Source organism: Artemia franciscana, chromosome 16 (genome assembly GCF_032884065.1).
Source record: "Artemia franciscana chromosome 16, ASM3288406v1, whole genome shotgun sequence".
Lineage (NCBI taxonomy): Eukaryota > Metazoa > Arthropoda > Branchiopoda > Anostraca > Artemiidae > Artemia > Artemia franciscana.
Genome location: NC_088878.1, coordinates 18,137,879 through 18,253,402, shown reverse-complemented (window position 1 = coordinate 18,253,402; position 115,524 = coordinate 18,137,879). Strand labels below are relative to the sequence as shown.

General features: G+C 35.8%; 2 protein-coding genes across 11 annotated transcripts; both read right to left on the bottom strand.

The window, feature by feature from the left end:
- Window positions 1-5,038: 5,038 nt before the first annotated feature.
- LOC136037160 (SH2/SH3 adapter protein dreadlocks-like) lies at window positions 5,039-60,186 on the bottom strand. Its single transcript, XM_065719695.1, has 5 exons — window positions 60,047-60,186; window positions 38,308-38,509; window positions 28,770-28,922; window positions 21,212-21,872; window positions 5,039-8,369 (listed from the first exon to the last, which is right to left on the bottom strand). Exons 2-5 carry the CDS (start codon window positions 38,499-38,501, stop codon window positions 8,091-8,093), a joined length of 1,287 nt encoding a protein of 428 aa, XP_065575767.1. The 5' UTR covers window positions 38,502-38,509; window positions 60,047-60,186; the 3' UTR covers window positions 5,039-8,090.
- Window positions 60,187-64,502: 4,316 nt separating this feature from the next.
- On the bottom strand, window positions 64,503-113,253 carry LOC136037159 (zinc finger protein 45-like). Of its 10 annotated transcripts, none has more exons than XM_065719694.1 (6): window positions 113,039-113,253; window positions 107,356-107,449; window positions 91,872-92,134; window positions 77,120-77,365; window positions 72,438-72,585; window positions 64,503-66,035 (listed from the first exon to the last, which is right to left on the bottom strand). In XM_065719694.1, the coding sequence occupies exons 4-6, from the start codon at window positions 77,159-77,161 to the stop codon at window positions 64,738-64,740; spliced, it is 1,488 nt and encodes a 495-aa protein (XP_065575766.1). In that variant the 5' UTR covers window positions 77,162-77,365; window positions 91,872-92,134; window positions 107,356-107,449; window positions 113,039-113,253; the 3' UTR covers window positions 64,503-64,737. The 10 variants fall into 10 exon arrangements, with proteins under 10 accessions (XP_065575766.1, XP_065575759.1, XP_065575758.1 ...); XM_065719687.1 differs by having other exon boundaries at window positions 72,438-72,589; window positions 77,219-77,365; window positions 107,275-107,449; window positions 113,039-113,241; XM_065719686.1 differs by having other exon boundaries at window positions 72,438-72,589; window positions 77,219-77,365; window positions 113,039-113,241.
- Window positions 113,254-115,524: the final 2,271 nt, after the last annotated feature.

The window sequence follows — 115,524 nt, the reverse complement described above, 5'->3', positions numbered from 1 at the left end:
TATCTGTTTAGCACCCAGCAATTTGAGCAAAAGCAATTGATTGATATTTTTTGCTTCTTTTTTTGTCAGGAACACCAAAAAATTTAACAAAAATAATCAGCTTAAAAACTATGGCAAACACAGTTGGGTTAGAAAAAACGTCTGCAATAGAGACGTCCAACTGAAACAAATTTAAACTAAGTCACTTTAGTGCTTGGGCTCATCTATCCGCAGTTTCCCAGGCTTCTACCCCACATTAAAATCATAACAAATAGCCTAAATATACCCAGATACCTGATCCTTTTCCCAACATTGTAGGATAGGGCCCATAAGAATGAATCATATGCTTTTATCTGACGTAGCAGCATAGCGTTACCAAGTTCAATTGACAACACAAAATGACAATAATATAAACACCATGAGCAAATTAGGTTGAATTCCCCTCCCTCCTCCCTCTTTTCATCTGAAGCTAAACAATTTTCTTTATACAGTTTTACACTTCCGGAAAAGAGTGGTACGAATAATGGTTTTTAGGTTTAGCCAACCAACTTTAAAAGATTTAAACGCCCATCTTTTATCGCATGAAAAACGATTGACAATTGGTTATGCGAACTTTCCCAACAATTATTTTACGATTGGTTTGAATTCTGTCAGAACCTAGTTATAAACTAGGCTCGTGAACCTAGTTACAGATTATATAGCTTTTTTGGTTTGAAAAATGTGTATATATAAAAATTGTTTAAAATGAAGTGAACCCATACCCTCACATAGGAAATTTTTTTCTTTGACATTTACAATTTTCTGTTAAGACTTCGCGTTAAACCCACCTTAAAATTTTTCTTTTAAAAGCTGGAACGGATTTCCAAGGAGGTTACAATTTCCCACCTCCTATTTCAACCCAGAGAACTGCGATGCGCATTCGGTTTTTTAACTTCCAAAAAGATTCGAGTCCTATCAGGGTCTGGATTAATCTCTTCAACTTTTATATGGCGCGATATAATTGTAAAAACTGAAGTGAAACAACCAAAAAAAAAAAAAAAAAACAAAGAGAAATTACCTTCCCGGCATAAGAAAACTATATTACTATATTCTAGGACAGTCAACGTCTTCTATCAAATTTTGTCATACACTCTCCCTCGATAATTTTAAACACTGGCTACTTTTCTAGGGAGAGGGAATACAGTAATATACTTAATGAGATAAAATGGAATCCAATGGGGAAGTAAAACTCTTCTAGACTTTCATTACGATAAATCAGAAGTTACATAATAAATCAGAAATATACAAAATGTTAAATCTGATGACCAAGATTGCATCCAGCGAGGGTTTAGGAGGCTTGACCCCCCCCCCCGAAAGTCCATCAAAAATATTTGACATGCTCCAGTTTTTTTATGTAGTGTCATCCCCAGTTTTTATGCATTTATTGTACTTGCGTCGAAATATGTTCCCGAACTATTACTCAATAACCGTGGCAATAAAAACGGGACTAATAGGAGCGAGTCCACATAGTGACGCTGAAGTGAAATATCAGGAATTAAAAAAGTATATCCCTTTAGGATTTTACCCAAAATATTAGATGTTATTTCTTTCTAATTTGAATTGACTTTTGGTCTCAAGGGAGATATTCTGTTGGTTATATTATATTTTCACTTTCATTCCAGTAAAGGAATATCTAAAATGTTCTTACAAATCGATTTAGCTTTATGAAATATCAAATTTTAATTTCATCTCATCGAGCTAGTATAAAAATAGTTGGAGGAGTAGGAGAGACACTGATTGCCTTCAAAGAAAAAAGCATTTTTTTTTATAGTAAGAGGGGTTATTATGTCATTTCAATATTTCTCCAGAGATGATGGATGTACCATCTCAAATGGTGGATATATACATTCAGCCAGAGATGACTTTTATGGCACCCAGAAGCACCACACAAAATACACTAAGGATTCTGACCTTTCAACATTAACAGTACACAGGTTAGTTAAATAACAAAACATTAAAAACAAATTGATTCGTTTTATGTGCAAGTATTATATATTCGTGCTATTTTCAGCAAGTTGACTTCTAAAAAACTTCTGAAAAAAGAACTTCTTGTTCTAAAACTACACAACATACAAAAGGAAGAATATAGGGTAAATTTGGGGATGAGTTTTCCTCCTATTCCCTAGTCTCTTGTGTAGATGTATTTTTGCTTATGCTATGTCCTGAAGAGCTTAATATTTTGAAGATAAAGTTCTCCTTTGTCGGAGAGGCGGGGGTTCGATTCCTAGCGTGGCCAGTTATTTGGTTTGGGATGGGTGTCAGTGGTAGGACTCTGTAAGCTCAGCCAGAGCCGACCTAGCTCTAAATAGGTACCTGGAGAAATCTGAGAAAGGTAAGCAGGAAGGGTATGCAAAAATACAGGATGGCTGGCCCCCAACGAAGATCGACGGGCTTCGAAACGGAGATTAGCACCGCCGGTTAGGACTATAAGGATCTAGCGCCATATCCTTTACCTTTTTTATTCATTTTTTTTTAAGTCTTTGCCGTCCTCCTACTACGAAAGCATAAATAAAATAGCATCATCAAAAATAGATGTCATGATATTCAGTTAAGATAATGTTATTCTCGAGCAGATAGAAAATTTCACTGATTGGACAAATTTTTTTAGCTTATTTTTAGAACTTCTTTTAGGATTTATTCAAATAAAACCAATTCAACAAACAAGCAAAAATTCGGCAACATATATAAAAAGAAATCATGGCAATCAAATTTTAGTCGGGTAGGTTAGAATGGATCTTATAGACAATTCTAGCAGAATTGCCCGGGAACCATATATGAATTGATAATCTGATTTTCCATCAAGCTAAAATGGATATTGCAATCAGAGAAGCATCTTCCTCCTCGCTTAACGAAATCAAGAGGAATTTAATACAGGGCCATCTCTTTTTCCTCTATTTTTCAAAACACTTCGTCAGTTTTAAATTTTGATAAACGCCTAGAGCCTCACATAATCTATCCCCATCCCCCCCAAATGTGCAAATATATAGCCCAAATTATATATTTTTCATGTATTCTGTCACTTGTCTTTATATGTGTCTCATGCTAAGCTGAAAAAAACTAACAAAGAAACTGGTTCTACTTAGCTTCTATAACCGTAGGCGCTATAGCAGACAAGTACCGTCAGCTTAATAAGGTTTTTCTAATAGTATGTCCAAATATTGTAATTTAAACGTTTTGATGCACTGTTGCCAGATGCTAGCTCTATGAAACATACCATAGAGCTTACAATACTCAAACAAAAAATGAAAATATTTTTACGGTCATCTGTACATTTATCATAGTAAAGCATCTAATTAAAAAAATATCTTTACACGACAACATAGGCACTGTATTTCTGGTAACCATCACTGAATGTCTAGTTTTTTACATCAAGTAGCATCTTATTACCTAAAATCTTTGGGAGGGGGGATGTTTGATTGAAACTTGCACGTGTTAGTGAATACACAGAGATCAAAATCTCAAAATTCCTATTTACAAGACTAGAAAAGGGCTCAAATAAATTTACAAAACCCTATAAGTAATGCTAAAATACACAAATAAGCAACAATATACAACTGCCAATTGAAGTAAGTTTTGGAAAGAAATAATAGCTAATTCTTTTAATGCATCTAAATCTTAGTTAGTTAATTCCCTTCAGAGTTGCCGAAACAAACAACCATTTTAACTATGTTGTAAAAGGAAATGAGAAAAAAGTTTAAAATATTTTCTTTTATTTAGCCAATTAGTATGTTTAATCCTCAAATACAATAAAAACCAACAATTAGAATTTTGAAAAAACTGCCATTTCAGGTAATAGACAAAAAGCAAAATAAAAAACTGAAAGAAAAAGGTATAAGTGAAATAATTCAAAAAGGGCAAATACAAAAGAATAACATTTTAAAAAGAGGCAAATAAAAAAAAAGTAAAAAGAAATAACTTTTTCTACATAGGTTAAATAAAAAAAAAATTGAACACCTGCAACAACTTTAGACGAAAGTAGGGAGGTAAATCCCATCTTGTAATCCCGGAACTTTTACTCGAACAGAATTTTCCAGAGACTTTTTGCTATTAAAAAAGGAGGTCGCCAAATCACCTCGCATCTATCTACTGCCCCTTATACTCCCCCTAATGAGCCGTTACATAGCCTAAACTTAGGAAAGAGCTTTCTTATATCTAAACTATATACCATCTATTAAGATAAACTATATACTAGCAATCAATCATGAATGACCTTTAAATAATTATTTTATTTTAAATAGATTTTGAATGTCTGCTTGAAGACGCCATAATATATCTGTAAACATTTTCATATTTAAGAAAAAACCTAAAACTTTCCGAATTTACATAGCGTGTAAACTCTTCGAAATTTTATAGGAAATATTTTTAATTTGCTCATAAAAGATATGTAATTTACAGCATATATACTGAACTGTTTAAAGGAGGGGGGGCACATGACCCAACCTTAATTTTCCAGTAGTTTTATTTGTAATATCTTGTAATATATTAATCCACAAGATATGCATTATGAAGAGAAGTAATACATTTTATGTTTCGACGATGGTCGGGAATTTCAATTCGGTTATGTGGAAGGGGGGTGGGGCGCTGGTAGGGAAATTTGGTTTGCAGTTTAATAAGCTTTATCATTTTAATACGGAAAACATCAAATTCTATGCATAGTAATTTGGTTTCGCATTTTGGCTTCACCCGAAACCGGAAACACCAGAGAGATCCATTAGAAACATACAGATTCACCAAGCTCTTTTGAAATAAAATTTTATTTAAATCATTGAAACAGAAAACAAATAATAGCTTCTTTGTTGGGCATTTCCCCCCCCCCCTAAAAATATTAAACAACGTCTATTTGTGTCGTGGCTTCTTTTATTTTATTTTTGTACAAACAAATAAATATCCATGCGGTATGAGTATTGTTCATTTTTAAAACTGATTCCAGTACACTAAATAAATAAATGAATAAATCCCACTAGTAAAAATGAAGTTACACAAAAACCTTTGGCTTTTTATTTTTTTTAAATGTGTTTTTAAACTTCAATATTTTGACATGCTTTCAACATGTCTTGAACCTAATATTTTTCAGACTTTACTTTCTTTTTTTTAATATCTATATAGTTTAATATTTTTAAACATAATGTTTTTATATTTAAGCCTTTGATGTAATTTTTTTTAAGTGATCAGATTAAAAAAAAAAAACATCCCCCAAATAATAGTCTCCCCCAAAATTTTATCTCCTGAAATAAATTACCATATGATTAACTCGTGAAAATTGCAGAATTTTGCACAAAATAAATAATAAGAAAATTTTAAACGAAAAGTTTGTTTATATTAGAACCTGCTGTCGAATAAGCGACCTTTTACAGACCAAAACAAGAATATAATAATATAAGTGAAATAAAATATTCGCTAAAAAGAACAGAAAAACAAAGATCTCATTATAAGACATGCTACTTGCCATTTTTTAATTGAAAAACCATCCTTATGATCGATTAAAATCTAAAAGTAGATGGCAGGCTTTAAAAACTGCCAAACATAGATTTACTATGGTATTTATACACTCCTATTTTGAATTGTTTGTTTTTACTACCTCTTTTTGGATTTTATATTACAACCTATTCCAATATATTTTGGGGTACTTTTTGCTAATTAGTCCTATTAGAAAAAAACTTTGCAAATTGGTTTTCACATAAACTTAAAACTCAAAAATAGTGCCAACGATCAATGTTGCAGGGAAAAAGTTTTTTTTCTTTAGAAAAAAAAACTTGTTATCACTCATTTCTTTAACTATCTATAGGACAGTTATCTCTCTCTTACAAACTGTCTATGGGAGACCTATCTCTCTTTTTATCTTTGGCTTAGCTACCATTAAAAACAGCTGAACAAATTTGTATTATTTATCACTAGCCGCCATAGAATCAATAATACACGATAGCTGCCACATCAAACAACTTTTGGAATACAATGACGCCTTTAAATGGTAAATCAAACTATACAAATTTTGGATTTTAAACATTTTTTGTTTTCAATAATTTAAAATAAATAAAAAGTTTAAAAAAAAACCAAACCGAATATTTTTTTTCTGTCGTTCTTTCAACATAAAAATGCTTTAAATTCTTGAAACAGTGAACAACTAGCTGCATGAATATTGGACATTATTAAAAAAAAATATATAAACCAATATTTTAAATACCAACATATTTTGGTTGTGGTGGGGGGGGGGGGGAGTCATAGGTCTTTTGGAAAACCTTTTTTAAGGATTTACGAGTCGAAGAGATACTTTATGTTTTTTAACGAGAAAGCTCACAACGAACCGAGCAACGGATATATTTCTATGTTCAATGAACTATTCCCTCTGGGATTTCAGAAGAAACCAGAACTTTTTTTTAAACAGTAGATTTACTTAAAACAAAAAAAAAACAGTAAAATTCTAGGAAAAATACAAAAAAACTTCAGATCTGGTCCCAAAGCTCCCTCCTTCCTTCCAGTGTAAATGCCTCCTTGACATAAATACGGTTCTTTTTTAGCAGATCCCAGACAATTTTTTGACAGTTTTTTTTTGCCTCTTAAAGCTATAAAAATACATAGCATCACCCTTCTCATGATTTTGCCGTAAGAGGTAGCCCTCCAGCCCTCCAGACTGATACGAATTAGCTGTTATTTCCTTCCAAGCAAATAGAACACTTAAGAGTTATTTCTTCCAACCGGAAAACAAAAGCATCAAAACTTCTAAGATAAGCTGATTTTTTTGACAAATTTCTGCCAAATGGACAACCCTAACTTTGGAAAAGTCATTACCAAAGATTACAAATTTCTAAAGAAGATATGACGACATGGCGGGACACTGAATTCTTCAACAAAGATGGATTTGTTTTGTTAATTTGCATTTTTCTTTTCGATAGAGGATTCTAGAATTTGTGTTGTAAGTTACTTTTACATACCGTTTTTCAAAGATAGACTATATTATGATGATAAACAATCAAATAAAGTACTTTTTTTCAAAGAGGATATTTTAATCAACGCGAATGTGCCTGAATCAAGTTTTTTTTGCAATGTTTGTCGCATTTATCCCCTTATTTCACTAAAGAATTTATTTTCATAGTTTTTCTGGCAATTTTCTCAAAAACGACCTTGAGTATTGTTTTTATCCCCCCACCAGACATTGGAATTCTGTGTATGGTCCTGCTACTTCTGCAGTACTAGAATGACAAAGTAGGCCTATTATATTTTTCTGCTTATTAATTTCAAAATTACTATATAGGAATTCGTTCAAAAATTACGCTCCCTCGCTATGCTATATTTGAAAATGTTACCTAAAATGTACTATAGAGGCCTTGGATGTCCTACCTTCTCTTCGTAAAAATAAACCCCCTCGCAACAGCTGGTAATTCCCAGGGATTGCTTTTAACTGACACTTTGTTACTAGGAACTGTTTGACATATGGCTCTTAAAGAATGGAGGTTGCCACCCTCACTCTTAACCATCATTGCTTATGTTCATGAATAATATTTGTATGGCATCGTTTCGAGAACGATACCTCGCAATATTTCAACCCTTTATATATTCCGTAGGTGGAGGGAGATAAAAAAAAACAAGTTTTAAGGTCCTAATTTTGCATTTTTAATGGAGGGTTGTTGCAAAGATCTTCTTAATGGGGGAAAAGTACAATACGTCACGGTTGCGAAGAAATGGGGAGCCTAACCCCAAACAACCCCTAAGTAGTACTGTATTCGTTATCAAAAATATGTTGGGATATAGCAGAGCAATGTAAAATCAAAACACATTCCCTGAAGCTTGAATTATACGCACCATAAATGGATATCCACCTAAGTACATCACCCATCGGTGCTATATCACATGAAATCGCTCAATAGCCCTTTTTTTCATCCAGCCTTGTACAAAGCATAATACTTGTAATCTATATTCTAATTAACCTAGTAGCTTAAAATGAAAATTTCTGGCACAGAGCCAGTCTTTGCAGGGAATATGTTTAGTAGTAGGACCACGGACAAATGTCAAATCTTCCTTAGTTAAAAAACATCTTTAGTCCTTACTAAAAACAAGATATGGATAGCATTGGAAATTCAGCTTTGAATAGTGGGCGGCGCTGCTCTAATAAATTGCGGATTGGGCATGTTCTGTCGGGCAAATGGTTGCGGTGGATTGGGTCGTGGCAAAGGCCTAATTAAATAAAGCTTCTCTCCCTTGTCGCTCGTAAATATTGGAGAACGTTGATAATGTTCCACAAGTTGATCAAGAGAATGGAACCTTCGTTGGCCAATACAAAATAGGAGCTTATCAACTTGAACACGAAAGTGTTTATTTCGACCAGGGGCTTTTAACGAGATTGAAAAATCACCAACCTAAAAAGAAGAGAATAAACAATTAGGTTCTTTTTTAAAATCAATTTATTGTTTATTATTTCTATGAAACACCAAAGAGTACATTTTATGATGCAATTTTTCCAGATGCCGGATGATAGGGTTCTATGAACAACTCGTTCTGACATTCACACTTTTACCCTTGTGCACATGTTACCACTGATCCCTTTGTAACTGTTAGTTTATACAAGTGTTAGTTTAGTCTAAACTAAAGTTAGTCTTATCTGAACACAGCGTATAAACGACAGGTTACGAATTGGATCATCCTTGGCACTTCAGGACCGAAAATTGCACCCACTGTCATCAAAAAGAAGTAGTTACTAGAGATGCCTTTACTTGGATGACTATCCAAGTAAAGAAGTAGAAGTCGAGTTGCCCCTGTGATTGTCAAATTTTCTAATAAAGATGTTGCGCATACTGTCTTTAAAGCGAAGTCTAAGCTAGCGAAATCTGGTGTTTTTGTGAATGAATATCTCACGAAGCAGCGCAAGATTATCCTGGACAGTGCTAGAGATAAGTTCGGAGCAAAGAACGTTTGGTCGGACCAAGGCCGTATTTTTGCTCGCCTACCAGGTGAAGCTTCTTCTAGGAGGCTTAGGAAGGTTGAAGATACCTTCTAGATTAGTATCTTATTTTATTTCTCGTTTGTAGTATTTATTTGTTTATTGTTTTGTCTTCGTTTGTTTGATCTTTTCTTTTTTGTGAGTTATCTTGCTTATCTTCTTTTACCATTGTTTTGCTTATGATTCGTCTTGTTGGCCACTCTCCCCCCCCCCCTATGGAGAACCCTTTTTTTTTTTTTTTTTTTTTTTTTTTTCCATTATTATTCCACCTGTCCCCGTATTGCAAAAAAAAAAATTATTCATATAGGTTAACTATGCGTTTATAATGATTCGCAAACTGATTATTTACGTACTATATGTCTGATCAGTTGAATGGCATGAATCGGTTGCGAAAATTTGAATCTGACCCTTTTCGACTGAATGATATACTTCGCGATGGAATAGCAAATGATTATTTTGCAATTGATTTTGATTGCCAAAGATTGAGTAAATATATTCCAGTTACGTCGTCGTCATGGGAAAAAAGTGAGAATTTTCTTAGTGTATGCCATTGGAATTGTCATCTAACTACAAGTTATAATGATATCTTGCATTTGCTAGATCTGTCTAATAGCTATTTTGATGTTATTGGTTTTTGCGAGACTTTTTTGACTTCTGAGCATTTTCTGCCTTCATTTCAATTTCCAGGTTACCAATTATTTGTGAAAAACCGTGAGCTGATGTTAAGGGGAGGTCTAGCATTCCTTGTAAAAAATGGGATATTTTGCCGTCAAAGGGGGGATGTCGATGTTTGGATAGAGGGTAAGGTTGAATCGTTTACTCTTGAACTGGCTATTGATTCAAAAAAACTTATTGTAAGTGAGGTTTATAAACCACCAAGTGCTCGTTTGGAGGATTTCACGGAAGGATTTGAGATATTAATGAGAGCTGCGGTATCTAGCAAGTTAGATTTTATTTGTATGGGAGATTTTAATTTTGATTTGTATGATTTACATGCTATTAATCTTGATTTTTTAAATTTGATGGTTTCAAATGATTTATTTCCCCTTGTTGGGGTCCCGACACGTATAACTAGTCATTCAGCAACTATAATAGATAACATTTTTGTTAGTTAGAAGTACCTGAAATCTAGTACTGCTGATGTTCTGGTATTCCCGTGTTCGGATCATCTCCCAGTTGTAGCTTCTGTGCCACTAGTAATGGCCAAAGAGAAAAAGGCAGAAAAAAAGCAAATACGGCAATTAAGGAAGCAGAATATGGAAAACCTTGCTGAGGAACTTAGTAAGGTTTCATGGAAACCAGTTTTTGATGAGACAGAAGATGCATCCTATGCATTTGATATTTTTATGAATATTCTCCAGCCGATATATGATAAAACATGTCCACTAAAAGTGTTGAGAAATACAAGGGAATCACCGAGAAAGCCGTGGGTTACATCAGAACTTCTTCAGATGATTAAGAAGAGGAATCTACTGTATCAGTCATTTTTAGATTGCCAAAGTGCTGATATGTTTGAAGAGTTCAAAAAAATAAGAAATCAAGTGAATACATTACAAAGATCTTGTGTCAAGAGTTATTATGAATTGAAACTTGGGGAAACAAAGGGGGACTCAAGGGGAACATGGAAGGTTTTGAGAGAAGTGTTAGGTAGTGACAAGAAGAAAAATACACCAACTTCACTAATTGTGGATGGAAAAGTCTATGAAGGCAAGCAGAGCATTGTGAATCACTTTGGTGCCTACTTCTCGACGATTGGTGAAGTGGTTCAAAAGCAAGACCAGCCACTGAGTCAAGGAACAAGTGAGGAAGCTTTCATTGATGATAGAGGCCTGGGACTAATAATGGAGGCTGAAGAAACGAATATGCAGGAGTTGAAAGAAATTGTAAATAGTATTAAGTCCAACTCTTCAGGTAGTGACGGTATAAGCCTTAAGACATTCAAGCTTATTATGGTTTATCTCCTACCATGCCTTGTTTACATGATTAATTTATCACTGAAATCGGGAGAATTCCCGCAAAAGCTTAAAGAGGCGCGAGTGATTCCTCTTCACAAAAGTGGCTCAAAGACTGATCTGACTAACTGGAGGCCGATTTCTCTACGGTCGGTGTTCTCGAAAATGTATGAAAAAGTTATGCATAAAAAGCTTTATGCACATTTAACAAAACATGGTTTTTTAAGTGATAGTCAGTTCGGATTCAGGAAAGGACATTCTACTGTTCATGCTATGCAGCATTTTCTTGATTTTCTGAATACATCAATGGAAAATGGTGAAATGACTTTATCGGTTTTTATAGATTTTAAAAAAGCGTTTGACACGGTTGATTTTAAAATTTTAATTGATAGGCTAAGGTCACTTGGAGTCACAGGTAGTATTTTAAAGTGGTTTGAATCTTATTTGATAGGGAGGTCGATATGTGTATGTTTTGATGATGTTATATCTAATAAATTTTTTATAAGTTATGGTGTTCCGCAAGGTTCTGTTTTGGGTCCCTTACTATATCTTGTATATGTAGATACTATGCGGTTTTATGTTCCGGGTGTTGTTAATACTTCTTTCGCTGATGACACGGTATTTTCAGCTGCTGCAAGAAATGCTGATGATCTTGTGGAGAAAATTAATCAAGCTTTAAGTCATCTTTTAATTTTTACAAAGATTAGCCGTTTATCAGTGAATGTTTTAAAAACTCATTTTATATTATTTAGTAGGAAAGGAAGTCCAGTTGATTTAAATGGAAAAATATTTCTTTGTAATAGGCCATTGAAACAAGTAGCTGTGGTGAGATACCTTGGTTTCCAGCTTGATCAAAATCTGAATTGGAAAGCACATGGTGATCAGGTGGCAGCTAGGGTATCTAGAGGGCTTGGATTGATTCGGCGTCTGAGAAATCAGTTACCTCATTCTGCCCTTTTAACTCTTTATCATTCTATTGTCATGCCTTATATTTCTTATGGTTGTGTGATATGGGCTGGTGGATTTTATACAAATTTTAAACGTGTTCAGGTTTTACAAAATAAAGTTATTAGACTACTAGGAAATTATGTCCATGGTGAAAATGATACAGTTAATTGCTATAGGAAACTTATGATCTTTAATGTTAGCCAACTTCATGATTATCAACTTGCTATATTTGTATTTCAGAGTATTTATGGTTTGTCCCCTGAAATTTTTCGTCAAATGTTTATAAGGAATTCTTCATACCACAGTTATGAGACTAGAAATATGGATGATTTGGTATATGAGTGTCGCAGCTCTCAGAGGGGAAGTTTTGGTCCCAAGTTTGCTGGACCAGTAGTGTGGAATTCTTTACCAATGAGTATAAGGTTATCTGAAAATGTTAGCCAGTTTAAGAGTAGACTGAAGAATCACCTTCTGAGTAGAAAATAAATAAATAATTTAAATTGGATGGCTTATTGATTTGTTTTTTTAAGTGTTGTGGTTTTTTTTTTTTTTTTTTTTTTTTTTTTTTTTTTTTTTTTCTTATTCTTTGTTTTCATGTTGTTTTCTTGTTCCCAATTTTTTTGTTTCATTTTTTTTTTTTTTTTTTCTTATTCTTTGTTTTCATGTTGTTTTCTTGTTCCCAATTTTTTTGTTTCATTTTGTTTGTTTTTTTTTTGTTTTTTTTTTTTTTTGTTTTTTTTTTCTTATTCTTTGTTTTCATGTTGTTTTCTTGTTCCCAATTTTTTTGTTTCATTTTGTTGTTTTTTTTTTTTTTTTTTTTTTTTTTTTTTTTTTTTTTTTTTTTGTTAATGTTGTTGGTATTGGTGCTCATTAATGTTTATCAGCCACTACTAACAAGTCTCTGACTTTCTAATGGCTGATGTGTTTTTTTTGTATATTGATGATTTGTATAATAAAAAAAGTGTCCTCCTCTAATATTGGGGTTTAATATTACTCTTTACTTTCATAATAATAGCACAGACTCGATTTCATATTTTTGATACATTTTTGTAACCCCCCAACAAAAAAAAAAACCCTTCACCCCAAGAAAGTTCTAGATCTCTCCCCTCCTCTACCCCTTAGAACTAATTCTATATGTATCTGAAGGCTCAATGAGTGTTGGGACGTTTTGGCATTAAAATGCACCCTTTGATGTATTTCCCTCCTTCCCTATCTAGCCGAAATATTTTTCAGGTCAAAACAAAATTCACCATCTTAGGTAAATTCCCTGTTGTTTCACAATTCCAAACAGTTGCAAATAAGGGCTTTAAACCTCTACAATGGGGTTCTCAGCTCTGATTGTTTTGTAGATTATTTTCGATAGAGGGAGGTGTCTGAAAGGGTGCATTTTAATGCCAGAACATCTCAACTCTCATTGAGCCTTCAGATAAATATAGAATAGTTCTAAGAGGTTAATTGATACTTAATCCCCAGGGTAGTATTCAGGACTTTTGTTTGTTGCTGTAAGTTTTTTTTTTTTGGGGGGGGGGGGTACGTAGAGCTTTAAAAAACATTAAAATGTGAAATTCATTTAATCCTCTTGATTTATGGGAATACTTTTGGTCTGCGCTTATATTATGAAAGTAAAGAGTAGCATTAAACCCCAACTGAGCAGAATCTATTCTGTGTTTAGGAGGGTGACTGCACCATTCAAATCCTCATTTCCACTCATGGTGGAAGGAAATACATTCACCATATCAAAACCAAAGTAGCCAATAGGTTTCAAATATCACCTCTCACTCTCCAAACAAACCCACTATAAGGTAGTCATTACAGTCCGAAATACAAGCGTTGTGCCACGTACGTTTCAACTTTCAATGCAAAATGCATATCTAGAAGAAACAAGAATGAAACAAACATAAACTAATAAAAATAATACAAAGCGGAATCAAAATTTAAATGGCATTAATTATACTTTGTATGAGAGTTGGCGACCATCCTGGTATATTTCTCGTTTAACTCCTATAAAAAGTTCAACTTTGGTTAAAAGGGAAAATATCGGGAAAAAATAACGCCTGACTTCAAAGATTTATGATTGAGACGCTTCATTACATATTTGTATGGCACTTGGTATTAACCAAGTGACATATAGCGACCGTAAATTCTGTCGGTCGGTTTGTCTGTCCGGATATGTCTTCAATTATTATACCTTCACTGAGACTGAACACTGGGGCAAGATTGTGTCTCATTCAAAAAAGAACACACACCCAGAATATGGTGACCTAAAAACACATTTTATCATATTCCCTCCCCACGTTTCCTCCACCTGGTTTACTGGGGAGGAGGGGTAAATAAAGAAAAGGCTCACATAAAGCCATATTGTTCCCTTTATTCCAAGGGAGTTGTCAGGCTAGTCTTGGAAGCCCCTTTCCCACTCCAAAATGATCCGACATATGCGTACCTATGGGCATATGTGATAAGAGACAGTTGATGATCCTCATTCTAAACCCTTCAAACGATAGAGTTGATAAAATATTATTCTACACTCTTCAAACAGTCAAGACCTAACTGACGAATCTTTGAAAGTGTAAATGAGCTTCGATAGTTATTCGAAGATTCAATAGTCATCTAAAAACCTCAATAAAAGACTAGCAGCAAATCAGATATTTAAAAGTACCTGGCACCGCGATTTTAGGAAAAACAAAAAACTACTACGATATGAAATGATCTTTCAGTCAGTAACTGTATTTTTTTTGCACCCCTCTCCCCCAAACAAAATCCTGGATACAACCCCGCCAGGAAACATAGTCTGGTTACGCAAAGAGCCACTTCTCCAGCTAGCTATACTTTTTTTTCTACCAATGAGGATAGTTTTTGAGGTATATAAAATTATTTAATTGAGGTAGGGTACACCAATAAGGTATATTTTTTTTAAATAGTTTATGGTGATGAGCGGCAAGTAAATAGCAACCCTTATCAATAGAACCTAGTTTTTGCGTTGTCCAAATATATTAAATTCACTTAAGTTCAAAGTAATGGTATCAACGATTGTTCATCCTAGAAATTGAATATTTCTTGCATGAATAATTGATTACCCCTTTTAGGAGAGGGGTAAAACATCCCCTCCATTTAGAACAAGGTGATCTTGATTGAATAAGAGGAATTATATAAATCACTACAATGCTCTACAATTTTTTGCCCTCCCCCCCCCCATAGCCTTCTTAATAATGTCCAGACTGATGAAATTATAGAAAGCACTCAAGACAAATACTTGACAGTTCTTTCCAGTAAATTTTTCATATTTTTTCAATTAACGCGTTAGTTGATTATGAATACAATCATTTAACACACTTCTGAAATTATAAAATCTCAATCAGTAAACTCTCTGAATTTGATATTCAACAATACTTTTCAAATTCAAAAAACTAGTTATTTTGCATGTGGGTAAAATTTTTGCGGGGAGGGAGGGAGAGGATTATCTATATTAAAATGAATTTGATTTGTATACATTTTTACGACTTTTTGCACAGGTAATCAAAATACTGTAATATATAATAAAAATTAATCATTGGATATGTAATCAAAATATAAAAGATAATTTTTGCAAATATAGGGTAAAAAATTATTATAAAGAAATATAGGGTAAGAATGACATTTGAAAAAATAGATGTGTGTGTTTATCGATTTATTGGCTGGATTCCCCAATGAAGAACATTGTCGGGGAAAATTTTCCACGGGAGGGAGATTTTCCATGGATTTCTTTTCTTTTAAGATTACAGCAACGCGCAACGACTAAGCTAGTTGAATATAAAAGTAATATAATCAAGTTTTCCTTAAAAAAAAAAGCGTTTTATTGAATAAAAAAGAGATGACAAAAGGAAGCGTTGCAGTTTCATTGAATATTTTTAGCAGTTTATGCTTTGATTAAATCTTTGATTACTACTCAAAGAAGAACAAGAATAATCAGGCAAAAGGTCAAACGTCATTCGTTCTTTTCATTAAATCGTATTAAATAAAACAAGACGAAATTCAATATGAATTAAGCGATGCTTAAAATAACAAAAATTGAAAAAGAAAGTAATTTGCCAAAAGTAAGATTCACATTCACAAACAAACAAACCGATGCCAGACAGGAAAAGGCCTTAATATCTTGTTAATTCAAACAGACAAAAATACATAAGTAATTTCCAGCACAATTTTATTTTGAATGGATAATTAGAGAGAAAGAAATGAAGGGAGGGGAGGGGGCGTAGTGAGTATTCGATATAAATAACTAATACTCTTGAAAGAGTGAATAGAACTCCTTGGTGTTAGAAAATTAATGCATAATAAAAACATTGACAATTCAATGGCAAATGATGAAGAAAATATCATTTTAAAGCGGTCATAAATCCATCAGGACTGCTATTGGGGAAAACAGAAAAGACTTTTTATACAGACACAGTATAAACACTTCTGACCATTTGGGTACGGAGAAAGATCAGAGGATGGCTCATAAGAGGAGGGGGTCAAAATGAGGAAAATATTTATTTTTGCAGAAAGTATTGTTCAAATTATCAGTTGGTATAATTCACGTAAGAATGATTTTACGCACACGGTAGGTTCGCACAGACCCAACCTTCAAAAGAGGGAGGGAACTTAATATTTTCTCTAGCTAGAGGGGTTAAACGTGAAAGAAAGGGTACATGTTTCAGTTATCAACTTTTATTTTCCCAGGTGGATAAAGAAAAACTGTAAGGCAGCCACTAACGCAAGATTGGGGGGGTAAAATTCCCACTTTGGCAGCTCTATTGACAAAATATAGGCCAATCTCAAATTAAATTAGCTAAACGAGGGAAAGCCTCGATACCTCAAAGCTGGATGATTGGGGTTTTTAACGTACAAATTGTATTTTCAATTCCACTAACATTTTTTTATGTTCGTTTATTAACAGCATCAATTTGCAATTTTCGTTTGCCTTTCTTTGGACAAAAATTGAAAGAATTTATTACAATAGGCGAAAACAATTTTTTTTGGTAATTTTGACACTAATGTTTTACGCGTAAGTTTTCTAGGGAGAATTCAACAAAAATGGGAGGAGGGATCTCAACATTTCATGGAAAGAAATTCCGTTACATCCGCAATTTAATGGGTATCATTATTTATGCTAGCATAGGCGAACAAAGTTCAAGTTTATTTGGAAGAGGCAAGGGCGTATCGAGGGATGGGTAGGAGGTTTGAACCCCCCACCCAAAGTTGTTGTCCGGCTCATAAAAACATAAAAAAATGCATATAAACAAATTTTTGATACGTTTTTTTGAAAATTTCCTTGTACCCCCCCCCCCAAAAAAAGAAACAAATCCTTCCTACAGTCCTGGAAAGAAGACAGGGAGCGTAAATACTTAACAAAATGTTTCATGTTGTTTCGAACTTTGGAAAATACTTCTTTGGTGAGGGGGGGGGGGGCTAAAGCAGTCTTTAGGGAGAGAAATTTATCCAGACATTTTGAACAAATTACAAAAATGTCCGTCGAGACTACCAAAGTTCATTAATTGTCGCGTGGAGACCTTTGTAGTAAAAAAAAAAAAAAAAATAAAAATACCAGTTATATAGCAAAACTTTTAACCACCTATCCCATCTTAACTTAAGAAAAAAATCCTAAGACCTCTTCCCACCTGTATAGCTTTGGCTGAGCACAACAATGTTAAAATAGGAGCAAAAAGATCCGATCCCAAGAGTGGGTAATCAATTGATCTCCTGAGGGGAGGGTAATCAAACACGCTATAAAATCGTTTTTAAGAAATCAATTACTAAGGATCCTAAATCTGAGAAAGGGGAGAGTACCGGATGGAAGTTACAACATTTTAACGGTGACGACCTAATTAATATTAAAACAGTTAGGCAATTCCACAAATTTCCTCCACTTTTAATTGTTATTATTCTTTTCTGGCATGTTGAAAATTTATTAATATGGATTGCTTTCGGATAAAACGTCAAGAATGGTGAATTAAAAATTCACTAGAAATCGTGGGTGAGTTTGAAAAGAAAACTATAGAATATTACTGAGCGATTCAGATGCATGAGGGACATTTGTGAGGGGGGGGGGTCTCTAAGAATCCTGAGTCATATGTATTTTGATTATGTAAGCTACCTATTTTGATCAATATCGCAAACGCTGTAGCCCTTCTGCAGTAATGCAATGAAACAGTTCGTGGTAAAGAACTGTAAATAACGAGCGATGCGGCTTAATAGTAACCAAAACTCTAAGGAATAGAATTTTGATAACAATAGATAGGCCTACATCAAAAGAACCACATTCTGATGCTTATTCAAAACATTTAAAATGCATCAAATGTAATGTTACCCATCAAAAGTTACGAGTCTGAGAATATTTGCTCAATTTCGTAAAAGGGGGGGGGGACACCAACAGAACATTAAATAATATTAATAAAAATCCCCCCATCAGATTCAGCATGTCAGAGAACCCTACTGTAGACGTGTCAAGCTCCTTTATACGAAACTATAGAATTTTGCATTTCCAACCAGAAGCAAGATCACAAAAGTTCTAGTAGCCTATTTAAGAGCCAAAAATATTGGAGGGCAGCCAGCCCTACCCACTTAGCCCCTTTTTTTTCCAAAAGTCACCCGATCAAAACTCCTAGATAGCCATTTGTTCAAGGTAGTCACAATATCTAATAACTATGTCTTTGAGGATGACTTGACCTTCACAGCCCCAAGAGAAGGGCTGCAAGCTATGAACTTTGTCCATTGTGTACACATAGCATTGGCTATTGGGAAGTATAGATATATATATTTTTGGGGGAGGGAAGGGCGTACGTGGAAGGATGTTTCTGTGAAGGAACTTTTCATGGGAAAGGGATTTTTCCATGTAGAGGGAGCTGATTTTCCCAGCCTCATTTGAAAAACGACATGTCAGGGTAAAGAGCAAGGTATATAAGAGCGGGCGACCCCCCTCACATACGTAATAATTTATGTCCGTTTTAAGTTTTAATGTTGGTCCCTAGTTTCAGTTGGATAACTTGGTTATTTATCTAACCCTTTAGAGACAAGGACAAACCAGTTTCTGGAATTGGACGAAGAGCAGGAGGTAATGAGAGATGCAATGAGGCAGCCTTGTGAGGAATTACAAACAATGGACTATGGTCCCAAAATTGACTTTGAAACCTATCCAATTTATGGGACAGATCGGAAAAATGGAGCTTAACTAGGGGGAGAGGGTGTACGGAATAAAATGATCCAGGACAGCACTCTATAAAAGCAAGCGTTAAAAATGAAAGAGGTAGCGGCGCTTCATCTCGTTCGAAACGAGAAGATTTCACCACCAATTAATTATCGTGATTATAATATATGTAATAACGATAACAACAAGGTTTTCCATGAGAATATCAGCCTCAATTGGTGAAAGGGGCTCCCATTGAAAGCCCATATTTCTGTCTATAAAAAATGCCTCTATAATGGAAGGAAAAAAGAAGTTCTGTTACATAGAGCTGTAAGTGAAAAAAAGTATCTGATTCGAAAGCGTAGATTTTTCTAATATAGATGGGTTAGAACTGAGTTTATGTTCCAAAATCCTTTCAGCCTTTCGAGGATCACAATTAGAATACATTGAATCAAAACTGCCCATTTTTGGATTTGGTTTGACTGAAACTTGCTTTAACTTTGAAATGAAATCGGCGGAATTTAATATTTTAGGATTTTTGAGCCTCAATTAGAGGACTAATACAACTGATTAGAATTTCCCTATTTTTGCTGTAGGAGAATTAAATGAGGAAGCAATGGGTCGAAGTGGATTACCGGGCTTATGAATATTAGGAACACCATAATGGCGCCCATTGGGCGCCCCCTTTTACCAATTGAGGGTGACATCTTCATGGAAAACCATAAAGAAAGGGCTATTTTGCAGTTTTTGTAAATCAGAATTTTGGTTCGTTTTAAAGATGATATTTTTTTATTTGTGGGAGCATGGTGACGAATCTCTGGAGTCTTTCCTTCACTTGCTTAACTCCTTGGATCCAAAACTCAAATTTACTCAGGAATTAGAGATAGAAAGGCGTCTTCCTTTCTTAAATGTCCAGGTTCGCCGAAATCATACACGCTTCGAGTTTGGAGTCTATATAAAACCCAGACATAGTGACCGTTACTTAAATCATTCCTATAATCATTCTCCTGCGGTTAAAAGAGGAGTGGTCACTTATCTAGTTGACATAGCATTGCAAGTTTGTTCTCTGCGTTTCCTGGATTCAGAGCTTGACCACCTTAGAGATATTTTATTTGGAAATGGCTGTCCAATTAGTTAAATAAATTCTGTAATTGCAAAACGTATTAAAAAATCATCGGATAGTGACATAGTAAACGCAAATCTAAAGAAAAATTCAGTTTATCTTAGTCTCCTCTATATTAAAAGGGTTTCAGACCATATTCCCGAAAATTTAATGCAAAATAATATTTTCACTCATTATAGACCTAGAAAAACTATCAGTTCCCAAATCTACCAAGGTAAAGACCCTATCTCGATAGGTGAAATCCTTGCTCTTGTGATCTTTGGTACATAGGAAGAACTGACCAACGACTTGTGGATAGATCAACTCAGCACTCTATCTCAATTGATAACACCCTTAAATAGCGGAAAAAACAGAAAATTTTGACTCTGGCCTCTCAGAACACATATTTAATAATCGAGACCAAACTGTTTTATTTAACCAAGCTAGCCTAATTTCGCATGACAAAGGTATTGTCCAGCATTACAGAGAACCTTTTGAAATTTATAAATACCAGCATTTAGATATAGCTTTGAACAGAGATTCAGATGATTTAAGATTAAATGAGTCGTATTTCAGTTCCTCAAAAGAGAAGCTAATACTTTGGTAATGCCTAATAAACGTTGAACCCCTTCCCCAATCGCATAATGAAATATGCCATCAGCCCCTTAGATTTCAAAGGGTATCCGCAAGAAATGCAATGGTTAAAATCAGAAATCAGGTGACCTAATTATGCAATTTATTCAATTGCTGCTTCATTTGTTTGAGTGAATGAATTTCATATTTGTTTGGATTTTGTGCAAATTGCAGATATTGGCGAATAACTCACTTTACTGTTGTTAGGTACTTAATTTTTAGTCTTTTATTTAATTTTTTGGCAGTTTTTTTAATTGGTTTTGTTGTGCTTTCTGCGTTTGTTTTTATTTTTTTTTTTACTTTTTCCTTGATCATATTATTTTGTTCGCGCTGAAGAAGAGAGGCGATTGTTCTCTCGAAATATTCACTTTCTGTGCTTTCTTCAGTATTTTCATTTGGTTTTAAAAAAACCGATTTTTGATCATTTTCTTCCTTTATGTTATGGCAGGCCAATGTGGTTTAAGAAATCTAAATTTATAAGGACTTACATTTGTTTCGCTGACTCGAACTAAAAAATCGCCATCTGCACCAAAATCGTTGAGAAGCTGCTCGCATTCATTCCGCGAGATGGCACCAAAAAACCATTCCTTATCAGCTAGCTGGGGGTGAGATGAGAATTTTGAATTATTTAATGCTAAACAGTCCATACTTCGTGCCATAGCAGCATCTACACCATTATTCGGCCTCGGAGGGACCGCATTTTGAAGTGTCGACCGAGCTTGATTATTCTGACCTCTAAATGGCTCCGTTAAAAAATCACTAATTTCTTGTAAGTAGTTTTTAGGAACAAGTCCTATTTGCCCTTGTCCATTTCTAGCCCTAAACCAATCAGGGTCTGCAGGGGGCCTGTCCAAAATTTCAAGTCTTTCACCTTTTACAAAACTAAGTTCTTGTTCATTCTGACTCTGGAAATTATATAAAGCGACTACAACATCTAAGACGTTCTCTGCAGCGGAGTACATATGCTGCTGATCTTCAGCCGAGGCTCCGACGTTAGTTGTCTCTTGTATTGTATAATTACTAGGGAACCAGCCCACTTGATTATTATACTGGCCTTTCCACCAGCCATCACTACTTTTTTCCAAAATTAGCACTCGGGTTCCTTTGACCAAAGAGATCTCGTCCATCTGCTGGGCTTGGTAATTGTATCTAAAAAATAAGAGAAAATGTATTTCTAGGAGTTCTGGAAACGATTTCTAAAAGAATGATTGTAAGCATGGTTTGTTTCATTAAACTCAACATAGACTTGATATAGTAATTGTTCCCCTCGGGCTAGATAAAAATAATAAAAAGTTCCAGGACCTGAAGTAATCAAGCCTCTCCGATTTAACAGCCACACTGACAAGTAAAGAACTAATCCGAAAGACCGGCAAAGATGCAAAAATATAAAAATAAAAACCATCTGCATGTAAGCAGTTTTGTTTCTTTTTGCTAAAACTCATCTTCCCTAATCCTATCGATTCTCCCTTCTCCAAAAAAGACTCGCTGATGGGCATTGCTACACTGTCGTATATACCCATATTCTTAATATTCAGTTGACAATTACTCATCAAAATTACCCCCGTTCATTCCTTCCCTTTTGTCCCAGGTGAAAAAAAATTCCCCCAGATATCCTTCAACTCCTTAAAACTGCCCCCAAAATGCATAAAATTCCCATCATTGTACACATGAAACACAAATATGGACTTCCCCTGTGACCTAAATATCCCCAAATACTTCTCACTTTCCCCAGGTGATATGAAATTACCTCTTACGGGGTAAATGCACACTTACTGGGGTAGATATTCACATACTTATGCTATATATATAAAATCACGCTGGAACTATGTTTTAAAAAGTACTTAGCAACGACTAGCCCCCTGAAGTCGACCCAGCTGCATATCCTTCTCCATTACCAAAGAGTTTAACTCAGTGGAAAGTTATAGCAAGTGTCCTAAGTGTACCTCTTGGGTGTTCCTGCGCAAATTAACCTCTGTTGGAGGGGGGAGGCATTCCCCAATTACATAAAAGAACGTTAAGATAATAAATATGAAGAAGCTTTCTCAATTGCCCGGTTTTTGAACGCGTTTTTTTAATTTTTAGTTACTATGGGCTGCGGTTTGTCCTTTAATAGGTTGTAGCTACTGCTGCAATCATGATCTTTCCCGTTGAAAACTTGATTTTAGTCTAAAAATACAAAATTTTACGTTTAGATTACCAGTCATTTTGACTGAAAACGTCATTTTTAAAAACTTGAAAAAAGCAAAAAAACTATTGCTTCTTCAAATGAAACATTAAACTCAGGAGAGGTTAATACGGAAAAAATAGAAAAACTGAAGTATTTTTAACTTACGAACAGTTGATCAGATCTCAATGAAATTTGATGTTTGGAAGGATATTGTGTCTCAAAGCTGTTATTTTAAATCCCGACTTAATCTGGTGACAGGGGGGGGGAGTTGTGAGGGGGAAACCTAAAACTTGGAAAACACTTAAAGAGTGGAGGGATCGGAATGAAACTTGGTGGGAAAAATAAGCACAAGTTCTAGATACATGATTGAAATAACAAAAACGGATCCGCTCTCTTTGGGGTAGTTGGTGGGGGGGGGGGTAATTCTGAAAAATTAGAAAAAATGAGGTATTTTTAACTTACGAATGGGTGATCGAATCCCAATGAAATTTGATATTTAGAAGGATATCGTGTCTCAGAGCTGTTATTTTAAATCCCGACCAGATCTGGTGACATTGGGGGGGGGGAGTTGGGAGGGGGAACCTAAAATCTTGGAAAACACTTAGAGTGGAGGGATTGGGATGAAACTTGGTGGGAAAAATAAGCACAAGTCCTAGATACATGATTGAAATAACAAAAACGGATCCGCTCTCTTTGGGGTAGTTGGTGGGGGGGGGGGGGGTAATTCTGAAAAATTAGAAAAAATGAGGTATTTTTAACTTACGAATGGGTGATCGAATCCCAATGAAATTTGATATTTAGAAGGATATCCTGTCTCAGAGCTGCTATTTTAAATCCCGACCAGATCTGGTGACATTGGGGGGGGGAGTTGGGAGGGGGAACCTAAAATCTTGGAAAACACTTAGAGTGGAGGGATTGGGATGAAACTTGGTGGGAAAAATAAGCACAAGTCCTAGATACATGATTGACATAACCGGAACGGATTCGCTCTCTTTGGGGTAGTTGGGGGGGGGGGGGGGTAATTCTGAAAAATTAGAAAAAATGAGGTATTTTAACTAACGAACGGGTGATCGGAGCTCAATGAAATTTGATATTTAGAAGGATATCGTGTCTCAGAGCTCTTATTTCAAATCCCGACCGGATCTGGTGACATGGAGGGGGGAATTGGGAGGGGGAAACCTTAAAACTTGGAAAACACTTAGAGTGGAGGGATTGGGATGAAACTTGGTGGGAAAAATAAACACAAGTCCTAGTTGCATGATTGACATAACCGGAACTGATCCGCTCTCTTTGGGGTAGTTGGGGGCGGGGGGGGGGTTAATTCTGAAAGTATTTTTAACTTACGAACGGGTAATCGGATCTCAATGAAATTTGATATTTAGAAGGATATCGTGTCTCAAAGCCCTTATTTTAAGTCCCGACCGGATCTGGTGACATTGGGGGGAGTTTGGGGTGGGGGAACCTAAAATCATGGAAAAAGCTTACATTGGAGGGATCGGGATGAAACTTGGTGGGAAAAATAAGCAGAAGTCTTAGATACGTGATTTACATAATTGGAATGGATCCGCTCTATTGGGGGGGGGGTTAATTCCGAAAAATTAGAAAAAATGACGTATTTTTAACTTACGAAGGAGTGATCGGATCTTCATGAAACTTCATATTTAGAAGGACCTCGTGACTCAGATCTCTTATTTTAAATCTCAACCGGATCCAGCGTATTTGGAGGGCAGTTGAGGGGAACCGGAAATCTTAGAAAATACTTAAAGCAGTGAGATCAGGATGAAACTGGATGGGAGAGGATGGTGAATTATTCGAGTAGTCATAGAAATTGCGGGAAAGAACAAAAATAACAAGAAAAATGACAAGACAAGAAGATAATGATCATCTTTTTCGGGGGAAGATCAATACCCCTAGTGCCTAGTCTGATTGGGAAATATCAAAGGAGTGGGGCTCAACTTTTCAAACACTTGTAGTTTAAATATAATTTTTATTTTTTCTTCAATTTTTGAAAAATTATTCCGCAATACACATGAGGACAAGAGAAAATCATCAACCAAGACTGAAAAATTGCATCGGTAAAACTTTTCTTGAACAATAAAAATTTCTTTCTTCGAATGAGGAGAAAAACTAGATTGTCCGAAAATTCAAAGACCATTAATTAAAAACACTAAAGCCCTTGAATGTTAAAAACATTTTTATTTCATTTTGGAGTTGATTGTTAAAGGCTTGCAATAAAGCTGAAATGTAATTACAAAATACTATACTGGACAGCATCCACAGGTCTGACACCCAAGGGACGGGGGAGTCAGAGGATTTGCCCAATATTCGAAGAGGATACATTGTCAAGCAACAGTTTTCCTGTACAGGGGCGAGGGGGCTTTGGGTAAATTTAAAAGCGAGAGGGCATACCCCCTTTTATGTTGTGAGTAAAGACAGTACTTTCAGTCAACTAGAAAAGACCAAAACTGGAAACATATTTAAGAATTAGCTTAGGGCTTTTGGTCTGACTCTTAAGAAGATCCGTCCCAAATATTCCAGTGTCACCTAGTTTGAAAGAGTCCAGGTAGAGCAAATGGAGTGTGTGTCATAGTTTAATTGTCGAAGATAATAAACCCAAATACTAGCAATGCAACAACTAACAACATACCGCAGCACCAAGCCACCTGAAGTCAACATAGCAACGCACGCTCTATATAAAGCTACCCTCTTTACACTCTTTAAATTTTACAGGAGAATGGTTTCGGTGAATATAGCGGTAAAGTTTTGAGTTAAAAATTCTATTTTGAATATTTAGCATTACATGTGTCCTCAAAAAATTTGTTCATTTGCTATTTATGTTTGTGATTAATCTTCCGGGCCATCCGACATGAGTTCCAAAACTCTATGTACAAAAGAAATGATGGGTCCTAGCCTGTAAATATCTACAATATTTTTGTTTCTACTTTGCAAAAAAGTCAAAAGAAAAATCCCTATGGAGTCAGTATCTTGACTTATTGATAATACATTTTTTGGTTCTTCTAATATATAATTCAATTTATAGTTTGTTTCGCAGAGGTTCAATATTTATTTTGATTAATTTATTCCGATTTGTAGTTTACCTTGCAGTACTTCTAGGCATATATTTATTAAAACGACTTAATTTAAAAGAAATAAATATATGTTGTAAACTTTACACACTTTGAATCCTTAATTTAAAACTAAGAATAGCCATTTGTTAAGCAGCAGATGAAAAACTACAAGCAAGACTAGCAATTTAGTAACTTTCATCATATCTATGTTAATTTAACAAATAGTAAATTTAAACTGTACCTCTTAACCTGGCCCAATTTAAAGTTTTGACAAAAAAAATGAACCTGGCTACACAAACGAGTTTCTCATCAATTATAGATTTTAGGTTTACTTAATAAGCCATAATATTTTCCAACTTATTGGGAGGAAACTACCCCTCCCCACCCAATAACACCTGTGTATATAAGGGAATAAGGAAATCGTAGCTTATATTCTTTTTCGAGAAATGGAGAAAAATTGTTTGTCTTGTGATTTTCTTTAGTCCTTTAAAAACATTCGTAAAATATTACAACGGAAGGAACAAGAAATCAATTAATTTTCACTGTTCGGGTTCTATCTTTCAGTTTTAATTATTGAGAAATAACACTATTATTATTTCTTATCCAAAACGAAAATTTAATCTAGCTTAGAAGGGACTAAAGGATCCCCCCCCCCGAAAAAAGGGGTTGATCTTGACCCCCCACCCGTGAGACAAACCAAGAGCTACTTATTCAACTGCATATAAAATTCGTTACCTTTAATAAAAGTAATTGACTGTACGCAAAATCTTTCTCCTGAATCCAATTCTTGCTTACCTTCGGGCGTAAAAAAGGGGAAACAATGTATACTCTTAGATTCAAAAAGCAACTGAATGCGTTAACTGCAAATTCTCTAAGCCGAAAAAAAACTTGTTAGTATCCTCCAGCTACGCGTTGCACTACGCAAACATCAAATTAATGAAATAGACTTACAAATTATATGCGTAGATTATCAGATGACAATTTTATTTTTTGAGACGATGGAAAAACGACTTTTATATATATTTTTCGTCAAAAATTATATCATATTTATAACATTATATTTTGTTAATTAAAAAGGCACTATATACAGTTATCTCTTTCAAATGGGCCATTAAGCAACTCTCTAACCTGTTCCAGTGCCCTGCCAGGAATGAAAAGGAAACAAGGGAAATAAAAAAAGAGGACACGTCACCGCTATCCATACAAACAAGAGCTAACAGCTCATATGATATGAGCTCTAGCAAAATCCTAAGAATCAAAAGATTGATTTAAAATGAAAATCAAAGGCTTAATGCCGGTCGGGATTTAAAATAAGAGCTCTGAGTCACGAGGTCCTTCTAAATATCAAAATTCACTTAGATCCGATCACCCACTCGTAAGTTAAAAATATCTCATTTTTTCTAATTTTTCCTCTCCCTTCAGCCCCCCAGATGGTCGAATCAGGGAAAATGACTTTATCAAGTCAATTTGTGCAGGTCCCTGACACGCCTAACAATTTTTATCGTCCTAGCATGTCCAGATGCACCAAACTCGCCAAAGAACTGGACCCCCTAACTCCCCCAAAGAGAGCGTATCGAGTCCGGTTACGTCAATCACGTATCTACGGGATTTGCTTATTCTACCCACCAAGTTTCATCCCGATCTCTCCACTCTAAACGTTTTCCAAGATTTCCGGTTTCCCCTCCAACTCCCCCCAATGTCACCAGATCTGGTCGGGATTTAAAAAAAAAGAGCTCTGAGACATGAGTTCCTTCTAAATATCAAATTTCATTAAGATCTGGTCACCCGTTTTTAAGTTAAAAATACCTCAGTTTTTCGAATTTTTCTGAATTAACGCCCCCCCCCCCCCCAACTCCCGCAAAAAAAGCGGATCCATTCCAATTATGTCAATCACGTATCTAGAACTTGTGCTTATTCTTCCCATCAAGTTTCATCCCGATCTCTCCACTTTAAGCGTTTTCCAAGATTTCCGGTTTCCAAGATTTCTGTTTCCTCCCTCCAACCCCCTATGTCCCCCAATCCGATTCGAATTGAAAACGGCGCATCTGAGACATAAAATCTTTCTATATATCAAGTTTAATTAAGATCCAACCACCCATTCATATTATAAAGATACCTCAATTTTCACGTTTTCAAAGATTTCCGGTTTCCCCCTCCAACTCCCCCCAATGTCACCAAAAAACCTTTTTTTGTAGTCAGATCGTCTAAATGGATACACTGAACAAGGTGCTTTGGGCTAACCCCATACAAGACCGTATCAGATTTTTTTTCGGGGAGGGGGGAACAAAAAAAAATTAAAACATGCATCAAAAATTTGTTTATATTCATCTTTGTTACGTGCTTACGAGTCAGACCATCATTTTGGGGAGGAGGGGATTCAAACCCCCTAACCTTACTGGATACGGCCTTGACCCCATAAGACATGCATAGCTTGGTTATCAGAGCTGATGACACTAGGCCAATTGCGCTTGAAAAAGGCAAATGAAGACACTTCACAATCTTACAGTAAACCTTAGGTCATGGTTTCTATGCTTTTTCAGCATCACAACCCCATACCCAATAGGTCCAAAATCAAGACATGACATTTAAAAATAAGAATAATTTTGTCGCGTTACTGGTTTTACCAGTAGGTCCTAATTAGTTCATATGGTAGTGATTGATCATACACGTATTTATTTTTGCAATTATTTCTACATTTCCTTGGAACCCATCAGTTACTAAATAGAAGACTCTTTGAAAGTCTCAGGCCTGAGATGACCCCCCTAAAGTTATGAAACAACATCTTAGGCTATAAATAAGCGGAAGACTCACCTGACTAGAGCACATCCAAGCGCATCTGATGGCAATATAGGTTCAGCTGGCATTCGTCGATTAATTCCAGGTGAATCAGTTTCACGAACAGGCGAACCAGACGGAAGAGTCTTGCTACTTCCTATTGGAGCTTTCTTCACTTTTTTCTTGATGCTGTAAAACGACAGCACAACTGAGTTAGATATATTTGTAAAGATTGGGGTGGCGAGGTCTTTGAGTCTACACCTACTGAAATATCGCGACCCACATTTTTCGCATAGGTCACATGATGTGTTTTTTTTTATTTTAATCCCCTATGAGAAAAGGGTTAACATGACAAGGGGATGTTCTGCGGATGAAGGATGACAGGTTACCAAAGTAAGTCCTTTTCGGCCAAAAGTCTCGGGCTAAACGGAAAGAAGGTCGACCGCGGTTAGGGTGAAAGGATGTCGTAAAGAAAGATTTAAGGGAAATTGAAAATTCCTGGGAGGTTGCTAACAGGGAGGCTTTAAATAAATTAGGGTGGAGGAGGAGCATGCGTAGCTGAGCTGGCCTCAGGCGGCTTGGTGCTGCGGTGAATTGTTAGTAGTAGTATTAGTAGTATACCCTCCCCCCAGCATACAAACTAAAATTGAGTTTTCTTTTACTTTTACATTAAAGATCTAGAAGGACATAGAATAATATTATTTACAACAAAAAATATATTGGCATCATCAGGCTTTTGTGTGTCATTCCTTCTTTGGAGAAATTCATCCTTTCTTCTTATTGTTTGTGTCTTTTAAATTAGCTCGTCTAAATTCATTCATTGGGCTTGTTTGTTTATTTTACCGTCGAGTGTGATGTCTGCTGTGGCGTGGTGAGTGATTAATATTTTTTTTTCTCTCTTTTCTTTGATTATCCATATATTTCGTTATTTATTATTTTAGTCGTTTTATACCTGCACAACGCTCTTGTATCCCTGACAGTTATTGGTATACTAGTATGTTATGTATATGTTACCGTGAATGTCCGCAAGTTGGTGAATGACTGAAATATCTTTTTTTTTTTCTTGGATTTAGTCAGCGTTGCCAGTCAACTAATTCAATTTAATACAAGGTTTGATGATGACGGGTTAGGTTAAATTAGGTTTGATTAGGTTAGGTTAGATCAGTTTTTTAACCCATTTCTGATATTTATAATCAATTTTAACCTAAACTAACCGAGTCTAACCTAACCTAAACTTACATAATCCGACCTAAGTTTAACTTTTGCCATCATAGTTTGCATAAGACTGAAAAAGCTGACTCGCAAAGGTAATTGAATCCAAGCAAAAAGAAATTCGGACATTCATCGGTGAATGTCGACATTAACCAGATTTCGGATATTCACAGCAATATATTTATTGTTTAAGTTCTTTCACGACTGTGACCTGATATTAATTACAAATCCAAATATATATTTTTATCCTTGGATTTAGTCAGCGTTGCCGGTCAACTTTTTCAATTTAATACAAAGTTTGATGAAAGATTGAGTTTGGTTAGGGTGGGTTAGATTATCTTAGATTTTTAACCCATTTCTGATATTTATATTTAAATTTAACCTAAAAACCTAGTCTAACCTAATGTAACCTAACCTAAACTTACACAATCCAACCTAACTTTAACTTTTACCATCATGGCTTGCATAAGACTGAAAAAGCTGATTCGCAAAGCTAATTGAATCTAAGCAAAAAAAAAAAGAATTTTGGACATTCACCGGTGAATTTCGACATAAACCAGATTTCAGATATTCACGGTAACATAATTATATATTGTTTAAGTTCTTTCACGCCTGTGGCCTGACTTTAATAAGAAGTCCAAATATATATTTTTCTCCTTAGATTTAGTCAGCGATGCCAGTCAACTTTTTCACTTTAATGCAAAGTTTGATGATAATAGATTGGGTTTGGTTAATGTGGGTTAGATTAGCTTCTGTTTTAATCCACTTATGATATTCATAATCAAATTTAATCTAAACTACCCTAACCTAAACTTACATAGTCCAACCTAACTTTAACTTTTACCATCATAGCTTGCATGAGACTGAAAAAGCGGATTCGCAAAGCTAATTGAATCTAAGCGAAGACAAAGGAATTTCGAACATTCACCGGTGAATGTCTACATTAACCAGATTTCAGATATTCACGATAACACATATATTGCTTAAGTTCTTTCATGACTGTGACCTGACATTAATTACAAATACGAATATATATTTTTCTCCTTGGATGTAGTCAGCGATGCCAGTCAACTTTTTTACTTTAATGCAAAGTTTGGTGATAACAGATTGGGTTTGGTTAGGGTGGTTTAGATTAGCTTAGGTTTTAAACCCATTTCTGATATTTATAATCAAATTTAGCCTAAACTAACCTAGTCTAACCTAACCCTCCGTTAATTGTAAATTGTAAAGTTCCCTCCGATAAAGTGTTTCACACCAAAATGGTTCAAAGAGGGACTAGATTATGGCTAGAATCCAAAAATTCTCCTAGTTCCAACTGGATCAAGGTTGATGACGCATGCTACGACCCGTTTACCCTAGTTTCCCCCTTGGCCAATACTGATTTTGATTCTGACACATGATCATTAGCGAGTGCTCGCTTCCACTCTATATATTATATATCAAAAAGATGTGCTGTTCTTTATTGTTGTCTGTCTTATTGTATTTTTCCCTTTTACTTTTCATTCTTTTCCCTCAGTGTTTACACCTTCCTGTGCTATTTTACTTGTCATTTTTTTTTTGTTTCAGATCAAAATAATCAAGTTCGTGTCTTAGCCGTTTTACTTGGGAATGTTAAGCAGTTGATGTCACTGGTGCTCACGCGACTACAGCATGACTCTCGATCACCTGTATTGGTAAGTAATTACGTTTAATTTTGATTCTCCGTTGGGGATTAACGCCAACATAACATTAAAGAGATTAAATGATAATGAAATTAAGAGAGTTAATTTTAATGAAATTATAAATAATCCGGTTGGTAAAGCCCCCAATACGAGTTTTGATGAAAATTTTGTGAATATTATTGATAGCGTGTTTGGGAGGAGCTGAGATTTTGGGGCTCCGGAGCTCGGTGAGGCGATGTTTTTCCGGTTGTGCATCTTAACATTCAGGGCCTAAATTCTTTATTCGACGATATTCAATTATTATGTAGGGATTCGTGCCCAGCAATTATCGGTCTCTGTGAAACATTTTTGAATGAGAATAATCAGGTACTTTTGGATATCCCCGGTTATATGTCGATTTTTCTTAACCGTAAGATGGGCAAAAAAGGTGGACTCGGATTTTACATCCAAAATAATTTTCAGGCTGTACTAAGACATGATTTATGCATAAATAATGAAAAAATATTTGAGTCACTTTTTATTGAAATCCCAATTAACGCTAAGAAAAGGGTAATAATTGGCGAAGTATATCGTTCTCCAAGCGGATCTGTGACTGAATTTCTTGAAACATTAGATGACGTTCTTAGGAAAGTTCTTGCTGAAAAATATGAAGTTATATTGATGGGTGACTTTAACCTTGACCTTACGAAATCGTCGTCTAGGCAGGCTTCTAATCTCTTGTCTTTACTAATTTCGTACGGATTGGCTCCTTGTATAAACATACCGACAAGGATTTCAAACCAGTCAGCAACATTAATTGACAATATTTTTTCATCGCTACACTCCATTAGGAATGAAGTACTGCTTTCTGACATTTTCAACCACTTGCCAGTTTCAGCCCTGTTTCAAGTCCTCCAAAATCCAAAAAGATTAGTCCCCCAGGATAAACCGAGATTTTGCTGCTCACCAGTGGATCTGGATAGACTGAAAGAAGATCTTGGTACATATAAATGGGACTTTTCTCTACCAGAAAATATTAGTTTAGGCAATTATAATGACAGATTCGGCCGGTTTTATGACACTGTTAAGGAAAAATTCACGTCTTATTGTCTAAAAGCTCCTTTAAATAATCCTCGATCAAAAATATCAACAACTGTAGCTCCATGGTTAACATCTGGAGTCCTAAGATCAATAAAAAGGAAGCAGAACCTTTGGAAGGAGTATAAAAAAAAAAGACCAAATAAGGCCAAGTTAGAAGCATTTAAGTTGTACCGTAATTTTCTGATTCCCTTTCCCTATCCTCCGTCTTTTATACTTTTCTCTGATTTACCCTTATATATGTTACTTTTCGTCTGCGTGGATGTCCACATTTCCCTCGGTACTTGCTCCTATTCACAATCTTTATGAGAAAGCGGCAAGAATTCTCCAGTCGGCTACACACACTCTTCTTGACCTCCTCAAAATTAAAGATATTTATGTTTTATCTCTATCTTCGTTGGCATATCAATATTTCCAGGGAGATCTCCCATGTTGTTTTTCGGGACTGCTTAAACTAGTAGGGAAGTAAATTTATATATCGTTCGTAACCGGGAGGATGTGATGATTCCAGCTAGTCCCTCGGTTCGTTCAGACTTCGGCCTGGCTGTGACTGTGGGACGTGCTTGGAACTTGGTTCCCGCTGAGATCCGGCAGTCACGAACACTTGGCTCCTTTAAGAGACAGATGAAAAGTTTCTTATTAAAGGCTTCTTATTAAATGTTTCTTATGGTTTATTTATTATTTTTTTCCTTTTTTTGGGTTGTTGTTTTGTTGGTGTTGTATCCTCGATGACGCGTGAATTTTAATTTGTATTTTATTATCGGGTGATGTGAGGGTCGCTGTTTCGTGGGGACTGCCGGTGAGTTGATTTCTTTTCCTTACATATTTATATTTAGATGTTGTTTAGTATGTTTATGACAAGTTTTTATGATTCTTTATTTATTGTATGCCGTTTCCCAAATAACGGGCCATTGAGCCCTTTGGGATATTGTTTTTGTTATTGTTATTTTATGAAAATAAATAGAACTTGAACTAACATAGCTTTAACGTTTACCATCATAGCTTGCATCCAAGCAGAAAAAAAGGAATTTCAGACATTCACCGGTGAATTTCGACATTAACCAGATTTCAGATATCCACGGTAACATAATTATATATTGTTTAAGTTCTTTCACGCCTTTGGCCTGACTTTAATTACAAATCCAAATATATATCTTTCTCCTTTGATTTAGTCAGCGATGCCAGTCAACTTTTCACTTTAATGCAAAGTTTGATGATAATAGATTGGGTTTAGTTAAGCTGGGTTAGATTAGCTTAGGTTTTTAACCCTTTCTGATATTTATGATTAAATTTAACCAAGAAAAATCTATTCAACCTAACCTAAACTTACATAATCAAACCTAACTTTAACTTTTACCATCATAGTTTGCATAAGACTGAAAAAGCTGTTTATTAAATCTAATTTAATCCAAGCAGACAAAAAAGAATTCCGGACATTTACCGGCGAATTTCGACATTAACCAGATTTCGGATATTCACAGTAACATAAATATTGTTTAAGTTCTTTCATGACTGTGGCCTGACTTTATTAGCTTAGGTTTTTAACCCATTTCTGATATTTAAGATCAAATTTAACCCAAAATAACCTATTCTAACCTAACCTAAACTTACATAATCCAACCTAACTTTAACTTTTACCATCATAGCTTGCATAAGACTGAAAAAGCTGGTTCACAAAGCTAATTGAATCCAAGCACATAAAAGAAATTTTGGACATTTACCAGTGAATTTCGACATTAACCAGATTTCGGATATTCACAGTAATATAAATATTGTTTAAGTTCTTTCATGACTGTGGCCTGACTTTATTAGCTTAGGTTTTTAACCCATTTCTGATACTTAAGATCAAATTTAACCCAAAATAACCTATTCTAATCTAACCTAAACTTACATAATTCAACCTAACTTTAACTTTTACCATCATAGCTTGCATAAGACTGAAAAAGCTGGTTCACAAAGCTAATTGAATCCAAGCACATAAAAGAAATTCCGGACATTTACCAGTGAATTTCGACATTAACCAGATTTCGGATATTCACAGTAATATAAATATTGTTTAAGTTCTTTCATGACTGTGGCCTGACTTTATTAGCTTAGGTTTTTAACCCATTTCTGATATTTAAGATCAAATTTAACCCAAAATAACCTATTCTAACCTAACCTAAACTTACATAATCCAACCTAACTTTAACTTTTACCATCATAGCTTGCATAAGACTGAAAAAGCTGGTTCACAAAGCTAATTGAATCCAAGCACATAAAAGAAATTTTGGACATTTACCAGTGAATTTCGACAATAACCAGATTTCGGATATTCACGGTAACATATATATTGTTTAAATTCTTTCACGCCAGTGGCCGGAGTTTAATTAAAAATCCAAATATGTGCTTTTCTCCTTGAATTTAGTCAGCGTTGCCAGTAACTTTTTCAATTTCATACAAAATTTGATGGCAACAGATTGAATTTGGTTAGGGTGGGTTAGATTAGCTTAGGTTTTTAACCTATTTCTGATATTTATAATTAAATTTAACCTAAACTAACCTAGTCTAGCCTAAACTTACATAATATAACCTAATTTTAACTTTTACCATCATAGCTTGCATCCAAGCAGAAAAAAAGGAATACAGTGAATGTAGACATTAACCAGATTTCGGACATTCACTGTAACGGACATTCGCTGTAATTTATTTTTCAATATGATTGAAAAACAAATGAACATGAACCTGAAGTTGAATCTGTTTCTGTTTGGAATGGTTTGACCACCGTCATTGTAAAAATAATCTAAAACTTTTTTCGTGCAACAGATTTTTACACAAGAGGAAGGGAGTCTTTGGATTGATCTCGTAGGGAATCATTTCTTTCATTAATCAAAGAAGAGGTAAAAATAAGTCATTTTTTAAATTCTGAATGTAAATAGGCGCAAAAAACTCATAATTGCAGGTTCAACCTGTAGGATTGGTATAGAACAGTTCTGCATTTGGCAGCCACTATCTTTTTGTTTTTTGAAGCCGGGTCCTCCCTGGATCAATCCCAAGAAGGGGGAGATACAGGAAAATAGCGCAGATTTAGCCACCGATTTTTTCCACGGACGGGAGTGCTTCATACCAAACTGAGGGGTAGATACTGATTCCCAACTACGTCCCTTCTATCTGCAGATGTGACTACAACATCTTTTGTAATAGATTAGGTCTTTTTTGGTAAAAGCTCAAGGGAAGGTCATTTAAGCAGTATTAATAAGTGGCAAAGCATGATACAAATCCGAGCATAGTCTTTAAAACTTTGATCAAATGGTTTTCATTGGCAAGCTTAATAAACTCTTATTTTGGTCGGCATATTTGAGAAGAAGGAGATGAAGTTAGAGCCCATAGCCATATATTTCCCGTTCTGGACTTGTGGACCACATAAAAATGATATAAAAATATATAGTCTATATATACCATCAAAATATTTCTCTGTGGTGTAATTTTAGCATTGGTCTCCAAAAGGTTTAAAGGAAAGCAATTTTGCAATGAATGAATTTTTTTCTGTACAAGGTATAAAAATACAACAAATAGTAATATACAACAAATGATGCATCTACCACAGTTTGAGAATTCCGAACGCCATAATTGGCTGCGTCTGCAGGCTTTAGGTGACGCCATCCCCGCGTACCTGAATCTATCAAACATTTCGTGGTAACGAACTGTAAGTAAGGAGCAATTCAGCACAAGAGTAACCGAAACTGTAAAAAACAGGACTTTGATAACAACAGATACATCAAACAAATTGGTTTTTTATATTGATTCCAAATAAATGCAATTCATTAAGTTTAATGTTACCCATCAAAAGCTATGAGCCTAAGAAAATCTGCCTGATTTTCAAAAAAGGGGAGAAACATCTCCAAAATTCAAATGATCTTAACGAAAATCACATCACCAGATTCAACATATCAGAGAAGCCTACTGTGGAGATTCAAACTCTTTTCTACACAAACGTAGAATTTTGTATTTTTGCCAGAAGAAAGATCACGAATGCATGTTTATTTGTTGGTTTTATTTCCCAGGGGTGATCCTATCTACCTAATGATCTTAGACGATCGGGAAAGAACTCATTCCAATGGAAATAAAAAATTCTATGTCCTTTTTGATTGGTAAAAAAATTGGAGGGTATTTATTCCCCCTCCCACGTCCAGTTTTCGCTCAAAGACACAAAATTTTAAGACAACTTTTTGATTCACCATAGTTGAAAGGTATGCTTTTGACGATGACATGACCCTCCATAGTCCCTGGGAAAAGGGCACTAAATCACATAATTTACCAATATTATTCACAAATAGTATTTGTTATTGGAAATATACCGAAATTGTTCTTGATAATTTTCAGCAGTGGGGGGATTGTCCAAGAGAAGTAAAGTTTCTGGGTGGAATTTTCCAGGAAACATGTTATTCATGGATGAAAGTAAGCGGATTTCCTGGCATGATTTGAAAAACGGCCAGAAATTAAGTGAAAAAAGGTAAGTTTTTTCAAGTGAAAGTAAAGAGCAACATTAAAACTTAAAACGATTAGGATCTGTATATGAGAGGCGGAGCCACCCCTTTCTATACCCTAGTTCTTTACACTGAAGTTTGACTTTTTGTCCAGATTCTTTACAAAAGACTAGGCTACTCAAGCACAAAAGCAGTGATTCTGATTGAGAATTATATTTAAAGAACTTATAAGACTTTAGTGTAAAGAGCAAGGATTAAGGAGGACGCAGCTCTATCATAGTCAGATTAATTTCGATTCATTTAATTTTAAATGTTGCTCCTAACAATTATTGAAAAACATGATTTTGTTTTACTTAATTCAAAGACGAGACCACTTAGTCTGTTTCACCAAAATAGAGCAATAGACAGGCTACAACTACTAGCACCTCACCGTAGCATAATCTAAGTCCAGGAGACTCTTTCCTGTCCATACATCAGTAGAAATGGACCCAATTCATGTCCACTCAATTTTGAATGGTTCTTTCACAATTATAGTCACATTTCACCTCTTTGATTTCATCTTTTAAGGTGGGCCCAATTTTCCTTTTTTCTTTAAGTGGTGTTATTTAAGAATTAACGACACTTCTTGACAACTAAGGTCCCTGCGTCGGCCCTGCAGAGCATTCCTGCAGCGTGATTCGATCTCTGGGTCCCGTATTACCAAGCTAAGGTCAAATCCACTGCGCCACCACAGGACTTAAGTGGTGTTATTTTTTATGCTTTGAATAATTTGAAAGGCATGTTTTCTTTTCTTTTTTGTATTTTTTTCTTTTATTATTGACGTGGGCTGGGTGAATGTTTTGCCAATCTTACGGGGGTATCCTCGACCATCCCGATGTATGCTAAGCAACATACCTGTACCAGGTTATCAGCTATACCCGCATTTGAATGGAAGGGAGGAGGTCTCAGCCTGATATTTGTAAACAAATCTACCCAATCAAGGAGAATTTTGTTTTCACCTTGCTTTTTAAAATATTATTGAACGACTTACCCCCCAAAAATCAATAAAAGTGTTTTAAGTCTATTACATAGAAATGCCATTCAAACAACTCTTTCAATTCAAACCACAAGTAATAAGACCTGTGAATTACACCTTTTTCAACTTTAAAAAGAGCTCACCTGTCAAAAATAGAGGGTTTTTCTCTCTTAACGTAATTGCTGGGGACATATCCAGATTGGCCTTTGCTATTTTGAACCCTCCACCAATGTTTAGAATCATCAAGTAAAAGCAGTCTTTCATTTTTCTTTAATCCAAGTTCCTGTGTACCTTGAGCAATATAGTCATATTTTGCTATGACATAGTTCTCTTCCATGCTTCTTCCTGTAATAAAAAATTTATAAAAAAATAAATAAATAAAAGCCAAAAGATCATGTGTCAACACAAGTATCATACGCAACACAATAGCGCTGCCTAAGTAAAGAGCGATGTGGGCACAATGTATTATTATTATTATTCTATTTTTGTTATAGACCAGGACACTTCGTATCGAAGGAGTTGTCGAAGAAACTTCGAAAAGGGCTCATTCGATTGGAAATTGAAAGGTCTAGTGCTCTTTTTATTAGTCAAAAGTGATTGGAGGGCAACTAACCCCCCTCCCACACCCACCATTTCCCCAAACATATTCAATCAAAATTTTGAGATAGCCATCTTGTTCAATGTAGGGGAAAGATCCGGAAATTATGTCTCTGGAAATGACAACCCTTCCCACAGCCTTCAGGGCAAGAGCTGTAAGCTATGTCCAGTGGGCATTTAAGGTTTATACAGAAAGGGCGATCGTATAAACTTCGGATAATCACTATTTTAAGAAACCGAGTTTATTGGATTGCCAATCAGAAGTTTTAGAGCTCTTTTTGAGATTCAGAGTGATCGGAGTTTGGATACCCCCCCCCACTTCTCATATTTTTCCCGAAATGCAGATACAAGTTTGGAGATGGCCATTTGTTGTCGTAGAAACTTCGAAAAGAGCTCATTCAATTGAAAATTGAAAGGGCTACTGTCCTTTATAATAGTCAAAAATGATTGGAGGATAACTAGCCCCCCTCACACGCCCACCATTTCCCCAAACACATCCAATCAAAATTTTCAGACAGCCATTTTGTTCAACGTAATTGAAAGGTCCGGAATTATGTCTTTGAGGATGACAAACCCAACAGCCCTCAGGGCAAGGGTTGTAAGTTATGCCCGCAGAGCATAAAAGGTAGCCTATACATAGAAAGGCTGATCACAACATCATGCTCTGATAGCCGGCCACCCCTAGTGGAAAATAAGGAGACACGGAAAGACGGGGTTTTCCTTGTTGATCAAGGGGAATTGTAATTCCTTTGTATTAGATTTTCGACCATAGTGATTCCAACGGTGCAGTTTTCGTTTCCATCAGAAAACATTTTCAATGTTTTTCAGACTTTCATGTTTCTTTTGGTAAACTTTTACTTTTAAGGTAAATCGAAAAAAGTTACCATTCCTGAGTAAACGTACGCCTGAAAAAAAACAGTACGCTTGAGCACGCATGAAATGAAAGTTCCAAACAATCTTCCAGGATTCAGAAGTTACGTGAGGGAAACCATCCCTCCTTCTACACCTTTTCTACCCTTGCACCCATGTACATCCACAGCATCAGACAAGAAATTTACATAGCCATTTCAATCAAAATGATTGAATAACCTATGAAAAATGACTCCAGAATGGGGGGGGGGAGAGCATGAATCTTGCTCCAACCTTTCCTTCTCTATTACTTTGCAGAAAGGTAGGCATATTCCATTTTTCAAGCTACAATTGTCCAATGATTTCCAATTTTAGCAATTGAAGGGAGATAAGGTGATCCGTGGAAACTAGGTGCAAACCCAAGATAAGTCCTGATTCAGTGCTGGAACAGGCAGTCTAATCATTGGAATGACTTGATACAAAATAAAACAATTTCAAACAGCAGAATTTTGCAGTCATTACTTATTAACTGCTCCAGTCAAATCAAAATATAGCATGATCATGGTTGTGGCAATCGCTGCAACCTAATAAAGAATAAAATTTAACGTGTACCAACCTAAAATCTAAAATACTTTATAAAAAAAAACCTGATATTTCAATAAGGTAAGTTTATTGCAAAAACATGTTTTCTGAAATTCTGAGATAGCCTTAAAACCCTCGAAAATGGAGTTGGGGCCAAAACCAAAACTGAAAAATCGGAATTGCTAGAGCCGAAAACATTATACAGGAAACTTTTAGTCTCACGTCTTGAACAACAAGGAAAATCACTTTTTTGCATGGGTAACACTGATGTATCCTCTTTTTTTTCTTCTTCTTCACTGCTAGCAGTGCAATGGTATATTATAGGAGAGCTATTTAAGGGCTCCTTTGAATGAGAATTTTTAATTCTATGTACTTCTGTAAGTAACAAAACATAAAATAAATAAATAAAATAATTTTCTATGAAAATTGCATCTTCATATACAATATGATGTCAGATTTGGTATGATGCCATATTTGAGTGACTCTGCTGCCTGATTCCCCAGAGTTTGTTCTTTACTAGACCTAACTATCAATCGAATTTGGCAAGCTTTCTGGATTGTCAGTCTAGCATTATCATGGAATGTATATTGGGACTTGCTCCTTGTAAAATTTTAGGCAGCCTTTGGCAGAGTTACTGACACCGTAGGAGTATCGGGTGGTATTGAAGCCTTTTATAGTCAAAAACTACTGGAACAAACCATCATCTCTTGAATACATCATAACTCTACAACATCATCTATAAAAGGGGAATTAAGAAGACATTCTCTTGCAGTTTTGGAAGCACTATTTAAGGTATCCTGCAGTAGAGGAATCAAAGATTAGAGGGCAACAGAGCAATCCACTGGTGACAACATTTCAAATATAGAAGGATACATATATATGTAGGGATTTATAATTCACGGTGCTATCAGGTCATACACAGTCCTATAAAACTATCTTTAATGTAACGCTCCTTATGTAATTAAGGTGTGTTTTTAAGACTCTTAAAAAGGAAACTAGAACTTTAAATTTCTAATTGAATAAGCTCTTTTTGCAGGTTTTACGACAGCTCCTTATATACAAAGTACATTGGTCAGAAAAAAAATAATACATAGTGCCCAAATTGCTTTTTTGCTTAGGCAGCACTATTGGGCTTTCTATGAAAACTAAGGAAATGAATGATCAAAAGTTTGATGACACAGTTTTTAGCTATAAAGAAAATGGTAGAAATCTTTTCTTCCAACATAGGATTAACAAAAAACAGAAACTAATCATTGATGATCTTGATTACATCAACGTCCTACCAGTGAATTTAAACAGTTGTGGTAACAAACTGTATGTAAAGAGTGATGCACCTCAATGGTAACCACAACTCGAAGAAACAGAGTTTTGATACCAATAGATCCATCAAAAGAATCAAATTTTGACGTTTTTTTCTAAAGATATACAATTCATCAAGTTTGATGTTCCTATATACAGCTTCTATATTCATAAATGTGAAGTCTTGCTTTTTTTGCTAGAAGAAAGATCACAGAGGCATGGGTTTTTCTGGTCAAGGGGAGAGGGCTGCGTTGGAGGATCTTTATATGGAGGGATTTTTGAGTGGGAAGGAAATTTTCCATGGAGGAAAAACCAGATTCCCTAGTATTGTTTAAAAAATCATCAGGAATGCAATTTTTTCCAATAAGATTTTCCCAGCTGAAAATAAGGAGTAACATTAAAAAACGAAAAGAAATAATTATGTTTATAAAAGGAATTGCCCTCTTCTCAATCCTTCGCTCTTCACACGAAAGTTTTTTTAGAACTTAAAAAAAAAAACTTATTATACATAATAACTTTTGTTCAAATTAAGGTTTAATGTTGCTCCTTCCTTTCAGCTGAAAAAAAAAAACAGTTTTTTGTGTGTTTAATATTGTACAAAATGCTTCATAATGAAGAAGCATGATAATGAATACGTTAACAACAAAAATAATTTCTTAGACTGTGAATTAAAGTATCTAGTATTGTTTACCACTGCTAATTTTGACATTCAACAGTTAGAGAAATCAATGATTAAAAAATTCGAAAAAAAAATACCCTTCTCAGAGACTTCCTCTATGTACCAGGTAAGACGGATGCTGTCGGAGTTACCCCATGGAAAGCAACAAAACTTATGTTTCAATGTGGCACATGCAAACTATTAACAAGAGTTTTTTGTTTTGTATGGATTTTCTGTACATAGAGGGATCCTCTATCCCATCTTAGGGTAAAATAATTTTTATCTCTGCATACATAGGATTTACCTAGGGGTGTCAGATTTACCAGAAACTTGGAGTAAATTTGGTCTCTTTGAGCTGGGTTACTTTGGTGCGGGAACAACAATAGCCTCAATAAGGGGTTAGACTCACCTAATTTCACCCTACAGACAATTTTAACACCTTAATAGCTGAATATGATTCAATATTACTAATATCTTTTGTTGGCAAGATATTATCTGCGATAGCTATGATGGAGGAATGAGTTTGGAATATGATATTCAAACTTTTAAATTGTGCTCAAAAAGCTGGAAATAAGAGTGATGAGATAAGTTGTAAAGCAGTAGCGACGTATCTCCACCCAAATTAAAGAGGTGCAGAAAACAACAATATTGAACTTTTTGAATAGTGCTCAAAAGGCTAGAAATAAGAGTGATGAGATTTGTTGTAAAGCATTTACGAGGTATCTCCACCCAAATTGTGCAGAATACAGCAATATTGAATTTTTTAAATTGTGCTCAAAAAGCTGGAAATAAGAGTGACGAGATAAATTGTAAAGCACTAACGACGTATCTCCACACAAATTAAAGAGGTGCAGAAAACAACAATATTGAACTTTTTGAATAGTGCTCAAAAGGCTAGAAATAAGAGTGATGAGATTTGTTGTAAAACATTTACGATGTATCTCCACCCAAATTGTGCAGAATAGAGCAATACTGAACTTTTTAAATTGTGCTCAAAAAGCTGGAAATAAGAGTGATGAGATAAGTTGTAAAGCACTAGCGACGTATCTCCACCCAAATTAAAGAGGTGCAGAAAACAACAATATTGAACTTTTTGAATAGTGCTCAAAAGGCTAGAAATAAGAGTGATGAGATTTGTTGTAAAGCATTTACGAGGTATCTCCACCCAAATTGTGCAGAATACAGCAATATTGAACTTTTTAAATTGTGCTCAAAAAGCTGGAAATAAGAGTAATGAGATAAGTCGTAAAGCAATAACATAGATGTTCGAGGAATAACACAGTTGGACCCAGGGAAATGACACAGCCCCAATATTTGAATTTACTGATCAGATGAATAGTACCAAATTCCAAAAGTTGGGCACATTTTTTACCCTAAATCACCTCATCTCAACCCCTGGACAATCAGAGCAAGTTAAAGCTATTCTAACAAGGAAAACAATTATAACACTGACGAGACAAGCAAATACCAAATACAAAAAACTTAGGAACAAAGTGGCCTTTTCTCCTAGTTCTCAAAAAGTAGTACAACAAGTCCAGACAGGGCAAAGAACAAAGGCCTTCTCAAGTCATCATTCCTCTGTTCTTAAAAAAGACATCCAAAAAGACAAACAAACTACAGAGGGACAATGCTCCCTCAGTGACAGGTGATGATAACTCGCAATTTATGTCTTCCATAATATTCATCTTATTTGCCTCCAGGAAACAAATTTACACATTCTCAGGAAAGTAGTTATACCTGGATTCCATCTTTATAGAAAAGATAGATCAACCAGAAGGAAAGGAGGGGGAGTGGATAATCCTCATGAAAAAGGGTATACCACATTCACCAATAGCCCCAAGAGAGTACCCAAATGAGACTGATGTGGTCAGCTTGAATTTATATGTCCAAGACAGACATCCCTTAAAGTCTCATCCTTTTACAATTCTAATGGCAGCAATATGATAGCAGTCTTTGTTGACTTTGAATCAGCTTTTGACATTTGCAAGAATCTGATTTGTCAAATTCCAAAATGGATAGATTTCCTGGATGGGGTCATTAAGTCCCTCTTCAATTATCTATCTGTTAGAAGCAACAAAGTCCAGGTGCAAAGTGAGCTATCCAGTATTTCAGTATGGCACGTTGGGCTCCCACAGGGGTCCATACTCAGTCCGCTTCTTTTCTTGTTAGTTTTAAGTGAGCTACAGTTCAGAAGTGATTTAAAATCCAAGCTTGAATTTGCAGACGACTTAGTTCTTTAGTCAGCAGGTAGAGATATAAATATTATTGCCAATAATATTAACGTAGCACTAGAGGATTTAACAGCCTTTTCTACTGGATTTTCTCTACCTATCCCCACGTCTACAACAAATACAATCATATCCCATAACAAAAAGTCCATCATACCACCAAAATTATTCGTTAATAATGTGGAAATAGGATATGCTGCAGCATTTAAATTTATAGGAGTATACCTTGATCCAAGACTGACTTGGCAAAATCAAATCAACTGTGGGAAAAATTCATATATATGAAGGTTGCTCATCCTTAAGTGCCTTATGGGCTCAAAGTGGGCTAATTCCCAAGAAACACTCTCTGATTTTCGCAAAAGATTTATTTATTCAAAGATTAAATATGTCATTAAATCATATAGAGAATGTAGTAAGACTAATCTTGCCAAAATGGAAAAATCCAAAATATGGCTAGCAAAATTGCCCAAGGGCTTCATGCTTAGTGCCCCTCTAATAAAGTGAAACACTTAACCAGTCTGCCCTCTATTTTAGAAAGACAGAATACACTGATAATCAAATATTACAGCAGGATACAAGCTATAGGTCACAAGCATGATATTTTTAAGCTCACTTTTGCCAAAGACAGTATATCACATAGTTTGACATCTATAGGGTTATGGAAAACATTTAACAAGCTAGTCCCATCTTGGAAACTTGACTCATCCTGTTTCAGTCATTTTATTGTCCCCCCCCCCCAAGATGGCTAATGTCACCTTCAAGTGTCTCACTAGAGTTAATATCCTTGCAAAAGATAAACTACCAGCCAATCCAAATTCAGGCGCTTTTTCATGAGAAAATGACCACTTTGTATCCAGATTTACACCAAATTTACACTGATGACTCAGCTAAAGGCAGCAAATGTGGCTCTGTATCTGTTATCCAAGTCATTCATTGAATATAAAAACCAGACTTCCTGATAATACTTCCATCCTTACAGCAGAGCTATTGGCAATAAAAACCATGCAAAAAATCTGTTACAGAGAGTGCACTAAAATTGTCAAAGATCAGCCCGGAAAAGATAATTGGCAAGTTGTTACAGCTAGCAAGGCTGATGCACAAACTCGTCTTGGTTCTTTCAGAATGGTGATAAATCTCTTTCTGTATCAAGAGCCCCTCTAATCTTGGTATTGCTCATTTTGTCACCAGCAATATAAATGATGATGAAATTTGCACACTGATTTCAAAATATGTCAGTGCAAAACAGATTGGCAATACCCACTTGTTTTGACTGAAATACCAAATTTGACCTTATAAATGCCATAAAAAATCCCCCAGTCATAGACTATGAGAGGATCAAAGTAGCTAAGTATCTCAACCTCCTGGTGAGATGTTTCAAGTGTCAAGCTTATGGGCATATATCAAGCAGCTGCAAAAATAAAGTAATTTGTGCAGTCTGCAGTGACCATGGTCATTCAAGCTCCAACACATCTCCTTGTCAAAGGCTCAAGAAATATTCATCTTGCAAATCTCAGGATCATCCCTGTTAGAGCTTCAAATGTCCTGTCACCCAATGACTTTTACACAAAGTTAAGTCTGCATAATGGCTTGAGCCTTAAGGCTTTTATCATGGAATATCAATGGCCAAGTGGTTGACAAAGGTCTAGTACTTGCAGAATATTGACTTGCTGTACTTGAAGCTCTGCTTATTAACGTGCATTGCCCGTGCTTATAATTGTTTGCTTGCTTATATATGTTTTTTGTTGCAGGTGCTTGCTTGGGTTTCCATTAAACCATTAAACTAAACCGAAGATATTGCATGGTGTCAGAAGTAAAACAGTAAATATGGACAGCATACCACATCCGTCCTTGGACTGGTCATCGGCGAACCTTAAATCGGCCTGGAAAAGGCTCAGACAACACAGTGAATTAATGTTCTCTGGACCACTGGAAGCCAAATCCCAGGCTGTCCAGTGTTCGTATCTATTTAATATGGGTTGGTGATAAAGGAAGAGACATTTTCAGCACATGGACTCTAACAGATGCCAAGACAAACTGGGTTCAAATGCACCTTAATAAATTTGGAGCCCATGTTGAACCCATATCAAACACCATAGTGACAAGATTTACTTACCACGAGTGAGACCAAGGTAATGAAAGCATCAAACAATATGTGACCGACCTCAAGGTAATTGCTAATGATTGTGACTTTGGTACCAGCAGAGATTACCTGATAAGAGATCGTCTTGTCTTTGGAGTTGTGAGTGAAAGGATTAGAGAGAAATTGCTAAGTGAAGGAGGGACATTAGCCCTTGCCAGAGCAATAGAGACTTGCCGTGCCATCGAATCTGTACAGGAAACCCAAGCACAAATGACAGCAGCTAATAAGACTTCAGTGCCGGTGATGAAACAAGAGATAGATGTCCTGAAGAAACAGTACAACAACAAGGAATGCTATTTCTGTGGTGCATATTATACCAAGAATTATAACTGCCCAGCCAGGGGCAAAACATGTTCAAAATGCAACAAACTGAATCACTTCGGTCAGCAACTATAATAGCATGGTACCTAAACCTCGTTTGTAACCAACAAAAGACATTCTAACAAGCTACTCAGGAGAAAGATTACAGGTTCTGGGGTTTGTAGAGCTATGCATCTGCTACAAGGGATGTGAGAAACAGGTTCACCAGTTTCATGTGGTCAACACTGATCACAAGCCAATCCTTAGCAGAAAGACAAGTCAGAATATGAATTTGACCAAATTCATTCTGAATGTACAGAGCGAACCTGCACCTACAATGAAACCCGAAACGGCCAGAATACTAGAGGAATATGGAGATGTTTTTAGGGTGTAGGAAAACTCCCGGGGAGGTGTAAAATCCACTTGAAAGAAGAAGCTGTACCAGCAGTACAACCACCAAAAAGAGTTCCATACGCTCTACAAGAAAAACTCAAAGAAGAACTTGATCACCTTGAAGTCATGGGCATCATTGAGAAGACTACTACACCAACTGAATGGGTACTCTCAATCATAGTCGTCCAAAAACCAAATGGATCTCTTAGGATTTGTTCAGATCCTGTCGACCTAAACAAATGGGTGCAGCGTCCTTACCCCCCAATACCATCGCTTGATTATGTAGCAGCAAAATGTTCAGGATCTAATATATTTTTTAAATTGGACGCAAGACAAGGATACTGGTCCATGGAACTAGATGAGGAGTCATCCCTCCAAACCACCTTTAGCACTACATTTGGCAGATATCGCTGGAAGCAATACCCATTTGGAGTCAAATCAGCACAGGACGAGTACTAACAGAAGATGGAGGAAGTCTTCAAAGGACTCGACATTGGACTCATAATAGATGACATTGCTGGAACAGCAGCAAATACAGAAGATCACGATGCTAAGTTGAGGCTGGTATTACACCGAGCCAGAGAAAAGGGAGTAAGGTTCAACCAAGATAAATGTATTTTAAATGCCGAAAGCATTCCATACTTCGGGCACTTGCTGACCACTGAAGGGATCAAACCAGATTCAGAGAAGACAAAGGCAATTGGGAACATGCCAGCACCAGAATCACACGAACAGCTACAGGTGCTCCTAGGCATGTACAATTATTTATCAAGATACATCCCAAACCTCTCCACTCTAAGACACCCTCTCCGTGAACTGTATAAATCCAAAACTTACGACTGAAAAACTCAGCATGAGAATGCGAGGAAGCAAATCCCAAGCCTCAATCTGCAAGAACCACTCATACTTTGACCATAAGAGCAGAAATGTAGAATTCATAGTGGACGCTTCTCAACATGGGCTAGGAGCCAAACTAGTTGTTGACAACAAAACAGTTGCCTTTGGATCCCGGTCCCTCAGCGGAGCAGAAAAACGGTATTCACAAATTGAGAAAGAAATGCTAGCCATAACATACGCTTGCAAACACTTCCGCCAATACATATACGGTAGGACAACCACTGTAACCACCGACCACAAGCCTCTTGAGTCAATACTTAAGAAGCCCACATCCAAGGCTCCACCACGACTTCAAAGAATGATGATAGCAGTTCAGAACTATGACACACGAGTCATATATCGCCCATGCTCCGAGATTCCGGTTGCAGATGCCCTTTCCAGATTACACTTGCCCGAAACAGATCCTGACACACAGCATGACTCCGAATTTGCAGTATTCAGCTTTCTCAGATCTGCCCCAATTCGCGACAACAAGATCAAACAAATCATACTGCAAACAAGGCCAAACATTGGCCTTGTTTCTGGCCAAACATTACAAAAGATATTGAGAACATGATTGGCAGCTGCAGTACTTGTTGTACTATGGCACAAAACCAAGTCAAAGAGAGTATGGTGATATCTCAAATCCCCACACATCCATATGAACATGTTGGAACGGATATCTTCGACTTCATGGGAGTTCAGTATTTAGTCACTGCTGACTATTACAGCAGGTTCATAGAAGTTGATAAGCTAACACCTAGCACATCACAGCAAGTGATCACCAAACTGAAAGCCAACTTCGCCAGACACGGAATCCCGAAAACAATGACGTCAGACAAAGGGACTCAGTTCTCGTCGAAGGAATTCAGAGATTTCATAGACAAATGGAGCATTGACCACAAAACTTCAAGCCCAAACTATCCACAGTCAAATGGATTTAGCAAAAAAGCAATACAGAAGGCAAAAAGGATATGTCCAAAGTCGTAGAACACACAGTCCGATCCGTACTTAGCCATGCTGGAGTACCGTAACATACCAGTCGATGGGCTAGCCTCACCAGCACAGTTGCTGATGAGCCGACAACTCAGATCCGTCTTACCCGTTCTTCCCAGACACTTAAATTCCAAGGTCATCCCACCCTCATCTTTCCAACAAGCCAGAGAAAGACAACAGAAACTACAAACGGAGTCATATAATAGACACTCAAAGGACCTAAAACCACTGCTCAAGGATCAGACTGTGTAGGTGAAGCCTGACCACAATGCTGGGTGGCAGACAGCACTGATACTAGAAAAATACGAATATGCGCCACAATCCAAAATTCTTCAAAAAGAGAATGGAAAGGTCTACAGATGGAACAGACAACAGATCAGAGAGAGAAACCAAAGTATGTCCACCGAGTCACATTTTGAAGCAACGTCCCCGGAACCCAGTATACCTGGAGATCAACCCCACGTATCTCCTCGAGCCCAAATAGGAATTGAACATCCTCATAGCGTCTCATCAAGTCCCAAAAATTTCCCAACGCCACCTCGTCCTACAACTACACCCGACGAAAGATTTGCTACCCCACTAGCAGATGCTGCAACTGCAGAGTCTCCTTCACGATCCCCTTCGCACCTAACCCAACAACCAAGACAGCTGCTACGCGCCACCACGCGTTCTGGGCGAATTACCAAGCCACTCACCAGGCTCAACCTTTGATGTTATCAACAACAGAAGGAGGATTCAGAATATTGACTTGTTGTACTTGAAGCTCTACTTATTAACGTGCATTGCCTGTGCTTACAATCGTTTGCTTGCTTATATATGTTTTTTTTGTTGTAGGTGCTTGCTTGGGTTTCCATTAAACCATTAAACTAAACCAAAGATATTGCAGTACTCTCTGAACTTTAAAGAACAAATGAAATAATTTTTCTGCATGACATTTTTATCTGATGAAAGGAACAAATGTACTCTGCATTTGACCAAATTCTTATCACTTATTTCACCCAGCAAAAATGAATAATTGCCATGTCCAACCTTCAGGCACATTAGCTATAATTTCACGATTTCCCATAAATTTCCTTGAGTCAAATGACCATTTCATTGCTGTTGAATTTTCAGACCTAATCTGTATATACATTTACCTACCAATTAATTACTGCTCTATGCAATCAGAGAATAACTTCATAAATGCTTGCAAAAGGCTAGCAAGTTTTGTGAAGAGATTTAATGCTCCTAAATGCTTGAGTATTAATTGGAGGATATAATAAAGATGCCCTTTCATTTGTTTTATATGTGGCCAGGCATTAGTGAAAAAAAAAATTAGCCATTGGACAATGGATATACCACCTATCTAGCAAAAATTAACCATACATTAAAGTGTGCTGAAGCTTCAGTTGTTCTGTGCAAGCATGTTAGGAAAGGCTCTCAAGTTCGGGGTTGGTCAAAAAACCCTTCCCTCATGTCCAGATGTGAGTCTTCTAAAATTTGGCTGAATATTTAGAAGGATTGCAGCAGGTCAAAGTCTGGGACTGTTAATGGTTTGCAGCTACATTCTAAACATTTTTTTGCTAAATTGTTCAGAAAACATAAGGCTGATCTTATCGAGAAAAATGCTCATAAAATTGCAGAAAACCCTTCAAAGCTCTGGAAACAATTTGAATGCCTTTGCCAGCACATTTGTTCAAACAATATTCCTGAGCCTGAGTGGATAAACTATTATAAGCATGATATTTCTTTTCCCAATCCTGCTGTTGAATCAAAATTTGAAAAAAATAAGGGTTTGTCAGAAAAAAAGCAAACCTTAAACATTTATAATTAACCCAAGTGATGTACTATTTTATTGTAAAAAACTAAAGAGAAAAAAAATTCCGTGGGAGTGTTGGAATTACAGCCAGACTTTTTGATTATGCAAGTGCTTTTCTTTTTAATCACTTATATCTAGTTTTTAAAATGTTCATGGAAAATGGTGTTGTTCCTTGTCAATTTACAGTTTGTCAAATAGCCCCTACCCCCCAAAAAAGATTTTACACTGAGTCATTTGTTCAGACCTATAACAGTTTCTTGTACTATTTTTGAGTTATTTGAGTCAGTTATTTTGGATAAAATTGGTTTTAAATGTTATGTCCCACCCTACCAGTATGGTTATAAAAAAAAAGTATTAACTAGGAGCATGCCCTTTTTGCTTTAATGAATATTCTTGCTGATGTAGAAAGAAGAAGATTCCACATTATTCTTAGTGCTTTAAATGTTACTATAGCTTTTGACTGTCGGAATTTTTCCCCCAAGTTTTACTTTAAGCATATAAAAGAGGAGTAAATTTTTGCCTAGTAAAATGCCTTCTGTATATGCACCATCACCTTAAGGCTACGGTAAAGGGGAGATTTTCCCTTTTCAATATTTGAAAGGTCTGTCCATGATTGTCAAACAGAGAAGACTGCATTGGCTTGATCATGTGCTTAGAAGACCTAATGACTGCGTCATAAAGCAAGTGCTTTTAGCTGCCCTGTTGCCATATTGGCGTAGGCAACCTCATGGTCAATTGAAGAATTGGTGGGCAGCTGCTGAAAACAACCCCATTGGCGGATTTTGAAGATTTCGGAGCTGCTGAGTCCAGTTTGCTGAAGAGTTGGCACAAGATTACAACGAATTGGAGTCAACCATATGTAGTCTTTAAGATGCTGGGTGATGTGTTCTTGTCTTTTCCTGCTACAGGTACAAGTAGTGAAGTAGAGTCTGTCAAGGTGGCCTTAACTCACCATCTTTATTTAATAAATTTGTTTTACATGTCCAAAATTCTGTTAATTTTAGCTGTATTTGCTATTGATTCAATATGTCATTAATGAGTTTTGCAGATGATGTTTTGAATTCAAGCCACACTTTTAGTGGGTCTGAAAACATGTTTCATGAGCTTTGTAATGACTATAAAGATATTGGGCTTTCCTTCAATGCTTAAGAAACTGCTGTTGTAGCTTTCAATTTTAAAGAGACAAATGGCTCTACTTTTTATCTTTACCTAATGCTGAAGTCCCCCTCTCTCAAAAATTAGTTTGCTTTGGAATGCCTATTAGAAAAATATGAAAGAAATTGAAATTTTCCCTTGAAAATTTGAAGAAAAAACTGAGAATTGCTCATGCTTCCATTGTATCTAATATTGAACATATAGATAAATTAAATCTTACAAAAATTTATAATAGCCTAGTCACAACTCATCTCCATTCTCTTTGTCAAGTTTGGCAGTTTTTAGTGAACTTTAGAAACTATCTGTTTGTAGAATATATTTTTGCTATGCTAAATTCTTTCTCAGTTACCCTCCTTTGACTAGAAATAGTTACTTAATGAACAAATTCTGCCTAGTTTTACCTATATGTGCTATTAATAAAAGGCTAGATGATTTTTGATCTTCTATGTCAATAGTATCTCATCCTTGGTCAGCATTATTTATTTGAATGTCTGTTGGTGTTAATTTGTATCTATTTATAGCCTTTTTTATAACTGTATCTTAAGGGCATTTTGCCCTCTTTCTGTAAAAGATGGGCTATAAATAAATTGAGTGTTCAAGATTCAGCATCATCATAAAACCAAACATTCAGCAAACCATAAAAATCAAGCATAAAACCAGCAATATAAAAATACCTTTTTTTGCTATTGCAGCATGTCTCCATATGAGAAACCCTTACTCTACGTATTTCACTGTCAGAGTTCAAAGAGTTAAGAGCTAAACCAGTTTTCAGTTGAAACAGATATATTCCTTGCTGAGAATTTGATGAACTTGTGTGAACAACCAAGCACGTATTAGAAACGTGAGTACTTTTGTGGCAGCAAATTGGAACAATTTGTTGTTGAAATTTGTTACCTGTAGTGTCCTCCCCATTGTGACTGAAGATCATAAAATGGCAAAATAAAAACCATTCCACGTTGTCCTAGCTTCATTTCAGGGATACCCCTTATGGCCATCAGTAGTTATTAAAATCACCAAAGACCAGACAAATCAAGCTAAATATCTAGTCTTTTGCTATAGTACCCACTCTGACCATAATATAGCTGAAGCACATATCTGCAACTGGAATGACCATTTTAAAGAAGGTTGTGCAAGGACAGATAAAGATGTAAATAAGGCTTTTGAAGACCAACACTTATCCCTTGATATTTTCAAGACTAAGTAAAACCTACTTATCATTACCCACTAAAACTAAGGGAAAATCCAGCCTAGCCCCATCAACTCCAACTTCTGCAGCAGCATCAACTTTGAAAGAAATAATAAATGAAACTCAAGAGAAACTAATGAACACCAAGTCTAACCTAATGAATGATATTTCTTGTGTCATATCAAATACAATGAAAGATTGCCAAGTTTTAGAAATTATCAGTGAAGATATTGTGAATGAAGTTTATAATTCGATTTCCCTTGAATATAATGCCAAATTTGAAAAAGCTGAAACAACCCTTCAAAAGCTTCATAATGCAGTGAACTTGCTTGAAAATAAAATATATAAATTAGAAGACAGGTTTGACTAACTAGAGGAGGATACCTTACTTGATATCCTAATTTTCTACTGTGTGAAACCAAACCCTGATGTGGAACTGAGAGAGAATCTTAACGAAGTGATGACACAAATAATGGGTTCGCAAGATAAAAAAAAAATGGACCTCTTAAAGGCTAACTGATTCTGCATGCCTGCTACTCAAACTAACTAAAAAGCGTTGGGATCTATTAAATGCAGCTTGAAGCACCTTTGGCCCAAGAAGTGTTTGGTCTGATATTAGACAAGTTGTAGCCAAAGTTCTGGGTGAAGGTTGTATATGCAAAATAAATTATCTGCATGAATATTTTAGTATGTGACTGGTTAATATTTTCTTGATACATATGCTTTCTTCAGGTCATTCTTTTTTACAATTTCTTTTTATTTCTTATCATTTTTTTTTTTACTTTATTTACTTTTTTTCTTTCATGCTTATGGTTCCACCCCAATAATACCTGCTGTGTTATTAATTTTTATGTGTTTGCAATCTTTTGACAGGCTTTCTTTTGTAATAGATTTAAGTAAAAAGATTTCTTTTTTGTTCATCTGGTGATTTAAATGGACTCCCAAGTAAAACCTGCTTTTGTCAATATTTTAAGTCTTGAGAGATGCCTTTGCAAGCTTGAAAATAATCACTTTGATCTAATTAGTATTGTGAATAATTCTGTGGATCAGGTTAACCAAACCTTATTAATATAAACCCTGTTTGCAATAGTAAATATGCTTTGGATTTGGGGGGGGGGGAAGAAGTTACCAAAGGAAATTATTCTCTGACTTCACTTCAGCTTAACATTCAGAGTCTTTCCTCATCAATGGATAATTTAGATAAATTGTTTTGGATGGACAATCTGATGTTGTTGGTTCAAGTGACACTATTTTGGATTCTAGCAATGAAATGCTATTGGATATCTATGGTTACAAAATAGAACATAAACTGCTGCAAGATGGCTAAAGGAGGTCTTGCCATGTATATATCTAGTAATTTGCATTACTGTTTGCAAGATGACTTATCAAGGAATTTTCAATGTATCTTTTCACAATTTATAGAAATTAGAGTTGATGGTATTGATCCAATCACAGGCAATATTTAGCATTCTCCTAGTTGTGTGATTCCGTTGTTGCTTTGGAATCTTGAGGAAATACTTGACTTAATATTGAAACATCCATGTCAGTTAATCATACTGGGTGACTTCAATATAAATTTGATGGATTCAAATTCTTCAGCTTCAGTTGATTTTCTTCCAACCATGCTTGCTGCACGAACTCTACCAACTACATCCATCCCCACATGAGTAACTAATGTTACAGCTTCTTTGATTGACAATATCTTCTTTATGCTTAGCTTGAAGGAAAACTCAATGTTAGTTAATGATATGATCATTTTCCCATATATTCGTGGTTCAGTTTTAATCAGGGAAAGAATAGCTGGGCTCAAATGTTTGATTCCTATTCTATTATGTTTTGTAAGAATGGTTTATCTCTTCTTGGTTCTAAATTAGTAAAAAATTCGTGGAGCTTATTTGATAATGATAAGAATTTTCTTGTTTATTTGAGTTGTTTTATGAAACCCTAAAAGAGGCTATTCTTAGCATTTGTAAAGTACCACCTTCTAATCGCAGGTCTAAAAGGATTGTTCCCCTAAACCCATGGATGGCATCTGGACTTCTAAAAATCTGGAGAAGGAAAACTAATCTCTGGAGGTCTTATAAATGTGCTACACTTTCAGCAAGTGCTATTTGTCTTTGTCAATTCAAGATTTACCAGAATATATACAATTCCTTGTGTAGGAAAGCCAAATCTCTCTATTATCTAAATAATTTTGCTGTGTGTGATAATGATATTTGTAAAACTTGAAACGTAATAAATTCTGTGCTTAAACGTGGTTTTCAATCTAGCTATTTACCTATGAGTCTGGTCATTGGTGATGAAACTGCAGAGGGTGAGCTTAATGTCCAAAAAGCATTATCTCACTTTATCTCAGTCTAAGCTGGACTTTAGATCTTACCTCAGGCGATCTTGTATTAAGTCTATGTTTCTAGAGCCAGTAACAGAAAGTAAAATTACTAAAATTGTTAATGGTTTCAAAAACTCATCCTGATCTGGGTCAGATTCTATTCCTACTAAGGTAGTTAAATCTATTCTTCCTTCAATAGTTGTGCCTCTAGTAAAACTTGTTAATCTTTCATTTAAATATGGTGTTTTTCTGGATGCCCTCATGTGTACTCAGATTATTGTTCTATATAAAGGTGGACCAAGAAATGATCCAGCAAATTCTCAACCAATTTCAATTTTATGAGTATATGGTCAAATCTTCAAAAAGACTATGCTTTGTCATCTTCTTAAATTCCTAAAATCTAAAAAGTTTCTTCACGATTTTCAATTTGGTTTCCAAATGAAGCACTCCACTGATCATGCCTGTATGACCCTATGTTCTGCATTGGATTTGGGATTGAATTCCAGCAGCTATATTCCTGGATATTGACAAACCATTCAATTCCTTAACCCATGGAATTCTTCTGTCAAAGATGTCTCATTTTAGCATTAGGGGTAATGTATTTTCTTAGTTTCAATCCTATTTGATAATAGGTTAATTTCTGTTGATCCACTTTTCCATTCACCCTCACAAGTGAATTTTGGCATCTCTCAGGGATCAGTTTTGGGGCCAGTAAAATTTTTGATTTATATAAATGATCTTCTTTACACAGTAAAAAAGCAGAAACCTACTAACTGCTGTAGACTCTGTCATCCTAAACCCCCTTGCCCATAGTGCCAGCTATAGTTCACCATCTTCTGATGTCCTTGTTTGTTTGGTTGATGATAGCACACTTGGCACTTCAGGAAATTGTGAATCTGAGCTCATTTGTTTGAAAGAGTAATTTTATGCCTTGATGCTAATTATCTTACCCTAAATTATTCCAAGTCCAGTTTTTCATCAGCCAAACGGGATAATTCATAGATCTAAAGATTGATATGTTTGTTTTTTGGGCATTCTTGTTGATGAAAACTTGTCTTTCAAGCATCACATTGATTTGATTGACATGAAGACATGCAGGAGTCTTGGTATTTTAAGGAAACAAACATATTTTTCCTAAATCTTTTTGGAAATCCTTTTTCACTCCTTGATCTGATCTTATGTTTCTTACTGTCCAACAGTATAGACCTCAAACTTTCCTTCACTGTTAAAACCACTTTCTAAGGTTTACAATAAAGCTAGAAATTTCATTGAGGAAACTAACTGTTCAAGAGTTATCCCATTTCTTGATCTCAAGTCACTGTATACTCTTTTGTGTGCATGTCTTACTTTTTCTCAGCTTCACAGTGACCTCTCCCATCCTCTAAGTGTTCTGCCATCTTTTGCCTCTGATCAGAATAATTATAATCTTCAAAATACCAAAAATCATATTCAAGTTCCTTTTAATCCTTGTGTAAGGTCAGGCTTTAATCCTTTAATTGCAAGTCATATTGTATAGAATAAGTTGCCTAAATCAGCTCAAAGGTGCTAGTCATTCAGTTTGTTCAAAAAATTATTAATTATTCTTTGGCATCTTAAAAATTACTTATCTATTTTTATATGTGTGTATATATGAATATGTATGTATGTATATATTTTCTTATTATTTCATTGGAGTCTATTTTATCTACTGATCTATTTAATTAATTTAGTCTATTTAATCTATTAGTCTATTTAATTTTGTTTTTTTATAGTCTTTAGTTTATTTATATTTTCTTTTCTTCTCCTTTTTGCTCTTCTCTCTGTAAGTGATTATTTAATTTTTTTTCTTCTCTGAGTAAGTGACTTGTTTATTCTCCCCCTTTTTTATAGGCCAAAGAGCCTTTGGGGGAGCAGTAAAATGTAATATTGTATGTGTGTTTTGTGATTAATAAATCTTGTCTTATCTTATTTACCAAAATACCTTTTTGGTATTCTCACTGAAAAACAACAAATTTGCTCTCCCTTAGATTTTGAACAACAAGTCAACATTGTTTGTCATGAATCAACAAAAAAATCTTAATCATCCCAAAAGTTCTGTGACTATTTACCTTAGTTCTGCCCCAAGATGGATGGTTGATATACTATTAAGGAATTGGCACAAAAACTTCAGTACTAAAAGAGGTATGTCTCTCCTTAATATGTAAAATGATTTTTGTTTATTTTAACTTTTAATGATTTAAAAAAAAAAACTGTGTTAGAAAAATTTAACCTTGCAAAATAAACCTTCCCCTTAAACAAAGAATAAGAAAAGTATTTTCAGCTTCATAACTTTCCTCAATCCCAATTTATGAGGTTTCAAAGGTCTGCAAATGCATTTCCTAAATTAAAAAAAATACAAAAAACAACCTTGATATGGCTTAAATTCAAACCAAATAATAGGAATTACTATTTCAAAACTAAAACCAGAGAAAAAGAAAATTAAGCCTACTAACCTATGGACTTTTTTACCTCCTAGGGCCCAATTAAGGGCTGAAAATGTAATTTTCCTCAGAAGCAATTATTAAATTAGGAAAGGGCATAAGAAAGGCATTACACAATGTATTCACTTTCATCCTAGTTAAATTGTGCTGAAATCTGCATATTTACCCTAGATTGTTCTTATTTAATCACTGAAAAATATCAGGCTATTTTAAATGATTTAAAAATATGGGTAAAAATGAAAGGAACTATGATGGCCTAATGTAATTAATACATACAATGCATATAATGGTAATTCTTTTGTCCTGGTTTTTGTCAAAATGTATATTAAGAGTTAATATTTATAGTTTTATTTATATTTACAAGTGTAGCTTGATTTTGTATATGTTGTAAAGAAACACAAATCAGCAACAGCTGTCAAGTTTTTACTATTAAACCTGTCTACTACTACTATTAATATACAAAAAAAAAATTGGTAATTGTTTACTTTTGTTCCAAGTGCTCTAAAGTGCATATTACAGCATATGGCAATATTCTGACAATTACATACTGTTTCCTTGTCACTATTAGAGAAGCATATCCATTTCCAGTTGACCTTTCTCCTCTATGGGGCAAACTTAAAATGTGTACAGTGGGCTTGCTTATTGTTAACATTACTTATAGAGAAAAGTGTATTAGTCCATGAGCCCTGTGGACAGCTGGGTGAGATCTAGCCTATTCTATATTTATTGAACAAAGTAATGAAGCTAAAAAAAAAAAAAAAAAAAAAAAAAAAAAAAAAAAAAAAACATCAAACAAAGTTTATTACCTTAAATTGCAGCTTGGAGTGATATAAGGATATTGCTTTATATTATTAATTATATTAATTGTATTATATTATCTAATATTATTAAATAAATATAGACTACAGACCACACCCTGCTGCCCACAGGGCTCATGGAATAATATACTTTGCTCTATTGGTAATGCTACCTGTAAGCAAGTTTACTTTATGCATTTTTAGTTTGCCCCATGGAGGAGCAGGGTCAACCAGAAATTGATGTGCTTCTAGAATTAGCATTTCTGAGTGCTCTAAACTGGGTAGTTTCCAGTTTAGAGCACTTGGAACAAAAGAAAACATTTACAAAAAATCTGTGATTTAATATTCTCTTATAGATTTCTCTAAGTTAAATACATACCTAGGCTAAATGACATAGGGACAACAACTTTCATGAATTAGGGTACCTTGGTGTTTAGTTTAAATGAGGCCCTGAATAAAAGTTAGGGTAAAATTCTAGTCAATTGACTTCTTGCTATCTCAGAAAGGGTTTACGTTAGGAAAAATGAAACTTTCAGGGGTGAATCTACAGACTAAAATATGTCCTAGGAAGGTATTTTGAAGTAACTATCTCTAATCCTTCTCTCTCTAGAGGACCCTGACCTTTGATGACCTTTAAAAATATGTGTGTTATAAAAATGAAACCTTGCAAAATAGATCTTCCACTTAATATAAGTACAACAAAATAGTTTCCAGCTTCATAACTTTGTTCAATTCCATTTTATAAGGTTTTAAAGATATGCAAATACATTTGCTAAATTAAAAAAAAACATTGATATGGCTCAAAATTCTACTCAAACAACAGGAATTGCATTTTCAGAGCCAAAGGCACTGAAAAAGCAATTAGTAACTGAAAATTAAGGTAAATGTTGTTTTGTCAAAATTTCAATAGGTATAGAACTGTCATGTAGGCAAATTTCAGGGCTCTCTAGAGGGAGAAGGAGTAGAGGTGGGTACTTCAAAATACCTTCCCAGGACATACTTTAGCCTGTAGACCCATCCATGAAAGTTTCATTTCCCTAACCTAAACCCTTTCTGAGATAGCAAGAAGTCAATTAACTAGAATTTTACCATAATTAGTATCTTTATGAGAACTTGGCTTCATAGCTCTAAGGCCCCTAAACTAGCTGAAGTGCTCAGAAAAGGCACAAAGTAGACTGTCTTATTAAGTTGTTTGTTCAAAGTTACTTGGGTGAGTTCGAAAAATATGATAAATACGAACCAAACTGATTGCGCTAATTAGCTTGAGAGTCCCGAGTAAATATCATTAAAGTAATGGTATTTTCATCTAGCCTTATTAGCTGGAAAAACTCAGTATTTGAGAATTTATTTACAAATTGCTGATGATAATGAAAAACTACTAATACCCCAAATTGTATAGGTAGCGCTATGAGTAAATAAATCTGAGCCCTTGTGCTCATAATTTTTTAAGTGTCACTCCTTTTCCGGGATATTAGATACGGAAAGAATTGTCTTCCCCAATGTTTTTTGGACGATCATCGGCAATTTGGACAACCATAGGCAATCTGTTATCCTTTATCCACGGAGTATGTCCTACCCATCTGAAAACGTCTCTAATTATACCACAAGAAACCGGGATTGAACCACATTTTTCGTGCAGCCGACTGTTTAAAATACCGTCATTCAGACGGGTTTCCAGTACAATTCATAGGCAATCTTTCTTGAAAACATATATCAAATCTTCATTCATTTTTTGGAGTGTCCATGCTTCAGAACTGCATACTGTCATCACCGTAGCTTCCAATAGAACTGATTGACGGAGATACTGGTGACTCAGATGAATTTTACTTAGTTACAGGAGCAAATAGACAGGGTCCTAAGTGGAAATATAGGACTTTTATTAGGAGATTGTAACGACCAGGTCAATAGAAACAGGGATAGATTGTATCCTAGTAAGTCGAATTAAAAACCTGGATTTGAATACCAAAAGGATGGATGCTTCTTAGCGTGAGAGAAGTAAATTTGAAGTAAACATTGTAAATAATACAATGTATTATCATCTATATAATCGATTGGCAACCAATGGCGTCAATTAGGAGGGAGACTGGTTGGGGCTATGGTCTCATCTTGATTTTAGAAGGGACCCCAAATCAATTGTCATAATTTCTGCTGATTTGAAGCGTAAAAAAAAATGTGTAAAATAATGTTCTCAATTTAAAAAAAAATTTGTTCCTAATATAGCTGCACTTTACAACCATGTATTGTGCGCTTCATTCCCAGACATATTTATTTTTTATTCTTACTTCATATATCGCGAGATATAATAGGTCCCTCTATATATACGTATTCTGTGCTCTGCATTTTTTGAGTCTGTTTATGAATTTTTTTATCACTCTTTTCTGAGTCGTGTGTGACTCAGGTCTCCTCTGCTTCTGGACTGTGCAACATCATTTTGTACAACGGTACACTTTTAGTGTTTCTAGTAGCTATAGACATATTATTGATAATAAACACTAGACCGTGTGGGATTTGCAAGTTACTTGTGCTTTTCCTTCTTCGCCTCCAGTCAACACGGTAAATTTAAATTTGGTTTCGTTCAAAATGGTTATTTTATGAATTTTGTTTCTTGAATTATCTAGAAATTTAACTTCTTGAATTTTAAAAAAATCAAAGTTTACATTTCCTACCAATAATTTTTTAGATTTCAGGAAGGATAAGAAAGACAAGCAAAACATTTTGTACAAAAGGACAATTTAAAGAGTAGATACAAATTCTAAAGGACGGTAATTAGTCTCACACACGGAAGATCATAATAAAACAAGAATATGAAAAAGGACAAGATTTGTTAATAAGAAATATACCAACAATCAAAGACCAAATATTTTGACTTCAAAAATAAAAGGCTTTATGAATTGGTTGGGGGGGGGCTTAACTTGAACAAACTTACGTAAAAAGGAAAAAAATAAGAGTTATAAAACAACAATCCGAGCGTTGAAAGGTAAAAGCAAACTTATCAATCAGTGATAATTCCAGAAAACTACCATGGGAGGGAGGGGATCTAAAGTTCAACATCTAGATGGGGGTGAACATTTGTTGTTTTTTTATTTTTTTTTTGTGAAAATACCAAGCCAGTGTCTGGAGCAGCCTCTTTCCAATTGGGCAAGCGCGTACTATGGCCATTGCACTGCATGCAATATACATTAACTGCCATGCTCATAGACTCAACCTTGTGTAGGGGTGGTTCCATTCAGAACTTGAATTTAATGGCATCTTTCTTCTCCGCAAATTGTTCTGCTTCATCGCGAACAACAACACACGCCACAAATTGTTTGTTAATGCTAATAAAGCCACTGGAATAACTGTTCTTCTGCTGGAGAAATCATCTATTACAAAATGGGCATACTGGAATAGATCGGTGAACAAATTACTGATTAAATACAATCGTATTTAGGCCGTTTTATCAAGTAACAGAACATCTAGTGACGGAGAATCGAAAGCTCAAGCCCACAGACTCGCAACCAAAATTTAGACATTTGAATCTTGCGGAAATATTTTTTTGTCCAACTATATCTGAGCAGCTACAGGAGCTAGACTTAGTTTTCTCTAGAACTGGTCTTATTTTCGGTACGCAAGATAAAATTATAGAAATGTGAACAGAAGACGGTTTTGACGAAATCTTTCAGAAAGCAAGTGAACTTTCTTGTATGTACGGCCTCACTGAAGATCTTTTACAAAATTTTCAGAATTCTGATACTCCATGTAAAATACCAAAGCGTGCACAGCAAGTAACTTCCTGCTTACGTTAGTTTGTAACCATGCAGATTTCAGGAAAAAGAAATCTTACTGAATTCAAAGAATAAATTCAAAAGAAGAATCAGGATTCTGAGTCTTTATGTAAAAGACCGAAGCTTGTACAGCAAGTAGCTTCCTGCTTCCGTTATTTTGTAGCCATGCCAACTTCAAGAAAAAGTCATCTTGCTCAATTGAAAGAATAAACTAAAAATACTTTCAAAGGGGATCAGTTTCTTGTGACAAATAGATTGTGCTTTAAGTTTGAAAACCGCCTCATGAATACTATTTCACCGTTAAAGTCAATTTCTGCGTTAGATGTCGATTCGCCGCACTTAATCAATACTAGACGACTAGCTAGTCGACACAACTCTCTTGGCTTCGCAAATTGATTCGCTGATTTTGATATTGTGATGTAACCGTAAATCACTTTCGAATTTCAGTTTTTACTGCATTCATTAAGTACTTGCCCTTAGCCAAAAATGAAATGACCCCGCTCTTTGCAACTCCATTAAGGATTTGGGTGGCACAGTAGAATTAATTTACCACAAATACTTGCAACACCTGATACAAACGATTTTCTTGTTTTTCCATGGGCGTAGGGGGGGGGGGGGGTGCGTATTATCCAAAAGCTAGTTCTGTATAGTTGGAAGACGGGCTATTCTATTAGCTGGCAAAAAAGGGAAGTAGGAGATAAGGGTTACAAATGCTCCAGGCTTCAAAAGATTTTGTTGTGCATTATGAGTTTTATTTTTAAAGAAAAAGGCAGGTGTGATCCATGTGAAAAATAATCCTTTAAACCAAATCCTGTGTTCTAGCAGCCTTGTTTATATTGTTTGTAAGTTTGCATGTGTAACTTTTGAAGTAACTTACAGTCTTACAAAGTTAAAACAATTGCATCCAGTGTTATTTATCCAAACGAACACTACAACAAGACATATCTTGGCACGAAAAGTCCTTAGGTTGATGTAAAGAGTAATAATTTTTGAGCAAAAGATTTTTGTACAATCATTCACTATGCTTCCAAAGGTTGTGTATCACAAATAGTCAGATGAAAGCTTAATCCATTAAAATTAAGCTTAATACAAATTATATCTAAAGATAACAATGATTTATAATACAAGAGCCTGCATCAAAGCCTTAGGCATAACCGTTAGGTTTCTTTTTTTGGACAGGGTGCACAGAGACACAAAAGTTCATAAGAAATAACCAGTGGCAAAAATCTCCAGCATTTTCATTGGACTGGGGGCAAGAGGGGTTAATATCCGGATAGTCCACATTCTCTCCCCCTAATAGCGCCCCTGGAAATAACTATAGGCTTGACAGGGTTATATATACATATATATATCTATATCTATATATATATATATATATATATATATATATATATATATATATATATATATATATATATATATATATATATATATATTGAATTGAAATCACAGTATCCGAAGCTTGTTCTGGTCTTCTTCTATTTGACTGATGCAAAAAGTATTAAATTGACAAAACTTTAGGCAAAACAACCTATAGAGCGAAGCGTATTAGTCCAAGAGCCCCGCGGGCAACGGGGCGAGGTCTGTATTCTATATTTATTTAACAAAGAGTGATAAAACTAAAAAAAACCCCATAGACAATGTTTATTAAATAAATATAGAATGCAGACCTCGCTCCGCTGCCCGCGGGGCTCACGAACTAATACGCTTCACTCAGTCTCACTAAAGTATACACGCATACTTTGCGGGGCTCACTATAGGTAATGTTACCTGTAAGCAAGCCCACTTTACGCATTTTTAGTTTGCCCCATAGAGAAAGAGGGTCAACCAGAAATGGAAGCGCTTCTCTAATAATAACAAAGAAACAATATACGATCATCAGAATCTTGCTGTATGCAGATATACGCATTTTAGAGCACTTGGAATCGAAAGTAAGCATTTACCAAAGATAATTTTTTTGAAAAATGAAAGGACAAAAAACAGAAGAATCTGCAGCTTATGAAAAAATTTCCCATTTAACTTTCTTTAAGTCAAAAAAATATTAATATTTTAGGACTGGCTTTAAAATATAGAAATGACTCCACAGCTTCAAATTCATTTGGTTCTAAAAGTAGTGTCTTCTTAAAGTAAAGTGCCTTTAGAAAAGCAAATAGATGTTTTATTTTCCCTAGGAATTTTTATCACGATGCATTCTTTTGTGCATAGAGAGACCAGCACTCTGGGCAAACGCTTTATGGCACACTTGACATTCAAATTCTTTGGTACCTGAATGAAGTCTCGTGTGGCTCAAATAATTTTCTTTACGAGAAAAAGCCCTGTTGCAAACTTCACACTTAAAAGGCTGTTCACCTTTGTGAACTAGCATATGTCTAGATAATTCTTTTCTTAAACCAAAGCGTTTGTTACATATAAAACATTGGTGCTTTTTATCACCAGTATGCACCACCATATGGGTCCTCAGTCCCGTGCCGCTATAATATCTTTTATTGCACAGCTGGCACCCAAACGATTTTACACGGTCTTTCATGTGGATTACCGAGTGCTCCTTTAGAGTTTTAGCACAACGAAAGAGTTTTTGGCACACTTCACATTTGAAAGTCCGTTGGGCAGTATGAGCATTCAAATGATAATTCAAACTTGAACGTTCAGTAAACATTTTCCCGCAAATTTCACACTGGAAAGTATTACCTATACATCGTTTTGCATGAACATCAAGCTTCCGTTGTTCTGTATACCTTTTTTTGCACAAATTACATTTAAATGACTCATCGTCATAGTGAATTCTCAAATGAGTAATTAGATTAGACCGACCAAAGAAACTCTTATCGCATCTTCTGCACGTATATATACTTGGTTCGGTTGAAGGAAGTAACCCCACTTTAGGACACGTTCCGTAAAGACGACTCACAGGGTCAGTTTGAGGTTGATTATCAACTCCGCTTTGTTTGTATTCTAAATCGTTTCCTGAAATATCAGTCACTTTGTTGAATGAAAAGCTTAATTGCTGGTCCTTGGCTAATGAATCTGTTTCAGCATTAATAGTTTTATCAAGCGAGTCCATTTCTTCTTGAGCTACATTCTTATGATCAGCCTCTTCACCTGCATTAGCTTCAGAAGGTTTCTCTGCTCCTTCTAAACATCGATTAATATGGTCAACCCTCTCCGCCTCCACCCGTAGGACCCCTTGGTGCTGTCCCTCAGAAAATGGATCTGTTTTAGCTGCAATGACTTCCCCAAGTTGGTCCATGTTTTCTGTCTTCCCCTTCTTCTGGTCACCCATTTCGACCCTCTCCCATAAAAAATCTCCGTAATGACCCTCATCTAATGAATCTGCTTCAATTTTAACCCTTTCACAAAGAGGGCCAATTTCATCGTTCCGATTTTCAATCTTATAATCAGTTCCATGATATATGTCATAGTCTTGATTGAATTCATTATTACAGGACAGAAAAATCGTCTCCAGGCCTAGAATAATGAAACATTTAATAAACTTTTAACAGTGAAAGTATCAAAAATTGATGAATTGCTTAAAATCTATTTACAAAAACGGTGTAATTTAAAACATTATTTATACTGACGTTACAGTAAAAAAGAAAAAGGTGCATTCAAAGCGACCATTATTTACTTCTTTCATCAAGATGTTTTTGGACAAAATAACATCGAATTGTTAAAATATGGCTACCTAAGGGTAGGCCTACAACAAATCCTCACTCAAAGACGCTAGGTCAAACACAAGCCTCAATGAATGCTAACTTTCATTGTCTTGTTGAATTTTTTGATAATGCAGCATAAATCCACAAGAATTGACATAGAAGAGGAAGCGACAGCAGGCAAATCACAAAAGAAAGCGCAATTTTGAGTCGTTATGTTTAAGTTTCCATAGAGAGGCCTCTTGAACTAATCTTAAAGTACCAAGGATATCAAAATAAAAATTCTTTTGCTCCCCCCCTGGTCCCATCTTAGTTCTCTTCATAACTGAAAACCAAAGTTTATGATTTTCCCCATGGTTGAGTCAAAATTGCGACTATTGTATTACCATCTGTTGATCAATGAAAGACGACTACAACTTTAAAGAAAAGCTATATCTTAGCTTGTTTAGACTTCTAGCACATATTTCTAGCTAATTTTTCAACCATGCTTCATGTTTTTAACGTCTTATTAAGATATTAATAATCATATGTTTTAAGCTCACTTTCACACATTTTTTCCCGTCTTTTTTTTTTTAAAGGTACGCCAACCCCGACTACCAAAACAGCATCACTGGAAGTTATAGTTTTTGGATCGAAAACTAAATTCCCAATTTTTCAAAATTTTTAACAATATACGCATTTCTACTTAGCCAATTTAAACAACTAAATTTTCATTTCACTTTCCTTGTCAATTGAAAAACAAACATTCCGCCTCTGTTTCAGGTACAAAAAGTCTACACTATATGCTGTGAAACAAAAAAGTTAGGATAGTATGGCTACGCCACACCCCAACCAAAGAGATAAAAGGACTCTAATTCCCCATTAAATTTAATGGTTTATGGTCTTACTTTGCCATGCGACAAAGCACCATAGTTACACAGGCAAGATACAAAAAGGGCTTTTTTACAGAAAGAAGGAAATTGAAAGAAAAAAGAAGGTGATTGGAAGGAGAACATCGTAACTACAAGCAAGAATGAAAAGAAGTAACGGAGGTCCCCTTTAAATAAATTAAATAGAGAAATTCCCAATGGTAATTGCTGAAAAACACGATAAAACGGCAATTGTAGAAACATTAGTAGCTCATACTATCAGCAAGCAATAATTGTGCATATATGTATTTAATTTTTTTTTTCTCGAAAACGGCTACATATATTTTTGGGAAAATTGGTATCATGGTATTTTCAAACAGCTGTGATCAAACAGTTGTGTTTTCAAGCAGGTGTGATCGTATCGACCCAGTGGTCCTAGACTGTCGCAAGAAGGCTCATTCTAATGAAAATTAAAAGTTCTAGTATACTTTTTAAGCGACCCAAAAAATACAGGGCAACTAGACCCCTCCTCCGCTCATTTTTCCCAAAGTTACCGGATCAAAATTTTCAGATAACCGTTTTGTTCAGGATAGTTGAAAATCAAATAATTATGGCTTTGAGGACGACTTAATCCCCAACAGCCCCCGGGGGAAGGGCTCCAAGTTATGAACTTTGCCCATTGTTTGCATATAGTATTGGCTATTAGGAAGGATGTAGACATTTTCAGGGGGATTTTTCTGGTGGTGGGGATGAGGGATAGGGGGTTACGTGGGAAGATCTTTCCATGGAGGAATTTATCATGTAGAGACAATTTCCATGAAGGGGGCACTGGATTTTAAAGTATTATTAAAAAAAACAATGAGAAATTAAATAAAGAACTAAATTTTTCCACTGACAGTAAGGTGCAACATTAAAACGTAAAATGGACAGAATTGGTTACGTATATGAGGTTGTTCTTCCCCTCCTCAATACCTTGATTTTCGCACTAAAGTATTTTTAGTAATTTCAAAAGAACTATCTATTCTAATTAAACGGCCTTTGTGATTCAGGGATTATTCTTAAAGAATTGGAACAAAATTCAAACTTTAGCGTAAAAAGCGAGGTATTGACGGGGGAGGGGGCAAACCCCCTTACTTACGTAACAAAAAATACGAATATACAGGTTCGTTACGTAAGTTAATAACTAATTTTAAAGTAACCTCTGTATAAAAACTTGCCACCTGTTCCGCTAACCAAGAATTCACTTCCGTGTTTACATCGTCGTCATCACTGTAACGTTTGCTACTGAAGTATAGCTTGAGGTGGAGAAACAGATGGTAATCACTAGGCCCAAGACCAGGACTGTATTATGGGTGATCTAAAACTTCCCAGCCAAAACTGTCCAACAAAATACGGGGCTCACCAGCAGTTTGAGGTCTTGCATTGTCACAAAGAAGGACAATTTCCTTTGTCAGCATGCCAACTTTTTTTTTTGCTTTGTTTTTTTAAAACAAAGCTTTCTGAGGGTTGGCGGTATGCTTCTACAGTAACAGGACTTCCTCAGTTGCAGGAAGTCGACCAAAAAATACCATGACTATTCCCAAAGATCGACACTGTGATTCTGCGCTGGGAGAGAGAATGTTCGGCCTTTGAATTTTTGGGGGAGTGTCTGCGTTTCCATTACATGTTCTATTGCCTCGATTTGGGCGTGATATACAAAAAACATGTTTCGTTTCTAGTTCAACCGGTTGCCATCTCAGTGGCGACGTAAGTGACGATGACGTAAAAATTAAGTGAACTCTTCGTTATTGGAGCCGGCGGCAGGTTCTTTTAAAGATTTCACTTTAAATAAGTAGGGAGGTGTGATAAGTTTCAAAACTGGTAACTATATTGAAAAAGAGGGTAAAGTATGCACTTTCTGAAAATAAGTTTACTTTTTAGATCTTTCGTCGTTAAATTAAAAACAAGAACTAAGAGCTCATATGGCACTTGTAACGAGATCAGAAGAGCCAAGAGCTCAAATGGTATGAGCTCTAGCAGAATTCTAAGAATCGATAGATTGCTTTAAAAGGAAAATCAAAAGCTTAATGCCGGTCGGGATTTAAAATAAGACCTCTGAGTCACGAGGTCCTAACCGATCACCTCAAGATCCGATCACCCACTCTAGGCTAAAAATACCTCAATTTTTCCTAATTTTTCCTCTCCCTTCAGCCCCCCAGATGGTCGAATCGGGGAAAACGACTTTATTAAGTCAATTTGTGCAGCTCCCTAACACGCCAACCAATTTTTATCGTCCTAGCACGTCCAGAAGCACCAAACTCGCCAAAGCACTGAACCCAACCACCTAAGTCCCCCAAAGAGAGCGGAACCAGTCCGGTTACGTCAATCACGTACCTACGACATTTATAAGCGTTACCCAAGATTTACGTTTCCCTCTCCAACTCTCCCCAATGTCAACAGATCTGGTCGTGATTTAAAAAAAAGAGCTCTGAGACATGAGTTCCTTCTAAATATCAAATTTCACTAAGATCCGGTCACCCGTTCTTAAGTTAAAAATACCTCAATTTTTCTAATTTTTCCAAATTAACAACCCCCAGCTCTGACAAAGAGAACGGATCCGTACCAATTATGCTGAATCTGAAGGTGTGATTTTCATTAAGATTCTATGGCGTTTAGGAAGTGTTTCCCCTTTTTTTTCGGAAATATATTTGAACTTATATTTATGAAACTTGTATATTTAAAATTAGTTACAATTGAGCCAGCTCACTCCTTACTACATTTCGTTATCACTAACAGTTTGATTCCGTGTAAGAAAAGGGGCTGTTCCCTCCTCATAGTCCCGCTTTTTACGTTTTTAAGGTTTTTTATTGTTTTCAAAAGTACAGTTGTGAGAGAAAGTCTTTAACGTAAAGAGCAGGGCATTAAAGAGAGAGCACCCCCTTTCATACAGGTAATAATTTCAGTTCGTTTTAAGTCTTAATGTCGCTCCTTACTTTCAGTTGAAAAAACTAGTTTTTCATTTAATTTCTGAACGTTTTTGAACTAATGCATGTTTTGATTTTGGCTCACTGCACATGAACAATTGAAACGAAATTTGCATATTATTTTTTTTTGGCTAAATAGATTTCTCGTCATTTTGATCGGACTATTTTGATTAAAAAAAGGGATGGGGGAGGAGGGATTAGCCTCCAAATTTTGGTTACTTAAAAAGGCAACTAGAACTTTTTTTTTACAAACGTTTTTATTAGTAATTAATATACGTAACTTGCGAATTGGCTTACGTAAAGAACTTCTATATTTGCCTATTTTTTATCACGTATATGAGGGAGTTCGCCCCCTTGTCAATACCTCGATCTTGAGTTTTTTGTCCCAATTTTTTGTCCCAAAGCTTGAATTTTGTCCCAATTTTAAGAATGATCCCTGAATCACAAAAGCCGTAGAATAAATAGTGGAAATTAATAAAATACTTTAGCGTAAAGAGCAACGTATTAAGGAGAAGACGAATCCCCCTAAATACGTAATAATTTCTGTTCATTTTAAGTTTCAATGCTGCACCTTACTTCCGATTGAAAATCTTTTTTTATTAATTTAGTTTCTCGTTGCTTTTTTTTCATAATGCTAGAAAATCCTGCACCCCTTCATGGAAATTCTCTTCCCTCATGATAAATTTATCAATGGAAAGATCCTCCCACGTAACCCCATCTACCCGACCCCCCTCCCAACTCTGAAAAGCCCCTGAAAACGTCTGTACAGTTCCTCATAACCATTACTACATATAAACAATGGTCAAAGTTTATAACTTCCAGCCACTCCCCCGGGGACTGTGGGGGATTACATCGTTCTCGAAGGCATAGTTATTAGGGTTTTCAACTATTCTGAACAAAATGGCTGTCTAAAATTTTGATCCGGTGACTCTGGAAAAAATGAGCGTGGGAGGGAGCCTAGGTGCCCTCCATTTTTTTGGTGACTTAAAATGGGCACTAGAACTTTTAAATTCCATTAGAATGATCCATCTCACGATATTCTAGGACCACTGAGTCGATACGATCACCCCTGGGAAAAAACAACAACAAATAAACTCGCATCCGTGATCTTTCTTCAGGGAAAAAATGCAAAATTCCATATTTTTGTAGATGGGAGCTTGAAATTTCTACAGTAGAGTTCACTGATAAACTGAATCTGATGGTACGATATTCTTTAAGATTCTATGAATTTTAGGGGGTACCCCCCTATTTTCTAAAATAATACAATTTGTATCAGGTTCATAACTTTTGATGGGTAAGACTAAACTTGATGAAACTTATATATTTAAAATCAGGATAAAAATACAATTCTTTTGATGTAACTATTGGTATCAAAATTCCGTTTTCTAGAATTTCGGTTACTGTTGAGCCGGGTCACTCCTTACTACAATTGCTACCACGAACTATTTGAAAACATTTCATACATAACTTAATTGATTGTGGATACAGAATAGTTTATCAGCATAAATGTGCAAAAGTTTTCCGAATAAAATAAAACATAATTAAGGTTATTGATTTTTTTCCATCGAGCGAGGGTCGAGCCGCTTGTATTAATAGTTAAAACTGGAGGAATAATTCTTTGTGATTATCTTGGTTCTTTCTTGTCTCCCTCTCTACGAAACTTTACCGACTTATAAAAGAAATAATAAAATGCATATAAACAAATTTTGATATGTTTTGTAAAGTTTTATTGTCCACTCTCCTCTGGTACTAATAGTTTATCAACGTGGTCCACTTGAAGATCAACACTTACCAAAGAAACAAAAAGACAGAATTTCCCATTATTGACAAAATTATAGTATATTATTACTTTTATAACCTATAACTATTATTACATCTATTATAATATTTAATACTGTTGTAGTATATTCTTTTTCTCTTTTCTTTCTTTTTGTTATTTTTGCATTTCCTTACCTTTGTTTTATGGCCGACACATCGAGCCCTTTTCCCCGTTGTCCAGTTAGGAAAATTATTTATATGTGATTTGGTCAATAAAATATCTTGTTTTGTCTTGTGTTATGTCATGTTATTTACACACCGCGCCTTACGAGCTCTTGTCTCTGTTGTGGGTTAATGTTTTTATATTTTTAAGTATATTAAATAAAGTATCCATCCATCTAAAGTGTCTAATACTGTTGCTTATTTGTTATACTATCATAGGATTTACCATAAAATTACAAAACTTTTAATAATATTTCCCATAACTGACAACATTATAGCAGATTAAAGGCAGACATTTTGGCAACATTAAAGGCACAGGCAAGGATCTTGATTGGTTCCTTAATGATAAAGAGAGAACGCGATGAGTAGAAAGGATTTTTTTTTTTTTAGACAGGACATATTTTTAATAATTCTCTGCGTTCTTACCATTATATTTCTCGTAAATAAAGCCATCATTAGATTCAATTTCTCTGGAAGGACAAGCTGAGTTAGAACCAGGACAACTGAAAGACAATGGACTTTTCTCATTTGCTTCACCATCATCTATTTCGTTTCTTTGAATGGATTTCGGATTCTTCCTGAAATAGAAATGCATTGTATTAAATAGAATTTATATATATATATATATATATATATATATATATATATATATATATATATATATATATATATATATATATATATATATATATATATATATATACCCCAACAGCTAGATCATGGGGGCGCTTCGCAGCCATCCAAGCCCCCCCCCGCGCTCGGAAGTCGTTACGCGCCATATTAGTTACGTGCCTTTTTTTTCTTGTTTAGTTTTTTTTTCTTTTTAGTTTTTTTTGTAGTTTTTACCCTTTTTTAGTTTTTAGTCTTTTACCCTTTTTTTAGTTTTTTTAATATTTTCTTTTTAGTTTTTTTTGTAGTTTTTACCTTTTTTGGTTTTTTTCTTCTTTTGTATTAATGCTAAAGCCAAGGCTCGAACCTGGAACATCTCGAACCTAGAACCTGGAACATAAAGCTTTACCAACTCAGCCAATTCAGCCTTTACCAATTCGTTTTTGAATTTGGTATATGATGAAATAATTCAGACGTCATATGTGGACAAACACGACGTCAGAAGACAGACAGACACACAAACAAACAACTTATTTTTATATATATAGATATATATTTACATAATATCAACATATGTCCTCATATGTGGCCCTAACGATACATTGTTTTATCATTCCCTTTTTAGTGTAACTTACTCCCTATCTATCCTTAAAAATATTGAAATCAAGCAACTTAGGATTTATGCCTCATTCGCTATTTGGAAGACCCAATCTCAAATTATATGACAAAAATCGCAAAAAGTCGCTCAAAAAACGAACCTTGTCTCTATCAAATAACCATAGAAAAGATGAAATTTTTTATCCATGTTTAGGAGCATAAACATGGAATTTCTCACTATAAAATACCAATTCCTAAGAAAGATATTAAGCATTGTTTAAGATAGGAAAATAGTATTAGATCAAAATGGAGCAGATTCCTCTTAAGAAAGAAACTATGTAGCCGATTTCAAAGCCGGGCCCCGACACTCGGCATGTGGTAGGCTTGTATATATTGATTCTCGTTGCAAGCAGCAACCTCGAAATGAGTCAGCTTCGTGTACTACCCTTTCCTTGGGAAAATATAATAAATGGTCCTAATGACTTGTAATAAACAGTTGCGTTGTTTACGGTATCTATCTAGGTTTGTACTGGGTTTTTCACCACACTTTGTTGGTGTCAAAGATTATGATGGCGTTGTTCTTCTAACGTTATATATCTTTCGTCTTCACTCCATTTTTGACACTTTCTGATACTCGCTCTCTCGCAATTGCTTGTAATTCTCACTGCCGCTTATCTTTTAACCGCATATTTCCTTGTTGTCGCTGTGGCATATCTTTTAGCTGCATATTCCTTTGTTAGTCACTTTTGTTTTAGAGTAGTTTTCTTTCTGCTGCTTATCTTCGAACCGTTGTTTCTTTGCTCCTTAATTTTGTTTTTGACTCGTTGCAGTTGTTGCTGAGGGAAGTATTCTGACTGTATATATTTGTTCTTTCTGTTTATCATTATTTAAGCATTTTTTTCAACACCCTTTACCTTAGCTGCTCGGATTGGTCTTGTCACGCTTGATGGTCTAGGTTGTTCATTTGTCCTCTAGGCATTATGCAACTACTTAAAACGTCTTTTGTAAATAGACTAATTACACTTTGTTCCTTTTATAATGTAGCGCGTGTCATAGATATAAAAAAGATAGGTTCACTCCTGGGGGAGGGGAGCGGAAATGATGTAATTTATTCTCTTGAAATGTGCTAATAAATATGCCACAAATAATTTGTTTTTTGTGTATATGTACCAGCATCATAGACAATGAAATCGATACAACCACTGCTGAGATATATATGACGTATGTATGCTTTTCGCATGTATTCATAAATACGACGTCACATGAATTTTCTTTTCCAAAATTTGGACTTTTAACTAACTTTCTAAAACTTCTGGCTTATATGGATCGTGTTTTTAGCCCACATATTCCCAGGATACCAATTTTCCTGAAAAAATATGGAGCCACTTTCGAGAAACAAAATACATAAATACGCAGTTATTGCTCTCTTAAAGAGATAGTATAAACACTATATCTTTATACAGGCATACAATGTATTATACACTGGATACAGGGGTGAAGCTAGGGTTTTAAGCTTTTAAGAGGGATTTAAAAAATGTGTCAACAAAATCATCCAGTATGTCGACAAATGCGGACACATTGAGGCTAAATTTCCCAAGATGTCATCACGTGGCACCGACAACTTGGAACTTCTCTTCTCCATATTTCGACGACCCCCTTCTCCCTGGCTGTACCCCTGACTGGATAACGAGGTTCTAGTCGATTAAATCTTTCATCTTTCACCCATGCATGTGAACATACATTAAATAGAAATGTATAGTTTATTTTTTCTTTTCAGCTGTTTTGGTAGACGTTGTGCATTCTTGAATTTACCATACGTTTCGAACATTGGTCCATCAGGTGTATATTGATAAGCATTGACAAAAAATATACTTTGGCTTCATTTGAATAACCTCTGCTGCTCTCTACCATGGTCAGATTTAGCTTAGTCAGACTTATCAGAGCACGCAGCATCCAATAACTGGACAACCAAAAATTACCTAAGGAAATATGGCGCTATTTTCTGGATGAGTTGCGAATAAAACAAAAATCAATCGGCCGACATCGGATATATTTTTTCGATATAAAATAATAACACTGACCCCCATCACGGCCCGATAGTATTGGCCGGGCAACATAAATTTGTTAATTTTCTAGAGAACAGATGGGCTCCGAAAGTTAGCCTAGGGACTCAAAAACTATCTCTCTTATTATTTGCAGATGATATTGCTTTGGTGGCTAATAAACCGCAAGATCTACAGACTCTTTTGAATCTCATAGAAGAATATTTGCACATAAAAAAGTTAAGACTGAATACTGAAAAGAGCGAAGTTGTTATTTTTAAAAAAAAGGAAGGTTGGGGACGATGAAAAATATACATTTAAATTTAATAATAAGGAACTATTTATAAGTAAAAGAATAAAATATTTAGGCTTTATCTTATCGGAAAATGGAAGCCTAAGGAGTCATGTTGATGAAATAATTAAGAGAGGTAGGGTGGCCATGTCAGCTATATTTAGAAACCCGACGATAATGGGGATCAAAGACCTAAAAATGCATAAAAGAATATTTAACACAAAAATTTTACCCGTGATAGAATATGGAGCAGAGATATGGGGTGGAGAAACGGTGCAGCAACTGGAGTCCCTTCAGCTCCAGTATTATAAAAGTGTTTGGTCTACATCAGACAACTCATTCACAGATTCTGATAGGTGATATGGGCCTGTTTTCTTTAAAGCTACGTAGGTATATTTTAATGCTTAGATTCTGGCTGAAGTTAACTAAGAGTAATGAAGATAGACTAGTAAGAGCGGCATATGAAGAGATGTTGAAATGTGGTTTAAAAACCTCGTGGTCATCCCAAATTAAATCATTACTAGAAAAAGTAGGAATGCCTTATTTATGGAATAATGGTCTTTGCTCTCGTGATGTACCAACAAATTTAGAAAGCCAGGTACGATTTATATTAGAGTGTCAGGAAATTCAGTATTGGCAAGGGCTGGTTTTTGATTCTACAACCCTACAACATTATAATCAGGCAAAACCTAGTTTTGGGGAGGAAGTTTATTTTAAATTTAACTTACCGGCTATGATTCTACGTCGTTGGATTCAGCTTAGGGTAAATTGTCTTCCAATCCAGAACAGGCAAAAAACGTTCGACAAAAATAAAATGATAGTTGGTCCTGATAGGCGGAATGTTTGTCCCCTTTGTAAAGATGATGATGAAGACTTGGATCATTTTCTCCAGAAATGCCCGGTGCTCTTGGATTTACGGGATATTTATTTGCATGGGGTTAATTTGATGCTTCCGGGCATTCTACAAAATAGTAACCCAACCACAATATTTCGAGTGGGAGTATATATAGATAAATCTTTAATAAGAAGAAAAAGTTTTATATGATTAATTTCTTTTGTAGTTAGATTAGGTACTTTTTGCGTTGAATTCTGTTTTTTATGCGTGTTCGTACTGTTGTTAATTTCCTTGCTTGTTTTTTATTTATTTATATTTTTGTGTATATGGCCCACGGGTTTTTGAAATACACTTATCTATCTATCTATAACGGTTGAGCCATAGTCATAACCAAGAAGATTTAATACGTTCAGAACTCTTTATTTACAATAAGCAAGTTAATCATTTTCTTTAACATTTATCTTACTAAGCTGTGACCCGAAAAACCAGGACCCCCCCCCCTCCAAAAAAAAAAACCACCAAAATAAGAATTTAAAAATGCAAACATACTGTATCAAATACAGAATTAAAGAAATAGACACTGTTGGACATTCTACACCCTATTTTCTACCTGTATTTCCTGTCTACTAAGAAATATAATCCCCGCAGATGACATGACATGTGCAGCCCCAGATCCTAAATTGTAGCAGACGCCCATTGTTTACAAACAAATTACGCAGTAATTGGGATGAACTTGCTTGATCTCTTTACTCAGCTTGTAACTTGCATAAATCATTTCTTCATCCAACGGGTAATCACCATTTTGTTGGGAGTGTTCGAAGGATTTTTGTACCTGGCCAGTCTGGAACTTGTATCCCTGAGTCCCCGGGTCAAGCAGACTGTTCCTCTTGAAGTAGAAGCGCCAGTTAAAGACAATGAACGTTCCACGTTTGACGCTTGGCCATGCACTTGTTTCCCGTGGCGGGATCTAGATTTATTCCTGCAATAGAAACTATATTTAATATTTCAAAAAATCATGAGTAACAAAAATTCCAAGGTGGCAAAAAAAAAAAAGAAAAAAAATTGGCAACATAAATTGAATCAAGTTGTTTGTGATTTTGTTGGGTCTTTCTTTAACTTTTTGTTGGTTGATATCTACTTTATACAATAAAGAGAACATTTCTTTGTCTGTTCCAAAAGCTTACCCTCCCCCACCGGAAAATACACTCCCTCAGAAAACACATGCTCACAGAAAGGAAACCATCCCCCAAAATTTACTCCCCACAGAAAATTACCCAACAGCCCCCAGCCCCCTGTCGGAAAACACCCCGTGAAAAATATCCCTATGTTTCCCAATAACAAATACTATCTGTTAGCAGTGGACAAATTACAAAACATAAAAAGGCACTTAAACTTCTACAACGGTGTTTCTGATTGTTTTGCAGTTTGGGAGGGAGGGAGATACCTCAAAGCATGCATTTTAATGCCGAAAAATCCCAGCTCTCATTGAGCCATCAGAGAAATACAAAATTAATTCTAAGGGAAAGACAAGGGGAGGGTGGAGATAGAACTTGATGTATAATCCCCAGGGTGTAGCTAAGGGTTTTTTTTTGGGGGGGGGACAAAATAAACTTTTGAAAAAAGCATTAAAAAAAATGTTAAATTGATATCTACTCCCTCATGATTTCTGGGAATATTTTTGGTCTACGGTGTTATTATGAAAGTAAAGACTAACATTAAACCTTAAAATGAGCAGAATCTATTCCGTATAGAAGGGGGATTGTCCCTTCCTCATCCACACCTCATGGTCACTAAAACTTCGGAGAGTGCTCATTAGACGAAATATTTATACTTCAAGTCCTTTTTATTATCAATTGAACGTTAATTCAAACCAACCAGCCGCATAGGGGGGGGGGGAGGGTAGCCGCTGGCCAACATCTTGGTCAGTGTTTAGGTTCAAATCATGACATAGCATGGGAAGTTCAACTTCCCAATTCTCTTCAAATTATTCGGTGGCTCAAAGATATTTTACGAGTCTCGGCATCGGTTGAGTTTCTCAATTTTGTATAGGGTAATATATTAACCATTATTTCCAAATCGAATAACTTCAAATAACTTAATTCAAACAAATTCGAATTTAGTTAATTTAGTTTTTTTCCGAAATGTTAAAAGAAAATGTAAACAAAGTGAAGGTATTTTTTTTTAATTATCAGAAAAAACATCTAGCTCAAAATCGCTCTAATTTTGGTGGTTAATCGTAACTTACTTGCGTAACAGGAAAAACTGTATTGGTTAAGAACTACCTTAGTCACTTTCAACAAAGACAGATTCTCAACATAGTCATACGAAAGGCAAAAAACTATACTGGAAAAAAAAAATACCCTTCAAGGACTTGCACCTTTAACGTCATAATTGAAAGTCCAAGCTCTACCGACTGACCTACGAACTCTATTAAGGTCATTCTCCCAGGTTTGAAGCCAATGCTATTTTCCTATAGCAGTGAAATGAGTATTAACAACAGACACGAGCAGATTCTTTGATGAAAAAATTACTATGGCTTCATTGAAAGCTTTAACATGAATAGGCCGAACAAATTTACATTTTTTTTTTTCTTTAGAGCTTCATAAAAAATTAAAAGTGGGGAAACCTCTAATTTTTAAAAGTAGTAATAAACTACTTTTAGAAGACGTAGAGAATTGTAAAGTAGACTCTCGATTTGCCACAAGATTCCAAAATACTTGGCCGTGAATTTTTTTTTATTATCCATTGTTTCCTTTAAAATTGGTCATTTAAGATATTCTTCCTTTTCTATTTAAAAGGGTTGTACTAATCATACAGCCTTGATTTTTGTCTCGTTTTGTAGATCTTTTACTGATAAATAATCCCAAAGATTCTTAAGTTTGTAGTTTTAAGATATTATTTTTAGCAATAATTATTAATATTCAAGATTTCCTCCTTTCTCATTAGCTTAAACACTCCTTGAGGGGTTTGCCAGAATATCATCAAGAGCGTTGACTTCTCCCTAGCATTACGGAAGTGAAACATACATAATTGGTAACACACCTTAAGGCAATGTCGTTTTTAACACTTCATAGGAATTGGAATTTGGTAGGTTACAAAACTGTTACAAAGCAGATAACAGTTTGGCGTTAAAAGTAACGAAACACCGATTGTAGGCCTATAGGCCTAAAATGTATGAACATTATTTTTAAAAGAATATTATTCTTAAAAACACATTATTTTAAACATTATTGGCCTTTAAAAGTAAAGAAACACCGATTGTAGGCCTATAAAATGTATGAACATTATTTTTTAAAAAGAACATTATTCCTAAAAACGCATAATTTTAAACCATATTGGTCTTTAAAAGTAAAGAAACACCGATTGTAGGCCTATAAAATGTATGAACATTATTTTTAAAAAGAACATTATTCTTAAAAACACATTATTTTAAACATTATTGGCCTTTAAAAGTAAAGTAACACCGATTGTAGGTCTATAAAATGTATGAAAATTATTTTTAAAAAGAACATTATTCTTAAAACCACATTATTTTAAACATTATTGGCCTTTAAAAGTAAAGAAACACCGATTGTAAGCCTATAAAATGTATAAACATTATTTTTAAAAAGAACATTATTATTAAACACACATTATTTTAAACATTATTGGCCTTTAAAAGTAAAGAAACGCGGATTGTATGCCTATAAGTTTATAGTTTATACGGATATAAACTATTACTAAAGGATTATAGTCTCTACCTGACCTACAGCTAATATTTAATTCAGTGACCAAGGGATTATAATTTGAATAAGCGGATTATTTTTCTTATGAGTGAAAATTCCCTTGGGAACTATGGATTTTCTTATTGATATTCTCATGATCAGTGACCTGTATAATATATATAATTAAGGCTATCCGATATTTATAGACTTTCCGATATTTATTGGCAATTGACAATTAATTGGGTGGGAGGAGAAAAGTAAGCAGAAGAGGGGTGAGTGAGTTGTTTGCAAGAGCCGTGGTACCCGCCGGGCTTGCCCCTTAAATTGCGGGGACAAGGTAGACAGCCTCCAACACTTCCCTTACGATTGCTTCCCTTATCCCAGTTTCAAAATGAGTCAAAATGTACCTGTCAACACCAAACCAGGGGATCTCTTTCTAGCTAGGTTCGCAGGCTACCCATTATGTCCAGTTCGGATTCTGGAGTCTGTCCCCACTTCGAAAGGGCCTAAAAAGTATCACGTTTTCTGCTATGGAAAAAAACATGATCGTCAATTAGTTACTTCTGAGCAGCTTGTCAGTTATAAAGATAATGTAACGGAAGCTTCAGCCAAGAAAACAAGAGGAGTAGATATTGCATTTGATGAATTACGTGATTATCCGGATGTTTATAAACAGTATCTGAAGGGTTCAAATACTGCTGCTGATTGTGCAGCAGAATTGCGAAATCTTGTTAATGCTACCGAGCAGGATTTGCTCGCTACAAAGAAAAATTTATCAGAGACAATTGAAAAGAAAATAGCCGAAAAACTGAAATCGACCGGGTCAACTCCAGCGGCTAGTACTGCCAAGTTTCCGACAGAGACCATGGTTTCAGAAATACACGATGCGATCATTATAGAATTTAGCCCAAAGTTTAACATCATTGAAAAACAGCTCAAAAGTTACTTGCATGCTATTGAAATCCTTAAGAACAGGGTAACTCAACTAGAGGCGAAAGTTGACGATTATGAGCAGGAAGCTGAGCTAGAGTCTCTCTTATTTAACGGTGTGAAACAGAACCCATCGCAAAATCTAAAACCAGCTATTAATCATATCATACGTGACCAAATGGGCCTGTCTAGTATCGCAAATTCCGATGTTGTGAGTGTTCATCGGTTCCGTCTGGGTTCTAGTAACTCACAAAGACCGGACAAGGTGGCTCCCGTGCTCGTGAAATTTCGTTCTAAGGACATTGCTAGCGCCGTTTTCAAAGCAAAGAAGAATCTTGCAAATAGTGGAATTTTTGTATCTGAAAATCTCACAAAGAAAAAGCGCGAGTTACTAAATGCTGCCAGAGATAAATTTGGAAACCGATATGTATGGTCAGATCAGGGGAGAGTTTTTGTGCGACAGTCTAGTGTTAGTCCCATTCAGCGTATTTGGGGTATCCATGATCTTCTGTAATATCAGTGATAGTGATAATCGTTTTCATTCCCGTTGATTTTTTTTTCTTTTTCTTGTTGGAGTTTAGAATATTTTTTGTTTTTTCGTTATCCCTCTTCTGTATACTTCCTTACAGTCAAATGCGGTCTGTACTATATTATGAATGGCTGTTCAAGTAAATAATGATATGCAGCAGTCCCGTTTGGACTTGTTGCAAAGTTTGCCGTTTCGTATTGAAGATGTTTTGTCATTATCGGTAGCGAATGATTTTGTGGGTCATCCATTTAAGCCGCTGCGGAGTAGCAAATATATTCGGTTAAGTGATATTGAAATGCCTGGGCAATCTGAGTCTTTGACTGTGACTCAGTGGAATTGTCATCTGAATTCTAACCACCATGAGGTCGCCCGTCTGCTAGATCTTTATAAAAATAAGGTAGAAATATTAGGGATTTGTGAGTCGTTCGTAACTGAAGACACTTTCCTCTCGTCACATTTTTTTTCCAGGCTATAAACTTGTATCAAAATCAAGGAGTTCAATGAGAGGAGGAGGTTTGACTTTTCTGCTAGCAAATTCTTTGAATTACGTAATTCGAGATGATTTAACTCTCTGGAATGAAGGTAAGCTCGAAACTTTATCAATAGAAATAGAGTTAGAGAAAAATAGAAAGTTCATCATTTCTTTGGTTTACCGGCCGCCCAGCGCAAACCCAGATGATTTTTTTGGAGAATTCGATGGATTTCTTCAAAGAATGTCAAGTATTAAAATCCAATGTATTTTTTTAGGCGATTTTAACTTTGATCTTTTAAATCTAGAAGGAGTAAACCTTGATTCTTTTAACCTTATGCTTTCACATAACCTTTATCCCGCAGTTTCAATCCCAACTAGGATAACAGATCATTCGGCAACCCTGATTGACAATATCTTCCTTTCTTCGGATGCAATTGTGGAGTGCTGTGCTGACGTTGTCTTACACCCTGGGTCGGACCATCTACCATTATTTTGCACCATTAAAAGATTTGGCTGTAAACATAAAACCACTACTAAGTTTCAATTCAGAATGATGAAAGCTGAAAATCTCAGGAAATTTAAAGAAGAAATCACCACAGTATCATGGCTTTTGATAAATTTATGAGTATTTTGTCTCCCATCTATGATCAGTGTTGCCCATTAAAAACTGCAACTAAGAAGAAAAACCAACCGCGGAAGCCATGGATTACGGAAGAGATACTGGAAATGATGAAGAAGAGAGACCAACTATTCTCAGATTATCTCAATTGTGAGAGTGATGACAGTTGGGAAGAGTACAGAAAGGCAAGAAATAGGGTGAATTCTGCACGTCGAGCTGCAATGAGGGAGTATTTCGGAGAGAAATTAAAATAGCAGAAAGGAGACATTAGAGGGACCTGGCTGACTATTAAAAGCGTTCTCGGCAATGGTAAGGATTCGGCATCAACTGAACAGTTAGCCATAGGTGAAAGAACTGTGAGTGGGAGGCAAGAAGTTAGTGAAGAGTTTTGTAAGTTTTTTACCAAAATAGGATCGCAAATAAACCAAGAGGCAAAAGATCAAAGCGGACAGCTAGATACTGAGGAGTTTGACGATAACCGTGGTCTTCATCACTCATTTTACTTTACCGAATGTACTATGGATGACATTACCCAAGCAGTGAAATTGATAAAATCTAATGCAGCTGGTGTTGATGGCCTAAACATTAAAGCATTTAAAGCAGTTGCTGTGTATCTCTTACCTGTGATATTATATCTAGTCAATTTATCTATTCAAAAAGGTGTGTTTCCTGACGAACTAAAGCGGGCAAAAGTCATACCCCTCCATAAAGGAGGCGATAAAAGAGATATTTCCAACTGGAGACCAATATCCATTCTACCGCTCTTCTCAAAAATTTATGAAAAAGTAGTGTATAAGAAAATATACGAGTACATGAATTCGCTTGGGTTTTTGTCAGATTCGCAGTTTGGTTTTAGAAAAGGTCATTCTACAGTGCATGCCGTTCATCACCTTTTAGATTGTGTAAATAGTGCGTTAGAAAATAATTTGATCCCTCTAACTATTTTTATTGATTTGAAGAAGGCGTTTGACACTGTGGATTTTGAAGTTCTACTGAAAAGACTGCGGAACCTTGGAATTAAAGATACAGCATTAAGTTGGTTTCGGTCTTATCTGTGTGGAAGATCAATGAAGGTGGTGATGAGTGATATATCTAGTGCAGCTATGCCTATAAATTGTGGTGTTCCCCAAGGATCAGTCCTTGGCCCGTTACTCTTCTTGGTATATGTGGATACTCTTCGATTTTATCTAAATGATTCAGTTTTAACCTCTTTCGCCGATGATACAGCTATCACAGTGTTTGCCCGGACTTCAAAAGAGGTTGTGCAAAAAGCTAACCACGTCCTTAGTCGGCTTCATGTTTTTACAGCTCTAAGCTCACTTTCAGTAAATCCAAGAAAAACAAATTTTATGGTGTTTAGTAGAACTGGCATACCTGAACTTCTTGAAAATGTGCTTTATAACGGTGTTGGCATAACACAGGTGTTTTTTTGTAAATATCTCGGATTTTATATTGATTGTAATTTGTCTTGGAAGAAGCATGGTGAAATAGTGTCGGCAAAATCAGCTAGAGGATTGGGAGTGATGAGGAGGCTGAAAAAAGTGTTCCCGGTAGCAGTTGTCAAATTGTCATACAGTGCTATTGTGCACCCCTACATCACGTACGGTTGTTCTGTTTGGGCAAGCAATTTCGGGATGAATTATAAAAGAACTCAAATAATACAAAACAAAGCACTGCGTCTGATAGGAAAATTTCAAAACTGTCAGAATACTGCGGAGTGTTTTAGAAAGAACGATATTTTGAACATAGGCGAGCTACGCGATTACCAGCTAGCGATTTTTGTTTTTCAAAGTGTAAATAAGGTAAGCCCTGAGTACTTTCATGATTTTTTAAAACTAACTCGTTTTATCACCCTTATTTTACCCGAAATTCGGAGGATTTGACTCACGAGAGAAGAAATACAACGAGAGCAGGATTTGTTCTCAGGAACATAGGTGTCGGCGTCTGGAATGACCTTCCAGAATTGGTCAGAGCCTCAGTAAGTCTGGCATCATTCAAGAGAATGGTTAAATTCCATTTTTTAAAAAGGAGAGAAGTGTGATAAGAGGAAAGAGTATTTATTTATTTAGTATTTAATATTAATTATTTTGTTTTTTTACCCCCCCCCCAAGGATTTTTTTCTTCTTCAAAATCATTTGAGGAAATGATTTAGCAGATCATGGTGGTTAGAATTGCGGCCACAGTCAGGACTCTTCTGTCTTAAGAGTGGCCGTTAATGGTAAATTCTTTGTTTAATTTATACGTTTTGGATGAAAATAAAAAATGTCTATATCTATGTCTATGTCTATAAAATGTATGAACATTGTTTAAAAAAACATTATTCTTAAAAACACATTAGTTTAAACATTATTGGCCTTTAAAAGTAAAGAAATACCAATTGTAGGCCTATAAAATATATGAACATTATTTTTAAAAAGAACGTTATTCTTAAAAACACATTATTTTAAACATTATTGGCCTTTAAAAGTAAAGAAACACCGATTGTAGTCCTATAAAATGTACGAACATTATTTTTTTTTTAATCTGAAGTTGTAGGCTTTTCTTCCATTTTAGTTTCACGGGATCTCATATTATTCCTAATAGTGCCGTATCTTAGAATATTTTGGTTTTTCCCGTTATCTCATATAGTTGATGATTTATAGGCTCATTCCTAAATGACTGATTACCCCGGTTTGGAACCGGGGCAATCATATATTTTGCTTTGCGGAGTAATGCATATACTATTAAATTAATGTCATTTCCTGAAGGCATAAAGTAAACATAGGGCACCCTTGCCCTGGGGTCATAAATACAGGTAAGGGAGGAAGGAAACCCCTCAGGAGTATTTAATAAATTTTTGAAACTACTTGTATTTCTATACTATTCACCAAAAACAAAAGCTAAGAGCTCATATGGAACTTGTGACGAGGTCAAGAAGAGCCAAGAGTTCATATGGTATGAGCTCTAGTAAAATTTTAAGAATCAATAGATTGCTTTAAAAGGAAAATCAGAGGCTTAATGCCGGTCAGGATTTAAAAAAAGAGCTCTGAGTCACGAGGTCCTTCTAAATATCAAAATTCATTAAGATCCGGTCGCCCATTCGTAAGTTAAAAATACCTCAATTTTTCTAATTTTTCCTCTCCCTTCAGCCCCCCAGATAGTCGAATCGGGAAAAACAACTTTATCATGTCAATTTGTGCAGCTCCCTGACACACCTACAAATTTTCATCGTCCTAGCACGTCCAGAAGCACTAAACTCACCAAAGCATTGAACCCCACCACCTAACTCCTCCAAAGAGAGCGAATCCAGTCCGGTTACGTCAATTACGTATCTACGACATTTAAGCGCTTTCCAAGATTTCCGGTTTCCCCCTCCAAATCCCCCCACTGTCAACATATCTGGTCGAGATTTGAAAGAAGAGCTCTCAGACATGGGTTCCTTCTAATTGTGTTGCGGAGCAACGCTACTGCTTTCGTAGTTTTTTTTTTTTTTTTTTTTTTTTTTTTTTTTTTTTTTTTTTTTTTTTCACCGTGATCAGCGACCTGTAGCTCCGAAGTGGTAAGAGTTAAAAATTTGAGATTTTTCAGAGGGAAGGGAAACGTGAAACAGAGTAAAAAAGTTCCAGAGAAGTTCCTAAAATTTCTAACAGTTTTCCATAAAAAAAAATAAAACCGTTTTTCTTAGAAACTCTGCGTTCGATGTTTGGCGTCAAGTTAAGACGACCCTAGCTTCGGAAATAAACTTGTTAGAAATACAGTTATGCTGAACTCACGTAGAACTTTCTTTTGTCTCTTCGAGAACCGGAGCACAAAATTCCGTAGCTCTTACAGATTTCCCGGAAATAATTCCGGAAAAGTCCATCTCGTTCCGATTTTTTTTGGAATTTTCTCAAATTTTCGATTTTGATGTTTCTTATATTTTTATCGAGTAGTGCTATGAAAAGTATGCAAGAAGAAGTGAAGTGTTCTATATACCAAGTTGCTTCGTTCTCTAAGAAATAATTTCCGAAGTTTCGACGTTCTAGAGGTAACTTCTGTTCTGGACCAGCTAGAATTTTTTTTCCAACGCGGTTCGACAGGTCTCCATTTCCTAACAACTGGAGCTTACAATAGTTTCTCCGAAATAAAATTCCTTCTTTGGGTTTTTCTATTTGGAAGTTTTGTCATGCCCTCGGGGCAATTTAAATTTTTTGGTGAATTTGGTTTGTTTTATATTTTCCTAGCTTAGACCATCAAAAGTTAAGCAGAAAACTATAAGACGTTATTTCCTTATCTCTTTCAGATTTCCCGGAAATAATTCCCGAAATGTGCGTCTCGAAACATAATACTTCGAATTGGCGTCAAGTTAAGACGGCCCTAGTTTCGGAAGTAAACGTTTTAGAGATAAAATAATTATGAACTCATATAGAACTTTTATTGATGTTTTCGAGAACTGAAGCATGAAATTCCGTAGCTCCTACAGATTTCCCGGAAATAATTCCGGAAAAGTCAATCTCGTTCCGATTTTTTGAAATTTTCTTAAATTTTCGATTTTGATGTCTATTTTATTTTTATAACGTGAAATGGATTAAAAAGTTCCTCAGAAAGATGCTTCAAGATAACAATCGAAGCCGCATTAGAAAAATGTCCTCTGAAGGACATAATGGAGACTGTTGCTCCGCAACTGTGTCCCGTAGGGCACAGTTGCACGTGTTGCTGGCACAGGCAGCGGAGGTCTAGTTATCAAATTTCATTAAGATCCGGTCACCCATTCTTAAGTAAAAAATACCTCAATTTTTCTAATTTTTCCAAATTACAACCCCTAGGTCCCCCAAAGAGACCGGATCCGTACCAATTATGTCAATATCGTATCGATAACTTGTGCTTATTCTTCCCATCAAGATTTCCGGTTTCCAAGATTTCTGTTTCCCCCCTCCAGCCCTCTATGTCCTTGGATCCGATTCGAATTGGAAGTGGCGATCTGAGACATAAGATTCTTATATATATAAGTTTAATTAAGATCTGATCACCCATTCGTAAGATACCTCGATTTTCACGTTTTCTAAGAATTCCGGTTTCCCCCTCCAACTCCCTTCAATGTCACCGGATCTGATTGGGAATTAAAATGAGTTCTAAAGCAAAAGATCCTTCTAGATATCAAATTTCATTAAGATCTGAACAACCATTCGTAAGTTAAAAATACCTCATTGTTTGTTTTTTAGAATTAACCCTCCCCCCAACTACCCCAAAGAGAGCAGACTCGTTCTGGTTATGTCAATCCCGTATCTAGGACTTGTGCTTATTTTTCCCACCAAGTTTCATTCCGATCCCTTTACTCTAAGCGTTTTCCAGGATTTTAGGTCCCCCCCAACTTCATCTTCACCGGAAACGGTCGGGATTTAACATAAGAGCTCTGAGACATGTTATCCTTCCAAACATCAAATTTCAATAAGACCCGATAACTCCTTCGTAAGTTGAAAATACCTTATTTTTTTAATTTTTCAGAATTAACCCTCCCCCCCAACTCCCCCGAAGAGAGCGGATCCATTCCTGTTATGTCAATCTAGTTTCTAGGACTTACGATTATTTTTACCGCCAAGTTTCGTCCCGATCCCTCCACTCTAAGCGTTTTCTAAGATTTTGGTCCCCCCTCTCAAATCCCCCCCCCCAATGTCACCGGATCCGGTCGGGATTAAAAATGAGAGCTCTGAGACATAATATCCTTCCAAACATCAAATTTCATTGAGATCTGATCACTCCTTCGTAGGTTAAAATACCTCATTTTTCTAATTTTTCAAAATTACCCCCCCCAACTCCCCCAAATAGAGTGGATTCGTTCTAGGTATGCTAATCGCGTATCTAGGACTTGTGTTTACTTTTCCCACCAAGTTTCATCCTGATCCCTCCACTCTAAGCGTTTTCCAAGATTTTAGGTTCCCCCCTCAATTCCCCCCCCCCAATGCCATCGGATCCAGTTGGGATTTAAAAAAAGAGCTCTGAGACACAGTATCCTTCCAGACTTCAAATTTCATTAAGATCCAACACTCCTTCGTAAGTTAAAAATACCTCATTTTTTCTATTTTTCAGAATTATCCCCCCCTTATCTCCCCCAAACAGAGTAGATCCGTTCCAGTTATGTCAATCGCGTATCTAGGACTTGCGATTATTTTTCCCACCAAGTTTCATCCCGATCCCTCCACTTTAAGCATTTTCCAAGATTTTAGGTTCCCCCCTCCAACTCCCCACCAATGTCACCAGATCTGGTCGGGATTTAAAATAAGAGCTCTGAGACACGGGTTCCTTCCAATCATCAAATTTCATTAAGATCCCATCACCTGTTCGTAAGTTAAAAAGTTTCAAGCTCCTATTTACAAAAATGTGGAATTTTGTATTTTTTGCCACAAGACAGATCACGGATGCGCGTTTATTTGTTTGTTTTTTTGTTTGTTTTTTTTCAAAAGGGGTGATTGTATCGACCCATTGGTCCTAGAATGTCGTGAGAGGGCTCATTGTAACGGAAATTAAAAGTTCTAGTGCCCTTTTAAGTGACTAAAAGAATTGGAGGGCACCTAGGCCCCATCCCACGCTCATTTTTCCAAAAGTACCCGGATGAAAATTCTGAAATAGTCATTTTATTCAGCATAGTCGAAAAACCTAATAACTATGTCTTTGGGGACGACTTACTCCCCCACAGTACCCGTGGGAGGGGCTGCAAGTTGAAAAACTTTGACCAGTGTTTACATATAGTAATGATTATTGGGTACTGTACAGACGCTTTCAGGGGGATTTTTTGGTTGTGGGGGAGGGGATTATGCGGGGGAACTTTCCATGGAGAAATTTGTAATGGGGGAAAAAATTTCCATGAAGGGGTCGCAGAATTTTTTAGCATTCTTCTCTAAGAACAATGAAAAAGTAAATATGAAATGTTTTTTCAACTGAAAGTAAGGAGCAGCATTAAAACTTAAAAACGAAGAAAAATTATAATTGCATTAACATTTGAGGGGTTATCCTCCTCCTAATACCTCGCTATTTACGCTAAAGTAATTTTATTAATTACAACTACTTATTCTACGGCCTTTGTGATTCAGGGGTCATTCTTAAGGATTTAGGACAAAATTTAAGCTTTTGTAAAGAGCGAGGTATTAACGAGAGGGTGAACCTCCTCATATACGTAATAAAAAATACGAATTTAGAAGTTCGTTAAGTAAGTTAATCGTAAGTTACGTATATTTTTACTAATAAAAACGTTCGTAAAAAATTAAAAGTTCTAGTTTCCTTTTTAAATAACCAAAAAATTGGAGGGTAACTAGGCCTACTCCCCCGCTCCTTTTCTCTCAAAATAGTCCAACCAAAACAATGAAAAAGCCATTTAGCCATAAAAATAAATTAATATATAAATTTCGTTTTGATTATTCATGTGCGGAGAGCCAAAATCAAAACATGCATTAATTCAAAAACGTTCAGAAATTAAATAAAAAAAAACAAGTTTTTTTAACTGAAAGTAAGGAGCGATATTAAAACTTAAAACGAACAGAAATTACTCCGTATATGAAAGTGGCTGTTCCCCCCTCAACGCCCAGCTCCTTATGCTAAAGTTTTTTATTGTTTTAAAGAGTAGAGTTGAGAGAAAGAGTAGGACTTTAGCGTAAAAAGCGGGGCGTTGAGAGGGGGATCCCAACAAAAATACGTCCCCCTGAAAACGTCTGTACACTTCATAATTAACAATTACTATATGTAAACAATGGTCAAAGTTTATAACTTGCCGCCCCTCCCCCGGGAACTGTGGTGGATTTAGTCATCCCCAAAGACATAGTTATTAGGTTTTTGACTAAGTTAAACAGAATGGCTATCTCAAAATTTTGATCCAGTAAATTTGGAGAAAAATGTGCGTTGGAGGGGGCTTCGGTGCCCTCCAATTTTTTTGGTCACTTAAAAAGGTACTAGAACTTTTAATTTACGTTAGAATCAGCCCTCTCACGACAGTCTAGGACAACTGGGTCGATAAGATCGCCACTGAGGAAAAAAACAACAACAAAAAACAAATAAACACAAATCCGTTATCTGTCTTCTGGCAAAAAAAAAAAAAAAAAAAAAAAAAAAAAAAAAAAAGCAAAATTCCACTTTTTTTATGATAGGGGCTTGAAACTTCTACAGTAGGGTTCTCGGATACGCTGAATCTGATGGCGTGATTTTCGTTATGATTCTGACTTTTAGAGGATATTTCCCCCTAATTTCTAAAATAAGGCACATTTTCTCAGGCTCGTAACTTTTGACCGGTAAGACTAAACTTGATGAAACTTACATTTAAAATCAACATTAAAATGCGATTCTTTTGATATAACTATTTGTATCAAAACGTGAGACATTGTATCAAAACGTTTTTAAGAGTTTTGGTTACTATTAAGCCGGGTCTCGTGCCCACGAACTGTTTGAAAATGTGGTAAAATTCTAGTTAATTGACTTCTTGCTATCTCGAAAAGAGTTTAGGTTAGAAACTTTAAGGGATGGGTCTACAGGCTAAAATATGTTCTGGGAAGATATTTTAAAGTACCCACCTCCACTCGTTCTCCCTCTTCAGGGCCCTGAAATTCGTCGGTAAAATTCTAGTTAATTGACTTCTTGCTATCTCGGAAAGGATTTAGGTTAGGAAAATAAAACTTTCAAGGATGGGTCTACATCCTAAAGTGTGTCCCGGGAAGGTATTTTGAAGTACATACCTCCACTCCTTCACCCTCTAGAGGGCCCCGACCTTTGATAACCTTTAAAAATATGTGTGTTATAAAAGTGAAACGTTGCGAAATAGATCTTCTGCTTAATTGAAGTACAACAAAATTGTTTTCAGCATCATAACTTGGCTCAATTCTATTTTATAAGGTTTTAAAGATATGCCAATACATTTCCTAAATTTTGAAAAAAAACATTGATATGGCTCAAAATTCTACTCAAATAACAGGAATTGCATTTTCAGATCTAAAGGCAGCAAAAAACCAATTAATAACTGAAAATTAAGATAAAACGTTGTTTTGTCAAAATTTCAATAGGTATAGACCTGTCATGTAGGCAAATTTCAGGGTCTTCTAGAGGGAGAAGGAGTGGAGGTAGTTGCTTGCAAAATACCTTCCCGGAACATACTTTAGTCTGTAGATTCATCCCTGAAAGTTTCATTTTCCTAACCTAAACCCTTTCTGAGATAGCAATAAGTCTTGCCGGAAAATGTAACTTGTAAATGAATAAAAGCATTGTATTCTACTATAACGTTGAGATAGAACTTACCAATGTCTCAGGTTTTCCCATCCCTTATTTGTTCTTGCTTTTTTTCTGCCCATTGTGAAAATTCAAATGCTAAACTGTTATCTGACTTGTAACCAACCAAATTCCAATGTTCAGCTGTTACCAATTAGACATGTGAAAGAGCTGAATCCCCTTTAAATCCGGTTGTACTGAAGGAAGTCAACAGTCTTTAGATCTTCTGGTACACCTCTCGAGGAGCAATTAAGCCAATGAGAAAGGAGGAAATCTCGTTACGTATTTCAATGCTATAGGAAATAGAATTCGCTTTCAATCTAGGAGAATCGCGTTAATCCAATTCAATCTATTGGTTTCTATGGTACCAAAAGGGCACAGCCCTTTTCCCATGGACTATGGAGAATCACGTCATCACCAAAAGAATAGTTATTAGATCTTTCAACTATACTGAAAAAATAGCTATTAAATAGTATTTTACTGAAAAAAATGGATCAGACGACTTTAGGGGAAGGTGGCCTTTTGGGGAGGGGGGCTGCTGCTCTTCAACCTTTTTGGCCACTTAAAAATGGCACTAACAGGTTTAATTTCATCTTATTAAGCTATTAAACATCATTGTATGATGTCCAGGTAACCCGCTAGTCTTAGTATACAAACAGGAGACATCAGGTTAGGTTCTATGATGTTCAGGTAACCACTAGTCTTAGTATAAAAAAGGAGACATGAGTGCTACCCATTCAAAAGAGGGATTTTCCTCGCTGTTCAAGGTGGGGGATTCTAATTAAGCCATAGGGATTCCAACGGTGCATTTTTTTTTCCATGCTATTTTCGAGGGGGTTGAGGCTCATTTTCTAAACCAACATAAATTTGTCTATGCAATAAACTTTTCCTTTAAAGATTAATCGAAAATAATAGTTACCATTGCTGAATTACTGTCAGGTTGCAACTTTTCTCATTGGGTAGTTGTTTTTTTAACGCGTTAATCAAATTTTGGTTACTATGGACTGTGGTTCGCTCTTTACTAGGTTGCAGCAAAACCATGATGAGATCCAAAGTGGAAACACCGGATCCAATGTTAAGCAGGACTTCATTTCTTTTTGAGGAGAGGGGGGGGGGTATGTTAATCTCAAATAAAAAGGTAGATCGTTTTCGATATACGTTTGTCACTATTTCTAAAAAACAGAATTTTGACAAAAATAGATAGGCTACAATAAAAGAATTGTTTTTTTTTTAAATTCCGATTCCAAATAAATAAAGCCCATTACGTTTACTGTTCCCCATTAATAAATACGAGCCAGAGAAAATTGTCCTGATTTTCAATAAAGTGGGAAAACACGTCAAATGGTCAAGCGATCTCGAAGGAAATAACACTATCAAATTCGGTATAAAAATAAAATCTTATTACATATGTTCTAAACTCCACTCGACATAGTAATACAATTTTTGTTGTTTGGTAGTTTTACATATATTCTAGGGCTATATATGGACCATTAGGACGGGAAGGGGTGAATTATCACAAACATTGCTTTCAATAAAAAAAGAACATAAAATTAGCAATCAATAATTGCCTCCCTTTTTTTGTTCTAATGACAGATAAATTACAAAAAACATATTTTAAATTTTGGTAAAGGTACACCAGGAAAGATCCAGAAAGGCAAGCAAATCATGCAAAATTATTGGAAATCATACCAATTAGGGGAGACCCAATGGCAGAGGCCTCCTTTCCCGCGTAAATTCATTTAACGGATGCATAAAAGAAAGGTAAAGCAATTTCTTATTGTTTCTACATTTCACTGTAATTTAACAGTTCGTCTCCTTAGTAGTCATGGACCTAGTAACTTAATGAGAGATGGAATGTTTTTGCATGAAAGTGCACCCTTTGAGGCATCTTCCTCCCTCCCTAACTACAAGACAATCAGAGAACCAAATTGTATAAGTTTAAATGCGTTTTAAAGTTTTTTAATTCGTCCAATAATTACAGATAGTGTTTATTATTGGGAAATATACTGATATTTTTCGCGGAGGAGTTTTCTGAAGGAGGGATTGGGAGGATTTTTAGGGGGAATTTTCAGTGGGGAGAAATTTTTGAGAATAATTTCCTTTCAGCGGAGATCAAATTGTTTAATCCGTACACTTCCCTCAACAATTCTCAACTAAACTAAAAAAACAACATAGCTCAAATAAAATTCTCAAATTTGGAAAACCCTTTTTCCCGCGTGGGTATTTTCTGGGGGGGGGGGTAAACGCCTTGAACCAAAAATAGTAATTCAAATTACCACGAATCTTTGTCACATATAAATACAAGAAAGGCAAAATAAGTTAAGAATAACAAAAGATGAAAACCATTACTTTTTCTTTCTTGATATGAGCTGAAGCAAAAAATTATATTGTTCTAACCCTTCTTAGCATAATTGATAACTAGAAGAAATCTTCTGGTTTGAAAGATACAAAAATTTGAAAATATCACTTTGGGGGATGACCAAAAACAAAAAAAGATTAAATAAACTATCATAGCAAACAAACGTACAATAGGTACTAATGTAAATGAATAAATAAATCTTACACGAGCGAAACTCAAATTGAATATGCAAATCAAACTAGAAACGAACAAAAATCACTACAATTGAGAGTCTGGGCTTTGTCCCCTTCTGTTTCTATAAAAAAATTTGAAACCTACTGTCATTGGCCTTTACTGAAAACAAATTATATTACAAATAATTTCTTTTGTTTCTATTACAACATAAAAATTACAGTAAAATTAAATTTTGAACTGATGAGCTTTCAACAACTAATATCACTATATATCAAATGTTGTAGGTTTCTATTTCTTTTGGTATGAAGAGTCAAAGAGTCAACTTCGTTTCTGGAACATTTTTATGGTACTTGGTATTTACCAAGTGACATGTAGCAATCGCAAATTCTGTCAGTTTGTCGGTCAATCTGTCCCGGTTTTGCTAGTTTAGGCACTTCCAGATAAGCTAGGACGATGAAAGTTGGCAGGCGTATCAAGGACCGGACCAGATTAAATTAGAAATAGTCGCTTTCCCGATTCGACCATCAGGGGGGGGGGAGTGGGTGGACGGTTAATTCGGGAAAATGAGAAATTTGATATTTAGAACGATATTGTCTGAGATCTCAATCCCGACCGGATCCGGTGACATTGGGGGGAGTTGGAGTGAAAAACCTAAAATCTTTGAAAACATTTACAGTGGAGGGATTGGGATGAAACTTGGTGGGAAAAATAAGCACAAGTCCTTGACACGTTATTGACACAACCGGACTGAATCCGCTCTCTTTGGGGGAGTTAGAGGGGGTGTTAATTCGGAAAAATAAGAAAACTTAAAATTCTATATTTAGAAGGAACTCATGTCGCAGAGCTCTTATTTTAATTCCCGACCTGATCTGGTGACATTGGGGGGAGTTGGAGAGGGAAACCGAAAATCTTGGAAGACGCTTAGAGTGGAAAGACCGGGATGGAACTTGGCGAGTAGAATAAGCAAATGTCGTAGATACGTGATTGAGGTAGCCGGACTGGATCAGCTCTCTTTGGGGGAGTTAAGGGGACCAGTGTTTTGGCGAATTCGGTGCTTCTGGACGTGCTAGGACGATGAAATTTTGTAGGGGTGTCAGGGACCTACATAAATTGACTTGATAAAGTCGTTTTCCCCGATTCGACCATCTGGGGGGCTGTAGAGAGGAAAAAAAATAGAAAAAACTAGGTGTTTTTAACTTACGAGTGGGTGATCGGATCTTAATGAACTTTGATATTTAGAAGGACCTCATGTCTCAGAGCTCTTATTTTAAATACCGACTGGCATTAAGCCTCTGATTTTTATGTTTAAATCAATCTATTGATTCTTAAAATTTTGCTAGAGCTCATGCCATATGAGCTCTTGGGTCTTCTGACCTCGTCAAAAGTGTCTTATGAGCTCCTAGCTCATAAGAGTTTGTTTTGCTTAAATTCCTTTTGTTTTTGACACCCAAAATTTCAAGTTTTTCAAAATTTCCTATTTCAAAATAGTTTTTAATTCCAGAATGAATTAACAATCTTGGTAAGAACTAATAAAATTAAACTGAATATTTGATATATAATGATATTAATTGCTGAAACCTCACCAGCTCAAGATTTGGTTTTACCCATGGACGGATTTAAAGCTTTGACGCTTCTAGGTCCAAGCGTTTTTGCTGCTCTAATTTTTCAATTTTTTTGAGGATATCCCCAAAACATAGGGAACAGTGAAAGCCACATGACCTAGTGGGCCTATTGGTTAATCCTGGTCTGGTTTTACTGCAATTTTCATTTTATTTTCAATATTGCAATAAATACAAAAGAAAATATTTGTAATATAATTCCTTTTAGTAAAGCCCCAAATACGCAACAGGTGTATAGAAATATAGAGACGAATATAGTTGTCTTGAACAGTTTTGGAAAAAGATAATAAAATTGAACTGAATTCCCATGATTTTTTGAATAAAATGTTGTTAATAACTTTTTGGTTGGGGTGGAGGAGGGTCGGGCCAATGAGGGGAGGGCCAGGGGTCAGATCCCATAATTTTTGCAATAAAATAATGTGAATAAATATATTTTTATGTTTGAGGGGGCATGCAGAGAAGGATAACGGTCAGTTCCCTTAAATTCTGGAATCCAAATATTGTTAATAAGTTTTTTGTGTGGGGGTGGAGGCTAGGTATATCTGATCTTTGAACTATTTTCAAACCATCGATAAAGAACGTACTATGCCCCTAGAACATAACATACAACAACTGCTCCCGGGGTCTGGGGGTTGTGTTGACCCTGAAGTTTTTGTTGTCTGATCTTTTTACTTATCTTAACAAAATGGCCATCTCAAAAATTCGATCGGATCGATTTGGGTGAAAAGAACAGAAGGACTAGTTGCTATCTTGGCCCTTTTGACTCTTAAACAGGGAACTATAACTTTCAATTTCCAATAGAATAAGCCCTCTTCAGTTTTCTTCGGAGGTGTCGGATTCCTTCGGATACGATTATTCCTCTCATAAAAAACCTTATATGCCCCCTGGGCATAATTTGCAACACTTGCCCCTGGGGTCTGGGGGGCAGGTTTTTTATTATGTGATATTTGATCTATTTTAGACAAGATTAAAATCTTAAAAATTTGATTGGACGCATTTGGGGAAAAGATACTTGGCAGGGGGGGGGGCTAGCTGTCATTAGATTGCTTTTGACTCTCAAAAAAGGAACTAGAACTTTCAATTTCTAGTCATCTGAGTCCCCTCCGAAGTTTACTGAAGTCAAGCTTTTCCATAAAAACTTTATATAGCCCTGGGCATAAGTTACAACCTTTCCCCAGGCTCAGGGGGAGATTATGTTGGCCCCGAAGTTTTTGTTATCTGACCGTTGGACTATTCTTTTTATTTTTTTAGTGCACCGTTTGGACTATTCTATTTCCGCTGATCTTAAGTTTAATATGGCCTTTAATTTTCTTTAAAAAAAACTACTTTTTCGGAATTTCTTTTTTTTTTATTTCGCGCAATGGAGGACCAAGGTTACTTTTGACTCTTATAAAGGGAACTAGAACTTTTCATTTCCCATAGAATGAGCCCCCTCTGAATATTACATGACCATTCCTCCCATAAAAACCTTATATGCCCCCCGTACAATTTACAACAACATTTGGTCTATATTGGACAAAATGAAAATCTTAAATATTCAATCGGATGCATTTGAGAAAGAAGGTAGGTGGTGAGAGGGGGGGGGGCTAGTTGCCATCCAATCACGTTTAACTCTCAAAAAGGGAACTATCACTTTTAATTTCTAGTCATTCGAGTCCCCTCCAAAGCTTACCTCTTCCATAAAAGCCTTATATGCCTCCGTGACATAGGTTGCAACTCTTTCCCTGGGCTCTAGTGGGGGTATGTTGACCCCGAAGTTTTGGGCTCTAGTGGGGGTATGTTGACCCCGAAGTTTTGTTATCTGATTGTTGGACAATTTCAATCAAAATGGCTGTCTCAAAAATTTTATTGACTACAATTGGGAAAAAGATGGTGTGTCTGAGGCAGGGGAGGGGGTTAGATATTCTCCAATAACGTTTGTCTCTTAAGAAGATAACTAGAACTTTCAATTTGCAATCAAATGGGCCACCTCTGAAGTTTATACAGCCACCCCTTACATAAAAACTTTATATACCCCTGGGGTATAACTTACAACACTTGCCTCCCAGCTTTGAGGGGGGGGGGAGGATGTCAACCCCAGTGTTTTGTTATTTGATCTTTAAACTATCAAACAGTTGGTAACGAACTGTAGTAAGGAGCGACCCGGCTCAATAGTAACCCAAACTCTAAAAAATGGAATTTTGATACCAATAGTTACATCAAAAGAATCACATTTTAATGCTGATTTTAAATATATAACTTTCATCAAGATCAGTTACATCCATCAAAAGTTACGAGCCTTAGAAAATTTGCCGCATTTTAGAAAATAGGGGAAAACACCCCTAAAAGTCATACAATCTTAACGAAAATCACACCATCAGATTCAGCGTATCAGCGGACCTTATTGTAGAAGTTTCAAGCTCCTATCTACAAAAATGTGGAATTTCGCATTTTTGCCAGAAGACAGATCACGGATGCGTGTTTATTTGTTTTTTGTTGTTTTTTTTCCCCAAAGGGTATTCGTATCGACTGAGTGGTCCTAGAATGTCGCGAATGGGCTCATTCTAATGGAAATTAAAAGTTCTAGTGTCCTTTTTAAGTCACCAAAAAAATTGGAGGGCACCTAGGCCCCCTCCCACACTCATTTTTTCCCAAAAGTCACTGGATCACAATTCTGAGATAGTCATTTTATTCATCATAGTCGAAAAACCTAATAACCATGTCTTTAGGGACGACTTAATCCTCCGCTGTCCCCGTGGGAGGGGCTGCAAGTTACAAACTTTGACCTGTGTTTACATATAGTAATGGTTACTGGGAAGTGTACAGACGTCTTCACGGGGAATTTTGTTTTGTTTAGGGGGATATTTGAGGGGGGGGGGTTACATGGGAGGATATTTCCATGGAGAAACTAGTCATGGGGGATGAGGGGGAAGAGAGTTTCAACGAAGGGGGCGCAAGATTTTCTAGCATTATTTGAAAAAACAATGAAAAAATAAATATGAAAAGTTTTTCTACTGAAAGTAAGGAGCAGCATCAAAACTTAAAACGAACAAAAATTATTACGCATATGAGGGGCTTACCTTAGTTTCTTACTGTTTTAAAAATAGAGTTAAGAGAAAGAGTCAAACTTTAGCGTATAGAGGGGGTTGTTGAGGAGGAAAAGCCCCTTTCATATACGGAGTAATTTCTGTTCGTTTTAAGTTTTAGTGCTGCTCCTTACTTTCATTAAAAAAAACTTGTTTTTTTTATTTAATTTTGAATAGCATGGCTATCGAAAAATTTTGATTGGGTGAATTTGGGAAAAAAGGGGGCCATGGGAGGGGGGGGGGGTTCACCCCCCGATCACTTTTGACTCTAAGAAGGGCACTTGAAATCCTGATTTACAACGAAATGAGCCCATTCTGAAGTTTATACTACCATTCCTTTTATAAAAACCTCATATGCCCAAGGGTCACAATTTACAACACTTGCCCTCGGGTTCTCGGGGGCTGTGTTATCCCTGGAGTTTCGACATATAATCTTTGGTTCATTTTGAAATATATAAAAAGTTTATACAGCTATCCTCGCATAAAACCTTACATGCCTTTGGGGCAAAACTAACAACACATTAATTGGGCTTTGGGAGGTTGCGTTGACCCCAGAGTTTTTTTTATTTGATCTTTAAGCTATTTTGAACAAAATGGCTATCTCAAAATTTTGATTGGATGCATTTGGGAAGAAAAGGGCTAGTTACCCCATGATCATCTTCCCCTCCAAAGTTTATGCAGCAATCCCTCCATAAAATCTTTTATGTCCCACCAGCACAATTTACAACAGTTGCACCTGTGTTCTTGGATGTTGTGTAATCCCACGAGTTTTTTATTTAACCTTTGGTCTATTTTGAACAAAATGTTTATATAAAAAATTTGATTGGACACATTTGGGAAAAAGGGGGTTAAGGGGAAGAGGGACTAGTCGCCATTGGATCACTTTTGACTCTTAAAAAGGGAATTAAAACTTTCAATTTCTAATCATTTGAATCTCCTCCAAAGTTTATACCACAACCTCTTCCATAAAATCTTATATGTCCCCACGGCATAAGTTACAACCCTTCCCCAAGCTCTGAGGCGGTTATGTTGATCCCAAATTTTTTGTTGCTGATCATTGGACCATTTCAAACAAACAGGTTATCTCAAAATTTTCGTCAGATACATTTGAAGAAAAGGGAGAGTAAGGGGGGAGGGTATATGCCCTCTGATCACTTTTGACTCTTAAAAAGCTTAGAATTCCCAATCAAATGAGCCATCTCTTAAGTTTATATGACCACCCCTTATATAAAACCTTATATTCCCCCAGGGCATAACTTAAAACACCTACCCCTGCTAATGTAACCCTTCCCCAGGCTCTGAGGCGGTTATGTTGATCCCTAAGTTTTTGTTGCTTTTGGACCATTTCAAACAAACAGGTTATCTCAAAATTTTCGTCAGATACAATTGAAGAAAAGAGTCTAAGGGAGGAGGGTATATACCCTCTGATCACTTTTGACTCTTAAAAAGGTAACTAGAGCATAGAATTTCCAATCAAATGAGCCATCTCTGAAATTTATATGACCACCCCTTATATAAAAACCTTATATTCCCCCAGGACATAACTTAAAACACCTACCCCTGCTAATGTAACAAGAACTTTCAATTTCCATTCAAATGAGCCACCTCTGAAGCTTATACAACCACCCCTTACATAAAAACCTTATATGCCCCATGGGCTCTGGGGAGTTGTGTCAATCCTGGAGTTTTGTTATCTGATGATTGAAATATTTTTAACAATTTAGCTACCTCCAAATTTTTATCACATGAGTTGGGGGAAAAAGGGTTTGAGGGGGGGGGGGCTAGTTGCACTACAATCTCGTTTAACTTAAAAAAAGAAGCAGAACTCTCAATTTCCATTCAAATAATCCCCTTTGAACTTTATACAAGCATCCCTTCCATAATCACCATGTATAACCCCAGGGCATAACTTATAACGCCTGCTCCTGGCCCAGGGGACTCTGTTAACCCTAACGTTTTTTTTTATCTGACCTTTGGATTTTTAGCAAAATGGTCATCTTAAAATTTTTATCAGATGCATTTGTGAATAAAAGGACGTGGAGGGTCAGCTCCCTTCTGATCACTTTTGACTCTTAAAACGGCACTAGAACTTCCAATTCCCAATCGAATGACCCCTCTCCAAAGTTTAATCAAAGTTCATTGGAAGAACGCTTCCAATGAAGTTCTTCTGGAAAAAAAACCTTGGACATTCTATGGCCTTTACTATACGCAGGGAGGTCACGTGTAGGGGACCCTCCCCCCAATGCTTTCAGCCACTCGGTAAAATTGTGGTGCGAAGCGCAACGATTTTCCGACGCAGCCAACATTTTTGGTTCTGTTAAACAACAACTAAGAAAATACAAACATGACATCTACAGAAATCTTGAACTTGGCCAGTAATCACAGCAGTATTACCGACTCCTGCCATAATTTTACGGATGCTGCCACACCTTTCCATTTGGTTAAACAAAACCATGAAGACACTGAAATAACTGTTGGGGTTTCACCACTGTTTCTTTTCCTTTTCAGATAAATGACCTGTTTTCGTTTCCGTAATCACATTTGCTTAGATCTATCTATAGTATAATTTTCAATGATAAGTTAAAGTCTCGTTGCTAAGCTAGATTCTTTTGCAATAAGCAAGCTTTTGAGTTAAATTCTATTTTTCTTCCTGGTCTGGGCCATTGAAAGTACTTTTATGCGAAAACAAGAGCTAAGAGCTCATATGACACTTGGGACGAGGTCGGAAGAGCCAAGAGCCAAGTACTCATATGGCATGAGCTCTAGGAAAATCTTAAGAATCAATAGATTGATTTAAAAGGAAAATAAGAGACTTAATACTGTTGTTGGTTTGTGCGAGACATTTTTGGAATCTAGCAATGAAATGCTATTGGATATCCATGGCTACAAAATGGAACATATAAACCACTGCAAGATGGATAAAAGAGGTCTTGCCATGTATATATCTAGCAATTTGCATTATTGCTTACGGGATGACTTATCAAGGAATTTTGAAGGTATCTTTGAGTCACAATTTATAGAAATTAGAGCTAATGGTATTGATCTAATCATAGGCAATATTTATCGTTCTCCTAGTGGCGCGGTTTCGTTGTTTCTTCGGAATCTTGAGGAAATACTTGACTTAATATTGAAACGTCCGTGTCAGTTAATCATAATGGGTGACTTTAATATAAATTTGATGGATTCAAATTCTTCGGCTTCAATTGATTTTCTTTCAACCATGCTTGCCGCAGGAACTCTACCAACTACATCCATCCCCACACGAGTAACTAATGTTACAGCTTCTTTGATTGACAATATCTTCTCTACGCTTTGCTTGAAGGAAAACTCAATTTTAGTTACTGATGTCTCCGATCATTTTCCCATATATTCTCGGTTCAGTTTTAATCTGGGGAGGAATAACCGGGCCCAAGTGTTTGATTCCTCTTCTATTAGGTTTGGTGAGAATGAGTTGTCTCTTCTTGGTTCTAAATTGGCGAAAAATTCGTGGAGTTTATTTGATAAGGATTTTTCTTGTTTATTTGAGTCGTTTTATGGAACCATAAAAGAGGCTATTCTTAGCATTTGTAAAGTACCACCTTCTAATCGCAGGTCTAAAAGGATTATTCCTCTAAACCCATGGATGACATCCGGACTTCTAAAAGGTGGAGAAGGAAAAATAATCACTGGAGGTATTATAAATGCGCTACACTTTCAACACTAATTCCTTGTGTAGAAAAGCCAAATCTCTCTATTATCTAAATAATTTTGCTGCGTGTAATAAGGATATTCGTAAAACTTGGAAGGTAATAAATTCTGTGCTTAAACCTGGTTCTCAATATAGCTCTTTACCTATGAGTCTGGTCATTGGTGATGAGACTGTAGAGGGTGAGCTTAATGTCCAAGAAGCATTTACTTCATTTTTCGCTAGTATTGATAATAATGTCGCTTCCACAGCTACTTTATCTCGGTCTAAGTCGGACTCTAGATCTTACCTCGGGCCGTCTTGTGTTAAGTCTATGTTTCTAGAGCCAGTAACAGAAATTGAAATTACTAAAATTGTTAATGGCTTGAAAGACTCATCTTCATCTGAGCCAGATTCTATTCCTACTAAGGTAGTTAAATCTATTCTTCCTTCAATAGTTGTGCCTCTTACAAAACTTGTTAATCTTTCATTTAAATATGGGGTTTTTCCGGATCCTCTCAAGCGTGCTCGGATTATTGTTCTGTATAAAGGTGGACCAAGAAATGATCCAGCAAATTATCGACCAATTTCAATTTTATCAGTATTAAGTAAAATCTTCGAAAAGGCTATGCTTTCTCGTCTGCTTAAATTTCTAAAATCTAAAGAGTTTCTTCATGATTTTCAATTTGGTTTCCGAATGAAGCACTCCACTGAGCATGCCTGTATGACCCTTTTGAATTTTATACATTCTGAATTGGATTCGGGATTAATTCCGGCTGCTATATTCCTGGAAATTCGCAAGGCATTCGATTCCTTAACCCATAAAATTCTTCTATCAAAGATGTCTCATTTTGGTATTAGGGGTAATGTATTTTCTTGGTTTCAATCTTATTTGAATGATAGGTTAATTTCTGTCAATCCACAATTTAATTTCTGTCAATCACAAGTGAATTTTGGCGTCCCTCAGGGATCAGTTTTAGGGCCAGTGCTATTTTTGATTTATATAAATGATCTTTTTTACGCAGTAAAAAGCAGAAATCTATTCATTGCTGTAGACTCTGTCATCCTAAACCTTCCCTTGCCCATAGTGCCAGCTATAGTTCGCCATCTTCTGATGTCCTTGTTTGTTTTGCTGATGATAGCACACTCGGCACTTTGGGGATCTGTGAATCCGAGCTTCGATTAAACTTGGAATACTTGTTTGAGAGAGTAATTTCATGGCTTGATGCTAATTTTCTTACCCTAAATTATTCAAAATCAAATTTTTTGAAAATTTCGCATGTTTCTCAGATTTATCCCAAGTTATCAGAAATTTATCAGCCAAATGGGATAATTCACAGATCTAAAGATCGATATGTTCGTTTTTTGGGCATTCTTGTTGATGAAAACTTGTCTTTCAAGCGTCACGTTGATTTGATTAAAATGAAGATATGCAAGAGTCTCGGTATTTTAAGGAAACTCAAACATATTTTCCCTGGATCAATTTTTGAAATCCTTTTTCACTCCTTGATCCGATCTTACGTTTCCTACTGTCCAATAGTATGGATGTCAACCATTCCTTCACTGTTATTTCCACTTTCTAAGGTTTATAATAAAGCTAGAAACCTCATTAAGGAAACTAACCGTTCGGGAATTATCCCATTACTTGATCTCGAGTCACTGTATATTCTTTCGTGTGCATGTTTTACTTTTTCTCAGCTTCATGGTGACCTCCCCCGTCCCCTAAGTGTTCAGCCATCTTTCAACTCTGATCAGAATAATTATAAGCTTCGAAATACCGAAAATCATATTCAAGTTCCTTTTACTCCTTGTGTAAGGTCAGACTTTAATCCTTTAATTGCGAGTTATTGTATGGAATAAGTTGCCTGAATCAGCTCGAAGGTGCCACTCATTCGGTTTGTTCAAAAAAATTATTAAAAATTCATTGGCTTCTTAGAAATTATTTTATCTATTTTTATATGTGTATATGCGTGTATGTATGCATATATATTTCCTTATTATTTCATTGGAGTCTATTTTATCTACAGATCTACATAATTAATTTAGTATATTCAATCTATTAGTCTATTTAGTTTTGTTTTCTATAGTTTTTTATTTTATGTATATTTTCCTTTCATCTCCTTTTTGCTCTTCTCTCTGTAAGTGATTTTTTTTCCTTCTCTGAGTAAATGGTTTGTTCATTTTCCCCTTTTTTACAGGCAAAAGAGCCTTTGGGGAAATAGTAAAATGTAATATTGTATGTGTGTTTCGTGATGAATAAATCTTATCTTATCTTATCGGGATTTAAAATAAGAGCTCTGAGACATGAGGTCCTTCTAAATCTCAAACTTCATTAAGATCCGATCACCCACTCGTAAATTGAAAATGCCTCATTTTTCTAATTTTTCCTCTCCCTCCAGCCCCCCAGATGGTCGAATCGAGAAAAACCACTTTATCAAGTCAAGTTGTGCAGGTCCCTGACAGGCCTACCAAATTTCATCGTCCTAGCACGTCCAGAAGCACTAAATCGCCAAAGCACTGGACCCCCGTAACTCCCCTTAAGAGAGCGGATCCAGTCCGGTTATGTCAATCACGTATCTACGACATTTGCTTATTCTACCCACCAGGTTTCATCCCAATTTCTCCATTCTAAGCGTTTTCCAATATTTCCAGTTTCCTGCTCTAACTCCCTCGGTGTCACCAGATCTGGTCGGGATTTAAAATAAGAGCTCTGAGACATGAGTTCCTTCTAAATATCAAATTTCATTAAGATCCGGTCACCCGTTCTTAAGTTAAAAACACCTCAATTTTTCTAATTTTTCTTAATCAGCCCCCCCCACCCCAAATCCTCCGAAGAGAGCAGATCCATTGTAATTATGTCAATCACGTATCTAGAGCTTGTGCTTATTCTTCCCGTCAACTTTTATCCCGATCCCTCCACTCTAAGCGTTTTCCAAAATTTCTGGTTTCCAATATTTGTTTCCCCCCTCCAAACCCCCTATATCCCCGGATCCGATTCGAAAATGTAGCACCTACACATAAGATCTTTCTATATATCAAGTTTCATTAGGTCCGATCACCCATTTGTAAGATAAAGATACCTCAATTTTCACGTCTTCCAAGATTTCCGGTTTTCTCCTTCAACTCCACCCGATGTCCCTGGATCTGGAAGGGATTTAAAATAAAAGCTCAAGCACAAAATTCTTCTAAATATCAAATTTCATTAAGATCTGATAACCCATTCGTAAGTTACAAATACCTAATTTTTTCTATTTTTTCCGAATTACCCCCCTCCCAGCAGATCCGGTCCGGTTATGTCAGTAATGTATTTTGTACTTGTGCTTATTCTTCCCACCAAGTTTCATCCTGATTTCTTTGATTACTCCTTTGCAAGTTAAAAATACCTCCTTTTTTCTAATTTTTCAGAATTAACCCTGCCCCCCAACTCCCCCAAAGAGAGCAGATCCGTTCCATTTATATCATTCCCGTATCTAGGACTTGTGATTATTTTTCCCACCAAGTCTCATTCTGATCCCTCCACTCTAAGTGTTTTCTAAGATTTTAGGTTCCCCTCTCCAACTCCCCCCAATGTCACCTGATCTGATCGGGATATAAGATAAGAGCTCTGAGACACGGTATCCTTCTAAATATCAAATTTTATTAAGATCTTATCACCCATTCGCAAGTTAAAAATACCTCAATTTTTCTAATTTTTCCAAATGAACCGTCCCCCCACTTCCTCCAGATATTCGAATCGGGGAAACAACTATTTCTAATTTAATCTGGTCTGGTCCCTAATACGCCTGCCAAATTTCATCGTCCTAGCTTATCTGGAAGTGCCTAAACTAGCAAAACCAGGACCAACACACAGACTGAAGACAGAATTTGTGATTGCTATTTGTTAATACCAAGTGCCATAAAAACCAGGGATTTGGACTTTTATTTAGCAGAATGGCCAGGGCCAATCTAAAATCCACCCCTATAGAAAGTGCTCTTTTAAAGAAGTGGTGTTTTTTTTCAGTCTACATTGAAACCCTGTTAAGGGAGTCCGTTTTTTCAGAGCTGATATATGAGTGTCTGTCAATTGCCCTTTGGAAAAAAAAAACAAAGAAGCCATTTTCTACAGTCGTGTGAGATTATTTTTCCAGGAAACCATGAAGGATAGAAAAAAGCTATTTTCTACAGCCGTATTAGATTATTTTTCCAGGAACCCAGGCAGGGTAGGAAAAGAGTTTACGTAACAGTGTATGAACATACTTTACATTTACAGTACAGTAGTGGGGATCACGAGGCATTCCATTACAATATTTGGCGCCAGCGAGGCTTTCCCCTCAAATACGTGCTGCAGCACCATTTCCACGCCAATATCTGGTAGCAGGCGAGGTTACTACTGCAATAATTACATATACCAAAATATCTATCTCAGTTGATAAAGGCAGCAGTTTTACCGACTCATGCATCGATTTCACTGTTGGTGCCACACTTTTCCATTTGGTTAAAGAACATGAAAAATGCAGATATGAAATCTAATGAAATCTTAATCTAGGTTGGTAAATGTAACAGTTTTACTGACTTGTGCAGTGATTTTACAGATGGTGCCACAATTCTCTATTTGACTAAATAAAGAACACAAAAATAATGACATGATATCTACCAAATTTCAATCTTGGTTGGTTAATGTAAAAGAAGCATAGCCAAGTGAATCAGTGCTGTTAACATCTTTACCAAAAAAGATTGCCCGAGCCAGCCTGCAAAGAGGAACTTGGATGAAAACATCTGTCTAAGGGAACAGTCAATTAGTGATAGAGATACATCAGATAAATCAAGTAGCGCTATGTCAGAGAACAGTAAGGAGCTTCTTGCAGAGTGTTTGGCCTTGATTGATGTCACAAATGATTTAATTGGTGAGTGCTGAGCAAAGTTGCATTTTGACAGTGCATCAAGAAAAAAAAAAAAAAAAAAAAAAAAAAAAAAAAAAAACCAACTCAAGCAATTAATATTACCAGGAAGTGTGAAAATATAGGTACAAACCTAAAAGAACTTGTGGTTTTGTAAGCACCTCTACTCTATAAGTTGCTGTAAGTTGAAACAAAAAAGAACATAATTTTTGAAAATCTGGCTCTTGATTGGCGTGTCAATCACAACCCTGGACAGTGACCTTTTCCATTTAAGGAGCATCAGAAATATTATTTGCTTAACATAGATCATAACCAGCCGTATCTTACCGCTTTTCCAGACCAGAAAAACGCATCGACAAGAAAGAAATACCAGAAGAGAATGAAAATTGGTTGGTAGAAAAAATACAGGTACCTTGAGTAGTGTCAGCAAAGACTGTGTGGACTGCTTTGCATGCATGCGGTTTCCTACAGAACCAAAACGCAAAAAGACAGAAGATACATGGGTTAAAAATGGAGTTTGCTCCTTGAACAAGATGGTGAGCCAAGGGACAGAGAACCTTGGTAAAATGAAAGAACATTTTGAAAGTGCTGTTAATCAGTCAGCAGTAATTGATATGGCAGTTTATGAAAAACTTGAGAACAGCATCAAAAACATATTTGATGAAAGGAATAAGGCCTTGAAAAGACATCAAGAAAAGGAATTCAATGAAAACCAACAAGGGATCACGTTTCTTATGGACTTGTCAAATTCTTAACCTTGTTGCTTGCTGCAATCCACAATTCAGCAGCTGGATCCATGAAAGAACAATGAAAGGGAATACGGTGAACTACCTCAATAGTGTTTTGGAAAACCAATTCTTTGAAGTACTGGGTAATGAAATTAAGCACATAAATGTAATTTATGTGAAAAATAGTGGTGCATATTCAATTATTGAAGATACCACTTCAGGCTGTGCACTTGAAGAAAGTCTTGTGATTGTGTCAGGTATGTTGACTCCAATGGCACCATCCAGCAGCAACTTTCAGCCATATTACCAGTTGAATCAGAAAAAGGTGAAGAAATTGCCAACAAGATTCTAGAAGTTTTAGAAAAGGAAGGCGTAAGTAAAGAGGCACTTATGTGTCAGAGCTATGATTTTGCAAGTAAAATGCCTGGTTTTTAACAGAGATTCCAGAAACACATATCAACCAAACTTGGAAGACAAGTACACTACATTCGATGCATGGCTCATAGAGAGATACAAATCACGAGCCTTCCTTAGTGCTCACAGTCTGGAGTGGTATTTGCAATAACTGAATATGCACCACTATTGTTCACATCAGTTACAATTATTAACTTCATTTTGTAACCAAGTACATCAATGAATTGGTTTTGCAAAACACCAATAAGCTAGTTCACCATATTCTTTTTCATCATTCTTTCATGCAATCAGTAGCTGAGATGTAGATTGCAGCAAGCAACAAGGTTAACAATTTGAAAAAAAAAATACCATTGCTGTCATCAGCTCCACCATGAAGAGCTATCTGTTGTTTTCCTATTGTGTTTTCAATATATTGATAAGAGCTTGACCCCTTGTTGGTTTTCAATTAAATTTTTTTCTTGCTGTCTTTTCAAGGCCTTAGTGTTTTTGTCCAATATGTTTTTGATGCTATGCTTGAGTTAGCTATAGACTGCTAAATAAATTACTCTTCTTATGGCGTTTGTTGCTTGTCAATGCATTTTTCTGGTCCAGAGAAGCAGCAAGATATGGTTGGTTAGGACCTATGTTAAGCAAATAACGTTTTGTGACGCTCCTTAAGCGGGAATGGTTGCTCTCTGGGGTTGCAATTGACAGAACAACCAAGAAACAGGCTTTCAACTCTTTTGTGTCTCAACTGTAAGTATAGCTGCTGACAGAACTTCAAGTTAATTTTAGGTTTTTGCCTAAATTTTCACAGATACTGGTAATATCAATTACCATAGTTTTTTTTTATTAGTCTGCATGATGCACTGTCAAAATGCAACAAGCTCCTTACTGTCTTCTGACATGTTTTTGGTAAAGATGTTAACCGTACTGATTCACCTGATCATGCCAAAGCAATGTCTGTGGTATCTTTTGTATTAACTGATCAAGATTGAGATTTTGGTGGATGTCATGTCATTATTTTCATGTTCTTTATTCATAGAATACCATTGAAGTGGTAAAGAAACACACAAATTGCAAAAATTGAGATTATAAGATTAACAAGAAACTATGGAAATTGAAGTACAGTACTAGCCTCCTTCCAACAGGACAAATAAGGGGATTCACACCCCCAAGGCTCCGGCTACTTTCAACTACACCTTTAGGAGCCTTTAGGAGAGTTTAGGGTCAGGGATTCAACACTCTGTGGTGCCACAAATGGAAGGACCTTTGCTTTCATAAGCATTGTTAATCCTAGCACACACCCACACTCAAATATAACATTCTGTAAAATCATAAACATCTTAAACAGCAAAAATAAAGACTTTTTTTTATTTTTGATAAATATTATTTGATAAAGGACACTACAAGGGAAATATCAGGTTCATCAGCATGCTAAATTTGATGTGACAATGATAAAATTTGTTAAATCTTTTCTGGGATCAAATGTGTTAACTATAGATAACACAGACATTGCAACTTCTATTTCTCCATCCATCTGTTTGATTGAGATTCTGAAACTATGACCCTAGGTCAAAAAGGCTAAGGCTTTTAAAGTTTTTTTCATTGACCTTAGGTCAAATAGGGAAAGAGGAGGGGGTCTCTACCCAAAAAGTAGAAAATTTTTGTGTATAGACCCCCTTTTCAAACAAATTTTTCAAATCAAACAGTTTGTGGTAACAAACTGTAGTAAGGAGCAACCCAGCTCAATAGTAACCAAAACTCAAAAAATGGAATTTGATACCAATAGCTACATCAAAAGAATCGCATTTTAATGCTGATTTCAAATATATATATTTCATCAAGTTTAGTCTTACCCATCAAAAGTTACAAGCCTGAGAAAATTTGCCTTATTTTAGAAAATAGGGGGAAACAACCTCTAAAAGTCATAGAATCTTAACGAAAATCACACCATCAGATTCAGCGTATCAGTGAACCCTACTGTAGAAGTTACAAGCTCCTATCTAAAAAAATGTGGAATTTTGTATTTTTTGCCAGAAGGCAGATCACAGATGTGTTTATTTGTTGTTTTTTTTTTCTCGTATCGACCCAATGTTGCAAAAGTTTCTAGTGCTCTTTTTAAGTGATCAAAAAAATTGGAGGGCACCTAGGCCCCCTCCCAAACTAATTATTTTACCAAAGTCAATGGATCAAAATTCTGAGATAGCCATTTTATTCAGCGTAGTCGAAAAACCTTATAACTATGTCTTTGGGGACGACTTACTCCCCCACAGTCCCCATGGGAGGGGCTACAGGTTACAAGCTTTGACCAGTGCTTACATATAGTAATGGTTATTGGGAAGTGTACAGGCGTTTTAAGGAGGATTTTTTGGTTGGGGGAGGGGTTGAGAAGAGGGGGATATGCTGTGGGAGCTTTCCATCAAGGAATTTGTCATGGGGGAAGAAAATTTCCATGAAGGGAGCACAGGATTTACTAGCATTACTTAAAAAAAAAAACAATGAAAAAAATATGAAAAAGTTTTTTCAGCTGGAAGTAAGGAGCAGCATTAAAACTTAAAACAAACAGAAATTATTACCCATATGAGGGGCTCACCTCCTCCTAATACCTCAATCTTTACGCTAAAGTATTTTTAGTAATGTCAACTATTTATTCTATGGCGTTTGTGATTCAGGGGTCATTCTTAATGAATTGGGACAAAATTATATCTTTTACTAATAAAAAGATTTGTAAAAAATTAAAAGTTCTAGTTACCTTTTGAATAAACCAAAAAATTGGAGGGCAACTAGGGTTCCTGCCCTGCTCTTTTTTTTTATCAAAATTATGAGAAAGCTATTTAGACAAAAAAAAAATATGCAATTTTTTTTTAATTATTCCTCTGTGGAGAGCCAAAATCAAAACATGCATTGATTAGAAAATGTTCAGAAATTAAATAAAAAAAACAAGTTTTTTCAACTGAAAGTAAGGAGCAACATTAAAACTTAAAACACACAGAAATTACTTTGTATATGAAAGGGGCTGCTTCCTCATCAACGCCCCACCCTTTATGCTAAAGTTTGTTACTGTTTTAAAAAGAAGAGTTGAGAGAAAGAGTCAAACTTTAGCCTAAAGAGTGGGGCATTAATGAGGAAGCATAAGAAATTGGTTTAAAGCCCTGTCCTGATTAGAAGAAGTAGCTCAGATCAGGTTACTCAAACATGATTCTAAAGGAGATAGACCATGGTTAAAATGCTAATACTGCACTGATACTTAGTCAATTATAGCTATTTCAGCTTACTTGCATTATGATGTTAACAATGGGTTTGCAGCTTTAATGTGACAATTGCTTGAAGACAGGATTATCACCCTATTTAGGGCAGATCAATTTTACTTGAAAGAAAATCATTTGGTAAAATTCTAGTTGATTGACTTCTTGCTATCTCAGAAAGGGGTTATGTTAGGAAAATGAAACTTTCAGAGATGCATCTACAGGCTAAAGTATGTCTTTGGAAGGTACTTTGAAGTACCTACCTCTACCCCTTCTCCCTCTAGAGGGCTGCAACCTTCAAAATATGTGTTATAAAAGTGAAATCTTGCAAAATAGATCTTCTGTTGAATGAAGTACAACAAAATTGTTTTTAGCTTCACAACTTTGCTCAATCCAAATTTACAAGGTTTCAAAGATATGCCAATACATTTCCTTAATTTTGAAAAAAGAACCATTGATATGGCTCAGAATTCTACTCATAACAGGAATTGCATTTTCAGAACTAAAGGCAGAGAAAAAGCAACTGGTAACTAAAACTAAAGATAAAATGTTGTTTTGTCAAAATTTCAATTTTGACAAACCAGTTAAACTTGTCAAACCTCTCAGATTGGCGAATTTCATGGCTCTCTAGAGGGAGAAGGAGTGGAGGTGGGTACTCTAGAATTCCTTCCCAGGATATACTTTAGCCTTTAGACCCACCCCTGAAAGTTTCATTTTTCTAACCTTACCCTTTTCTGAGATAACAAGAAGTCACTCAACTAGAATATTAACAATCACTTTATTAAACAACTATCAAAAAACTGCTGATCAGCTATTACTCTGCTTAGAGATAATCCTTTAGCAGGGCATGAGAAATTTTGTGTTTTCTCTTTGTTTGAAACAGCTTAATTTTTTGCTTCAAGAATAACAGAACAAATAGTCAATGATCATTGTATTTAGCGGTTATCATATAATTAAAGCTATATGTTCACTGAGTAAGGTGAAGATCTACATCCTTAATAATAATCATCTAAAAGCTCCTGATCACAAATAATTTTTTTTTTTAAACTGAGATATTCTTAGCCACTTACACTGGAAGTTTTTTTGTCACACATTTTTGGAATTTGAAATCTTTCTGGAAACAGATCTTTCTTCCTTATGCTCTGGTCTTCCTTATGCTTTGGATATTGATCGCCACTATCCATCTTTAGTTTCTTCTAAAAACCTCAGATAAATGCTGCAATTTCGTAGAATTTTTTCGTGGGGTTTTTGACATCATAACCCTGCGATAATTTCAAATGAAATTCTAGTCCGGACTGAGAATACTTCGAAGAATTCCAGACGGATTACATATTGGAGATTTCGGACACGCTCTCAGAGGTTACTCGGAAAAACGCTCAGGATTACTTGTCCGTGGGGTAGCGCTTTCTAACCCCAAAAAGAAAAGATTATTGAGGACAAGTGACGTCAATGTTACATATTTTTTTAAATGGATAAACATATGAAGTCGTTAAGTCTAAAGAAAAGACAAGGAAACTGTAAATAGTGGAAATAATCTTAGCTTTTCAGTGACCTGTAAGTAATCTTACGCATATTCCTTAGTGTCTAAAGGGTTTTGGGTGTTCTAGGCCTGTCTTGCATAGGCTAAGCTTCATATGGAGTCAGAAGAAAAGTTTTTTCTATTAAAAAGGTTGTTTCTTAGAAGGCAGCTATCACATTGGTGAGTTAGTCAAATATTACTATATCAAACAGGCATAGTTTCTAAAGCATCCTATAATTTTTAGCTGAAAAAAGTTTAGAATGATTAGGCCAAAACCTATAGCCTTTTATATAGTCTATATGGTAAAACTGGTGCAAACAGTATTACTGGCTTTCATATAAAGTGAATATACCGCTTGATACCTTTTTTATGCTCTTTACAAATATAATAATTGCTTCTACCACAAATTCAGATTTAAGGACTTTTGACCTCTTAAAAATGACCTATATATGGGGTCATTACAAATCTGTAATAGTTTAGAAACAAATTTGGGCTATATATTTGCACATCAGGGGGGTGGGGGTAAAGCATAGCATATATTAAATATGGAAACTAACCATTGCTTTTTTTTTTTAATGTGTTTGTGCACATTGAATTTTAATGAGAAGAGAAATCACCAGCGCAACAGCACAAACACAAAAAAAAATACAGCAATGGCTAGTTTACATATCTAATATATGCTATGCTTTACCCCCACCCCCTGATGTGCAAATATATAGCCCCAATTTGTTTCTAAACTATTACAGATTTGTAATGACCCCATATATAGGTCATTTTTTAGAGGTCAAAAAGTGCTTAAATCTGGATTTGCAGTAGAAGTGATTATTATATTTGTAAACAGCATTAAAAAAGACAGAGTCGTATATTCACGTTATATGAAAGCCAGTAATACTGTTTGCACCAGTTTTACCATCTATATTTGTTTTGATTGCTATTTAAACTGCATTTTTGAGGTAAAGTAGGGGTAAAATTTTACTTTAGCTACTTTTAGCTATCTTTGAAAGAGGTTAGACAAGGAAAATGAAACTTTCAGGGATGTGTCTACAGGCTATAGTATGTCCAAGGAAGGTATTTTGAAGCACCTATTGTCTTAAAAAGTGCCAAGTTTAGAGAGTTATGTTAATATTCTTCTTGTTGATCAGTATAATTGTTTTTAAAATTCCTTCTGTTTAAAGCATTTTAGAGAGATTCTGAGCCAACCATGGATATATTGTTGTCACAAATGATTTTTCTGAAATGGGCTGGTGGAAAACAAATAAAACAGATAATTTCTCTTTTTTATTATTTCAAGACTAGAATATCACAAAACTAAGCATTCATATTGCTGATTGTATCTTAAGTAAATACAATCCCTGATAGAGTTTTGTTGATACCTGTCTTAAAATTTATTTGTCTTAATAAAATACATATTGTTTGTGAGACAGCAGTGGAAAATGAGAGAAACTATGACTTGATTTGTTTTTTTTTTTTCAATATTTTCTTTTTCCAAATAATTTTTGTTCTCTGGTGACATTTGTGTTCCTTCCTAAGTGGCTGGCACTCTAGGTTGAGAATCCTTTATCCAAAGGACACAGGTTTAATTCCTGGCATTAGCAGTTTATTTGGTTTGGGAAAAAGGTCAGTGATGTAACTCTGTAAGTTCAGCCAGAATTGGCCCAAACTTAACAGGTTACCTAGAAAATCTGGGGTAAGTAAGCAGGAAGGGCATGCTAAAGCATAGGCTGACTGGCCCCTAGCTTCCTATTGCACTTCCTGGCTAAAGGACCACCTGGTCCTTTACTGGGCTTCTGACTTAGCCTTAGAAGCTTTCTTTTAAACCCATTAAATATAAGTACAAAGGAAGAAATGCCAGTAAGGTGGTCCTTCCTTTTCAATGAATTGTTGATATACAGACAAGAATGAAGGTCATAAGAGGTGGCTGGTGAATGTTTTGCAAGGTTTAAAAATTTAGGGCAATTGCTCAGGTTGGCAACTGAGCACAAAAGTAAAATTTTGTGAATGGTTTTTCTTTGTGAATGTTATATTTATGTAATGTCA

Bases quoted from the DNA above. Each gene is read 5' to 3' on its own strand.
- LOC136037160 (XM_065719695.1), bottom strand. From the start codon at position 38,501: ATGGAAGAGAACTATGTCATAGCAAAATATGACTATATTGCTCAAGGT. The intron at 28,923-38,307 runs GTGAGCTCTTTT...GTCGTTTTACAG, and splicing joins AAACCCTCTATTTTTGACAG to CATCAAGAAAAAAGTGAAGA. The intron at 8,370-21,211 runs GTAAGTCCTTAT...TCTTCTTTTTAG, and splicing joins TTCGAGTCAGCGAAACAAAT to GTTGGTGATTTTTCAATCTC.
- LOC136037159 (XM_065719687.1), bottom strand. From the start codon at position 91,924: ATGGGCAGAAAAAAAGCAAGAACAAATAAGGGATGGGAAAACCTGAGA. The intron at 77,366-91,871 runs GTAAGTTCTATC...TTTCTATTGCAG, and splicing joins TGGGAAAACCTGAGACATTG to GAATAAATCTAGATCCCGCC. The intron at 72,590-77,218 runs GTACAAAAATCC...TTTCTATTTCAG, and splicing joins ACAAGTTCCAGACTGGCCAG to GAAGAATCCGAAATCCATTC.